The sequence below is a fragment of the Pan troglodytes genome, chromosome 20 (genome assembly GCF_028858775.2).
Source record: "Pan troglodytes isolate AG18354 chromosome 20, NHGRI_mPanTro3-v2.0_pri, whole genome shotgun sequence".
In the NCBI taxonomy this organism is placed as follows: domain Eukaryota; kingdom Metazoa; phylum Chordata; class Mammalia; order Primates; family Hominidae; genus Pan; species Pan troglodytes.
In genome coordinates this window covers 20,552,106-20,692,027 of record NC_072418.2, presented here as the reverse complement: position 1 = coordinate 20,692,027, position 139,922 = coordinate 20,552,106, and the positions used below count along the sequence as shown (strand labels likewise).

Here is a 139,922-nt window from a genome sequence, read left to right as displayed (position 1 = left end):
GCCATTTGTGAGTTTCTCATGAATACATCTTGGGGAAGCACTTGGTATTGGTGGATTTTGTAGCTTTTGCCAATCAAATGGCATCTACCTGGTGTTTTAATTTGCATCTTCCTGATCCCCAGTAAATGTTGATCATCTCTTTGCCACTTGTGCTTCCTCCTTCGTGAATTCCTACTCTGTGTTCTTTGTGGTGTTCATTATAGGAATTCTTTATATATGTTTGATAGTATTCCTCCATCCATTGAGTATATTGCACATATCTTCCCCTAATTTGTAACTTGTCTTTTTGTTTTGTTTTGAGACTGAGTCTCACTCTGTCACCCAGGCTGGAGTGCAGTGGCATGATCTCAGCTTACTGCAATCTCTGCTTCCCGGGTTCAAGTGATTCTCTTTCCTCAGCCACCTGAGTAGTTGGGATTACAGGTGCCTGACATCATGCCTGGCTAATTTTTGTATTTTTAGTAGAGATGGGGTTTCACCATGTCGGCCAGGCTGGTCCCGAACTCCTGACCTCAGGTGATTCACCCACCTCAGCCTCCCAAAGCGCTGGGATTACAGACGTGAGCCACCGTGCCTGGATGGCATTACAGGAATTATTTATGTAGGTTTGATAGTATTCCTCCATCTGTTAAGTATATTGCAAATATCTTCCCCTAATTTGTAACTAGTCTTTTTGTTTTGTTTTGAGGTGAAAACTCCCTCTGTGGTCCAGCTGGAGGGCAGTGGCGCGATCTTGGCTCGCTGCAACCTCCGCCTCCCAGATTCAAGAGATTCTCCTGCTTCAGCCTCCCGAGTAGCTGGGATTACAGGTGCCCGCCACCATGCCCAGCTAAATTTTGTATTTTTAGTAGAGATGGGGTTTCACCATGTTGGCCAGGCTGGTCTTGAACTACTGAACTCAAGAGATCTGCCTGCCTCAGCCTCCTAAAGTACTGGGATTAGAGGTGTAAGCCACTGCACCTGGCCTTTTTTTTTTTTTTTTTTTTTTTTTTTGGAGACAGGGTCTCACTCTATGGCCCAGGCTGGAGTGTAGTGGCATGATCATAGCTCACTGCGGCCTCAAACTCCTGTGCTCAAGCAATTCTCCTGCCTCAGCCTCCTGAGTAGCTGAGACTACAGGTACACACTTCCATGTCCAGCTAATTTTTTAATTTGTAGAGATGGGGTCTCCCTATGTTGCCCAGGCTGGTCTAGAACTCCTGGGCTCAAGCATTCCTCCAGCCTCAGCCTCCCAAAGCTCTGAGATTACATATGTGGACCACTGTGGCTGGCTGGTAACTTGTCTTTTCACTTCCTTCAATGTGCCTTTTGATGAATACAAAGTCCTACCCTTAATATATGCAAATTAACCAATCTTTTCTTTATATAGACAATGCCCATTGGCTCTTATGTGGAAAGTCTTTTCTTACCCCAAGTTCGCCAATATTTTCTTTTCTCTCTCTCTCTTTTTTTTTTTTTTTTCTATGAGACAGGGTCTCACTTTGTTGCCCAGCCTGGAGTAGAGTGGTGTGACCATGGGTGACTGCAGCCTCAACCTTCCAAGCTCAAGCAGTCCTCTCACCTTACCCTCTCTAGTAGCTGGGACTACAGGATGCACCACCACACTCAGCTAATTTTTAAATTTTATTTTGTAGAGATGGAGTCTCCCTATGTTGCCCAGGCTGGTCTCAAACTCCTAGGCTCAATTGATCCTCCCCTCTTGGCCTCTCAAAATGTTGGGATTGCAGGCATGAGCCACCAAGCCTTGCCCTCAAGTTCACCTATATTTACCACCAAGACATTAAAGCTTTCTTTTGGGCCAGGCACAGTGGCTCATGCCTGTAATCCAGCACTTTGGGAGGCTGAGGCAGGAGCATCGCTTGAGACCAGGAGTTCAAGACTAGCCTGTGCAACATAGCAAGACCCTGTCTCTACAAAAAAAATTTAAAAAGAATAGTCAGGCGTGGTAATGTGCGCCTGTAAGTTTGAGGCTGCAGTGAGTGTACTCCAGCCTGGGCGACCAAGCAAGACCCTGTCTAAAAAAATAAAATAAAAAGGTTAATTTTGTTATATTTTTGTGTGTAACTCTTTAACCCATGTGGAGTTTTGTTTTGCATATTGTGTGAAGTAGAGAACCAATATTGTTTTCAACATGGTCTCCCATTTCCCAGATCCTTTTATGGGATAGCCTCCCCTCCCCGCTGCTGGGACAGACTCTCTCCTTCTTGAAGCAAAATTCCTGACCTGCATAGGGCTGTCTGTGGGCATTTAATTCTAATCCATTGTTCAATGTGCTTCTTTCTGTGCCAGTATTTTGCTGACTTAATTACAGGCTTTGTCATGGTTCCAATATCTGGTATGTCAGGTAGGACTGCCCTGTTCTTCTGCAGTAATGTCCCAACTATTTGCAACCCTCTGCTGCTCCAGTTAAATGTTTCGGTTATCATATCGAGTTCCAGGGAAAGCTCTGACATGACTTTCATTGGGACTGTGTTGAAACTACAGAGGGGGAAATTAATTTAATATGTTTATTCTGTCACAGCTTTGGAAGCTAGAAGTCTGAAATCAAGGTATCTGCAAGATTGGTTCCTTCTGGTGGGTTGGGACTGTTAAATGAGTTAATCAGCATCTTTATGAACCTCAGCCTTCCTGTCCATGAACATGGTATGCCTACCATCTCTTTAGCCTCAGTAGTCTCTCTCCGCATTGTGTGTGTGTGTGTGTATGCGTGTGTGTGCCTTCTGGGAGACAGAGGCACTAAGTCTTTATTGGGAAGAATGTCCATCCACCTTCCCTCACTGCAGATGATGAGACATACTCAGGGTTAGGGTACAATGGCAGGTTTTAGCTGGTACTTCTTTTCCCAAGCAGGTGGTAGTCAACAACCCCTCAAGTAGTGGTAGCAATCTGTAAACTAGGTTTCAGACTTTTGGGGTGCTATCAGGGAGAGAAGCAGGTCTGGCTGGATCCCTCCGGAGTTTTCCTTCTCCATGTCCCATCCCAAGGGAATGTCAGCATTGGCAGTGGCACAGTGAGTCTATTCAGGACACTCAGAATGTTACAGAATGGCTTGCAAACATTGCCCTTGAAGCTGAAGCCAAAGATGGCATCCACCCCCAGCTCATACAGCTCATTGATCAGCGTGGGCTCTGGGGGCACTTCACCAAGCAAAAGAATGCCCCTTTCCTGACGGTGGGTCACCAGCATAGTGTAGAGTGGCCTGTTGGGTCTTTTGGGGTCAAAGATGATTGGCTGGTGACCAAAATGTTTGGGGTGTCAAGCACAGAGCAGGCTACCTTCTCCATTATTCCCTGGGCCATGGATGATCGGGACATGGATATGGGAGGATATGCCTTGGCAATGACGGTGGAACAGCTGAGTCCAGCCAGTTCTGTAAGTTGGGCCATGCTGGTACTCATGAAACAACTCCTCATCCATGGCCCAGGCCCCCTCCTGGTGCAGGAATTTCACTGCTGTGCTTGCCATGACCTCCAAGTCCCCACAGACAGTGGAGTTAAGCCACTGTGGCTCCCAGCAGGTGTGTCCTGGACATCCATCTTGCATCATTAATCTCTCTTAATACAGTTTGTGTCTTTCCCTGCAGAGTTGGAAACACTTTTTGATTCCTTTATTCTTCTTTCTTTTCTTTTCTTTTTTTTTCTTTTGAGACAGAGTCTTGCTCTGTCGCCCAGACTGGAGTGCAGTGGCACAATCTCGGCTCACTGCAAGCTCTGCCTCCTGGGTTCACGCCATTCTCCCACCTCAGCCTCCCGAGTAGCTGGGACTACAGGCACCCGCCACCACGCCCGGCTAATTTTTTTGTATTTTTAGTAGAGATGGGGTTTCACCGTGTTAGCCAGGATGGTCTCGATCTCCTGACCTCATGATCCGTCCACCTCAGCCTCCCAGAGTGCTGGGATTACAGGCATGAGCCACCGTGCCCAGCCTTTTTTTTTTACTTAGATGGAGTCTCACTCTGTCGCCCAGGCTGGAGTGCAGTGGCACAGTCTCCTCTTTCTTGATGCAGGGGTCTGTCCTGAACTTCCATGGCACCAGATGATTTCTTCTCCACTACGTTCCTGATTCTACTATATTTTCTCACAGCTGCTATTTCTGCTTTTTTTTTTTTTTTTTTTTTTTAAAGACATGGTCTCACTCTGTCTCCCAGGCTGGAGTGCAGTGGTGCAATCATGGCTCACTGCAGCCTCCACCTCCTAGGTTCAAGCTATTCTCCTGCCTCAGCCTCCTGAGTAGCTAGGATCATAGGTGCACGCCACCATGCTTGGCTAATTTTTTTTTTTTTTGAGACGGAGTCTCGCTTTGTCACCCAGACTGGAGTGCAGTGGCATGATCTTGGATCACTGCAACCTCCGCCTCCTGGGTTCAAGCAATTCTCCTGCCTCAGCCACCCAAGTAGCTGAAAGTACAGGCACCCACCACCACACCCAACTAATATTTTGTATTTTTATTAGAGAGGGGGTTTCACTATGTTGGCCAGGCTGGTCTCGAACTCCTGACCTCAGGCGATCCACCCTCCTCAGCCTCCCAAAGTGCTGGGATTACAGGGGTGAACCATGACACGCGGCTCTATTTTGTATTTTTGTAGCAACGAGGTTTCGCCATGTTGCCCAGGCTAGTCTCGAACTCCTGGGCTCAAGTGATCCTCCCACTTGGCCTCCTAAAGTGCTGAGATGACAGGCGTGGGCCACTGCGCTGCACCCAGCTCCCTTAGGGCCACATTGCTGAGTCTGCAACAGGGCTCCTCTGCGTCCCTTTGCCTGAGCCACCAGCTCCCCGACTGGGATACTGAGTCCAGCTTCCAAGTGACCCTGGAACAGCATGGTATTGGGATCAAGACCACCGGATGCCACCCTGGCCTGGGCTCCTCGCTCCCAAGATTGTTCTAGAATCTAAGCAGCCCCAGGACCGGACATTTCAAAGGGGCAGGTGTGCAATGAGATGTGACCAGGAACTGGCTGATCCTGGGACATCACTGCAGCTGCCTCGCTGCGCTGGCAGGGAAGTGCTTGATGATTAGCAGTTGGCCATTTGGATGATGACAAGATGTCAGAGTGAGACTTTAGGTTGGCTCACACCAGCGTAAAACAAATGAACGCAGCTGAGAAGACAAAAGACACTAAATCCAACCTGGGACTTATTTCTCCCGCTCTGACAATGCCCACTGCACCAGGCCCAACCCACCCTGTCCTCACAATGACCCCATGTGCAAGGGGGTGATGAACCTCATTGTACAGGTGAGGAAACTGAGGCACACATCTGTATGTCTCAGACTGATGGGCACCATGGCTCACACCTGTAATCCCAGCTCTTTGGGAGGCTGAGGCAGGAGGATTGCATGAGCCCATGAGTTCAAGACCAGCCTGGGCAGGCCAGGCGCAGTGGCTCACGCTTGTAATCCCAGCACTTTGGGAGGCTGAGGCAGGCGGATCACAAGGTCAGGAGATCGAGACCATGGTGAAACCCCGTCTCTACTAAAAATACAAAAAATTAGCCGGGCGTGGTGGTGGGCACCTGTAGTCCCAGCTGCTGGGGCGGCTGAGGCAGGAGAATGGCGTGAACCTGGGAGGCGGAGCTTGCAGTGAGCCGAGATCATGCCACTGCACTCCGGCCTGGGCGACAGAGCGAGACTCCATCTCAAAAAAAAAAAAAAAAAGACCAGCCTGGGCAACATAGCAAGATCTCATCTCTACCAAAAAAAATAAATAAAAAGGACTGTTTTATCCAGATTGATAGTTCCAGGGCTATTACGCATGGAACCGGAGCCATGGTGCCTGATTCAGTATGGCTGTAACCCATACTATCTCCACTTCTAAACTGACTGCTTTAAGGCTGGGTGTGGTGGCTCATTCCTGTAATCCCAGCACTTTGGGAGGCTAAGGTGGGAGGATCGCTTGAGGACAGGAAGTCGAGGCTGCAGTGAGTCATGATTGCATCGCTGCCCTCCAGCCTGGGTGACAGACTGAGACCCTGTCTCCATAATAAATAAATAAATTGACTGCTTTCTCCTTTTTTTCTGTGTTTCTTTAATGGTATGCTCACATATGTTTCATGAATGCTTTGAATATAGCAAGTTAATACTTGTAACTTAAAACACAGATGTGTTTTATTTTGAAGCAAGAAAAAGAACATGAACAGACACATCTGGATAGCTAGGGTATGTAGCAAGAGACCACTCTTCATCATTCCAGAGCTGGAACTAATAACACGAGTTTTCCAAAACAGAAGACTTTGTATAAAGCATTTGAATTTTTTTTTCTTTTTCTTTTTCTTTTTTTTTTTTTGAGACAGAGTTTCGCTCTGTCACCCAGGCTGGAGTGCAATGGCGTGATCTCGGCTCACTGCAACCTCCACCTCCTGGGTTCAAGCGATTCTCCTGCCTCAGCCTCCCAAGTAGCTGGTAGGACAGGCGCCCACCACCATGTCCGGCTAATTTTTGTATTTTTAGTAGAGATGGGGTTTCACCATGAAGGCCAGGCTGGTCTCAAACTCCTGACCTTAGGTGATCCACCTGCCTCGGCCTCCCAAAGTGCTGGGATTACAGGCGTGAGCCACCACGCCTGGCCTTCTTTTTTTTTTTTTCTTGAGACGGTCTCACTCCGTTGCCCAGGCTGGAGGGCAGTGGCACCATCATGGCTCACTGCAGGCTCAGCTTTCTGGGCTGAAGTGATCCTTCCATCTCAGCCTCTCAGGTAGCTGTGACTAAAGGCCTAGTCACAAGAACCATTCTGTAACATTCTGAGTGTCCACCGCCACACCTGGTTAATTAAAAAAATTTTTTTTTGTAGAGATGGGGGGTCTCCCTACATTGCCCAGGCTGGTCTCAAACTCCTGGGCTCAAGTGATCCTTCCACCTCCCAAAGTGCTGGGATTACAGGCGTGAACCACCACTCCTGGCCTGGATTTTATTCTTATGTTACTTTTTTTTTTCTCACGTTCTCAAAATAAAATATTAAATACATAAATTTTGAGTCAAGTGTATTAAGGTGTAACTTATATCCAATAAAGTACAGTTGAATGAGTTTTGTTTTTTTTTGAGACGGGGTCTCACTCTGTCACCCACGCTGGAGTGCAGTCGTGTGATCGCGGCTCACTGCAACCCCTGCCTCCTAGGTTCAAGCGATTCTCCTGCCTGAGCCTCCTGAGACGCTGGGATTACAGGCACATGCCACCATGTACGGCTGATTTTGGTATTTTCAGTAGAGACGGGGTTTCACCATATTGCCCAGGCTGGTCTCGAACTCCTGACCTCAAGTGATCCTCCCACCTCGGCCTCTCAAAGTGCTGGGATTACAGGCATAAGCCATGGTGCCCAGCCAGCACATTTTTCCTTATGGGGTTAACAGTGAGTTTCAGACAGTTACATATACAGTGGGTGTGGGGGGATAAATAAAAGTGAGGGGCCTTCCTGCAACAAGCCCCCGGGGCTCAGCTCAGAGGGGCCCAGCAGCCTGAGATGCAAGGTTGGCTCTTGGTCACCTGCAGTTGGCTAAAGTCCCATTTCATGGCCAGTGCTACTAAGGCTAGAGACAAAGGACCCAGTGGGCTCAAATCTGGCCCTGGATGCTGGACCTCCATATTCTCACCTCAAAAGCAACGATAAGGCCAGGCGCATTGGCTCGCACTTGTAATCTCAACACTTTGGGAAGCCGAGGCAGGAGGATCGCTTGAGCCCAGGAGTTTGAGACCAGCCTGGGCAACATGGCAAGATCCCATCTCTTTAAAAAAAAAGTTTTAGCCTTCCACGGTGACATGCACCTATAGTCCCAGCTACTCAAGAGGCTGAGGCAGGAGGATCACTTGCACCTGGGAAGTCCAGGTTGCAGTGAGCTGCGATCGCACCACTGCACTCCAGCCTGGGCGACAGAGCAAGATCCGGTCTAAAAAAAAATAAAAGTAAGGATAAAAGAGAAAGGTGAAGGCCAGACGCAGTGGCTCACGCCTGTCACCCCAGCACTTTGGGAGGCTGAGGCGGGCTGATCACTTGAGGCCAGGAGTTCAAGACCAGCCTGCTCAACATGGTGAAACCCTGTCTCTACTAAAAATACAAAAATTAGCCAGGTATGGTGGCACACGCCTATAATCCCAGCCACTCGGGAGGCTGAGGCAGGAGAATCATTTGAACCCAGGAAGCAGAGGTTGCAATCAGCCGAGATCGCACCACTGCACTCCAGCCTGGGCGACAGAACAAGATTGTGTCTGAAAAAAAAAAAAAAGACAGAGACAAGGTCTTGTTCTGTCACTCAGGCTGGAATGCAGTGGTGTGATCATGGCTCACTGCAGCCTTGACCTTCTGTGCTCAAGGGATTCTCCTGCCTCAGCCTCCTGAGTTTGGGACTATAGGTGTGCACCACCATACCTGGCTAAGTTTTAAATTTCTAAGTTTTTTTTGTGATGTGGGAGGCTTCATCACAGGGGGATCAGGTTTAGCAAATACACATCCAGGCAGCCCGTTAACTTCAAATTTCAGAGAAACAACTGTCTTAGCTTTCTGCTTTGCAGTAACAGAATACCACAGGCTGGGTAATCTATAAACAATTGAAGTTTATTTGGCTTGTGGTTCTGGAGGCTGGGAAGTCCAAGATTGGGCCATATCCGGCGAGGGTCTCCTTGCTGTGTTATCACGTGGTGCAGGCATCATCTGGTAAGAGAAACACGCCAGAGAGCAAGGGAAGCCCCAAACAGCCCTGCCTTGCCCTGCCTTGCCCTGCCCTGCCCTGCCCTGCCCTGCCCTGCCCTGCCCTGCCCTGCCTTGCCTTGCCTTTTTTTTCAGACAGAGTCTTGCTCTGTCACCCAGGAGTGCAGTGGTATGATCTTGGCTCACTGCAACCTCCGCCTCCTGGGTTCAAGCTACTCTCTTGCCTCAGCCTCCCGAGTAGCTGGGATTACAGTCACGTGCCACCATGCTCAGCTAATTTTTTGTATTTTTAGTAGAGACAGGGTTTCACCGTGTTAACCAGGATGGTCTCGATCTCCTGACCTCGCGATCCACCCGCCTTGGCCTTCCAAAGTGCTGGGATTACAGGCATGAGCCATGGCACCTGGCCAGCCTTTTCTTTTAAATTTTTATTTATTTTTACATTAAAAAAATTTAAAGACAGGTTATTACTCTTGTTGCCCAGGCTGGAGTGCAGTGGTGCAATCTCGGCTCACTGCAGCCTTGACTTCCTCCCGGGCTCAAGCAATCCTCCCGCCTCAGCCTCTTGAGTAGCTGGGACCATAGGCCCACACAACCACACCCAGCTAATTTTGTTCTTTTTTGTAGAGATGGGGTCTCACTATACATAGATATACTATAAATATACAATATATATTCATGTATGTATCTATATATGATATATATTTTCATATATTATATATATATATTAGAGACATGTATTTGTCTCTAAAACAGAGACAGGGTCTTGCTCTGTCTCTCAGGCTGGGGTGCAGTGGTGCAATCATAACTCACTGCAGCCTTGAACTCCTAGGCTCAAGCGATCCTCCCGCATCAGCCTCCTGAGTAGCTGGGACTACAGGTGCATACCACCACACTGAGCTAATTTTTAAATTTTTTGTAGAGATGGAGTCTCACTATGTTGCCCAGGCTGTTCTCAAACCCCTGGGCTCAAGGATCCTCCTGCCTTGCGCTGGGGTTACTGGTGTGAGCCACTGTGTCCAGCCCAATCTCACTTTTCTTTTTTTTTTTTTTGAGACGGAGTCTCGTCCTGTCACCCAGGCTGGAGTGCAGTGGCACGATCTCGGCTCATTGCAACCTCCGCCTCCCTGGCTCAGACAATTCTCCTGCCTCAGCCTCCTGAGTAACTAGGATTAAAGGCATGTGCCACCATGCCTGGGTAATTTTTTTTTTTTTTTTTTAGTAGAGGCGGGGTTTCACTATGTTGGCCAGGCTGGTCTTGAACTCCTGACCTCAGGTGATCTGCTTGCCTTGGCCTCCCAAAGTGCTGGGATTACAGACATGAGCCACTGTGCCCGGCATCCAAGCTCACTTTTTTTTTTTTTTTTTTTTTTGAGACAGAGTCCCACTCTGTCCCCCAGGCTGGAGTGCAATGGCGCGATCTTGGTTCACTACAACCTCTGCCTCCTAGGCTCAAGCAATTCTCCTGCCTCAGCTTCCCAGGTAGCTGGGATTACAGGCGTCCGCCACCGCGCCCAGCTCATTTTTGTATTTTTAGTAGAGACGGGGTTTCACCATGTTGGCCAAGCTGGTCTCAACCTCCTGACCTCAAGTGATCCACCCACCTCAGCCTCTCAAAGTGCTAGGATTACAGGTGTGAGCCACCATGCCTGGCCTCCAATCTCACTTTTATAACAAATCCATTCCCACAATGACGAACCCACTCCAGTGATCGAATCACCTCTTAAAAGTCCCACCTCTCAACACTATTGCTTTGAGGATTTTTTTTCATTGTTAATTAAAACATTTATTTTGCATTTTATACAGAACAACCTGAAGTCTGCATCATGACTTGACAGTTAGCCAGGGGTTTACAGTGTGTCCAACTCAACAGTGTGGTTCTGGGACTGGGTATCCACACAAACACAGGCAGGAGTTTGGAGGAAAGATGGGGGCACAGCAGGAGCGTATCTCAATCCTTTCTCAAAGAAAAAGAAGTAGAGCATTCTGAGTTGCTGAAAACCTGTGCAAATGGGGCTTCTGAAACAAACATTGTACTGTGAGCTCTCAGGGAAAGGGAGGAAAAAGATGTTGATAAATTAGGAGGCGATTTCTTGAGGCAGGGGACGAGGAAGGAGGCTTACTATTTTTAATGCCCTCAGCCCCAGTACCTGATAATCAGAGGAGACCATGTCCAATCTTGAATCAATTCTCTGTTCAAAAAGAGGTGCTAATACCCCAGGGACAAGACTCTGAAAATATCATGCTGGTCGTTCCGGAGTCCCTGTTCTATGCCCCACAGCATATTAAAAGCTGGGGGTTGGTGGGGGGTGGGGAGGTCAGAAGGTAGTGGCTTGTATTCTGTTGGAAGTAAAAAACTTAGTTCACATTAAGCACTGATAAAACCCAATGACTGGGCCCACAGATCTGTTGAGAGGTCTCTAGTAGGGACTAAGAGGGGGAGGTCCAGAACATCCTCAGCCTGAGATGAAACAGGTGTAGAAAGTCTGGGAGGGGGGTGAGTATTAAAGTAATGGGAAACAGAACACTCCCAGACCTTAATTTTAATTGGATAGTTTAAAAAAAAAAATCAAACATTGGGTGCCAGTCACAACAAATGCCATGCCTTTATGGTCACTTGGTAGTATAAAAAAATTGCCAAAGCATGTCCAGCTAACCAACAGGTCTTGCTAGGAGGTGTTTGTGTGCATGGGAGGGCCAAGGGGCTTGGTACAGCTGACTATCCAACATGATTGCTATGGAAACAGAAGGGGCAGAGTCCTGGTTTGCTGGCTTATTGAGGGCTTGGCAGAGAAGAAGCTAAAGCTCCGAAGTGACTGCAGATTCTCTGCAACCGGCTTTGAGCCATGGAAACAGGAGCCAGATTCTCACTCTAGAGATAGTGAGGGGGCCAAACCTACTCATACCACATGCATTAGTCCTGGTCATCCTCCAGGACCATGCCTGTGATGGGCAACTCATACCAGGCAGGGGAAAGGAGCTGATTAGGGAAGAAGGGACCATTTTTCATCTTTTAAAGTCTTAATTTATATTTTAACCTCAAACATATTATCAGTGCCTCAGATATAATTTAATCTTAAGTCTTTAAAGGCCCCCTGAAACAAAAGTATACTTTTTATTTAGGCTTCCTCACTTTCTGGTAGTCACTTTCCCCCAGTCTCCAGTTTTACCCTGACTTAGAGTCCACAAACTTCATCAGACCCTCTGTGCTCATGGACTTGGGCCTTTCTAGAGGGAAGCCTAAGGCTCGGCTCCAGATGAGCTGTGCCAGTACACCCAATGCTCGTGACACCCCAAACAGGACTGTGTAGTAATTCATCTCCGTCATGCCATAATACTGGAGCAGCACCCCACTGTGAGCATCTACATTGGGCCAAGGATTCTTGGCCTTACCCTGCTCTAAGAGGACATTGGGCACAATCTTGCATAGCTGAGCAACCAACTTAAACATGGGGTCACTAGGCAGGTGTTTCAGAACAAACTCTCGCTGACAGGTATATCATGGATCAGTCTTCCTTAGTACTGCATGGCCATAGCCTGGAACAGCCCGTCCTGAGTTGAGTGTGTTCCAGATGTAGTCTCGTAGCTTCTCATCTGACACATCTTTGCCAACTTCCTTCTGCAGCTGTGTTAGCCAGACAAGCACTTCCTGATTTGCCAGTCCATGGAGAGGCCCTGCCAGCCCGTTCATGGCTGCTGCAAAGGACAGGTAAGGGTCTGAAAGGGCACTGCCCACCAAGTGGCTGGTATGGGCACTTACATTGCCGCCCTCATGGTCACTGTGGATAGTGAGGTACAGGTGCATGAGCTCAGGGAACTGATGATCAGTATAGCCTAACATGTTGGTGAAATTGTGAGACCAGTCCAGGTTAGAGTCAATGGCCCCAGTACCACTGCCTTCTCCGTAGAGATTTCGGTAGATCTTTGCTGCGACACAAGGTAGCTTTGTGATTAGATCCATAGAGTCTTCATAAATCAACTCCCAGTACTTGGTTCGGCTGATACCCCGTGCATATGCTTGGGCAAAGTTACTTTCACTGTTGAGGGCTGTAATGGCTGCACTGAGCTGAGACATGGGGTGTAGATTGGTGGGAAAGTTGTCCAGCATGGTGACCACATGGGAAGGCAGAGCTGCCCTCTTTGCCCACTCTTTTGAGAGCCAAGATACCTGTTCCTCTGTTGGGATACGTCCAGTTACCGGCAGCCAAAATAAGCCCTCAGGCAGGGGTTCTTCCCCACCCTTAGCCTTGGGTAGCAGTTTCTGGCATTCAGGCATACTAAAGCCTCAGAAACGGATGCCCTCATCAGGATCAAGAACTGATGTTTCATAGACGAATCCCTTCATGCCTCTCATGCCACCATACATCATGTCCACAGTGATTTGGCCCACCACCTTCTTGCCATGTTGCTGCCTGAAGGTCTTAATTCTGGCCTGCTCCTTAGGTATCAGGTCAGCCAATATGTCTTTCAAATTCGTGGAGGAAGCACTGGCATGCAGGGCTGCAAGAACAAGACAAGATGCATTCTTGGTTCCCAAGAGCCGGGCAGCCGCAGTAAGTAAAGCCATGGCGGGCGATCTCCGGGATCTAGTGGGGAGGTAAGGGGAGAGAGCTGTGGCAGGAACAGGAGCCGCCGCCGCTGCGCCAGAGGCCCCGCCGACGGGTTGACAAGGTTGAAAGGACTGCTTTGAGGATTAAGTTTCAAACATATGAACTTTGGGGGACCATTCAAACCACAGCATCAATGAATAATTTTTTTTTTAGTATAAGTATATCCCAAATGTTGCATGGGATATACTTACAGTAAAACCAAATTCAATATCGATCTGAACTTCACATTTAGCTGAGTAGCCTATATTTTATCTGGCAACCTAGCTTCATCATCATGCCCATTTTACAGATGAGGCAGAGGCCCAGAAAGGTTAAGTAATGTGCCTGAGGCAGCACAGCCAGGGACGAGCAGAAGGAGAATCTAACCAGGATCATGGGTCCCACAGCCTTCAGGGGACTCATTCCCCACCCTGGCTAGAGGTGGCCGCAGGAGAGAAGCCCAGCTTGCCAGGACCTCAGTACCCTGTAAACACCTGGAGAGGTGCCAATCCTACCCGCCATCTGGACTTGGGTATCTGGAAGTGGGGCTGACTCATCCCCTGTAAACAGCCAGTCTCCTGTCACTGTAAACAGCTGGCATCTAGAGACGCTGTCACAGTGCCCAACTCGCAGTGTGACTTATCCATGACCCGATACTTTGCCATCAGCCTGTCACTCGATACTTAGTAAACAGTATCCTGAGAGTGGACAGTAGTTGGTGGTTACCGCGGTGCCGTGGGCCCCAAGGCAGGGTTGGACTTAAACCCAGGTCCTGACACCTGATTAGCCATCAGAGCTTGCTGTGTTCTGATACTTTGTGAAAAAAGACTAATCCTGATACTTGCTATCTGTCAATGATGAAACCCTGTTAGCCATAAACCTGTCCTCATATTTTATCAGCTGGTAACTTTAAACAAAGTTCTGATACTCTGTAAACACAAATCATGACACTTATGACCCATCAGGGGTTGGCAAACTTCAGCTTTAACCATGACCCCAAAACAGTATTCACTTTTTTTTCCCTTTTTTTTTTTTTTTTTTTTGAGACAGAGTCTCACTCTGTCGCCCAGGCTGGAATGCAGCAGCGTAATCTCGGCTCACTGCAACCTCTGCCTCCCAGGTTCAAGCTAATCTCCCACCTCGGCCTCCCGAGTAGCTGGGACCACACCCAGATAATTACTGTATTTTTAGTAGAGACAGGGTTTCACCACGTTGGCCAGGCTGGTCTAGAACTCCTGGTCTCAAGTGATCCGCCTGCCCCAGCCTCCCAAAGTGCTGCTAGGATTATAGGTGTGAGCCACCGCTCCTGGCTCCTTTTTTTTTTTTTTTTTTGAGATGGGTTTCACTCTTATCCCCCAGGCTGGAATGCAGTGCCTTCATCTCGGTTCACTGCAACCTCCACCTCCTGGGTTCAAGCGATTCTCCTGCCTCACCCTCCCGAGTAGCTGGGATTATAGGCACCTGCCACCACGCCCAGCTAGTTTGGGTTTTTTTTTTTTTTCTTTCTTTCTTTCTTTCTTTTTTGTATTTTCAGTGGAGACAGGATTTCACCATGTTGGCCAGGATGGTCTCCATGACCGGCCCTGGCTCCCTCCTTTTTTTTAGAGACAAGATCTCTCTCAGTCACCCAAGCTAGAATGCAGTGGCGGGATCATAGCTCACTGCAGCTTCGAACTCCCAGGCTTAAGTGATCCTCCCACCTCAGCCTACTGAATAGCTGAGACTACAGGCATCCCAGCTAATTTTTAAAACTTTTTGTAAGGATGGAGGCGGGGGGGTCTCCCTATGTTGCCCAGGCTGGTCTTGAACTCCTGGCCTCAAACGGTCCTCTCACTTCAGCTTCCCCAAGCACTGGGATTACAGGCAAGAACCACCATACGTGGCCTACATTTTAAAATGACTGAAAAACTACCAGAGGAAGACTATTTGATGACATGTGAAAATTACATGAAATTCACACTTGAGTGTCCATGAACAAAGTTTTCCTGGGATACAGCCATGCTCACTTATTTGTGTATATGAATGCTTTCAAACAGCCGCAGCGTAGAGTAATTGCAAAAGAGACTGTGTAGCCGGCAAAGCTTCAAATATTTCCTATCTGGCCCTTTATAGAAAATGTTTGCCAATTCCTGATCTAAGCTCTTGGGCAGTCACTGTTCTTTATATTGAATTTAATACTCTGTTAATAGTCAATGGTCCACAGTGTTCACATGCAATGCAAACTGTGAGTCTTTTTACTCTGTAAAAGTCATATCCTAGACCGGGCACGGTGGCTCACGCCTGTAATCCCAGCACTTTGGGAGGCCAAGGCGGGTGGATCACCTGAGGTCGGGACTTTGAGACCAGCCTGATCAACATGGAGAAACCCCATCTCTATTAAAAATAAATACAAAATTAGATGGGTGTGGTGGCACATGCCTGTAATCCCAGCTACTAGGGAGGCTGAGACAGGAGAATCACTTGAACCCAGGAGGCGGAGGTTGCAGTGAGCTGAGATCGTGCCATTGCACTCCAGCCTGGGCAACAAGAGCGAAACTCCGTCTCAAAAAACAAAACAACAAACAAAAAAAGTCATATCCTAATGGGCGTGGCGGCTCATGCCTGTAATCCAACACGTTGGGAGGCAGAGTGGGGAGGAATCGTTTGAGTCCAGGAGTTCGAGACCAGGCTGGTCAACATGGTGAGACCTGTCTCTACAAAAAATTTTTAAAAAAACAAACTTAGCCAGGTGTGGTGCTGTGTGCCTGTAGTCCCAGCTACTCAGGAGACTGAGGTAGGAGGATCGCATGAGCCCAAAGGTCGAGGCTGCGTGAGCCATGACTGTACCACTGCACTCCAACTTGGGCGACAGAGTGAGACCTCATCTCTATAAAAAATAAATAAATTAGCTGAGTGTGGTAGTGTGCATAGTCCCAGCTACTCGGGAGGCTAAGGTGGGAGGATCGCTTGAGCCCGGAGGTTGAGGCTGCAGTGAACCATGATTGCACCACTGTACTCCAGCCTGGGTGAAAGAGCCAGACACAGTCTCTTAACAACAACAATAAAAGTCGTATTCAGCCTGATGTTCTGACATGATTAATGCAACGAACATTTGGTTTCTGACAGCAGTTAGTGTGTCCTGGGACTGTGTCAATGGTCAATACTGGGAAACATAACCAAGATGAGACCCAAAGAGTGACTGAGAATTAGACAAAGGAAAAATGATCTTGCCACACTCAGGCTGGACTGTGACTGCTGAGCTGAGGAGCTGGACTTTCTCCTGAGGGTAATAGGGAGCCACGGAGGGTGTGTGAGCAGAGGAGGGACATGCTCAACCTGGACACAGGGACGGGATTGCTTCTGACCTTGGATATCCCTTCCATGCAATGGGCTGAGGTGGCCAAAATAAAGACCTTTCCAGGCCTGGGATCTGAAAGGAAAGGGCACTTGAAGTTGTGATGTTAGGACTTCGTGGGAGAAGCCAGTGTGCAAATAACTGAGCAGGGACTTCTGTTCCTCCCCTGCCAAGCAGGCTCCAGGGGCTGCTCACACAGTGTGATCTGGGGCCAGGAGGCTAGGGATGAGGCCAGAAGACTCCTCTTTAGGAGGCCAGGACCAGTGGGTCAAGGTCTCACTCTGAGCTTCATTAATCCATCATACACTAATTGAGCAGCTACTGAGGGAGGGCCCTTGTCTTCCACCTCCCCATTCCTGGCTCTCTGCATCTTGTGCAGGCTCCGCACTCTCATTTAGCATACTGCATTTATTTTTATATTATTTATTTATTTTAGAGATAGGGTCCCATTCTGCTGGAGTGCAGTGGTGCAATCACGGCTCACTGCAGCCTCAACCTCTTGGGCTCAAACAATCCTCCCACCTCAATCTCCCCAGTAGCTAGGACTACAGGTGTGTCCCACCATGCCTGGCTAATTTTTTTTATTTTTATTTTTAGTAGAGATGGGGCTTCACCATGTTGCTCAGGCTGGTCTCAAAGTCCTGGCCTCAAGCGATCCTCCCATCTCAGCCTCCCAAAGTGCTTTATACAGGCATGAGCCACCACACCCAGCCAGTAAATTTATTGAGCACCTACTGCATGCTATGACCCGCCCTCTTGGAGCTCCCAGTACCGAGGGGAGGTGGAAGACAGGCCGTGAACCTGTCAATACATTGTAATCACAAACTGTGAGAAAGGCAAAGCAAGGAATTGGAAGGAACTGAGAGGGAGAATAGGGCAGCTTTTGTGAAAGAGGTGAAAGGAGCCAAGCACAGTGGTTCACACCTGTAATCCTAGCACTTTGGGAGGCTGAGGTGGGTGGATCACTGGAGGTCAGGAGTTCAAGACCAGCCTGGCCAACATGTTGAAACCCCGTCTCTACTAAAAACACAAAAATTAGGCTGGGCGCGGTGGCTCACACCTGTAATCCCAGCACTTTGGGAGACCGAGGTGGGCGGATCACGAGGTCAGGAGATTGAGACCATCCTGGCTAACACGGTGAAATCCCGTCTCTACAAAAAAATACAAAAAATTAGCCGGGCGTGGTGGCGGGTGCCTGTAGTCCCAGCTACTCGGGAGGCTGAGGCCGGACAATGGCGTGAACCCGGGAGGCGGAGCTTGCAGTGAGCCGAGATTGTGCCACTGCACTCCAGCCTGGGCGACAGAGCAACACTCCGTCTCGGGAAAAAAAAAAAAACACCACCACAAAAATTAGCTGGCTGTGGTGGCACATGCCTGTAGTCCCAGCTACTTGGGGAGGCTGAGGCAGGAGAATTGCTTGAACCTGGGAGGCAGACGCTGCAGTGAGCCAAGATCACGCCACTGCACTCCAGCCTGCAAGACTCTTGTCAAAAAATTAAAACAAAAAAACAAGAAACAAGAAGAGGTGGAAAGGTCTCTAAGGAGTGGATGCTTAAACTGACATCTTCAGGAAGAGAAAGTGCAGGCTTTGTAATGAGCGAGAGGAAGAGCTATCTGGGCAGAAAGAACAACACGTAGAAAGGCCCTGAGGTGCCGGGCGTGGTGGCTCACACCTGTAATCCCAGCACTTTGGGAGGCCGAGGCGGGCAGATCACCGAGGTCAGGAGTTCGAGACCAGCCTGACCAACATGGAGAACAACCATCTCTACTAAAAATACAAAATTAGCCGGGAGTGGTGGCGCATGCCTGTAATCCTAGCTACTTGGGAGGCTGAGGCAGGAGAATCGCTTGAACCCTGGAGGCAGAGGTTGTGGTGAGCCAAGATTGTGCCATTGCACTCCAGCCTGGGCAACAAGAGCAAAACTCTGTCTCAAAAAAAAGAAAAAAAAAAAAAAAAGGCCCTGAGGTGACAATGAACCTGTTGTAGACCAGGCATGGTGGCTCACTCCTATAATCCCAGTACTTTGGGAAGCTGAGGCAGGAGGATCGCATTTTGAGATCAGCCCTGGAAACATAGGGAAACCTATGTTTCTCTACAAAAATAAAAATAATAAAAAAAATAAAATTACAGGCATGGTGGCTCACGCCTGTAATCCCAGCACTTTGGGAAACTGAGGCAGGATGATCACTCCAAGAGTTTGAGACCAGCCTGGCCAACATGGTGAAACCCCATCTCTACCAAAAATATAAAAAATTGGCCAGATGTGGTGGTGCATGCCTGTAATCCCAGCTACTCTGGAGGCTGAGGCGGGAGAATCACTTGAACCTGGGAGGCAGAGGTTGCAGGGAGCCGAGATCTTGCCACTGCACTGCAGCCTGGGTGACAGAGTGAGACTCCATCTCAAAAAAAAAAAAAAAAAAAATAGTTAGCCGGGCATGGTGGCTTGTGTCTGTGGTCCCAGATGGTTGGGAGGCTGAAGGAGGAGGACCACTTGAGCTTGGGAGGTCGAGGCTGCAGTGAGATATGATTGTACCACTGCACTCCAGTCTGGGCAACAGAGTGAGACTGTCTCAAAAAAAAAAAAAAAAGTGGCCACTGCTCATGTCTGTAATCTCAGTGCTTTTGGAGCCTGAGACAGGCAGATCGCTTGAGTTCAGGAGTTGGAGACCAGCCTGGGCAACGTAGTAAGATTCCATGTCTACAAAAAATACAAAAATTAGCTGGGTGTGGTGGTGTGTGTCTGTAGTCCCAGCTACTCAGGAGGATGAGGTGGAAGGATAGCTTGAGCCTAGGAGGTCGAGACCACAGTGGGCTAACAGGGCACCACTGCACTCCAGCCTGGACAACACAGCAAGACCCTGTCTCAAAATAAATAAATAAATAAAGCCAACATCAGCAGCTGAATCAGGGCTGACCTGGGGTTTCGGAGGCCTTAGGGCCACCATACAGGCTCTGCCGGCCCAAGTCAGTCCCAGCACACACCAGTCACCGCTGCTGATGGACACACAGACTTAACACTTAGACCCAGACTCAAAAGTGCCCCAACCAACCCACTGTCTGCTTCCCACACTGGCTGAGATCCATAGCTCCACATGCGAGCACAGGTAACGGTTGTGTGTGTACACGCCTCTGGGCAATGCCACGTGCGGCCCGACACACACACACACACACACACACATATGCACACGCAGGTGGGTCCACCTATATTCCAGGCCGCCTGCAAACACGCAAACACACACATGCCTGCCCACACTGCCCCAGCACGCGCACGTCACGCGGAGACTCAGGAAGCACAGCTGGGGGCTCCCACGAGAGCCGGTTTCCTGTTTTCAAAGAGGCTGGGAACTGCTAACGGCATGTTCCAGACGAGCCTACCCCTCACCCACTGCCTCAGCACCCCCATGCTGCCCCACAGACGCTGCACCCACTCTGTGCCCAGTCCTGACACTGACGTACAGTGAAGTCAAGCTCCAGATGAGGAAACTGAGGCTCAGAGGGGCGCTGTCGTTTGCCCACGGTCACACAGGGAGGAAGAGGTGGTCCCAGAGCCCAGACCCGGAGCTCCATGCTGCCTCCCTCCTAAGCACCATGGCCGGGGTCTGGGGGTGGGGGTTCACAGATGGGGACACGCCCTCTCCTGCCTGGACTGTGGCCTGGGCCTGGTCCCTCCTGGGTCACAGGCTTCAGGGGCCACCCCCATAAAGCCCCAGGCTCTTCTGCCTTATGTACCCAATCTTTTCTATTCACCACCCCCTGCCCATCCTGCCTGTTTTGTGTCCCCAAAAGAAAGCGCTGGCTCTCAGCCCCGGTTCAAGGCTTCACGTGGCCTGGTTCACCTGTATCACAAACATTAATGGACAACTGCTGGCCACCAACAAAGCAAACCGGGTCCTGCCCTTAGGGGACTTGTAGGTGGGAGAATTGAGCACAGAGACAAATAAACACATTTAAACCGGGCACGGTGGCTCACGTCTGTAATCCCAGCACTTTGGGAGGCTGAGGCGGGCAGCTCACTTGAGGTCAGGAGTTCAAGACCAGCCTGGCCAACATGGTGAAACCTCGTCTCTATTAAAATACAAAAATTAGCCGGGCGTGGTGGCAGGCACCTGTAATCCCAGCTACTCGGGAGGCTGAGGCAGAAGAATCACTTGAACCTGAGAGGCGGAGGATGCAGTGAGCCAAGATCATGCCACGGCACTCTAGCCTGGGCAATAGAGTGAGACTCCATCTAAAAAAATAAATAAATAGTCAGGCGCAGTGGCTCACGCCTGTAATCCCAGCACTTTGGGAGGCCAGGGCGGGTGGATCACCTGAGGTCAGGAGTTCAAGATCAGCTTGGCCAACATGGTGAAACCCCGTCTCTACTAAAAATACAAAAAATTAGGTGGGCGTGGTGGCGTGCGCCTGTAATCCCAGCTACTCAGGAGACTGAGACAGGAGAATCGCTTGAACCCGGGAGGCGGAGGTTGCAGTGAGCCAAGATCGCGCCACTGCACTCCAGCCTGGGCAACAAGAGCAAAACTCCGTCTCAATAAACAAATAAACACATTTGCAGATGCCTCTCTATGCTCCAGCCCCATGGGGCCACTGGGGTGGCTGAGGACACGCCTAGCTCCCACCTGCCTGCTGTGGTTGCACAGGCTGTTCCCTCTGCTTGAAATGCCTTTCCCTAGTTCCTCTTCATCCATCAAAGCCCCAGCTCCAATGTCCTCTCTTTCTGCAAGGCCTCTCAGGACCCTCCAGCCTTCAGCCTTCCCTCTGGTTCCACCCTGACTCCACAGGGATCTGAGGTTGTGTGAGTCCCGCTCTGCTCTTCACCAGTGTCCTTGGGACTCTGATCCACTGCCCTCATCATGCGTCCAAGATGGTTTTCCTTACTTCTAGGCCTTCTTCCAGGGAGTCTCCAAACTCGTAGCATGATTGGCCCAGGCAGGATCACGTGCCCAGCCCTGACCCAATCCTTGTGTCTGTGATAACAAAAGGCTCCAATTGGCCAAGTGTGGTCACATGACCACACAGGAAACCAGGAAGTGGATCTGGGTCTCAGAAAGTGGGGCAGGGAGCCGGGCACTGTGGCTCACGCCTGTAATCCCAGCACTTTGGCAGGCCGAGGTGGGCAGATCACCTGAGGTCAGGAGTTTGAGACCAGCCTGGCCAACATGGTGAAACCCCATCTCTACTAAAAATACAAAAATTACCTGGGCATAGGGACAGGCGCTGGTAATCCCAGCTACTTGGGAGGCTGAGGCAGGAGGCGGAGATTGCAGTCAGCTGAGATCATGCCACTGCATTCCAGCCTGACGGACAGAGTGAGACCCTGTCTCCAAAAAAAAAGGGCAGGGCAGGTAGACATTCCTCCAGACCCCTGTGTTAAGGACTTAGGGATCCCCTTGCCTGTACCATCTTGGCTGGTGGGCCTTGGCCAAGTCACTTGTTCCCTGTGTCTCAGTTTCCCCACTTGTCAGTCAGGCCCAGCAGGGTTGAAGTGTTGGAGCACAGGGGGATCCATCCCCTCTCTGATCATTCTTGGGCTGAGTCCTTTTTACCCCGCACCCACGCCCTCATCTTTTATTGTTGTTTTCTGTGGATCCTCCCAGATCGGGCCGCGCAGTCCACCCAGCCCAGCGTGGCAGGCACTGATGGCCACCGGCTGAGTCACCATTTCCTCCTGGCCCCTTGCCCGGGCCCAGTGCTTTCTGGGGACTTTCCTGAACATCAAAAACAAGGTAGGGGGGGGTGACTCCCGGGTGAGGGAAGCTAGGGCAGACACGCGTGTGTTTGGATAGGTTTGTGCATACCCTGGCGTGGGTTCAAAGCCCATGTCTGGGCCCCACCTGTAGGATCCAGGCCATAACCGCATCCTCCTAGGAGTTGGGGTACTCCACATGTGAGCACCTGGTGAACACTATGTGCCCGGCTGCTTGTGCCCGAGTTCACTGGCTGGTGTTTCTATGCTGCTGACAGGCTTATGTGTGTGCGTGTGTGTTTGCACGTGTGTGTGTACATCATGACTGCCCTGTGCCTGGAGCCCAGCGACAGAGAGGCCCAGCCCCTCGCTCAAAAGGTGCATCTGAACTCCAGCCGCCCCTGCCCCTCAATGCACCCAGCCCCTCGCTCAGAAAGGTGGATCTGGTGGAGAGAACTCCCTGGGCCAAGGCAGGGGGGCTTGGGAAATCCTGGTGCATTAGGGTGCAGGGGTGGCGGAGGCAGGGCGAGGCAGAGGTGGGGTGGTCAGAACTGTGGATCCACGTGGATGAGCCTGGGAGGGCTGAGCTTTGGGAGGAATAGATGTCAATTGTAAAAACCTTCACTAAGCCACCTACTGTGTGTTCAGGGTGCTGGGACACAGTGGGGACCTGGTGTAATAGACACCACATCAACAAACAAGTGAATATGTAACCCCAGGGACATGGGGAGGACCAGGAAATTAAATGCACTGGGGCAGCAGGAGGGGAATTCGGGGTGCCCGGGCCTAGGGACAGAGGGGACTTGCTGAGAAGGTGATGTGAGGTCTCAGATGTGCAGGTGGAGGAGGTCTTGGGGAGATCTAGGGAGACAGAGTGCCAGGTGGAAGGTATGGCTGGTGCAAAGGCCCTGAGGTGGGCACGAACTGGCAGAGGGGCTTTGGCTTCATTCAGGAAGGTCTAACCCCACAGCAGGACGGGGAGCCATCAGGAGGTTGTGCTGGTGGGGCCACCAGGACAAGCTGTCCTGTAACTGGAGCTCAGCAGGAATGCGTCCCCCTCCCACCCCCACCCCCACCCCACCCCACCCCTGGTGCTCTTTGCTTGGGACAGAATGTGCTGGGAGGAGAGGCTGGCGGTGGCCGCGCCTGGTGGCTGGAGCGGGGAGGCTGGAGGATTCCTGAACAGTGGCCCGGCTGGGCTGGGCTCTCTGCCAGCGTGGGTGGGAAAACAAGCAGCGGGCGCCCTGACTGCTTGTCACCCCTTGTCCCCCAGCTGGCCGGGCCAGGGCAGGAGGCAGAGATGGTGAGAGAGTCAGGGACCCAAAGAGACAGACAGATGGTAGCCAAGAGAGATAGTGAGAGAATCAGAGGCAGAGGGAGACAGAGACAGGGAGAAAGAGACAGAAGTACAGAGGCAATAAGACTGAGAGACAGAGACAGAGACAGTAAGCAAGACAGACATTGAGAGAGAGACAGAGATGGGAAAGAAAAGATGGTGAGAGTCAGAATGAAACAGACAGAGACACTGAGAGATAGAGACCTAGCATTTGACTCTGCATGGGGGACACGTCTGACTCTAGGAGGTCTTGGGAGCAAGTGCAAGGGGTGACACTTCCACCCCCATCAGAATCTTCATCTGAGCTGGGCATGATGGCTCACGCCTGTAATCCCAGCACTTTGGGAGGCCAAGATGGGCAGATCACCTGAGGTCGGAAGTTCAAGACCAGCCTGGGCAACATGGTGAAACCCTGTCTCTACTAAAAATACAAAAATTAGCTGGGCGTGGTGATGGGTGCCTGTAATCCCAGCTAGTCAGGAGGCCAAGGCATGAGAATTGCTTGAACTCGGGTGGCAGAGTTTGCAGTGAGCCGAGATCGAGGCTCTCCACTCCAGCTTGGGCAATGCTGTCTCAAAAAAAAAAAAAGAAAAAGGCCGGGCACGGTGGCTCATGCCTGTAATCTCAGCACTTTGGGAGGCCGAGGTGGGCAGATCATGAGGTCAGGAGATCGAGACCATCCTGGCGAACACTGTGAAACCCCGTCTCTACTAAAAATACAAAAAAAATTAGCCAGGCGTAGTGGTGGGCGCCCGTAGTCCCAGCTACTTGGGAGGCTGAGGCAGGAGAATGGCATGAACCCGGGGGGCGGAGCTTGCAGTGAGCAGAGATCACCCCACTGCACTCCAGCCTGGGCAACAGAGTGAGACTCTGTCTCAAAAAAAAAAAAAAAAAAAAAAAAAAAAGAGGAGTCTTCATCCACATCAAAGTAGGCAGAGCAGTGGTCCCCCAGTCACTTAGTCAACCACCCTCATGCCTGCTGCATGCTGGGGCGGGGGTCAGAGCCTGGATCTGGCCCTGCCCACAGAGGGTCAGACAAATAAATGAACATCTAAGTAGTAATTTCAGAGCGTGATGAGGGCTAGGAAGACTACAGAACAGAGAGATAGGAGAGGGAGTGATGGAGGGGGTGGCAACTTTGGCCAGGAGGTTGGAATGGCTCTGAAAAAGTGAGGCCAGGGGGTAAAGAGAAACCACCAATGGGGGAAGAGCCTTTTCGCAGGGGGAATAGTATATGAGAAGTCCCCAAGGTAAAAATCAGCTTGGAGGGCCGGGCGTGGTGGCTCAAACCTGTAATCCCAGCACTTTGGGAGGCCGAGGCAGGTGGATCATTTGAGGTCAGGTGTTCAAGACCAGCCTGGCCAGTATGGTGAAACCCTGTCTTTATTAAAAATACAAAAATTAGCTGAGCATGGTGGTGGGCACCTGTAGTCGCAGCTACTTGGGAGGCTGAGGCAGAATCACTTGAACCTGGGAGGTGGAGATTGCAGTGAGCCGAGATCGAGCCACTGCACTCCAGCCTGGGCAACAGAGTGAGGCTCTGTCTAAAAGATGAAAATAATAAAAATAAAAATCAGCTTGGAGTGTTTGAGTAGCAGACGGGGAGGGAGGGGGATCTGGAGGGAGAGGTGGGCAGGGGGTCTTACAGGCCTGGAGAGGGTTGGGGTTTTTGTTATTTTGTTATTTTTTATTTATTTATTTATTTATTTATTTGAGACAGAGTGTCGCTCTGTCGCCCAGGCTGGAGTGCGGTGGCGCAATCTCCACTCACTCACTGCAAGCTCCGCCTCCCGGGCTCACACCGTTCTCCTGCCTCAGCCTCCGGAGTAGCTGGGACTACAGGTGCCCGCCACCACGCCCGGAGAATTTTTTGTATTTTTAGTGGAGATGGGGTTTCACTGTGTTAGCCAGGATGGTCTTGATCTCCTGACCTCGTGATCCACCCGCCTCGGCCTCCCAAAGTGCTGGGATTACTGTGCCTGGCCTGCTGTTGTTGTTGTTATTATTATTATTATTATTGGAGAAAAATTCTTGCCACGTCACCCAGGCTGGAGTACAGTGGTTTGATCATCGCTCACTGCAGGCTAGACCTCCTGGGCCAAGTGATTCTCCCACCTCAGCCTCCTGAGTAGCTGGGACCATAGGCACATGCCACCAGGCCCAGCTAATGTTTACATTTTTTTTTTTTTTTTTTGTAGAGATGGGGTCTCGCTCTGTTGCCCAGGCTGGTCTCAAACTCCTGGCCTTACGTGATCCTCCCACCTCAGCCTCTCAAAGTGCTGGATCACAGGCGTGAGCCACCGCGCCCGGCCTCATTTCATGTTTGATAGAAGTTGACCACCTGCCTTTGGGCTCCCTAGGCCCCTCCCCATGTTCAGGAAGTTTCCTGAATTGGGACTACCTGGGCCAGCTTAATCCTGGTTGTTGATCATCTGAACCGGAAAGTTCTCCTTCTGTCGGGATCAAGTTCCCCATAGTTGCAGACTCAGGAGTCCTGAGGACACGGGGCGTCTTGTCCTCCCACCCCCGCTGGGTGGAATCTTTTTGTCGCACTGTACCCACATCCCTTGCTGGAATAAATACCTTAGACTCTCCTCTGTTTGGGAACATGGATCTGGAAACTGATATGTCTTGCACACCCCTCATGACAAATAACTCATTTCCTACTGAGACTGTCAGTTCGGCTTCTAGTGACTGTGCTGTGGGAATGCTTCCTCTCTGCTGGCCCCAGGGACCTCCCATGTATGGCATGCTCCAAGCTTGATGCCAGGTCAAAGGAGGTCTTGGTAGACCTTAGAACCAGGGGTAGCAGGAAAGGAGGGCTCACCCTCAGGCCAGAGGAAGGACGTGATTGAGGACTGTGGTAGGGTGTGGGGATGGCCTGTCTCCCAGAGTCTCAGATGACAAAACAGGCTCAGACACAAGGTGACCTGCCTGCAGTCACACAGAGAGCCAAGCCCTAACCCAGATCTCCTCATGTCCAGCCCCTGGGTCCCCCTGTCCTCATCCCTGGCTCCTAGCCCTGACAATGGCCACTCCAGCCTCCAGCCTGCCAGTTAATTTCTGCTGCCTTGGGCAGGCTGGCTGGGACAGCCTGGGCTATCAGACTAGGGTTTCTTTTTGTTTTTGTTTTTGTTTTTTTGAGACAGAGTCTTGCTCTGTCACCCAGGCTGGAGTGCAGTGGCACGATCTCGGCTCACTGCAATCTCCACCTCCTGGGTTCACACCATTCTCCTGCCTCAGCCTCCCGAGTAGCTGGGACTACAGGCACGCACCACCACGCCCGGCTAATTTTTTTCTATTTGTAGTAGAGACGGGGTTTTACCGTATTAGCCAGGATGGTCTTGGTCTCCTGACCTCGTGATCCACCCACCTCAGCCTCCCAAAGTGCTGGAATTACAGGCGTGAGCCACCGCGCCCGGCCCAGACTAGGGTTTCAATAGGGCCTTGCCCAACCTTGGAGGGGCACGAGGGCTTAGGTGAGACAGGCGGAGCTTCAGCGGGAGCTTGAGGGGCACAGTATCATGTGGCCTGAGGGCGGCATGGACTCTGGAGTCTAAGAGGCAGTGTTTATATATTTTTTTGAGACAGGATCTCACTCTGTCGCCAAGGCTAGAGTGCAGTGGTGCGATCATAGCTCACTGCAGCCGCGATTTCCCAGGCTCAGGTGATCCTCCTAACCTCATCCCCCTGAGTAGCTAGAACTAGAGGTCCACACTGCCACACCTGGTTAATTTTTTATATTTTTTTTTTGTAGAGTCGGGATCTTGCTATGTTGCCCAGGCTGGTCTCAAACTCCTAGGCTCAAGCGATTCTCCTGCTTCGGCCTCCCAAAGTGCTGGGATTTACAGGTGTGAGCCACTGTGCCTGGCCCAAGGGGCAGTTTTGAGTGCTGGCCGTCTCAGTCCTGACTGTGGGACCCTGAGTGGAGCATCTCCCTCCCTCCCTCCCTCCCTCCCTCCCTCCCTTCCTTCCTCTTCCCTTTGTTTCTCTTTCTCTCTCCCTCCCTCCCTCCCCCCTTTCTTTTCTTTTCTCTTTTCTTTTTTTTCTCTTCTCTTTTCTCCTCCCTCCCTCCCTTCCTTCTTTACTTCCTTTTTTTTTCCTTTTCTTTTTTTTGAGAAAGGGTCTCACTACTCTGTCACCCAGGCTGGAGTGCAGTGGCATGATCTCAGCTCACTGCAGCCTCTACCTCCTGGGTCCAAGTGATTCTTCTGCCTCAGCCTCCGACGTAGCCGAGATTACAGGTGCCTGCACCACGTCTCACTGATTTTTGTATTCTTTTTAGAAGAGACAGGATTTCACCATGTCGGCCAGGCTAGTCTCTTTCTCTTGAGCTCACTATCCCCACCTGTACCTCCAGAAGAATAACAGCCCCACGCCACTAGGGCCACCTAACAGCTCCGTGGGTTTTCAAAGTAATCCTTGAACACGCGTGTTCTTAGCAGCAAGATTCACTATAGCCAAGCCGTGGAAACAACCCAGATGTCCATCCGCGGATGAATGGCTAAACACAATGTGGTCTACGCACACAATGGAATATTATTCAACCAGAAAAAGGAATGAAGTTCTGATACATGGTACAATGTGGATGAACCCGGAAAACATGCTGAGTGATAAAAGCCAGACACAAAAGGCCGCATGATTCCATTGATATGAAATGTTCAAAATAGGCAAATCCAGAGACAGAAAGTGGTTGCTGGAGGTGGGGGAAGGGGAATGGGGATTGATCACTAGTGGGGACAGGGTTTCCTTTGGCAGGGATAGAAATGTTCTGGAAATAGATGGTGGTGATGGTTGCATAACGTCGTAAATAGCCAGGTCGGTTGTGATGGTTCACATCTGTAATCCCAGCACTTTGGGAGGCTGAGGCGGGAGGACTGCTGGAGCCCAGGAGTTTAAGACCCACCTGAGAAACAAAGGGAGATCGTGTCTCTACAAAAAAATAATTAGCTGGGTGTGGTGGTACACACTTGTGGTCCCAACCACTCGAGGAGCTGAGGCAAGTGGATCTCTTGAGCCCAGGATCTCTTGAGGCTGCTGTGATCGGGCCATTGCACTCCAGCCTGGGCAACAGAGTGAGACCATCTCAAAACCAAACCAAAGAAACATTATGAGTATTAAATGCTACATTGTAAAGTGCACTAAATTGAATACTTTCAAGTGGTGAATTTTACAATATGTGAATTTCACCTCAATAAAAACAAATCCAGGGCTAGGCATGGTGGCTCACACCTGTAATCCCAGCACTTTGGGAGGCTGAGGCAGGCAGATCACCTGAGGTCAGGAGTTTGAGACCAGCCTGGCCAACATGGTAAAACCCTGTCTCTATTAAAAAAATAGAAAAATTAGCCAGGCGTGGTGGCACATGCCTGTAATTCCAGCTACTTTCGAGGCTGAAACAGGAGAATCATTTGAACCCGGGAGGCGGAGGTTGCAGTGAGCCAAGACCAAGCCATTGCACTCCAGCCTGGGTGACACAGCGAAACTCTGTCTTAAAAAAAAAAAAAGAAAGAAAGAAAAAAATAAACCCCGTCTCTACTAAAAATTCAAAAATTAGCCGGGTGTGGTGGCAGGCACCTGTAATCCCAGTTACTTGGAGGCTGAGGCAGGAGAATCGCTTGAACCCAGGAGGTGGAGGTTATAGTGAGCTGAGATCACACCACTACACTCTACACCATGCCTGAGCGACACAGCAAGACTCCTTCTGAAAAACAAAAACAAACAGAAAAAACCCCACAAAAACCAAACCTAGACTCAGATGACAGGATGTTCCCGTACTCAGGCGGCTCCTCCCAGCCCCAGCCCCCTGCTCCCCACTCTCTGAGGATAGAGTTCTCTGCTTGTCCTCCACTGTTCAGCCCCCGCCAGCCTCTGAGACTCCCATAGGGGGTGCAGGTATGGGGCCCAGGGCTCGGCTCCCACCCCAGCTCAGCCTCCTCATATGTCCTTGGACCAACCCCCTCCCAGTCCTGGGCCTCAGTTTCCCCTTCTCAATCATGAGCCCCTTTGCCTTCCTTGGCCAGGAATTTAGTCTCCAAGATAGTGACCAGGGATGGCAGTCCCAGTTCCCTCAGCAGCCAGATGGGGGGCGGAAATAAACCAAGAAGCCCGGATTCTTTCTCCACACGTTTACTTTTAAAAAATAATTGTACAAAACAGAATGAATTCTTAAGGCATATCAGAAATGCTGAGTCCCAGGCCGGGGCCCTGCCCCAGCCAGGGCTGGGACTCTGCAGTTGGGAGCTTGTCCAGCTGCCCCCTCTAATGCTCTTCTCCTCCAGGACACAGGGAGCCTCCGGAAGCACAGTAGTCCCCGTGTGTCATCTTAGGCTGACCTCTGTCCCCAGGGGTGACGTAATGCTGTCACTGTCTTGAATTCCTCATCGTTTAACAGGGAGCCCAGTGTTTTCACTTTGCACGTTGGGTATCTGGTCTTGCCTGTCCTACCCTGAACCTGGGTTCCCTGGGCCATGTAACACCCAGGCAGCTCTGATGCCCCTGGGTACTTGGAGGAGCTCCCAGGAAGTCCAAGCCTGCGCCAGGAATCTCTGGTTTTCAAAGTCTTCAAAGGCTGGAGCGGCTGCCCCTGCCACCCAAAGACTCCACATAGCTCTGACAACCTGCTTTCCTGAACGCCTCGTTCCTGGGTCCTTTCACCCACCAGACCTCACTGTGTGGCCTCAACTCTGAGGCACCTGCCCTCTGAACCCCCAATTCTACAATAAATGGGGTGGATTCCAAACGTCACTCAGCTCTGACCTTCTCTGACCTTTATTCCTCATTCGTCTGCCTGCTGAGCTCCTATTCGTACTCCAAAGCCTCAGCTAAAATGCCCTTTCCACAAGGACGCCTTCTCTGCTTCCTGTCTGGACTCTCACAGTTGCAGGTCTCTTCTTCTGGTTCTGTGATGCTGGAACTGTCTATGTCTGGCTCTGTTTCTCCCAGACTGAAGGCTCCTAGGGGATTCCAGCACCACCAACAGGCTGGGAAGACAGGTTATTAAACAGTCTCTCGGATACTGCACTGGGCATTCAATGCCTCACAAGGACAGCGGTCCAGATAAGTCAGATTCCAGCCGGGCTCTTCCTCTGTCCCATGTGATATCCGAAAGGCCCCCGCCTCACTCTGAGACTTGGTTCCCGAACTTTGATGCAGTCGGGGAGGTCAGCCCTTGGTCCAGCCACTCCCCACAGTCATGGTGGCTGAAAGCTGGTGTGCAATCTTGTTCCTCGAGGGGTCCCTGTGCCGTTCAGCAAGTCATGCAGCGTGGCCTCATGTCCCTCAAGGGTGGGTTTGGATCCTCCTAAGAGAAATGTTCCCATTAAGCCTCAGAGGACACTGGAAACAGAAATTCAGAAATACCACTCCCCATCTAGCCATCTCCCAACTCCCGCCCTTGACCAGGGACGAGGCCATCGGGAGGTGGTGTCTAGGGCAGACTGGGGTGCAAAGAGGGTTTTGGAGCTGAGTGTATACCATCCCTTGGTATCCACAGGGGATTGGTTCCAGGAACCCCGTGGATACCAAAATCCACAGATGCTCAGGTCCCTGATATAAAATGGCATAATATTTGCGGATAATCTAAGCCCATCCTCCTGTGTACTTTATTTTTATTTCATTTTATTTTTCGAGACAGAGTCTCGCTTTGTCACCCAGGCTGGAATGCAGTGGCGCAATCTCGGCTCACTGCAACCTCTACCTCCTGGGTTCAAGCGATTCTCCTGCCTCAGCCTCGTGAGTAGCTGGGATCACAGGTGGATGCCACCACACCCAGCTAATTTTTGTATTTTTGGTAGAGACCTGGCTTAGCCATGTTGGCCACGCTGGTCTCAAACTCCTGACCTCAAGTGATCTGCCCACCTCAGCCTCCCAAAGTGCTGGGATTACAGGCATGAGCCACTGCATCCAGCCCTCCCGTGTACTTTAAATCTCTTCTAGATTACCTATAATACTTTATGGCCAGGTGTGGTGGCTCACGCCTGTAATCCCAGCATTCTGGGAGGTCAAGGCAGGCAGATCACCTGAGGTCAGGAATTCTAGACCAGCCTGGCCAACATGGCAAAACCCCGTCTCTACTAAAAAATACAAAAATTAGCTGGGCGTGGTGGTGGATGCCTGTAATCCCAGCTACTCGGGAGGCTAAGACAGGGAGAATTGCTTGAACCCGGGAGGTGGAGATTGCAGTGAGCCGAGATTGTGCCACTTCACTCCAGCCTAGGTGACACAGCAAGACTCCATCTCAAAAAAAAAAAAAAAAAAAAAAAATATATATATATATATATATATATACACACACACACACATATACACACACAAAATATAAATGCTATTTAATCACTGTTATACTGCATTATTACTATTAGTAGTAGTATTAAGATGAGGTCTTGTTTTGTCTCCCAGACTGGAGTATGTAATAGCACAATCATTGCTCACTGCAGCCTCAAACTCCTGGGCTCAAGCGATCCTCCTGCCTCAGCCTCCCAATCATAGATGGACTCCACCAAGCCTGGGTAATTTTGTATTATTTGCAGTAGAGATGGGGGTCTTGCTATGTTACCCAGGTTGGTCTTATACTTCTGGCCTCAAGCAGTCCTCCCATCTTGGCCTCTCAAAGTGCTGGGATTACAGGCATGAGCCACCGCACCCAGCCTATCATATTTTTAATCTGTATTATCCATGTATGTATTTATTTTTCAAATGTCTCTGACCCATGTTTGGTTGAATCTGCAGATTCTAAACCTGCTAACGCAGAGGGCCGACTGTATGTAGCGAAATTCTGTCAACAATTAAAATCCTCTGCCAGCCGGGCGCAGTGGCTGACGCCTGTAATCCCAGCACTTTGGGGAGGCCAAGATGGGAGGATCATTTGAGCCCAGGAGTTCAAGACCAGCCTGGGCAACACAGTGAGACCCCATTTCTACAAAAAATACAAAAATTGGCCGGGCGTGGTAGCTCACGCATATAATCCCAGCACTTTGGGATGCTGAGGCAGGCCATCACCTGAGGTCAGGAGTTCAAGACCAGCCTGACCAACATGGTGAAACCCCGTCTCCACTAAAAATACAAAAATTAGCCGCGTGTGGTGGCTAACACCTGTAATCCCAGCTACTCGGAAGGCTGAGGCAGGAGAATCGCTTGTACCAGGGATGCGGAGGTTGAAGTGAGCTGAGATCGCACCATTGCACTCCAGCCTGGGTGACAAGACTGAAACTCCATCTCAAAAAGCAAAGCAAAACAAAACAAAACACAAAAATTAGCAGGATGTGGTGGCGTGTGCCTGTAGTCCCAGCTACTCAAGAGGCTGAGGCGAAAGGATTGCTTGAGCTCGGGAGGTCGAGGCTGCAGTGAGCTATGATTATGCCACTGCACTCCAGCCTGGGTGACAGAGCAAGACCCTGTCTAAAAAAACAAAAAAACAAAAAAAACCCATCTACTATGTCTGCCACCCCATCAAGGCTCCCAGGGCCCAGAGAGGCATGGGTGGTTCTCAGACCCCTGAGCTCACCTCAGAGTACAGGGGTGGCGGGCGGTAGCGGAACTCTTGGATGTAGGCGAAGAACGGGCCTTCAAGGCTCATGTCGGGGTCCTGCGGAAGCGGGAAGGGGCTCTGCCCCAAGGCGGCCTCCTCGGTGTCGGCTACGACCTCCGAGTACTCAGGAGGAGCTGGAAGTGAGAGACAGGATGGGTGAGGTTGGCAGGAGAGAGCCCTGCTGCAAGGGACCAGGGGCCAGGAGCTGGCTTGTGCCAGCTCTGGGGCTGCCAGGCTGTATGTCCTTTGGTTGGGATTCCGGGGGACTCGTGGTGAGAGAGTTGACCCGGCATCCACCTCTCCATGTATCCACCCACCCTCTGCATGCAAGCAGGGCGGGAGCTTACCCTCAGGCCGCTCCGGCAAGGCCCCCAGCCTCCAGTCCAGCAGGAAGCTGGCGTGGCTGCCCACGCTGGAGGAACGGCTGCCAAAAGGGTGCAAGGGAATGGTGCCGATCACCAGTGGCAGCTCCAGCAGCAGCTTGGACGTTCCTGGGATATCCACACAGACCTGGAGGAAGGAACCATAAGGGAGGGTGCCCAGGCAGCCTCCCCAGCCCCCACCTCCCTCCTATGCCTGGGGAGACTGAGGCCTCAGCTTCCCCCAGGGCCAGCAGGATGCCCTACCTTGAGTGCGTAGTCCACGTGTAGAACGCGGCAGTGCAGGATGGAAGGACCCACTGGGGGGATCCGCAGTGCCCGGCCCTGCCACAGCGCCCGCTGCCCAGGGCCCACCGGCTCGCCCGCGAGGCTGGCCACCACTGCCCGTTTCTGCTTTCGGGCGCCTCGGGCCATGAACGTCTGTGTCTGCACCACGGCTGCCCGAGGCAGCACAGGACGTGTGGAGCCGTTGTCGATCTCGGCAAAGACAGGGATGACCTCTCCTGCAACAAGGAGCAGTGGGGCCTCAGTTTCCCCTCCTGCGCCCCAACACCAGCCCCCGCCCCAACCCAGTCCGGTCCGCCTGCTACCTGGGGTGTAGCCCTTGCGGTCGATCTTGGCCGAAAGAGAGACTAGGCCACGGTTACAGTACCAGGATCGGGCAACCTTTTCCCGAGCCCCCGCTTGAGGTGCCTGTCGGTGTAGAGGAAAGTGACATGGATGAGTCACTTTGTGCAAACCACAGTCGCTGTGGAGCTTCCAAACCACCCCCAGCTGAGGGAGGACTTTGGGCAGGGCTTGGTTTCTTTTTAACAATCCAGGAACTATCTGTTAAATAGAGCCAGGAACACAACCTATCTTATAAAGCCAGAAACGAAATGCATAAGCCAAGTGTTTGGTGTGTAATTCACACTTGGTAAGCCCCAGCTCTGGTCTATTTCACAGAAGAGGCATCTGAGGCTCAGAGAGGGCTTCAAGACACTTGCCCAGAGTCACACGGCAAATGGGTGCAGATCCCAGTGGATTCCACACGCATTCCCACACCTGCCTCCCTCCCTGCCAGGGCCCACCTATGACCTCCATCTTATTGGTTGGTGTCGCCCAGCAGTCAGGCAGGCCCCTTCCTACAATACTCCCAACCTACCTCCCCAAGGGTGGCCACTCACCAGCAGGGCTGGCGTGTTGATGTCCACAGGCTCGATGACAGTGAACACCTTCCTTGCCCGGCGTGCTGGGACCCAGGGCCGGTGCAGGGTGGCCTTGATACAGTAGCGGACACTACCGTGTTTGCCCTCGAAGGATGTCACCAGGGTCCTAGGGTAGAGGGATGGGACTTCAGGGGGCAAGATACAGAGACAAGCAGGCAGGGAGAAGGAGACACAGACACTCCGGGGGCCTCCCAGGGGGAGAGTCTTGGGGCTCAGAGGTGCCCAGATATCCAGTATTGGAGGTACCAATCTGGAAGGGGCTGCAGGCTTAGGGCAACCCTGCACCCCAGAGGACTTACGGGGGCAGCTGGAAGCTGAACAGGAACTCATGGCGCCCAGGAGGCAGCGTCGTGGTCTCCCCGGTATCTGCAGGTAGGAGAAAAAGGAGGCTGAGCGGTTGCGCTGGGGTCCCAGGGCTGACGGAGGTACCGCCGTCCAGGTGGTGGGAGGCACACAACTGGTGTTGGAGCAGGGGTCCTCCATCCGTACCTGGCGCCAGGAGCGTGGCGCGGTGGCTCACGACCTCCACGCGTTCACTGTAGCTCTGCGTGTAAGCCGTGCTCGAGCCCGCGCTGCGCGACTCGGTCCAGTGCACGTGGGCGCGGCCCCGCGCGCGCAGCCTCAGGGCACCCACACGCGCGGCGCTTGCCAGCTCCAGCAGCACCCGGCCCGCCACGGCCTGGCCGCCGCTAAACACGGGCTCGACGCCCGCGGTCGCGCCGTCCAACTGCACCGAGAACGCTTTCACCTTGTCGAATAGCATCGCGTCCGGGGTGCGAACCCAAGACACGCGGAACCTGGCCTCGAACTCGCGAACCGGCAGCTCAAGATGCCGACGCTGCAGCCTCAGAACGCAAAATCGCCGTCAACGCGCAGGCGCGCTCACCAACCGGAGCAGAAAATCCCCGCGCCGTGCGTCGGCGCCGCTTTTATACGGCAGGGCGGGGGGGGTGGGGTCACCGTCTCTTCCCCGCCCCGGGAAGGGACTCCACCAATAGCGCGACAAGGGGCGTAGCTCTGCCCGGGCGTGGAGCAAAATAACAAACGCCGCTGCTCACCGCCGGCTGCCGCCTTCCCTCGCGGACCCCGGGGAGAAACTGAAGCCCTTAGGCTGCCAGAGCTGGTCTCTCGCGGACCCCGGGGGTAAAGAGGGAAAAAAGAGGTCCAGAGGCAGGGCCCAGGCCTGTGGTCACCTAGCAGAGCCTTCAGCCTCTCGGCTTAATCGCTCACCAGCCGCCCCTCGTTGATGTGACTCGAGGCATGTCCAGCCCGATTTGGGGCGGGGGACTCTCGCCCCAGTTGAGGGCCAGAGAGCCTATGACTGTTCCAGGCCTGTTTCCCCCGCTATGCAAAGGGAGAAGCGGAGGAGGTGGGTGGGACCGCTCTCCACACTGGTGCCTGCTGCACCCCTTCCCTGATTCAAGTCCCGCTTAGCTGGTGGCTCTGGGCAAATGACAACCTCTTGGAGCCTCAGTTTCCACCTCTGTAGAGCCGGGAGAAAGTAAAAATCAGTCCTGACCTCAGAAGGTTGTGCATGGATCATCGTGCAGCCCCAGCTGGACTCCTCCAAGAGCCTCGCTCCCGGGTCATCAACCTGCTCTTGACATACCGTCAACTCGGTCGCGCCTCGGCGCATTCGCCCAGGAGCGGTACCTACGAACTGATGTTCCCTTCCCAATTTTCAGCCTCTGGCAAACCCTACCTTCCCCGCAGCCCTTGTGCCTGCTCCAGTCATCCTCAGCCCCCGTCCCGCCACAGAGCTGAATGCAGGGGACGCTCGGGCACCCCCAGGTCCACAGCTGCGGTGTGGCCTCGGGACGGCGTGACCTCTCTCTGGGCTTCAGTTTCCCCAAAGAAAAGTCGCATGGAGTTTCTCCAGCGGGAGTTGCCTCTGCGTCGTCTGCGGGACGCTGGCGCCCTCTCGTGGCAGCGTAATGCGCTGCCGCTGAACCCATCCCCTGCCGTGACTGTCCGCCTCTGAGCCTGGCTCAGGAGACTTCCACCACCTCAGTGAGGTGTGTGGGTGGAGGGGGCGGTCATAAACAAACACGGTCACCCTCAGCCCGTGATGGGGATCAGAACAGGAACGACGGAGTTGGAGGCACAGTGATCAGCCTGGAAGGCTGCCTGGGAGGATGGGTCTTTGGAGTTGAAAGGAAGGTCTGGGACCTTAGGCCAGGTTTCAATGGATACTCTAGAGGGGAGACAGTAGGCCGTTAAGTCCGGGAGGAGAAGCGGGATTAGGTAACCCTGAAGGGACTACTGAGCCAGCGCCTCCCTCAATTCATTTCGCAGATGGACCCCAAAGGCCCAGAGAGGGGTGGGGCTCTGCCCGAGGTCACACAGCACCTCCACTGGCCTCGCCCCTCCAGTGTCATTGTTTTTTTCCTTAAATGTTTAACAATTTAACAATTTTTAAATTTGCTTTTCTTTTCTTTTTTTTTTTTTTTTGAGACAGGATCTCACTCTGTTGCCCAGGCTGGAGTGCAGTGGCGCGATCTAGGTTCACTGCAACCTCTGCCTCCCTTCCACCTCAGGTGGAAGGAAGCGATCCTTCCACCTCAGCCTCCCGAGTAGCCGGGATTACAGGTGTGTACCACCATGCCCCGCTAATTTTTGTATTTTTTGTAAAGATGGGGTTTCACCATGTTGCCCAGGCTGGTCTTGAACTCTTGAGCTCAAGCAATTTGCCCGCCTCAGCCTCCCAAAGTGCTGGGATTACAGGTGTGAGCCACTGCACCCAGCCAAAATTTTAATTTAATTTTTTTTTTTTTTGAGACAGAGTCTCACTCTGCTCTGACACCCAGGCTGTAGTGCAGTGGCACCATCTTGGCTCACTGCAACCTCCACCTTCTGGGTTCCAGTGATTTTCCTGCCTTAGCCCCCTGAGTAGCTGGGAGAATTTAAAAATTAGCCCAGCTTGGCCGGGCGCAGTGGCTCACGCCTGTAATCCCAGCACTTTGGGAGGCCGAGGCAGGCGGATCACCTGAGGTCAGGAGTTCGAGACCAGCCTGACCAACATGGAGACACCCCGTCTCTACTAAAAATACAAAATTTACCGGGTGTGGTGGCGCATGCCTGTAATCCCAGCTACTTGGGAGGCTGAGGCAGGAGAAACACTTGAACCCAGGAGGCGGAGGTTGCAGTGAGGCGAGATCACGCCATTGCACTCCAGCCCGGGCAACAAGAGTGAAATTCCGCCTAAAAAAAAAAAAAAAAAAGTTAGCCCGGTTAATTTTTGTATTTTTAGTAGAGACAGGGCTTCACCATGTTGGCCAGGCTGGTCTTGAACTCCTGACCTCAAGTGATCCTCCTGCCTCAGCCTCCCAAAGTACTGGGATTACAGGCGTAAGCCACTGCGCCCAGCCAATTTTTATGTATTTAAAGAGATGGGGGCCGGGCATGGTGGCTCATGCCTGTAAGCCAAGCATTTTGGAAGGCCGAGGTGGATGGATCACCTGAGGTCACGATTTCGTGACCAGCCTGGCCAACATGGTGAAACCCGTCTCTACTAAAAATACAAAAATTGGCCGGGCACTGTGGCTCATGCCTGTAATCCCAGCACTTTGGGAGGCCAAGGCGGGCAGATCACGAGGTCAGGAGATCGAGACCATTCTGGCTAACATGGTGAAACCCCATCTCTACTGAAAATACAAAAAATTAGCCGGGCGTGGTGGCGGGTGCCTGTAGTCCCAGCTACTCGGGAGGCTGAGGCAGGAGAATGGCGTGAACCCGGGAGGCAGAGCTTGCAGTGAGCCGAGATGGTGCCACTGCACTCCAGCCTGGGCAGCAGAGGGAGACTCCGTCCCCCAAACAAACAAACAAACAAACAAAAATTAGCCAGCGTGTTGGCGGGCGCCTATAATCCCAGCTACTCGGGAGGCTGAGGCAGGAGAATCACTGGAACCTGGGAGGCAGAGGTTGCAGTGAGCCAAGATTGCGCCGGCGCCACTGCACTTCAGCCTGGGTGACAGAGTGAGACTCTGTCTCAGAAAAACAAAACAAAACAAAAAGTTAGCCGGGTGTGGTGGCGGGCACCTGTAGTCCCAGCTACTCAGGAGTCTGAGGTTGCAGAATCACTTGAACATGGGAGGCAGAGGTTGCAGTGAGCCGAGATCGTGCCACTGCACTCCAGCCTGAGCAACAGAGTAAGACCCTGTCTCAAAAACAAAAACAAACACAAAAACGGAGTGGAGGGTGGGAGGTCTCATTATGTTGCCCAGGCTGGCCTCTAACTTAGCTCAAGCAATCCTTCCGCTTCAGCCTCTGTGATAGCTGGGACCACAGGTGGACCCACCAGGCTCGCCTCTCCAGTGTTTTTTGTTTATTTGTTTTTGTTTTTGTTTTTGAGACGGAGTTTCGCTCTGTTGCCCAGGCTGGAGTGTAGTGGTGCCATCTCAGCTCACTGCAACCTCCGCCTGCCAGGTTCAAGCAATTCTTCTGCCTCAGCCTCCGGAGTTGCTGGGATTTCAGGCGCCCACCAGCACGCCCAGCTAATTTTTGTATTTTTAGTGGAGACAAAGTTTCACCATGTTGGCCAGGCTGGTCTTGAACTCCTGACCTCAGCTGATCTGCCCGCCTCAGCCTCCCAAAGTGCTGGGATTACAGGCGTGAGCCACCGCACCCGGCTGCCTCTCCAGTGTTTTGAGGAAGTCGCCGTTGAGTGTCTGGGCCGGCCTTCGGGTGAAAGCGGTCCCAATAGTTCTCCGAGTCGCCGGGGAAGGGAAGTGCCTCCTGGGCCCCTTCCTGCCCTGCCCCACCGCACTTGCTTCTGTTTCCACCGCTGGGGAGGGAAGGGTCCCCCGCACCTGTGGCTCTTGTGTGCCCAAAGCTTCTATTGCCCGCAGCGCTGGGAAAAAAGTGGGGCTGTCGAGAATCTGAGCTGCCTCCCTCCCGGCCCATTTTACAGACGGGTATAGTGAGGTCTGGCTTGGCCCGGAGGAATAGCCAGGGCGGCCCAGAGAGGATGAAGCCCTCCCGCAGCCACACAGTAGGGTGTGAGGGTATGGACTGCCTCCTTCTGTAACCCCTGGCTCGCTGGTGACCAGCTGCGTGGCCTAGGGGCGCTTGGGGTGCGAGAAGGACTGAGGTTTGGGGAAGAGTAGGGACCTGCCCAAGACCCAGACTCCCAGGAGAATGTGACCCCACTTCATCTCTTCCCCTCTGGGATGCATTTCCACCTCCTCACCGGGAAATACCACCAGACCCCCAACCCTACCCCAGGGAAGAACTCAGCGCTGCAGACCCTGTGGGGTAAACTGAGGTGGGGCCCTGGGTAACACGAGTTGGCGGCCTTCTCTGAGAATCAGGGACTCCAGGCCTGGGATCAACGGGGACACTGGGGTCCACCAGGGAGATCTCCCACTCTATTTCCCACGGGTTTCCTGGACTCTAACAGGAGGGTCCCCCTGCTTTGAAAGGGGTCTCCCCACCGCACAGCCTCTACGTTGAGGGAGTCTGGCTCCAGAGAAGGGAACACCCAGACCCTGGGTAGATGCTCCCGGTTAGTGGGGGTCCTGACCAGGGCGGGGTGGGTGTCCAGGCTGGAGTGCAGTGGTGCGATCTCAGCCCATTACAACCTCTACCTCCCAGGCTCAAGCGATCTTCCCACTTCAGCCTGTAGCTGGGACTCCAGGCGCGCGCCACTAAGCCTGGCTAATTTTTGTAGTTTTTGGAGACATGGGGTTTCACCATGTCGCCCAGGCTAGTCTTGAACTCCTGACCTGTGGGAGGGTCAGGACCCCGGGAAGAGGGGTTCCCGCTCCTTGAAAAGGATCACCCGACCGCAGAGGTTCTAAGTTGAGAGGCTTCCGGCCCTGAAGAGGGTCGCGGCCGAGGGGGTCCCGGCTGCTGCGGGGGCGGCGCGACGAGTGTCTCACCTCGGAGCAGCAGCTGCCGACGCCGCAGGTAGGTCTCCGCGGCCGCGTAGTCGCTGGATACGGCGTTGACGCCCACGCTGCGACCCTCCAACCAGTGGGTGGCCGCCCCGCCGCGCGCCTTCACCTCGAGCGCTCGCACCCGCAGCGGCGCCGCCGCCTCCAGCAGCACCCGGCCGCACAGCCGCTCCCCGCCGCGGTAGGCGCCGCCCGGGCCCCGCGCCAGCTCCAGCGCGAAGCTGCGCACGCCCCCAGAGCGCATGGCGCGCGGCTGGGGACACGGCTTGGACACGCGGAGAGAAGGCACACGGCCCGGGCGCGCCTGCAGATCCCCGGGGTTTCCGCGTTCCCCCGTCGCGTGCCCCAAGCTTCCTCTGGGCCCCCCCGGCGAACTTGGGCCGGCGCCGGTGGCCCAGGGCGGGCGCGTCGTCGGCGAACTTCCTGGTCCTCTGCATCCGCCCCCGTGACGCACGCGGGCCGCCGGGGACTGGCCGCCCGCGTGCCCGCACTGTTGACTTTGCCATCCTCGGAGATGGGCGGGCCCTGTTTTTGTAGGGTCGGCGCTGTTGAATCAGAAGCAGGCAGGGGCGGAGGTGGCTGGGGAGGCACCGAGGCAGCCGCAGATCTCAGCCCTATGGTCTCATTCGCCCCCCACTACCCCCCCCCCCCGCCCAGAACCCGGCACCGCCTCAGTCTCCCCGTCATTGTCACTTCATGGCTGTCCCCCAAACAAAATCCACCTCGAGTAGCTCTCTTCGCCTCCGCACTGGGCCGTTCCGCTACCAGATCCGTTCTCCCACCCATCCTGCCCACGCCCAAATGCCACTTCCTCAGAGTCCCCTTGCCACCTCTGGCCTTGTTTACTTTTCTGTTTTTTCCTTCCTTCCTTCCTTCCTTCCTTCCTTCCTTCCTTCCTTCCTTCCTTCCTTCCCTCCTTCCTCTCTTTCTTTTTTTCTCTTTCTTTCTCGCCTTGTTTACTTTTCTCTTTCTCTCTCTCTTTTTTTAAGACAGAGTCTCGCTCTGTCGCCCAGGCCGGGGCACAGTAGCGTGATCCTGGCTCACTGCAATCTCCACCTCCCTGGTTCTAGCAATTCTCCTGCCTCAGTCTCCTGAGTACCTGGGACGACAGGAGTCGTCCACGCCCAGCTAATTTTTGTATTTTTAGTAGATATAGGGTTTCACCATGTTGGCCAGGCTGGTCTCCAACTCCTGACCTCAGGTGATCCTCCCACCTCAGCCTCCCGAAGTATTGGGATTACAGGCGTGAGCCACCACGCCCGGCCTGTTTATAACTTTATGGCTTTGGTTTTTTTTTTTTTTTTTTTTTTTTAAGTACTGTGGGTTTACTGTGCCTCTGCCATCAGACCTGGGAGCTACCACTGGCACGGAAGGTACACCCACGGATGTTCCTTAACCGAACCCTGGGTTCTCACCCCGAAGGACAGCCCCTTTCCTTCTCAGGCCTTAGTTTCCCCAGCCAGACAACAGGGTAGAAAGGATGAGTCCTGCCAAAGACTCCAATGTGATCCCTCAGGCGGGAAGGAGCATTTATTGAGCACCTACCAGTTGCCTGGCCCTTTTTAGGGAGTTCTGGTTAAATAGACTGTCACCCCATTTTACAGATGAAACAACCAAGGCCCCAGAGGGGCAGCCACTGCCCAGAGTCACCCAGCAGTGGCAGAGTCAGGACTCGAACCCGGGTCTGACCAGCACCTCCTCATACCCTTCTCGTGCTTGGGCCCAAGCTGGTCATTCATGCACCAGCCACGGCCTAGTTATCTCGTTGAGCCAGGCGATGGATGGCCTTATCAGAGGCTGCCAGGACCTGGGGCTCCTCGGCTATGCACAGCGTCGTCTCCCCAGGAGCCAGGCCTCCTCGCCCCACCCAGGGCTCAGCATCTGCCAAGTAAATGCCTGTTGCTCCCAGCACCCAAGCCCATGGCCTCCAGGGACCTTTCTGATTCTACTTGTGTCTGGAACCCTCCCCTCTAGCCCACCCCTGAAGGGTCTCTCTGACCCCTGGATGTCACCAAATAACCCCTCCTCCTGACGTCCCCATGGCTCCTCCATGGAGTCCCTTCCACCAAGTCCAGGTTTTTTCTCACTGCAACCTCCACCTCCTGGGTTCAAGCGATTATCCTGCCTCAGCCTCCCAAGTAGCTGGGATTACAGGCGTGCACCACCACACCCAGCTAATTTTTATATTTTTAGTAGAGACAGGGTTTCACCATGTTGCCCAGGCTGGTCTTGAACTCCTGACCTCAGGTGATCCGCCCGCTTTACCCTCCCAAAGTGCTGGGATTACAGGTGTGAGCCACTGCGCCCAGCCAGTCCGGTTCTTTACTTTGGCCTAGGGGATTTCCAGTTTGAATGCACCATCCTTCCTCGCAGTGTGGTCCCAGGTAGGTAGAGTCACCTCTCTGGGCCTCAGTTTCCCCCCCATCCCACCATGGTCAAGTTCTGATGAGGAATCAGTGTGGTAATTGACATCATCACATTCTCTGTAGACAGCAGGTGCTCAATACAAATCTCACAAAAACCCAAATGACCTTCCTCACCCAGGTCACCTCCCCCATGGGCCCCGCTGGGGCCTGGCACACAGTGGGTGTCCATCAATGCGGTTGGTTGAAGGGGAGCGATGCTTCCGGCCAGGGCTGGGCCATGCTGTCTGAGGGATCTCAGCGCCAGGTGGGGCTGGTACAGGTGTCCCTAGAGAGTTGTCCCTCACTGAGCTCCAGCCCAGAGGGAGAGAGGGCTTCTAGGCTAGGATTCTAGGCTAGGCCGGTGATGGGAACAGGTTTTTCTGATTCCCACATTCATCTTGGTACCCGGGGCTGGAGGTCTACCTCCTGGGACATCACCAGTGCCTTCCAGCCACGCACACAGGCAGCCACTAGGCGGGTCCTGCTTTATTCAGAACCAGCACGGACCCCTCCCCGGGCTGCTCCATGCCCACCGGGGGCCTGGGGAGAGTCGGGGGACCAGGTGACCAGAGGAAGCTCCGGGCTCCCCTGCCCTCACCCATGGTCCAGCCCTGCCCTCTGCCTGGGCAGTCTGGGCGGGGCAGGCCTCAGTCCACTCAGCCTGACTCAGCGTCGGCTTCTTGAACTCCAAGAGGCGCCACTGTACAAGGCTTCCCGGAGGTGGCGGCCACACGATGGCCAAGATTTAGGGGTCTGGTGGCGGGCAGGGCCGTCACCCGCAGTCCGAGGGGGCCACGGGCGTCCACCGGCAGGGGGAGCTCCGGGCTGCCTGGTCTTGGGGGCCGGGGCCGGGCCGGGGAGGCAGGGGAGGCGGGGGTGGGCGTATGGCTTGGGCGATGAGGCCAGGCAGGGCCTGTAGAGAGGCACCCAGCGCATCCAAGCGGCTTTCCAGGGTGGCCAGGCGGGCCTCCAGCTCCTCGTGCTGAGCGTGCAGCTCCGATACAAGGTCGTACATGACGGTCTGGGTCTGCCGGAGACAGAGAGGGGCAGGAGAGAGGCGCCGCTGAGTGAGAGAGGAAAGGACGATACCATGGCACCAATGACAGAGAGGGACAGCCCACACGCTCCAGGTGGGTGGCAGCCACTAATGGGGCCCATGTGAGGGGTGGCTGGGAGGATACCCCCAGCCCCAGAGGTCCCTTGCTGGGCCCAGGGAAGGATTGGAGAGTGGATGAGGGGAGAGACTGGTCTTTTCTTTCTCTCTTTTTTTTTTTTTCTTTGAGACAGAGACTCCCTCCGTCACCTATGCTGGAGTGCAGTGGCCCAATCTCGGCTCATTACAACCTCCTCTTCCCGGGAGGCGCCCAGCCTAAAAGACAGGTCTTAAATGCCAAGCTCAGCTGGTTGTGGTGGCTCACGCCTGTAATCCCAGCACTTTGGGAGGCCGAGGCAGGCGAATCGCCTGAGGTCAGGAGTTTGAGACCAGTTTGGTCAACATGGTGAAACCCCGTCTCTACTAAAAATACAAAATTTAGCCAGGCCGTGGTGGTGGGCGCCTGTAATCCCCGCTACTCAGGGGGATGAGGCAGGAGAATCGCTTGAACCCAGGAGGTGGAGGTTTCAGTGCACCTGAGTGACAAGAGGGAAAATCCGTCTCAAGAAAAAGAAAGAAAGAAAGCCAAGCTCAGGGCTGGCAGGCCTGGGAAAGGCCTAGTGAGGTTCTGGGGTGGGGGGACATGCCCAGAGCTGCCCTGGGGGTCTAGTGGCCACAGGGCACACATAGCCACAGGCAGTGCTCAAGTGGTACCCACAGACCTGGGGGATGTTTGGGGCTGACGTTGCTCCAGGCTGGGGAACAGCAGGAGCGTGGGGACATGGCTGCCTAGGAAGAAGAGGAGGGGGGACCCTGTTCAGTCGTGAACTGCCACCCCTCCCATTAGGCTGGGGAGGGGACAGGGGTCTAATGACGAAGGTGACTGCCCTGAGAATCTGACGCAATCACAGACTGGGAACACGACAGCCACAATTACTGTTACAGCAGCCAGTGGGGCATCCCTACCACCTCAACTGCCCGGTTCTGGCACTGTCCCCCTATGGGCAGGGGAGGCCGGCCAGGCAGGGACAGTCCTGGGTGCAGACACCACTCTGGCCACCAGGTGGCACTAGAACGTCACTCTACGGCTCTGAGCGCAGCTGGGTCAGGACACCGGTTTGCCACCCGGCGGCGGCCTCCGTGGGAGGATGGAGGCAGTGGTGGAAGGAAGACAGGACAGGACGAGGTGCCCACCCCAGCTCCTCTGTCCTCTCACACCCAGCCTCTTCCTCCCAGCTTCCTCCACTGTGCCTCCTACCCTTTTCCTTCCATCACTGCAAGGCAGACCCCACTCCGAGTGCAAACACCTTGTGGGGGCCTCCCCTCCTAGCACCACTGACCTTACCCTGGCCTCTCTCAGGCACCACAGTCCCTAGAGCCAGAGGGTGACATCTGGAGGCCAGAGCAGTGTCCAGCCTTCGGGTGGTTCTTTTTAGTCTTTTCTGAGGTTTAAAATTTTTATTTTTATTTTTATTTTTGAGACAGAGTCTCGCTCTTGTTGTCTAGGCTGGAGTGCAGAGGCATGATCTCGGCTCACTGCAACCTCCACCTCCTGGGTTCAAGCGACTCTCCTGCCTCAGCCTCCCAAGTAGCTGAGATTACAGGTGCCCGCTACCACACCCGGCTAATTTTTGTATTTTTAGTGGAGACAAAGTTTCACCATGTTGGCCAGGCTGGTCTTGAACTCCTGACCTCAGGTGATCCGCCCACCTTTGCCTCCCAAGGTGCTGGGATTACAGGGATGAGCCACTACACCCAGGCTTAAAATTTTATTTTTTAGAGACAGAGTCTTGCTCTGTCTCCCAGACTGGAGTGCAGTGGTACAGTCACAGCTGACTGCAGCTTTTACCTCCCAGGCTCAAGTGATCCTCCCACCTCAGCCTCCTGCTAATTTTTGTATTTTTTTTTTTTTTTTTGTAGCAATGGAGTTTTGCCATGTTGCCCAGGCTGGTCTTGAATTCCTGAGCTCAAGTGATCCCCCCTCCTCAACTTCCCAAAGTGCTAGGATTACAGGCATGAGCCACTGCATCTGGCCTGATTTTCTTAATATTTTCCTTTCTCTACCATACCTTACTGTAAGAATACAGTATATATACACAAAATATATGTGAATCAACTGTTTATCAGTAAGGCTTTCGGTCAATGGTAGGCTATCAGTAGTTAAATTTGGGGTGAGGGGGCGTCAAAACTTATATGAGGCCGGGCACAGTGGCTTATGCCTGTAATCCCAGCACTTTGGGAGGCCAAGGCAGGTGGATTACTTGAAGTCAGGAGTTCGAGACCAGCCTGGCCAACATGGTGAAACCCCATCTCTACTAAAAATACAAAAAGTAGCTAGGCGTGGCGGCATACACCTGTAATCCTAGCTACTCAGGAGGCTGAGGCAGGAGAATACCTTGAACCTAGGAGATGGAGGCTGCAGTGAGCTGAGATCGCACCTCTGCACTCCAGCCTGGGCAACAGAGTGAGACTCTGTCTCAAAAAGAAAAAAAGAAGTTATATGGGAATATTTGACTTTTAAGGGGTCAGCACCCCATAACCCCCATGTTTGAGAGTTAACTGTATATCTTCAGGGGTCTAGAATATGTTTTTCTCTCTGTAAGATTCTTTTCTGGGTGCGGTGGCTCACGCCGGTAATCCCAGCACTTTGGGAGGCCAAGGCGGGAGGATCACTTGAGCTCAGGAGTTTGAGACCAGCCTGGGCAACATGGTGAAACCCCATCTCTACAAAAAATACAAAAATTAGCAGGACCTGGTGGTGTGCGCCTGTAGTCCCAGCTACTCAAGAGGATGAGGTGGGGGGATTGCTTGAGCCTGGGGAGGTTGAGGCTGCGGTGAGCCATGATTTTGCCACTGCACTCCAGCCTGTACCACAGAGCAAGACCCTGTCTCAGAAAAAAAAAAAAAAGATTCCCTTCCAAATTAAATTTATTGTAGGTTAATATTAAGCTAGATTGCATTCTCTTCCTAGTGATGGAGGAAGTGAGTCCAAAATGCACTGGGGACAAGAAATAAAATAGAATGGGACTTAACATTTTCTAAAGATAACATGAAATTAGCCTCAAGCTGACTGATAGATCAGGGGATGTAGCCACTGAGCAAAAGCTATTTTCTGAAACTATGTCATTGGTCAGAAGGGAATTCAAATCAGTGTTGCAAAGATCTCAAGCACTTGATTAATTGTAACTGGTCCAGTGACACATCTTCCAGTGGAAGAATTCAAAAAGTGGGAAATGGGCTGAGCACGGTGGCCCACGCCTGTAATCCCAACACTTTGGGAGGCTGAGGGGGGGGTGGATCACTTAAGGTCAGGAGTTCGAGACCAGGCTGGCCAACATGGCGAAACCTCATCTCTACTAAAAGTACAAAAATTAGCCGGGCATGCTGGTGCATGCCTGTAATCCCAGCTACTCTGGAGGCTGAAGCACAAGAATTGCTTGAACCCGGGAGGCGGAAGTTGCAGTGAGCTGAGATCACGCCACTGCACTCCAGCCTGGGTGACAGAGCAAGACTCTGTCTCAAAAAATAAATAAATAAAGCTAAAAAAAAAAAGTGGGAGATGACTTGATATTTGAATCAACACACAGATCCATGTATAACACAAACTGATTTCTTTCTTGCTTTTTTTTTTTTTTTGAGACAGGGTCTCGCTCTGTTGCCCAGGCTAGAGTGCAGCAGAGTGATCATACCTCATAGCAGCCTTGACCTCCTGGGCTCAAGTGATTCTCCCGCCTCAGCCTCCCTAATAGCTGGGACTACAGGCACTCACCACCATGCCTGGTTAATTTTTTTATTCTTTTTGTACAGATGGGGTCTCTCTGTGCTGCCCAGGCTGGTCTCAACCTCTTGGGCTCAAGTGATCTGCCTGCCTCAGCCTCCCAAAGTACAGGGATTATAGGCATGACCCATTGAACCCAGCCGGCCCCAATTTCTCTTGCAATCAATTTAAATTTCCTGACAGATGTTTAATTGCTATACAAATAAGCTTTCTCCCAAGGCTATCATTTGAATTTATACCCATAGCAAAGGAATTTTTTCTCTTCCATTTCAGATCTTGAATTCAGGTGGTATGCCTAAATCTAGAAATACCTCTTCACCCATTTAGCCCCCTAATTGTGTACTCTTTTTAAATTTTTAAATTATTTTAAAAATTATTATCATTTTTTTGAGACAGGGTGTCACTCTGTCACCCAGGCTGGACTGCAGTGGTGCCATCTCGGCTCACTGCAGCCTCAACCCCCCAAGTTCAAGCGATTCTCCTGCCTCAGCCCCCAAGTAGCTGGGATTAAAGGCGCCCGCCACCAAACCTGGCTAATTGTTGTATTTTTTTTGTAGAGACGGGATTTCACCATGTTGCCCAGGCTGGTCTCAAACTCCTGAGCTCAAGCGATCCGCCTGCCACTGTCAGCCCACAGCGGGTCCTTGTGCCCTCCTCCGGCAGGAGCTGAGCCCCATCCCATCTGCTCCGGGGCCCCACCTGCCCTGTCCGGCCCACCCTGCCCCAACCCACTCACCTTGGCTAGGTCGGTAAGCGTGTTAGCCTGGTCGTTCAGCTTCCCTTGCTCGATCTTCACACTCCGGAGCCTGTGGGGACACGGGGTTGGGGGAGGGGGTTAGGCAGGTTCCTGTGGAGGCTGCAGTGGGGGCAGGGACTTTCATGCACCCACCCGGGGTCACCTATGGGACATGCATCAGAGGATGAGGTGGGAGTTGGGAGGCCAATTCCCTGTAGTCTGTTCCCTCCCAGTACACAGCCGGTGCGCCAGGGCCAGAAGTCAGCCTGGCCACCGCCCACACCACCCATTGGCTGGTCCTGTCTCCGGCCCAACTCAGGACTGCCCCAGGAAGTTGGATCCCAGACCAAGGTGAAGCCTGCACGGATCCATGGGGCAGATGTGAACCCTGCCCGCCTCTGAGGCTGGGGTTGGCATGCCCCGGGTGTACCCCCTGTCTGTGACCACCATGCACCCCCGATTTCCCAGCCCCACCAAGCCCCTCGGAGAACACTTACTTCTGAGCCCTGGCAGGACCGGGCAGAGCAGGAGAAAAATCACAAGGCAATTTTAACCTCAGCACAGTTGTTCGGCATGTACCCAACCCTGCCCACCTCCCGGGGATGCCACCCTAGGGCCCCGCACGGGGTTCCCAGATGGCCGAGGGGCTGCCGTTGCTCTGGGGAGGTGCCCAGCCTCTGAGGGTTCTGTGCCAGCCCCTCAGGGGCACACCTGTCCTCTCTCCACCACCGGAGGCGGTGTTTCATTCAGAAAACTATGCCGACATCATCTCCTGAGGGGGAAACTGAGGCTTAGAGGGGTAAAGCCACTGCCCATCCGCACCCCGGCAGGATTTGAACCCACACTTGCTACTTGGTGTTGGTGTTGGCACTGGTGACCCTGGTCTCTGGACAGCTGGCCACAGGGGGAGTTGGTTAGTGTATGCCCTCGCCCCTTTTGACCATCCCTTTGTTTTTTTTGAGACGGAGTCTCACTCTGTCACCCAGGCGGGAGTGCAGTGGCATGGTCTCAGCTCACTGCAACCTCCACTTCCCCGGTTCAAGCGATTCTCCTGGCTCAGCCTTCTGAGTAGCTGGAATTACAAGCGCTCACCAGCACACCTGGTTTAATTTTTGTATTTTTAGTAGAGATGGGGTTTCACCATGTTGGTCAGGCTGGTCTCGAACTCCTGACCTCATGTGATCCGCCCGTCTCAGCCTCCAAAAGGATTACAGGCATGAGCCACTGCACCTGCTGGCACTCCCTTCTGTACCTAAGCCAGTCCAGGGGACTGTCTCAACGTGATCTTGGCTCATTGCAACTTCAGCTTCCCAGGTTCACGTGATTCTCCTGCCTCAGCCTCCCGAGTAGCTGGGACTACAGGCATGTGCCACCACGCTCAGCTAATTTTTTTGTATTTTTAGTAGAGATGGGGTTTCACCATGTTGGTCAGGCTGGTCTTGAACTCCTGACCTCAAATGATCCACCCATCTCGGCCTCCCAAAGTGCTGGGATTACAAGCGTGAGCCACCGCGCCCAGCCTTTTGTACTTTTTTCTAATGTGGCTGTTAGCAAATTTAAAATTATATATGTTGTTCACGTGATATTCTAGTGGACAGCATTGTCGTCAGCATATTATGGCCTGTGGGTCAAATCTAGCCGGCCGCCTGTCTTGGAAAATAAGGTTTCTTTGGAACATGGCCACACCAGGTTATCCTCACTGCTTCCCTGCCTCAGCAGCAGAGAGTTGAAGAGTGGGACAGAAACGGTCTGGCCCATAAAACCTGAAAGATTTACCATCTGGCCCTTTACAGAAAAAGTTTGCTGACTGGCTGCATATTGGACTCACCTGAGAAAATTTTATTTATTTACTTATTTTAATATATTTTATTTTTGATTTTTTGAGACTGAGTCTTACTCTGTCACCCAGGCTGGAGTGCAGTGGTGCGATCTCAGCTCAGTACAACCTACAGGCACGTGCCACCATGCCCGGCTAATTTTTATATTTTTAGTAGAGACAAGGTTTCGCCATGTTGGCCAGGCTGACATCAGGGGATCCACCTGCCTCGGCCTCTCAAAGTGCTGGGATTACAGGCGTGAGCCACTGCGCCCAGCCATATATAGTTTTTTAAGGCAAGGTCTTGCTCTGTGGCCCAGGCTGGAGTGCAGTGGCGCAATCACAGCTCACTGCAACCTTGACCTTCTGGGCTCAAGTTATCCTCCCACCTCAACCTCCTGGGTAGCTGGGACCATAGACACATGCCACCACACTGGGCTAATTTTTTTATTTTTGTAGAGACGGGGTCTCACTTTGCTGCCCAGGCTGGTTGCAAACTCCTGGCCTCAAGCGATCCTCCTGGCTCAGCCTCCCAAAGTGCTGGGATTACGAGGTGTGAGTCACCACGCCTCGCTTTATTTTTTAATTTTTACATAGAGTGGGGTCTCACTATGTTGCCCAGGCTGGTTTCCAAATCTTGGCCTCAATCAGACTTCCCTCCTTGGCCTCCCAAAGTGCAGGGATTATAAGTGTGAGCCACCATGCCCAACCAAGCAGTCATTTGAGGAATTTAAATGTAAACCCAGACTGCAACCCAGACTCTACTAAGTAACTGATGTTGGATGTGGCTTTTGGGATTTTTAAAAAGCCCCCTGGTGACTTCAATGAGCAGCCAAGGATTTAGAGCTACTTTATTAAATAGTTCTCAGGGCAAAGAAACAACATAGGGAATCAAGCAATTTCTTTCTTCTTTTTTTTTTTCTTTTTTTTTTTTTTGAGACAGAGTCTCACTCTGTCGCCCAGGCTGGAGTGCAGCGGCACAATCTCGGCTCACTGCAAGCTCCGCCTCCTGGGTTCATGCCATTCTCCTGCCTCAGCCTCCGGAGTAGCTGGGACTACAGGCGTCCGCCACCACGCCCGGCTAATTTTTTGTAATTTTAGTAGAGACGAGGTTTCACTGTGTTAGCCAGGATTGTCTTGATCTCCTGACCTCGTGATCCACCCACCTCGGCCTCCCAAAGTGCTGGGATTACAGGCGTGAGCCACCGCGCCCGGCCTTTTTTTTCTTTTTCTTTTCTTTTTTTTTTTTTTTGAGACAAGGTCTCACTTTGTAACCCAGCTGAGTGCAGTGGTGCAATCATGGCTCACTGCAGCCTTGACCCTGCAGACTCAAGTGATCCTTCCACCTCAGCCTCCCGAGTATCTGGGACCACAGAGGCACACCACCACACCCAGCTAAGTTCTTAGTTTTTGTAGAGATGGGGTCTCCCTGTATTGCCACGGATGGTGTTGAACTCCTGGACTCAAGCGATCTTCCTGCCTCCCAAAGTGCTGGGATTACAGGCATGAGCCCCCGCACCTGGCCCAATTCATTTCTAGTTATCCTACATGATCCCATGGATCAGACCATGGATTTAACTATGAGCTTCCTGGCAGACAAAGCAAAAAGAGGAAATCGCTTCAAAGTCTAAGGGGTAAGAATTATCCTGGTTATTCCAGAGAATAAAATATACATCCTGCCACTTACTGAGTCGTGTCCATGACTTAGCAGACCCCATCATCTGCCTCCCTCTGAAGATCCTCCCATCCACCCAGCTCAGAAGATGCAGGCCCCAACCAACTGACCACCCGTCCCTGGCAGGGAGCCGTGAAGAGGCCACACAGAGCTGCGAGGGCTGCCTCCGCGCCATGTGGACACAGAAACGTGAGCTGGAAAGGTGCTGGACTTACTGATGGATGGCTTGGAGGAACTTACGCTGGTGTTTCCGAACCCGGGCTTGGTCTGGCTTCTTCACCAGCCTGGTATGTTTGTAGATGAGCCACGTCTCCCTGAGAACGTTAGCAGCGGCGTTTTTTACCTGGGGCCAGAAAAAGAACAATTCCTCAGGGTTGGCGCGAAATTCCAAAAGGCTCCAGAAATGTCTAGAATCTTCCAGAAACCTCTAGACACTTCTGGAAATGCCTCTCAGGGTCCCTGGGCTATAAGGCAGGGCCATGCTTGTACAACAACGTCTGTGCAGTGTGTGTATACCTAACACACATCACTCATGATGGGCCAGGCCCCTTCTATGCACCATGCAAATGTTTTTAATGTTTTTTGTTTGTTTGTTTGTTTTTTGAGGCTCTGTGGCCCAGACTGGAATGCAGTGGCATGATCTTGCCTCACTGCGACCTCCACCTCTCGGGTTCAAGTGATTCTTCTGCCTCACTCTCCCTAGTAGCTGGGATTACAGGCGCCTGCAATCATGCTCAGCTAATTTTTGTATTTTTACTAGAGATGGGGTTTCATCACGTTGGCCAGGCTGGTTTTGAACTCCTGACCTCAAGTGATCCGCCCGCCTCGGCCTCCTAAAGTGCTGGGATTACAGGCGTGAGCCACCGCGCCCGGCCATGATGCAGATGTTAACTCAGTGAATCGGCATGTGTTTTTATTTCCCTGATTTTCTATATGGGGAAGCTGAGGTACAGAGCAGTCAACCCGCTAGGGTCAGGCAGCTCTCAAATTGCATATGGCGGTCTGGCTCAAGCCTCTTACTGAGTGCTCATGGCTGGACGTGACTGGGCACGAGGGTTGATGCCACGATGTCTCTCTGTGCATTACTCACAGATGGGTGCGTGGTGGCAGAGCCAAGCACAGTCCTTTTTTTTTTTTTTTTAAACGGAGTCTTGCTCTGTCACCCAGGTTCGAGTGCAGTGTTGCCATCTTGGCTTATTGCAGCCTCTGCTTCCCAGGCTCAAGCGATTCTCCTGCCTCAGACTCCCAAGTGGATGGGACTACAGGCGTCCGTCACCATGCCAGGCTAATTTTTGTATTTTTAGAGAGATGGGATTTCGCCATGTTGGCCAGGCTGGTCTCGAACTCCTGGCCTTAGGTGATCCACCTGCCTCGGCCTCCTAAAGCCAGCACAGTCTTGACACGGGGCTGCATGGTAACCCATGGGCACGTGAGCATGCCCGGCACGTACAGAGGGAAAGCAGGGAAGTTCTACGCTCGCTGACAAGGCCAGGAGGCGGCCTCCATGGGAACCGCGGTCCTCACCCGCTTGGTGAGCTGAGTGTCCATCATGAAGTTGTGCACGTGCTTCTCAGCCTTGGTGAGCTCCAGCTTCCGAGCCACCACAGCCACCACGAGCGCGGTACAGCCAGCTCCCTGTGTGCAGGGCAGAGGGGGCACATCAGCGTCCTGTCTTGAGGTCACTCCCTCCTCCAGGAAGCCTGCCCAGATTGCAGCCTCCCCATTCTCTGAGCCAGCAGTGTGAGTGGATTCCATCTGCTGAGCTCACTGACTTCAGGTCTACTCGTTTCCTATTCATCAAATGTCAGAGGGAACCATGTCCCACACATTAGCTCATTCGACCCCCAACAACTCCAGGAGGTAGAACGATTCTTTTTTTTTTTTTTTTTTTTTTTGAGATGGAGTCTCGCTCTGTCGCCCAGGCTGGAGTGCAGTGGCACAATCTCAGCTGACTGCAACCTCCACCTCCCAGGTTCAAGCGATTCTCCTGCCTCAGCCTCCTGAGTAGCTGGAACTAGAAGCGTGCACCACCACATCCCGCTAATTGTGTGTGTGTGTGTGTGTGTGTGTGTGTGTGTGTGTGTGTTTGTTTAGTAAAGAGGGGGTTTCACCATGTTGGTCAGGCTGGTCTCGAACTCCTGACAGGTGATCCACCCGCCTTGGCCTCCCAAAGTGCTGGGAGTACAGGTGTAAGCCACTGCGCCTGGCCCTGGTTTTTTTTTTTTTTTTTTGGTAGAGATATGGGGTCTCACTATGTTGCCCAGGCTGGTCTCGGACACCTGGCCTCAAATGATCCACCCACCTCGGCCTCCCAAAGTGCTGGGATTACAGGCATGAGCCATTACCATGCCCAGCCCCAGGCAGGTTTAGATGCCAACACCCTGAGCCTGAGCAGGGTTGGCCTAGAGCACAAGCAGGGGCTCCCGGAGGAAACCCTGTCTCGGTTTCTAGGCCAGGACAAAGGTTTTGAGAGGACCCAGAAGCCTGTTCTCAGGAAAATCCCTGTCAACTGGGACAGAGTGACTTGCTGGAAACCTCCACCTAGAATACTAGACAGCAAGGAAAAGGGATGGACAACGGCTCTGCAACAGCATGATGCACCACACAGATGCTACAGGGAGGGACCCATGCTGGGCTGCCAGCAAAAAAGCAGACACGGACCAGGTGCAGTGGCTTGCACCTGTAATCCCAGCACTTTGGGAGGCCAAGGTGGGTGGATCACCTGAGGTCAAGAGTTCGAGACCAGCCTGGTCGACATGGTGAAACCCTGTCTGTACTAAAAATACAAAAATTAGTCGGGCCTGGTGGCGGGTGCCTGCCATCCCAGCTACTCAGGAGGCTGAGGCAGGAGAATCGCTTGAACCTGGGAGGGGAAGGTTGCAGTGAGCTGAGATCACGCCACTGCATTCCAGCCTGGGTGACAGAGCGAGACTCTATCTCAAAAAAAAAAAAAAGAAAAAAAGGGCCAGCGTGGTGGCGTCATGCCTGTAATCCCAGCACTTTGGGAGGCTGAGGCAGGTGGATTATCTGAGGTTGGGAGTTCAAGACCAGACTGGCCAGCATGATGAAACCCTGTCTCTACTAAAAATAGAAAAATTAGCCGAGCCTGGTGGCAGGTGCCTGTAATTCCAGCTACTCAGGAAGCTGAGGCAGGAGAATGGCTTGAACCCGGGAGGCGGAGGTTGCAGTGAGCTGGGATCGTGCCATTGCACTCCAGGCTGGGCAACAGAGTGAGACTCCATCTCAATGAGAAAAAAAAAAAGTCGGGCATGGGCCAGGTGCAGTTGCTTAGGCCTGTAACTCCAGCACCTTGGGAGGCCCAAGCAGGAGGATCACTTGAGCCCAGGAGTTCATGACCAGCCTGGGCAACATAGTGAGACCCATCTTTATAAAAACATAAAAATAAAACATGGAAAAGCATTTGTTGGCATGGGCATAAAACATGTCTGGAGAGAAAGAAGGCTCTGGAAAGAGGGGATGGACAGGGACCCCGATGACTGAATTAGGGAAAAGAGAAAGCAGTGAGTGTGAAAGGATGTTCACAGGCACCCACGGCAGACTTGAGAATCCTTCGGGGAGACGGGGTGCTGCCTGCGCCCACTGTCACGAAAAACTCAGGGAACACCCCGAAAGTCAGCTAAGGAAGGGAGTTTGGGCTGCAGAGGACACAGCCCAGCAGGTTTCTTTTTTCTTTTTCTTTTTTTTTTGAGACTTAGTTCACTCTGGTTGCCCAGGCTGGAGTGCAATGACGTGATCTCCGCTCACCACAACCTCTGCCTCCTGGGTTCAAGCAATTCTCATGCCTCAGCCTCCCTAGTAGCTGGGATTACAGGCACCCACCACCACGCCCGGCTAATTTTGTATTTTTAGTACAGACGGGGTCTCACCACGTTGGCCAGGCTGGTCTTGAACTCCTGACCTCGTGATCCACCCGCCTTGGCCTCCCAAAGTACTGGGATTACAGGTGTGAGCCACCACTCCCGGCTATTTTTGTATTTTTAGTAGAGACAGGGTTTCTCCATGTTGGTCACAGGCTGATACTCAAACTCCCAACCTCAGGTGATCTGCCCACCTTGGCCTCCCAAAGTGCTGGGATTACAGGCATGAGCCACCACACCCGGCCCCCAGCAGGTAGTTATAGCATGTCCATGGCATTCACAGTTCTGGGATTCTCACATAAATAACCGACTTAGCCCTTGCAAAGCAGAGGAAGTAGCGCTGGTCACAGCTGAGGAAACTAAGGCACATCAGCATCAAGCCCCTTGCCCTGGATCCAAAGGCTGTGAATAAATCGGGCTGTAGAGAATAAAGGGGTGACAGTGACTCTCTGGTCAGAGTGGACCGCAGCTTCTTACTGGGCAGGCATGGTGGGAGCTGCATATCTAGGCCTGGAAGGACCGCAGGGAGATGTCCCAGGAAGCCTGTGGGTGTGGCTTCCACGTGACGTCAGAGGAAAAGAGCAGAGCAGGGGAGGGGTGGACTGACAGATGGAGGGACGCTGATCAGGCACAGCTCGTGATGGGATGAGCACCCTGTCAGCAAGGGGTATGCAAGGGCTGGTGTAGCGGGCAGCTGGCTGGACCTCCCAGGATCATACACATGGACCCTCACCCTTACCATGATGCCAGTGAGCAGGCACACACCCTTCCCGCAGTAGGTGTGGGGCACCATGTCGCCGTAGCCAATGGAGAGGAAGGTGATGGAAATCAGCCACATGGCCCCCAGGAAGTTGCTGGTCACTTCCTGCTTGTCGTGGTACCTGGGGGAGCCAGAGTGGGAAGAGGGAGGGCTCAGTCTATACCATCCCCTTTGCCTCCATCACACCCCCTGGGGCAGCGCCAGGGCTGGAGGGCCCTGAGTCCACCTCGCTGCGTTGGGGCCATGTCCTGTGGGTACAGGACAGGCGCACCCTCTCCCCCCCTACAGCCCTTCCACATTCCCTTTGCCTGCCCCCCAAGCTGCTTCCCTGGATGGGGCAGAGAGGGGCCCAGGTGAGGTTGTATGAACATACAATCCCCCTCTCAACGACACACACAGACAGGGGGATGGGTGACCACAGCACCAGAAGCGGCAGGAGGTGGAGGCAAGAATTCAGGTCAGACACCAGGAAGAACTTCCTCAGCCAGCAAGGCCCCGAGGAAGGAGGAGGACTGGAGGAGGTGGGAGGCTGGAGGATCACCACCTGGGGCTCGAGTGAAGAAGGGACGTCCATGTAGGAAGGACATAGACTGGAGGACAGCATGAGTCCCCCAACTCAGCCTATGTTGCATCTGGGGGTTGGGAAGAGAGGGGCATCGGCTTTGGCACTGGGGAGATGCCTGGGGCTATATTTGGGACCCAGGGAGACAGGCCCCAAGACTGACAGAACTTAGTCCTGGTCACAGCCAGGCTTGGGACTTCGGCCAGAGGGGCTGCAAAGAGGTTCTGCCTGTGGCCATGCCAGCGGGCCGAGGGCTTGGCTCTCTGGGTCTGGGGGTGGCTCTAGGATCTGTTCCCACTCAGCTCTCAGTCCCCAAATCCCCTTGGCCTTTTTCTGGAGACTGGGCCCCCTCTGACCTGGCTTCCAGCTAACCCACTCCTTCCCAGGGCTTAGATCATCTGAGCCCCAAGCCAGCCTCTGGGGGGTTCAAGGTCAGAGGCCAACTGGGGTAGCACCGAGGAAGTGGCCTGGATAGAGCAGGATCTTCAGGGGAGGCCTGTGCCAGGCACAGTGGGTGACACAGCCCAAGGATAGGGCTGGGGTCAGGCTCCAGAGGGAAGGAGATGGGGGCTCCCCAAATATTGGCATTTGGGGGTCTTCACTCCCGCGGAAGTCGAATGCCACTCCAGGCACCTCCAGTCTGGGCTTCTAGGACACTTGCTGGGTAAAGGCCCAGGGACTGACCCTATCTTTTTTTTTTTTTGAGACAATATCTCTCTCTGTTGCCCAGGCTGGAGTGTAGTGGCATGATCTTGGCTCACTGCAACCTACACCTCCCGGGTTCAAGCGATTCTCCTGCTTCAGCCTCCCGAGTAGCTGGGACTACACGCGCCCGCCACCATGCCCATCTAATTTTTTTTTTTTTGTATTTTTAGTAGAGACAGGGTTTCACCATGTTAGCCAGGATGGTCTCAATCTCCTGACCTGGTGATCCACCCGCCTCGGCCTCCCAAAGTGCTGGGATTACAGGCATGAGCCACAGCGCCCAGCTGACTGACCCCCATCTTACACCAAAACATCTGAGCCCCAAGCTGCCTGACCCCCAGAGGGCAGGAGGGGCGGGGGGGTGCCCTCTAGTCGGTGGGTGGGTGAGCCCCAGATCCAGATGGAGCGATGGTTGGGGGTGCTGCGGGACCACCCAGGAGCACGGCTGGGGGACATGCGGGAGGCGGGGGTGGGTCAGAGCGAGGCAGGCAAGGGGGCTTCAAGCATTGTCACCAGGCTCAGAATTTAGGATTGGCTGCCTGCCGGCCCTGCCCCGTGCCCCACCCCCCCAGAGCCCTGCAAGGACCCAGCTTGGACCTCAGGGATACCTGACCCTAGTTCTGACCCCACCCATCAGGGGTGTGAGAGCTGCATGGGGGAACATCAAGAGCCCAAGGAGAGCCCTGGAAGCCTTAACAGCCGGAGAAACTGGGCCTTTCATCCCTGAGAGCCAGGCCTCATGCCCAGGCAGGGCCCGTGGGAGTATGGGGGGTGGGGGCTGGGTGGAGGGATGAGGATGGGGTGCTGAGGGCAAGCAGGGGTCCAGCCAGGGACCCCTCCAGGGCCTCCACCAGCTAGGCGCATGGCAGGGAGACCCTCTCCCAGATAAGGCACCCTCACACCCCAGGCCTGGCGGAGCCCCTTCTGCCTCTGAGACTGCCAGGACTCAAGCCTCCGGGCAAGTCCCTTTGCCCCCCAGAGCCTCAGTTTCCCTCTCTGTAAATCGGGTTGATGGCCCACCACCTCCTAGGGGTATTTACAACAGACTCCCTCCTGCTTGGAGGTCCCAAAGGCACGGCCGGTTTTCCTTCATCCCAGACCCATTTATTTGTCTTTTTTTTTTTGACTGGAGTGCAGTGGCGCAATCTCAGCTCACTGCAACCTCCGCGTCCCAGGTTCAAGCGATTCTCCTGCCTCAGCCTCCCGAGTAGCTGGGATCACAGGCACCACCACCGCACCTAGCCCACCCCAGATCCATTTAAGTCTTGGGAGGAAACATCGGAGCTCCCAGGGGTCAGCTGCCCAAACACAACATGAGAGCCAAGCCCTTCCTTAATCCCTCGCCCTTCGGACACAAGGGTCCTGAGGCTCGGAGAGGACGCCCAGTGGAGTGGCCTGCCCCCGTGACGGGGTGACTTACCCCGACCCACCCTGCCGGACCCGTTCTCCCTGCCTCCCTCCCCTTGCGGCAGCTAATCTTAAATTCCTAGCGGGTCGGGGATGGCGGCAGCGGTGGCAGCGGCTGCTCTGCGCACACAGCTCAGCGGAGGGTGGGACTCACATGTTTTCCCTAAAGTCCAGTGGAGCGGGCAGAGGGGAAAATGAAAGCTGGTTAAACGTGGGAGGTGGGAGACAGAGGGGACGGGGAGGCATCCCTGTGCCTGCTGCCTGCGCCCCCCGGGGCCAGAGATCGGGAGTCAGCCTCCCAGGGAGCCGAGGGGCTGGGAGAAGGAAGCTTGGGAGACCCTGGCAGGGAGGATGAGGGAGAGGGAGCTGGGGTCCCTCCCTGGTTGAGGGCAGCTGGGGACACAGGGTTAGGTCCCCAGGGAGGATGATTACTGAAGCCACAAACTGGAAGACAGGAGGCACCACGGGTGTCTTGCAGTCGGGGAGACAGAAGCAATGGCCAGGGTCGGGAGGGGCCCAGGGTCGGTGAAATCATGAATGGGCATGGAGGTCCAGGGAGACGGGGGCTGGGGGCTGGGGGGGCTCCAGGGGCGGGGGTCGCACCTCTCGCAGACGCGCACGGTCCAGGCTGCGATGATCCAGGAGGAGATGCTGAAGACCAGCAGCACGGTGCCGGGGCAGATGGTCATGAGTGTCTTCATGACGAAGCGCGTGTTGAAGGTGATCTTGTTGAGGGCCCCGATGCTGCGGCTCGAGGCGTCCGTGAAGATTTTGCTGTGCAGTAGCATCACCCGGCCCAGCAGGTAGAGGCGCAGGAACATGGGGATGGACAGCAGCACGTCCACGTCGGCCTCGGCCACCGAGGGCGCGTACGTGAAGGCCAGCCGCGCCGTCCACGTGAAGCGGTAGTGGCCGGGCACCGGGTGAATGGCGCACACCGCCAGCTCTAGCGAGATGAGGAACACGCGCTCGCAGGTCATGGCGATGCGCCAGTCATCAGCCCCATTGTCCACCATGAACAGCTGTGGAGGGCGGGAGGGAGCCAGCCATGGGTGTCAGACACGCGCCGCGCTCCCTGCCCAGCCCCACCGCGCCCCCAGAGAGTAACGTCAGCCTGGCCTGAAACCCCACAGGCTCGGATTTTTCTTTCTTTCTTTCTTTCTTTCTTTTTTTTTGAGATGGAGTTTTGCTCTTATCGCCCAGGCTGGAGTGCAGTGGCACGATCTCTGCTCACTGCAATCTCCGCCTCCTGGGTGAAAGCAATTCTCCTGCCTCAGCCTCCGGAGTAGCTGGAATTACAGGCTTGCCCCACCACACCTGGCTAATTTTTGTATTTTTAGTAGAGATGGGGTTTCATCATGTTGGCCAGGCTAGTCTCGAATTCCTGACCTCAGGTGATCTGCCCACCTCGGCCTCCCAAAGTGCAGGGATTACAGGCGTAAGCCACCATGCCCAGCCTCTTTTCTTTCTTTTTCTTTTTCTTGAGACAGGGTCTCACTCTGTCGCACAGGTTGTAGTGCAGTGGCGCAATCCTGGTTCACTTGGCTCATGCACCATGAAGACGATCTTGGCAACCTCTGCCTCCCGGGTTCAAGCAATTCTGCTGCCTCAGCCTCCCGAGTAGCTGGGATTACAGGTGCCTGCCACCATGCCCGGCTAATTTTTGTATTTTTAGTAGATACGGGGTTTCACCGTGTTGGCCAGGCTGGTCTCAAACTCCTGACTTCAAGTGATCCACATGCCTCGGCCTCCCAAAGTGCTGGGATTACAGGTGTGAGCCACTGTGCCTGGCGAGGATTTTTCTTTTCTTTTTCCTTTTTTTGGAGACAAGGTCTTGCTCTGTGCCTGGGCTGGAGTGCAGTGGTGCAATCACAGCTCACTGCAGTCTTGACCTCCTGGGCTCAAGTGATCCTCCCGCCTCAGTCTCCTGAGGAGCTGGGATTACAGGCATGCAACACCATGCCTGGCTAATTTTTTAAATTTCCTGTAGAGATGGGGTCTCCCTATTTTGCCCAGGCTGGTCTAAAACTCCTGGCCTCAAGTGTCCTCCTGCCTCAGCCTCCCAGAGTGCTGGAATCACAGGTGTGAGCAACCGCACCAGCTTCAAATTTTTCCAAGAGAAGTCAGAAACGTGACCTCGTATGCAAAACTCTCTAGTTCTCAGCACTGGCCACAATTCGAACGAAATATCAGATGAGTGTTCCCCAAAAAGTTCAACATAGAGTTACTAATGACCCAGCAATCCCACTCCTAGACAGACTCAAGAGAAACTAAAACAAGTGTTTAAGCAAACCCTTGGACAGACACATTCACAACGGCACTATTCACAACCTCCAAAAGTGGAAACAGAATGGGTGCAGTGGCTCCTGCCTGTAATGCCAGTGCTTTGGGAGGCAGGAGGACTGCTTGAGGCCAGCAGTTTGAGACCAGCCCAGGCAACATGGCAAAACCCTGTCTCTACTAAAAATACAAAAAAAAAAAATTAGCTAGGTGTGGTGGCGGGTGCCTGTAATCTCAGCCTTGAGAGGCTGACGCACAAGAATCATTTGAACCTGGGAGGCAGAGGTTGCAGTGAGCCAAGATTGCGCCACTGCACTCCAGCCTGGGCAACAGAGTGAGACTCTGTCTCGATAAAAAAAAAAAAAAAAGAAAAAGAAAAAGAAAATTAATGCAGAGATGGGGACTCGCTCTGTTGCCCAGGCTGGTTTTGAACTCCCGGGCTCCAGCAGTCCTCCCACCTCAGCCTCCCAAAGTGCTGAGATTCCAGGTGTGGGTGCCCAGCCCTTCACTGTACTTTTCTCTTCTTTCTGAACGTGTGTATAACTCTTAAGTATCTTTTTTTTTTCCTTTTTCACGTGTCATTTTAAAAATAAGAAGCAATAAAGTCATTCTAAAATAAGAAAAAGAAAAAAAAGTCACTTCCTTAAAATGTGGCGGCCGCGCGTTCTAGGGGCCTCCTCCGCTCGCACATCGGCAAAGCGTTGACATAAAGGACACCCTGCAGCGCCATTGCTCGCCCTCCATGGGGTACCCTGGCCATGTCCAGGGCCAGTCCTAGGGGAGGTGAGCGGAGCGCCAAGATACATAACATCTGTCAGTTATGGAGCCGGGACCAATCATATTGGAGCTGGAGGCAAAAGGTATCATCAGGAATGCGGCCACGCCCCCTCCCCCACCCCCCGCCCTTTTTTTTGAGACCGGGTCCTGCTCTGGCGGGATCATAGCTCACTGGAGCCTCCAACTCCTTCCTTTTTTTTTTTTTTTTTTTTTTTGAGACGGAGTCTCGCTCCGTTGCCCAGGCTGGAGTGCAGTGACGCGATCTCGGCTCACTGCAAGCTCCTACTCCCGGGTTCACGCCATTCTCCTGCCTCAGCCTCCCGAGTAGCTGGGACTACAGGCGCCCGCCACCACGCCTGGCTAATGTTTTGTATTTTTAGTAGAGACAGGGTTTCACCGTGTTAGCCAGGATGGTCTCCATCTCCTGACCTCGTGATCCGCCCGCCTCGGCCTCCCAAAGTGCTGGGATTACAGTCGTGAGCCCGGCCTTTTTTTTTTTTTTAAGAGGAGGGGGTCTTGCTATGTTACCGTCCATACTGCCTCCATTTTGTTGTTTGTTTGTTTTGTTTTGTTTTGTTTTTTGTTTTTTGTTTTGAGAGGGAGTCTCATTCTGTCCGCCAGGTTGGTGTGCAGTGGCGCGATCATGGCTCACTGCAGCCTTGACCTCCCTGGGCTCAGGTGATCCTCCCACCTCAACCTCCCAAGTAGCTGGAACTACAGATGTGTACCACCATGCCTGGCTAACTGTTTAAAAATTTTTTGTGTAGAGACGGTGTTTCGCCACGTTGCCCAGGCTGATCTCGAACTCCTGTGCTCGAGTGATCCTCCTGCCTCGGCCTTCCAAAGTATTGGGATTACAGGCGTGAGTCACTGTGTCCAGCCTGAATTACAGTTAAAAAAAAAAAAAAGCCAGGTCTGTGGCTCACACCTATAATCCCAACACTTTAGGAGGCCGAGGCAGGAGGATCACTCTAGCCCAGGAGTTTGAGATCAGCCTGGGCAACATAGGAAAATCCTGTCTTTATATATGTATGGTTTTATATATCTGTATATATAAGGTTTTACATTTAGCTGGGCATGGTGGTCTGTGCCTGTGGTCCCAGCTACTTGGAAGGCTGAGGCAGGACTCCTTGATCCCAGGAGGTACAAGCTGCAGTGAACTCTGACTGCACCACTGTACTCCAGCCTGGGCGACAGAACGAGATCCTGTGTTTAAAAAAAAAAAAAAAAACAGGCTGGGCGGTGGCTCATGCCTGTAATCCCAGCATTTTGGAAGGCTGAGGCGGGTGGAACACGAGGTCAGGAGTTCAAGACCAGCCTGGCCAACATGGTGAAACCCCATCTCTACGAAAAATATAAAAATTGGCCAGGTGTGGTGGCAGGTACCTGTAATCCCAGCTACTCGGGAGGCTGAGGCAGGAGAATGACTTGAACCCAGGAGGCGGAGGTTGCAATGAGCTGAGATTGCACCACTGTACTCCAGCCTGGGTGACAGAGCAAGACGCCATCTCAAAAAAAAAAAAACAAACAAGTATACATATATGAAATTCACAAACCGTATAATTCTCCCATTTAAAGTGCACAATTCAGTGGGATTTAGTACACCTCTTCTATCTAATTTCAGAACACTTCCATCACCCCAAAAGGGAGCCCTGTCCCCATTAGCAGTCGCTCCTTTCCCAGCCCCCGGCAACCACTAATCTCCTTTCTGTCTCTGCGGATTTGCATCTTCTGAAAATTTCACATAAATGGAAGCATGCGATTTGTGGCCTTTTATGTCTGGGTTCTTCTGCTGAGCGTCGTATTTCTGAGGTTCATCCATGTTCAGTATCAGAAGTTGTTATAGGTTGATTTGTGTTCTGCTGAAAAAGATATGTTGGCATCCTGACCTCTAGTACCTCTGAATGTGCTCTTATATGGAGATAAGGTCTTTATAGAGGTCATCTCGTTAAATGAGGTCATTGTAACGAGGTCGGCTAGTTAAAATGAAGTTAAGCTGGAATCAGGCCAGGCATAGTGGCTCACGCCTGAAATCTCAGCACTTTGGGAGGCTGAAGTGGGAGGATCGCTTCAGCCCAGGAGTTCAAGACCAGCCTGGCCAACATGGTAAGACCCCCTTTCTACAAAAAAAGCAAAAAATTTAAAAATTAGCTGGGCATGGTGGCAAGTGCTTGTAATCCCAGCTACCTGGGGGCTGAGGTGGGAGGACTGTGTAAGCCCAGGATGTCGAGGCTGCAGTGATCTGTGATCAAGCCACGGCATTCCAGTGTGGGTGACAGAGTGAAACTCTGTCTCAAAAAAAAAAAAAGTGGAATCATCTAATTGCAGTGGGCCCTAATCCAATAATGACTGGTGTTCTTATTTTAAAAAGGGGAAATTTGGACACAGACACTCTCAAAGGGAGAACATCATGTGATCCTCAAGGCAGAGATTGGAGTGACACATCTCCTAAGCTGAGAACCCCCAAAATTGCCAGCAGCAACCAAAAGCTAGGAGAGAGGCCTGGGACGGATTATCTCTCATGGCTCTCAGAAGGAACCAACCCTGCTAACACCTTGATCTCAGACTTCTATACTCCAGAACTTTCAGACAATACATTTCTGCTGTTTTGGTGTTTCGTTCTTTTGTTAAGGTTGAATAGGCCAGGCATGGTGGCTCACGCTTGTAATCCCAGCACTTTGGGAGGCCAAGGTGGGAGGATCACCCTGAGGTCAGGAGTTTGAGACCAGCCTGGCCAATATGGTGAAACCCCATCTGTACTAAAAATACAAAAATTAGCCAGGCGTGGTGGCGGGCACCTGTAATCCCAGCCACTCAGGAGACTGAGGCAGGAGAATCACTTGAACCTGGGAGGCGGAGGTTGCAGTGAGCCAAGATCACGCCACTGCACTCCAGCCTGGGCAACAGAGTGAGACTCCATCTCAAAAAAAAAAAGGTTATGCTGGGCGCGGTGGCTCACACCTGTAATCCCAGCACCTTGGGAGGCCGAGGCGGGCAGATCACCTGAGGTTGGGAGTTCGAGACCACCCTGACCAACATGGAGAAACCCCGTCTCTACTAAAAATACAAAATTAGCTGGGTGTGGTGGCACATGCCTGTAATCCCAGCTGCTCGGGAGGCTGAGGCAGGAGAATTGCTTGAACCCAGGAGGCGTAGGTTGCGGTGAGCTGGAGATCGTGCCATTGCACTCCAGCCTGGACAACAACAGTGAAACTCCGTCTCAAAAAAAAAAAAAGGTTGAATAATTGTCCATTGTACAGGTGCACTACATTTTATTTATCCATTCATGCCTGGATGGACATTTGGATGTTGTTTCTGCTTTTTGGCTACTTTGTATTTTTGTTTTTTTGAGACGGAGTCTTGCTCTGTTACCCAGGCTGGAGTGCAATGGTTCGATCTCAGCTCACTGCAACCTCTGCCTCCCAGGTTCAAGTGATTCTCCCGCCTCAGCCTCCCAAATAGCTGGGATTACGTGTACCCGATATCATGCCTGGCTAATTTTTGTAGAGATGGAGTTTCACCACGTTGACCAAGCTGGTCTTAAACTCTTGACCCCAAGTGATCCACCCGCCTTGGCCTCCCAAAGTGCTGGGTTCACAGGTGTGATTTTTGGCTACTTTGAACAGTGCTGTTATCAACATGCGTGTGCAGCCGGGCATGGTGGCTCATGCCTGTAAAGTCCCAACACTTTGGGAGGGTGAGGTGGGCCGATCACTTGAGCCCACGAGTTTGAGGCCAGCCTGGGCAATATGGCGAGACACTGACAAGACAATACAAAAATTAGCCAGGTGTGGTGGTGCGCAGCTGTAGTCCCAGCTACTCGGGAGGCTGTGGCAGGAAAATCTCTTGAACACAAGAGGTCAAAGCTATGACTGCATCACTGCACTCCAGCCTGGGCAACAGAGTGAGACCCTGTCTCAAAAACTAAACAAATAGGCCAGGAGCAGTGGCTGACACCTGTAATCCTAGCACTTTGGGAGGCTGAGATGGGTGGATCCCTGGAGGTCAGGAGTTCGAGACCAGCCTAGCCAACATGGTGAAATCCCATCTCTACTAGAAATACAAAAATTAGCAAGGTGTGGTGCCATGTGCCTGTAATCCCAGCTACTCGGGAGACTGAGGCAGAAGAATCGCTTGAACCCAGGAGGCAGAGGTTGCAGCGAGCCAATATCGCACCACTGCACTCCAGCCTGGAAACAACCTGTGTGTCCCAGAGTCCCAGCTCAGCCCCTCACTTTCTCACTACCTGTTCTTTTTTGTAAATAATCAATGAAAATTAAAACACAGATGTGTGTTTCAAGGAAATCTAGAATGATGGAAACTGTGTGTCTTTATGGAGATCTTTTTTCTATCAGAAGCCAATTATTCATCCTTTTATGTTTTGAGGGGATGGGGTCTAAGGTGGGCTGGTGTGGGGGGATCTGGGGTTTGAGGAGAGGAGCTGCTTCCTGCAGTATTCAGCACTGACCTGGATCTCCCGGGCATGGTAGAGGACAACGAGACCCAGCAGGATGGCCGTGGAGAGGCTGATGAGGCATTTGAGTGCGAATGAGTACAGAGACTCCTGGTAAAGAGAGAGGACACAGCCGGATGGACGCTGGAGGCGGTGGGCCGGCGGCCCTCCCATCCCCTTACCCTGGCTCCCGGGCATGGGAGTCAGCCAAATGGGGCTCTTCCCAGTGGCTTCTCCCACTGTACCCTGAATTTCTGCTAGTTCCCCAGTCCTGGGGCTGCTGTGTGTGAAACAGCTTATCAGGGCTGGGCGTGCAGCATGTGCTGTATTCAGGAAGCGGTGCTCTCCTGTCCTTATTCCTGGGGACTGGGCTGACAGCAAGATGTGTCCAGTGCTTCACAGTTTATGAGGCCCGGCCTCACTTGGGCACAGCACTTCACAGTTCACAAGGCCGGACCTCATCCAGCCTCGGCACTTCAGAGTTTACAGGCTGACACAGCCCTGATCTCTCCATCCTCACACATTCTAGGTGGCATGAGGGAACCCACAGCCAGGCTTGTAACCTGGACGCACTCACTCTCGGAAGGGGAGGAAGATCTTCTGTTGCTCCCCAGAGCAGGCCCACTCTGGGGAACCCCTGTCCTGGGGGGAAGCCCCCCTCCGCCTTAAGCCAGGGTGCAGCCCCTTGACACCTGGCCAGGGAATGGGCTGGAACCTTCCTTCCCCATGTGCAGCCTCCCTGCTACCTTCCTGGAGGTGGGTATGCAGAAGGCCAGGGAGCCCTCACCTCCGGGAGCCCCCTAACACTCCCTATCTCCCGGGGGGCCCTGCCACCCCCAACCCCATGTCAAGAAAGCTAGGCGGGCTTGGTGGAACCTCCCTGGAGTGCCTGGGGGAGGACCACGCCTACCTTGGTGTACACCCCCCAGGACAGCTCGGTCTCCGTCACCATGACGACGATGCCAAACATGCCGAAAATGAGGGCATAGTCGCTGAGGCGCTTCCGCTTCTCGAAGAGCGCCCGCCGGTGGCCCAGGCGGTGGCCCACATTTGAGGGTTTCCCCGAGGCCCTCTGCCTGCCGGCCTCATCTTCCTCATCATCCTCGTCATCGTCCTGGTCCTGGGGCTGCCCCCGGGGGCTGCCGGGTGAGGGCCGGGCTGGCTCACTCTTGGCCACTACCACCTGGAGGCCCGGGCTGTGTGGGGGTTGTGGGGGGTGGCCGGCCTCAGGGTCCGGAGGGTCTCGTCCCAGGGCGCCCGGCCCGCTGCCCAGCGGCCGCCCCACGCTGCCATTGTAGCTGTGGCTGTTCATGACTACCTGGGTGCAGGGGTTGGGCTCGCTGCAGGCCGCCCGGGGCCCGGCATGGCTCAGCGGCTGGGCTCCTGCACTGACCTGCAAGGGCACAGAGGGACGTGGTCACAGCAGGGTCCAGCTTACTGACCAGAAAGGCAAGGACCATCCCGGCCAACCCAGAACGTTCTAAGTTTGGGAGTGGCCCAGATTGCTGACACGTGGGTTTACCATCCCAGAAACATCTGAGTCAGCCTGAATCCCTCCCCTGCTCAAAGCCCTGCCATGGCTCCCCAGTGCCATCTCATTGAAAAAATCAACCCCAGAGAGCCGGGCATGGTGGTGCAGCTCTGGTAATTGCAGCTACTTAGGAGGCCAAGGCAGAAGGACCGCTTGAGTTCAGGAGTTCGAAACTGGCCTGGCCAACATGGCGAAAACCAGTCTCTACTAAAAATACAAAAACTAGCCAGGCGTAGTGGTGCATGCCTGTAGTCCCAGCTACTTGGGAGGCTGAGGCAGAAGAATCGCTTGAACCCAAGAAGCAGAGGCTATAGTGAGCCAAGATCATGCCATTGCACTCCAGCCTGGGTGGCAGAGTGAGACTATGTCTCAAAAAACAGAAAAAGAACAAAGAAACTCCAGAGCTAGGCCCAGTGGTGCACACTTGTAATCACAGCTACTCAGAGGCTGAGACTGGAGGATCACTTGAGTCTGGGGGTTTAAATCCAGCCCGGACAACATAACTAGAGCCGATCTCTAAAAAAAACAAAAACAAAAACAAATAAAATAAAACACGAAACTCTTCACTATGGCCAAGGGGCCGTCTGTATCTGGTTCCCACCTATCTCGTCCTTCTTACTCTCCCCAGACCCAATCCCTCCAGCCACAATGGTCTCCCAATCACCAGATTCCAACAAGTTCATCCTTCTCTGATACCTTGCACAGGCTGTGCCCTCTGCCTGGAATGCCCCCCTACCAGAGCCCTGCCTGCTGACTTTATGTGTATCCAAGCACCTAGAACAATGCCTAGCAAACAGATGACGCTCAGGAAACACTTGCTGAACGCTGGAAGATGAAATCTACCAACGGGCTTGCCTGGGAGGATAGGGTGGCTAATGGTATGCTTAGAAGGTGGTTTTCATCTGAGCTCATCCTCTTCCAACCTTCAGACTCTTGGATGAGTTAACCTCACCTCACCGTGCCTCCTGCATTTGTAGGCTCCAGCACTGTGCCCTATGGGACATTAGGGACCCTGGCTGTGGCTACAGAGATCCTGAGGCTCCCTCCTGCCTGGGCAGGAGGAGATCCATAATCTCCAAACAGATTCCAAACAGAAACCAAATGGATTCCAGGAGGGGATCCATGATCTCCAAACAGTGTGGCAATGCAGGCTTTAACTCCAAGATCTAGAATCGATTCTGCAGGGCTTTGTAAGACATAAGACATGCTTGGCTGGGCTCTATGATCTCAGGCTAGCCTGTTTCCCTGCCAGGCTATTTGAAAAGCACCCTGTGTGATTACAGAGCAATGTCCTGTGGCATCATGTGTGAGAGCAGGGACCTCAATGATGGTGACACAGTCATCATGCTCACCAAGGCATTGAGAGGCTGTCTGAGACTCTGGATCCAACTTGTCAGATTCTCCCCTGCCCTGCCCAGCCCAGTATCTCAGACCCTCAAATGCACTCCTTGCCTGCTCTGTAGCCCAGGCTGGAGTGCAGTGGGGCAATCCTAGCTCACTGCAGCCTCGGACTCCTGGGCTCAAGTGATCCTCCCACCTCAGCCTCCCAAGTAGCAAGGACTACAGGTATGCGCCACCACCCCCAGCTAATGATTTATTTTTCTGAGATCAGATGAGATCGGGAGTGTTCAGGGTGGTATGGCCATAGATGATTTATTTTTATTTCTAGTAGAGATCAGGCCTTGCTACATTGCCCAGGCTGGTCTGGAACTCCTGGGCTCCAGTGATCCTTCCTCCTCGTCCTCCCAAAGTGTTGGGATTACAGGCATGAGCCACTGTGCCCGGTCCCAGGCTCCATTCTTTATGTAAATGTTCTCCTGAATCCTAATACTGCCAAGAAGTGGGTCCTGGGATTTGGCCAGTTTTACAGATGGGGAAACTGTGGCATGATGTTGTGAAAGAATCTGCCTGGGCCGGGCACGGTGGCTCACGCCTGGAATCCCAGCACTTTGGGAGGCCAAGGTGGGCAGATCATCTGAGGTCAGGAGTTCGAGACCAGCCTGACCAACATGGTGAAACCCCGTCTCTACTAAAAAGACAAAAAATTAGCCGGGCGTGGTGGCCCATGCCTGTAATCCCACCTACTCAGGAGGTTGAGACAGGAGAATCGCTTGAACCCGGGAGGCGGAGGTTGCAGTGAGCTGAGATCATGCCATTGCACTCCAGCCTGGGCAACAAGAGCAAAACTCCATCTCAAAAAAATAATAATAATAATACAAACCTGCCTGAAGACACACCTTCTCCTTGCAGGGAAGATTCCGGACCCGGCTCCTTTGTGAGATTTTCCCAACAAGCTGGGCAGGGGTGGGTGGAGGGCCAAGTGTTATCCCCTTTGAAATGGTCACAACAGCATGCACTAGGGGTCCCCCATGTGCCAGGCCTGGGAGAAGGGTTGGGGGGCAGCTGTGTGCACAGGCAGAACACTTCCCACCCCCACTGGGGGTGACAGACTAACAGATCGTCATTCCAGGACACAGCAAGATGAGCCACACTGGCTGGGTGCAGTGGCTCACGCCTGTAATCCCAGCACTTTGGGAGGCCGAGGTAGGCAGATCACTTGAGGTCAGGAGTTTGAGGCCAGCCTGGCCAACATGGCGAAATCCTGTCTCTACTAAAACTACAAAAATTAGCCAGGTGTGGTGGTGGGCACCTGTAATCCCAGCTACTTGGGAGGCTGAGGCAGGAGAATCGCCTGAACTCGGGAGGTGGAGGCTGCAGTGAGCTGAGATCACGCCACTGCACTCCAGCCTGGGCAACAGAGTGAGACTCTGTCTCAAAAAAAAAAAAAAAAAAGAGCTACACTGCTGGGTTGGACATGGGTGACTTTGGCCGCCGCACACATTGCAGGACCACCTATGCCTTTGTCCGGCACCCCCCACACTGTGTCTGTCCCTCACGATGTGTCTCCAGATACTGGTGTCAGCACACAGGAGTGCAAGAATCATTCCTTCGTGGCCGGGCGCGGTGGCTCATGCCTGTAATTCCAGCACTTTGGGAGGCTGAGGCAAGTAGATCACTTGAGGTCAGGAGTTCAAGACCAGCTTGGCCAACATGGCAAAACTGGCTGGGCGTGGTGGCTCACACCTGTAATCCCAGCACTCTGGGAGGCCAAGGTGGGTGGATCACCTGAAGTCAAGAGTTCAAGACCAGCCTGGCCAACATAGTGAAACCCTGTCTCTACTAAAAATACAAGATTAGCCGGGCGTGGTAGTGGGCACCTGTCATCCCAGCTACTTGGGAGGCTGAGGCACAAGAATCACTTGAATCCAGGAAGTGGAGGTTGCAGTGAGCTGAGATCATGCCACTGCATTCCAGCCTGGATAACAGAGTGAGACCCTGTCTCCAAAAAAAAAAAAAAAAAAAAAAAAATCATTCCTTCTATGGTCAGGTGACCTCATGAGTCTCAGAACTTGTCCCACCCCTTCCCACCCTCACCCATCACATCAATCAGTCTGTGGCTTCCTGTGACCAGGCACTTCACAGCTTGTAAGGCCTGACCTCCTGCAGGCCCAGCACTTCCCAGTTTATGAGGCCTAGCCTCATGTGGCCTAGTACTTCCCAGTTTATCAGGCCTGACCTCCTGCCGGCCCAGCACTTCACAGTCTATAAGGCCTGGCCTCGTGGGCCCAGCATTTGACAGTTTATGAGGCTGACCTTGGCCCTGATCTTTCCGTAACCTCACAAATACTTAGGTGGGCCTTCTGCTCCGAGGCTCAAACCCCTGCCCACTGCCTGAACATCCGCTGGCTACCAGGTGGGGCTGGGAGCTTGCACTAGGGTGCACACAGGAACCCCAGATCCTGCCCTCCTCCAGGGGGCCCAGGAAAACCCAGGCACCCCTTCCACCATCCCCGAGGGTGGAAAACTTCCCCAGCTGGGGATGGGGGGCACAGGGATGAGAAGCGGGTGGCCTGGCAGACAGAACCCAGAGGGGGTGTAGGCCTCCGAGGGCCTCTGCAAACGACCTTCCGAAACGCACCAATGAAGATGCAATTTGGGGATGTGACTCAGCCACCCGACGCATGGGCCAAATTCAGCCGTGTGTCTGCCATGTTCCTCCTCGCCTGGCAGCCGCGTCCTAAGGTGCCCTGGGCAGGGAGGGGGTGGGGAGGAGGAGAGAAATGGCAGGTGGCTTCCAAGAGGGTGGAGGGGTGGAGGGGTGGAGGGCTTTCCCGGCACCCACCACATTACTGTGGACCGGGCTCTTACTATGCTTTGAGCCTGAGATCAGGGTGATCACATTTAATCCCTATCACCACCGGTGAGCAAGGTGGCATTCCCGTTCCCATTTTACAGACGGGAGACAGAGCTCAGAGAAGCTCAGCACCTTTTGCCCAAGGTCACCCAGCCAGGAAAGGCAGGGACTAAATTAGTGCCATCCAGGCGTGGCAGGTGGCAGGGTCTGCTTTCTGGGAGGGGAACTGGCCTGGTCCTGCCGTCGAGAAGCCACTAGCTTGGAGCACAGAACTGATGAGTGCCTGGGCCTTCCCCATTCCTGGGTACACATCCCCTCCCCCACTGCAATCTGGGCCTAACACTGGAGTCCCTGGGACCCTCAGGGATTCCCAGAGACCCAGGAGCCCCTGGGAACCCTCAGCCAAGGTTTGGATGCCCATGAAAGGGTATGTTTTTCTGGGTAACAGCCCTGGGTTTGCCAAGTGAGGAATACCACCCTATTAGCTAGGTATACACCTAGTTCCAGCTATTCAAGAGGCCAAGGCAGGAGATCACTTCAGCCCAGGAGCTCGAGACCAGCCTGGACAACTAGCAATATCCCATCTCTAACAAACAACAAACATCCTACGGGGTGTATTTGGGTTGGAAGGTCTTTGATATTGCCTTACTTTTACTACTCTGTCTGGTCATGAGAGCTCCCTTCCCTGAAGCCTGGGGTGGGGGGGATGAGCAGAGACCCACTTCCACACCCTCCCTGGAGACACACACTTCTGGGGGAATCTCATGTGCCTGGGGGGACCCAAGAGAGCTCTTGAGGAGAGGATGAGGGTAGCAGGGAGCAGGGCTGATGGCTCCTTAGATTCCCCACCCAACAGGACATGGGAAGAGACAGAATCCCAGTCAGGCCCCCAGGGCCCTCCAGCGAGCATTTTTACAAATGACAGGTTGGTTGAGGCAGCCACTGAGAAGGGGCCCTAGGTACCCCTGCCAGGGAGCAAGTTACTGCCCACTCCTTGGCCACCTGCTTTGTAAAGATTCCTCATGGTGCCTCCCCCCCACCCCCCCACTACGAGGGTTGGTGTCCAGAACAGAGTAAGATCTCGCATGGCAAATGCTTTGCAGTCTGTAAGAGCTTCATGCCATTGATTTCTGTTCTTCAGAACTGGACCAAGAGAAGGTGCTCCCTGCCCCTCAATCCCCAAGGCAGACCGCCCCTGCTCCCCAGATGCACACCCAGGGGCTTCCGGGTACCACAACCAGATCAGCACACAGCAGAAACTTCTGGGACATGTGGGCCTGTTGTGGGTCCCCAGCGGGCGCAGCCAGAGTCCGGGTGTCCCTGCTGAGGTTGAGGAAGGTCTCCGAGGATCCCCCTTCCCGCCACCACCCCCACCCCTCCCTTCCCCTCCCCTCCCCCAATAATCATAGGGCCCTAGCTCTGCAGGGCAGACAAACACTGCCTGCCCTCCCGTCCCATGGGCCGCCCAGGAGCCAGTGCAGCAAGGCGCTGGCTACCCGCCCGATCCCCCCATCACCACCCGCCAGGAGCCTGCCAGCAGCCAGCAGGGTGCAATTAGCCTGCTCTCCTGGAGGCTGCCTCCCTCGGGGGCCCTCCATTCTGATGCATCTCCATCAGCCTCTCCGCTCAGACCCCAGCCTCGGGAACTCCCATCTGCTGGCCAGCCCTCCAGAACAGCACGGGCAGTGCCCCGAGCTGGGTCCGGGACTTCTGTCCGGGGAGAGATGGAAGACCCGGTTTCCTGACCCCTCCCTGAGTGCCCCAACCCCTGGATCCAGGGGCCAGTGGTGGGTCACCTCCCTCCCATTCCCAAGTCATTGCGGGTCACTGTCCATCCCTGAGAGCTCCCCGACCTCCAACCCTATCTATGGAGTTTGGAGACTCACAGCTCTGCCCTCCCCCAAAGTGAACCCTGCACCCTCCCCCTCCCCGGATGGGGGTGCGTGGATCCTCACTCACTCGGGCAATGTACATGCATTCATTCCCCCCACCTTTCCTGTGTCTCCTAGGCTCCGGACCGCACGGAGACCCTCCCTCTTGGCCCCTGCCCCAAACCGCATCCCCCTCCGAGACGTGCCTCCCTCCTTGGGCTCCCTGAGCTGCAGACCCTGGATCCTCCCGCACCCTCACCCATCCTACCCTGTACCTGCGGGGCTCGGCCCGAGCGGGCGGACAAGGCTGGAGGGGAGAGGGTCCCGCGCGGCCGCGGACCCCCAGTCGGGAGCCGGAGCCGGGGTCGCGGACGGGGCGGGCAGCAGCGAGCGGGCGCGGGGCCCGGGGGCGGAGGGGCCGGGGGCGGCGGCGGCAGGCGCATCCCCCGCCGCCCAGTCCACGGGCCCGGCGGGGGGCGAGCGCCCGCCCGGGCCGGGAGAGAAGGGGGCGGTGCGACGCGGGAGCCGCCGCCGATTGGCCGAGCCCGGGTTGGCACCGCCTTCGACGACCCCGCAAGCCCCGCCCATATTTAAAGATCCCACATTCCCCGGCGCCCCCTGCAACCCCCCGGCATGCGGCTGGTCTTCGAACTCCCCCTCTTGCCCCATACGACGGGGAGGACCTTGGTGAAGCTCCAACCCCCGCCCCCAACAGCCCTCCGGACCTCCTAACTATACCCCCTCCCCAAAATTAGGTCCCAAACTTCAGCCGCTCTGTCAACCTTTGCACGCCTGGGGACTGTCCTCCCCGTAAGCATCAGCTGAAAGACAACTTTGCAAAGCAACTCAATGCCTGCCCCTCAAACGACCTCCTCCGGGGTCTAGCTCTGCATAGGGGAGCCTTGAGGGGGACTAGGGTGATTGCAAGTTGGGGGGTGTCTGGGAGCCAGGTGTAGGGCCTTCCAGGGGTGGGACTGGGTACATGCTGGGGCACTCGGTTAGAGGCCACCTTCTGTGGGAGGAGAGACGCCCGTCTGGATCAGGCCACCCAGTCCTAACCTCCAACACCCATTTCCAGGATGACAGGAAGCTAGAGCCCCAGGGAGTTTGGGATCACCAGGGCTGGGGGTCCCCAAAACTGTGCTCCTTCCCCCAGCACCCAGGCTGAACTTGGCCGACTCATTCATTCAAAGTTAATGGCGGCTCCAGGGAGCTTTGGGGACCAGTGGGTAGGGAGCTCTTCCTTCCTCTTCTTCCAGTCTTACTGCCTCTGCCTCTGCCTCACCCTGTTCCCACCAGGCTTGGGGTGACTGTGTTCAGCTCTGTCCCCCACCAGCCTGGGGGCTTCCTGGAGCCAGCAGATCCCACCTCCTATCTCTCTCCCACACCCTCCATCTGTTTTCTTCCCAGCCCAGAGCTTTGGCCCAGGTCAGGAACATCTGAGTGTTTATTCCTGAGGGAGGCTGTCTTCTGTGTTTCCTCTGCGGAGCTCAGAAAACAGTTGGACTGAAGGAAGGAAGGAAGGAAGGAAGGAAGGAAGGAAGGAAGGAAGGAAGGCAGGCAGGCAGGCAGGCAGGCAGGCAGGCATGAATGAGGGATAGCTGCATGGGCTGAGGGTGGCAGTGAGTCACAGAGAGGCCAGGTGATGGCTCAGAGTCTCAGACAGGACCTTTGTTCCCTCCCCTGGAGAGCCCGTTCCTCATCCCAGCCTGTCCAGACTGCTCTGCACAAGGCCCGGCCGTGGTGACAATGCCCAGGGCTGAGACAATCAGGAAATAGAGGCCTGGGTGGTCCCGGTCAGATCCACAGAGGTACCAGGCGGGGTTGGATAGGATCTGTAACAGGGGGCTGTTACGAGTGATCTGACCAGACACAAGCAGCTTTGAGAGTCACTGCAGAGCAAGAAAGGGGTTGTGGGGACCCCGAAGGGGCAGGTTTTCAGCCACACCTGAGAACCAGCCACCCCTCTTGCATCTCTCCACTGACTCACCAGCACTCCAACCTCCAGCCAAGCCTTCTCAGTCTCCCCTCGCCACAGTTCCCATCTCCAGGCCTTTGCACTTGCTGTTCCCCTGCCTGGACCACCAGGAGCCCCCGTTTCTAAAGCACAACATTGGAGCCACCCACAGCTCCCTCAGGATTGGGCACATCCCTGAACCACATTCAATGCTCCTGGCCCCTGACAGCTCAACCCAGCCCTTGCAGGAGTCCCTGAGCCACGAGAAGCATACCATGCCCACGGGCTGACCCTGGTCTGCTTGCACAGGCTGTAGCATCGAACGCTTTTTTCTTTCTTTCTTTCTTTCTTTGAGACAGAGTCTCACTTTGTCGCCCAGGCTGGAGTGCAGCAGCACGATCTCCACTCATTGCAACCTCTAAACCTCCACTTCCTGGGTTCAAGCAATTCTCATGCCTCAGCCTTCCAATGTAGCTGGGATTACAGGCATGCACCACCAAACCTGGCTAATTTTTGTAATTTTAGTAGAGACGGGGTTTCACCATGTTGGCCAGGCTGGTCTCGAACTCCTAACCTCAAGCGATCCACTCCCAAAGTGCTGGGATTACAGGCGTGAGCCACCGCGCCCGGCCAGATGCTTTTTGAATTCAAGTCTAACATGTAACTGTCCCGAAATTCACAAAAACATCAGCCACAGCACTCCACTGCCCCCAATCCCCTGCATCCCTGCCCACGCCCTGAAGCCCCTGTACCCACCTTCTCCCTCTGAAAAGACCTGTGCTTGTTCTCCTTTGCATTCACCTGCCCTGAGGGATCGGGGACTGCCCCCATCAAGAAGTGGAACTTGGACAATCAATCTGGTGATCAACGGCCTTGCCTCCCACCTGAGTCAGTCCTGCCACCTGCTGGAATCCCACCCCTCAGAGACAAGGTTGGCAGCATGAATGGGAGTCAAGGTTGGATGGAGGTGGGACTTCTGGTGGGGGCTGTCTGGGTCTCTGTTCCAGGCAGAGCCTCTCATCAGCCCATGGTTGGCTGGAAGAGACCCAAGAAGCCTGCAAGTGAGCCTGTCAGGCAGCCAAGACGCCCCCGGGACTCATGCCCTGGGAAACTGCCTTGCGCACAGGCTGTGTCCTCTGCAAACGTCAAGCATGGTGGAGGCGGCTGGAGAGGAAGCCCCTCCGCAGGGGGCCTGAGGGCTGGGCCTCTGGTCTCTGGGCAGTGTCTAAGGGTCTGGGTGCAAGAGAACTGGAAGACGTTCACAGGAGCTCAGGGACACAAAGGTAGTGGCCTGAGCAGGGAGTGGCCTGGCCACACGAGCATCTCCCTACACCTCCATCCCCAGCACCCCTCCACAGGTGCATCCACTGAAATCTTGGACCCAGCCCGGGCTGCCTGGATGGAAGCTGGAACCTGGGCCCCAGTGAGTGTCAGGATGGCAAGGGTAAGATATTCACTCATTCAGCCATTTATTTATTCACTGATTCATTCATTCATTCACTAATTCATTCATTCATTCACATATCCACATAGCCCCTTCTCTGAGCCTGGTGCTGGGGAATGCAGCACCCTAGAGAGATACAAACCGTGCCCCTCTTGAAGCTGGCTTTCTAGAAGAGGGGGACAACCCTCTCCAAAAATGGAAATAAAACTGAGAATTTTAGATACACAAAAGTACTGTCCAGCCTAGGCAACATAGCGAGACCCTGTCTCTACAAAAATTTTTTTAAAATTAGCTAGGCATGGAGCCATGTGCCCGTAGTCCCAGCTCCTTCGGGCGGCTGAGGCAGGAAGATCGCTTGAGCCCAGGAGGTGGAGACCACAGTGAGCTGTGATCATGCCTCTGCCCTCCAGCCTGGGCAACAAAGCAAGACCCTACCTCAAAAAAAAAAAAAAAGTATCAGAAGTATCAGGAAGAGATCCAAAAAAGTTGAAAGAACTAAGAACGAGGACAGGGAGACTTGAGTTAGGGTGGTCAGGGAAGTCTCTTAGAAGAGAAATCATTTGAGCTGGGTGTGGTGGCTCATGCCTATAATCTCAGCACTTCGGGAGGACAAAGAGGGCAGATCACCTGAGGTCAGGAGTTCGAGACCAACCTCGCCAACATGGCAAAACCCTGTCTCTACCAAAAATACAAAAAATTAGCCGGGTGTGTTGGTGGGCAACTGTAATCTCAGCTACTTGGGAGGCTGAGAGGCAGGAGAATCGCTTGAACTTGGGAGGTGGAGGTTGCAGTGAGCCAAGACTGTGCCACTGCACTACAGCCTGGGCGACAGAGTGAGACTCTATCTCAAAAAAAAAAAAGGTGGCCAGGTGCAGTGGCTCACTCCTGTAATCTCAGCACTTTGGGAGGCTGAGGCAGGCGGATCACGAGGTCAGGAGATCGAGACCATCCTGGCTAACACGGTGAAACCCCGTCTTTACTAAAAATACAAAAAACTTAGCCGGGTGTGGCGTGGTGGCGGGCGCCTGTAATCCCAACTACTCTGGCGGCTGAGGCAGGAGAATGGCGTGAACCCAGGAGGCGGAGCTTGCAGTGAACCGAGATCGCGCCACTGCACTCCAGCCTGGGCTTGACAGAGCAAGACTCCGTCTCAAAAAAAAAAAAAAAAAAGCCTGGGCGTGGTGGCTCACGCCTGTAATCCCAGCACTTTGGGAGGCCAAGACAGGCGGATCATGAGGTCAGGAGTTCAAGACCAGGCTGGCCAACATAGTGAAACCCCATCTCTACTAAAAATACAAAAAATTAGCCGGGCGTGGTGGCGCTGTAATCCCACCTACTCGGGAGGCTGAGGCAGAAGATCGCTTGAACCCAGGAGGCAGAGGTTGCAGTGAGCCGAGGTCACGCCACTGCACTCCAGCCTGGGTGACAGTGCAAGACACCATCTCAAAAAGAAAAAAAAAAACAAGATCTGGAGTGTTGGCTCCCTCGGGCTCCTGGGAACTGCAGGGGCAGGAAGCGGAGTGGGAATACCAGGGTGGGAGCTGGGGCAGGTGTCGCAGAGGGCTTGTTCCTGAGCTCTCGGGATTCAGGGACCTGGGATTCCTTCCATCAGCATCTACTGAGCACCTCCTGTGTGCAGGACTTGTACTCTAAGGCAGGGACACTGTGGTGGTAAAGACACACAAAGTCCCCCAGACTCCCAGTTTCAGGCCAGAAGACAAGACCGGCTTTGATATGATAAATACACAAGGGCCCTGCAGACAGAACACGGAGGAAAAAGGGGCACAGGATGGGAGGGGAGGGACTGGGCCTGATCCTTCCCGGTTCTCCCCATGGGCTGCCTGCTGTGTTCTCAGCCCTAGAGCAGGAGGTGGGAGCCTGGGCGTGACAGGCAGGCAGGGTAGCAGCTCCATCATAAGCAAGGAGTCCCCAAAAAGCATCCAAGGCTGTCAGGGAGCCCCTGTCATGCCCACCAGCGGCCCCACCCTGGGACTGTCCCATCCTGTCCATTCAGACATGAGCACCCCTCCCTCCTCACGCTCAGGCTAGAAGGCTCTAGCCTCCTTCCTTTACCACCCCCACATCCAGTGGGTCCAACCGATCCCATAAATTTGCTCCAGGGAACCCCTCTCTCCCCACTGTGGCAGCTCCATAGAGGAGCAAAGGTTTGACTCCAAACCCCAATGTCTTGCTACGCAGGTGGACTGGTTTGAATGGTGACCCCCCAAAATTTGAGTCCTCCCCAGAACCTTGGACCTTATTTGAAAATAGGGGTTTTTTTGGCCAGGCTCAGTGGCTCATGCCTGTAATCCCAGCACTTTGGGAGGCCGAGGCGGGTGGATCACCTGAGGTCAGGAATTAGAGACCAGGACCAGCCCAGCCAATATGGTGAAACCCTGTTTCTACTAAAAATATAAAAATTAGCTGAGCATGGTAGCACGCGCCTGTAATCTCAGCTACTAGGGGGTGCTGAGGCAGGAGAATTGCTTGAACCTGGGAGGCAGAGGTTGCAGTGAGCCAAGATTGTGCCATTGCACTCCAGCCTGGGCAACAAAGCAAGACTCCGTCTCAAAAAAAAAAAAAAAAAAGGAAGAAAGAAAGAAAGAAAGAAAGAAAGAAAGAAAGAAAGAAAGAAAGAAAGAGAAAGAAAGAAAATAGGGTTTTGTTTCTTTTGTTTTTGAAGCTGGGTCTCACTCTCTCACCCACACTGGAGTGCAGTGGCACGATCACGCCCATTGCAGCCTCTATCTCTCGGGCTTAAGAGATTCTCCTGTTTCTTTTTCTTTTCTTTTTGTTTTTAAATGTAGAGACGAGGTCTCATTATGTTGCCCAGGCTGCTCTCGTATTCCTGGGCTCAAGTGAGGCTCCCATCTCAGCCTCCCAAAGTGCTGGGATAAGCGTGAACCACTGTGCCTGGCCTGGAAATAAGGTTTTTGCAGATGTAGTTAAATGAAGAGGGGGTCATAGTGGGTTAGTTCTGGCTCTGATCTAATAACTGGTTTCTGGGTTTTTTTTTTTTTTTTTTTTTTTGAGTCAGAGTCTCACTCTGTTGCCCAGGCTGGAGTGCAGTGGTGTGATCTCGGCTCACTGCAACCTCCGCCTCCTGGGTTCACGCAATTCTCCTACCTCAGCCTCCTGAGTAGCTGAGATTACAGACGCGCACCACCACAGCTGGCTAATTTTTATATTTTTAATAGAGACGGGGTTTCACCATGTTGACCAGGTTGGTCTCCAACTCCTGGCCTCAAGTGATCTACCTGCTTTGGCCCACCCAATGAAGAGGGGCTCATGGTAGATTAGGGTGGGCTCTGATCTAACAACTGTTTCTTTTAATACAAAGCCCATATGAGGATACAGATGGACAAACAGGGAGAAGGTCATGTGAAAACAGAGACAGAGGTGGGGGTGACACAGCCAAAGAACACCAGGAGCCACCAGAGGCTGGAAGAGGCAGGAAAGGATCTTCCTGAGAGCCTCCGGAGGGAAGGCGACACCACCAACACCTTGATTTTGGACTTCTGGCCTCTAGAACTGTGAGAGCACAACTTTTTGTGTGTTTTTCTTTTTTCTTTTCTTTTCTTTTCTCTTTTTTGAGACAGAGTTTCGCTCCTGTCACCCAGGCTGGAGTGCAGTGGTGAGATCCTGGCTCTCTGCAACCTCCGCCTCCCACGTTCAAGCGATTCTCCTGCCTCAGCCTCCCGAGTAGCTGGGATTATAGGCACCCACGACCACGCTTGGCTAATTTTTGTATCTTTAGTAAAGACAGGGTTTCACCATGTCGGCCAGGCTGGTCTCAAACTCCTGACCTCAGGTGATCCACCCGCCTCGGCCTCCCAAAGTGCTAGGATTACAGCCGTGAGCCACCCCGCCTGACCAACTTTGTGTGGTTGTAAGTCATCCAGCTCATGGTCATTTGTGGTGGCAGCCACAGGAATGAAGGCAGTGATTGTGGACAAGGGACTTCTAACTCTAGGCCTCCATTTCCTCTGCAAGGCAATGATATGGCCTCATTGGAGGCCAGTGGCATGAGGTTCAGCACTAGTGCTCCATGAATGCTTACAGCTGCAACTGGCCTGACCATTACCTGAACTATTTCTTTTTCTTTTTTTTTTTGTTTTTTTGTTTGGTTTAGTTTTTTTGAGATGGAGTCTCACTCTGTTGCCCAGGCTGGAGTGCAGTGGCACAGTCTCCGCTTACTGCAACCTCCACCTCCTGGGTTCAAGCGATTCTCCTGCCTCAGCCTCCTGAGTAGCTGGGATTACAGGTGCCCACCATCACGCTCGGCTAATTTTTGTATTTTTAGTACAGACGGGGTTTCACCATGATGGCCAGGCTGGTCTCAAACTCCCGACCTCATGATCCACCCACCTCAGCCTCCCAAAGTGCTAGGATTATAGGCCTGAGCCACCGCGTCCAGCTGACCTGGACTATTTCAAAAGCACCTCTTGAACTCTTTCACTCAGGTGTAACCTCCCCCAGAGCCCCCCACCTAGAGGGAATCTTTTTTTTATTTTTAAGAGACAGGGTCCCATGGCTCATGCCTGTAATCCTAGCACTTTGGGAAGCCAAGTTGGGCTGATTGCCTGAGCTCAGGGATTCAAGACCAGCCTGGGCAACATGATGAAACCCTGTCTCTACTAAAATAAAGAATAAATTGAAAAAATATAACCGGGTGCGGTGGCTCACACCTGTAATCCCAGCACTTTGGGAGGCCGAGGTGGGTGGATCATGAGGTCAGGAGTTCAAGACCAGCCTGGCCAACATGGTGAAACCCCGTCTCTATTAAAAATACAAAAATTAGCCAGGCGTGGTGGCAGGTGCCTGTAATCCCAGCTACTTGGGAGCCTGAGGCAGAGAATCACTTGAACCTAGGAGGCGGAGGTTGTAGTGAGCTGAGATCGCACCACTGCATTCCAGCCTGGGCAACAGAGCGAGACTCTGTCTCAAAAAAAACAAAACAAAACAAAACAAAAAACAAGACCAGCGTGGCCAACATGGTGAAACCCCGTCTCTACTAAAAATACAAAAAATTAGCTGGGCGTGGTGGCGCACGCGTATAATCCCAGCTACTCGGGAGGCTGAGGCAGGAGGCAGGAGAATCGCTTGAACCTGGGAAGCAGAGGTTGTAGTGAGCCGAGATCACGTCATTGCACTCCAGCCTGGGCGACAGAGCAAGACTCCGTCTCCAAAATAAATAAATAAATAAATAAATAAGGCTGGACGTGGTGGCTCACGCCTGTAATCCCAGCACTTTAGGAGGCCGAGGCGGGTGGATCACGAAGTCAGGATATCGAGACCATCCTGGTTAACACGGTGAAACCCCGTCTCTACTAAAAATACAAAAAAAAAGTTAGCTGGGCGTGGTGGCGGGCGCCTGTAGTCCCAGCTACTCGGGAGGCTGAGGCAGGAGAGTGGCGTGAACCTGGGAGGCAGAACTTGCAGTGAGCCGAGATCGCGCCACTGCACTCCAGCCTGGGCGACGAGGCAAGACTCCGTCTCATAAATAAATAAATAAATAAACAAATAAATACAATTGAAAATATAAATAAATAAAATAAAAATTAGCCGGGCATGGTGGCAGGCACCTATCTATAGTCCCAAGCTACCCAGGAGGTTAAGGCACGAGAATCACTTGAGCCTGGGAGGTGGAGGTTGCAGTGAGCTGAGATTGCATCACTGCACTGTAGCCTGGATGACAGAGTGAGACCCTGTATCAAAAAAAAAAAAAAAAAAAAAGAGACAGGGTCTCCCGTTGTCTCGCAGCAGTTTGGAGTGCAGTGATGCAGTCAGAGCTCACTGCAGCCTTGATCTCCTGTCCTCAAGTGATCCTCCCACCTCAGCCTCCTGAGTAGCTGGGGCTACATGTGTGTGCTACCATGCCTAGCTATTTTTTTTCCTTTTGTAGAGATGGGGTCTTGCCATGTTGCTGAGGCTGTTCTTGAACTCCTGTCCTCAAGTGATCCTCATACCTTGGCCTCCCAAAGTGCTGGGATTATAGGGATCTTTCTTGGTTACAAATCTGATTATACTGCCCCAGATTCTGGGTGCTCAGTGATCCCCTGGCATTTGAGCAGTTAGATCCCACAAGACCCCAGCCTTATCTGCTGGCAAGCTTCTACTTGACCTTCCAGACTCAGCCCAAAGAGCACCTCCTCCAGGATGCCTTCCCAGGTTTCCCCAAGCACAATGAGTGCTCCCTTCTCTCACAGAAGCTCCTTGGCATGAGACGGAAACCTGGCCACATTTCATCCTCCATCCCCAACCCAGTCCCAGAATGTGCCCACTTTTTTCCATCTGAGGCTCTACCCTGGTACCAACCCAGCTGAAACCACCAGACATCTCCTGGGCCTCCACTCTGGGCTCCTGCCACCTCCACTCCTGCCCTGCTCTCCACAGCAGCCACAGGGCTTCTGAAAATCCTAACTGAGACCATGCCTCTCCCCTGCTCACACACCTGCCATGGTTCCCCATTGCTCTGAAGTCCACACCCTCACCGCAGCCCCTGAGTTCCTTGTAGCTTGGCTCCTACCTGCTGATCTTGCCTTCATCTTCCTCCTCTCTCCCACTCACTCTGTTCCAGCCACAGCAGCCTCCTCACTGTTCCTAAAACACACCAAGCTCATTCCCACCTCAGGACCTTTGCACATGTGGTTCCCTTTGCTGGGTATGCTGTTCCCCCAGCTGTCAGCAGGCCAGTTCCTCCTCTTCCTTCAAGTCTCAGCTCATGATCACTGCCCTAGAGAGGCCTCTCTGACTTTTACAAGAGGCTTCCCTGCTCCTCTGGTCACTAATACATCCTCATATTCTATTTTCTTCCTAATACAAAACAATTTTCTTCCTTCCCTCCCTCCCTTCCTCTTTCTTCTTTCTTTTCTTCCTTCCTTCTTTCCTTCCTTCTTTTTTTCTCTCTCCCTCCCTCCTACCCTCCCTCTCTCTCTTTTCTCCCTTTCCCTTTCCCCTTTCCCTTTCCCCTTCATCCCCTCCCCTCCCCTCTCCTCTCCTCCCCTCTCCTCTCCTTTTTTTCTCTCTCTCCCTCCATCCTTTCCTTCCTTCCTTCCTTCCTCCCCTCTCCTCTCCTCCCCTCTCCTCTCCTCTCCTTTTTTTCTCTCTCTCCCTCCATCCTTTCCTTCCTTCCTTCCTTCCTCCCTCTGTCCCTCCCTCCCTCCCTTTCTCTGTTTTTTGTTTTTTTGTTTTGTTTTGTTTTGTTTTGTTTTGTTTTTTGAGACAGTCTCGCTTTGTCGCCAGGCTGGAGTGCAGTGCTGCAATTTCGGCTCACTGCAACCTCCAACTCCCTGGTTCAAGCGATTCTCCTGCCTGCCTCAGCCTCCTGAGTAGCTAGGATTACGGGCACTCCCGACATCACCCCTGGCTAATTTTTTGTATTTAGTAGAGACAGGGTTTCACCATGCAGGATGGTCTCTATCCCCAGACCTCATTATCCGCCCACCTCGGCCTCCCAAAGTGCTGGGATTACAGGCATGAGCCACCACACCTGGCCCCCTTTCTCTCTTTCTCGCTTTCTTTCTGAGACAGTCTCACTGCCACCCAGACTACAGTACAGTGGTTCAATCATAGCCCACTGTATCCTCGACCTCTTGGGCTCAAGTGATCCCCCCATCTCAGCCTCCAGAGTAGCTGGGACCACACGCATGCACCACCCCACTGGTTAATTAAAAAAAAAAAAATTGTAGAGATGGGTTCTTGCTACATTGCCCAGGCTGGTCTCAAGCTCCTGAGCTCAAGTGATCCTCCTGTCTCGGCCTCCCAAAGTTCTGGGATCACAGGCATCAGTCACTGTATCCAGCACAAAACACTTGCTTAATTGATGCCCCATGAAATTCCACAAGGGCTGACCTGGGCTGGCCTTTGTCCTTATTGCATCCCAGCATCCAGCCTAGGGCCTGGCAGACAGTAGCTAGCTTGCTCAGTGTTTGTTGATTGACTAAATGACCACCACCTCTGTTTTCTCCACACCCCCATGGGCAGCTAAGTGCTGACCCTGGATGTCAGTCAGTGTTCACCAAGGAGGCCTGGCTCAGTGGCTCACGCCTGCAATCCCAGCACTTTGGGAGGCCAAGACAGGTGGATCACCTGAGGTCAGGAGTTCGAGACCAGCCCGGCCAACATGGGGAAACCCCGTCTCTACTGAAAACACAAAAATTAGCTGTGCGTGGTGACGCATGCCTGTAATCCCAGCTACTTGGGAGGCTGAAGCAGGAGAATCGCTTGAACCCGGGGGGTGGAGGGTGGAGGTTGCAGTGAGCCAAGATCATGCTACTGCGCTCCAGCCTGGGCGACAGAGTCAGACTCCGTCTCAAAACAAACAAACAAAACAAAACAAAACAAAACTAAAAAAAAAAAGTTCACTGGAGAAAGGAGCACAGGAGCTGCCTTCCACAGAGCTGGCCTACCCTGGGGGCTGTCTCCAGCGAGACCACGAGAGCCGGGAGGTAGAGGCTGTGTGTGGGGGGCGGGGGCGGGAGTGGTGGGACAGAGCTCTTCCAACCTGGCTCAACACCCCACTTCTAGGTCATCTGGCCTCTCTGAATAGGTTCCCCAACTCCAGTGATCAAAGAAAGTGGACAGTAACTCCCCGGAGGCTCTAGAAAGCATAGTCCTTGCTATGATCATCATGATATATATGATATAATAATAATTATATTATTATTATTTTTCTTTCTTTCTTTCTTTTTTTTTTTTTTTTTTTGGAGATGGAGTTTCACTCTTGTTGCCCAGGCTGGAGTGCAATGGCACAATCTCGGCTCACTGCAACTTCTGCCTCCTGGGTTCAAGTGATTCTCCTGCCTTAGCCTCCCAAGTAGCTGGGATTACAGGCATGCAGCACCATGCCTGGCTAATTTTGTATTTTTAGTAGAGATGGGGGTTTCACCCTGTTGGCCAGGCTGGTCTCGAACTCCTGACCTCAGGTGATCTGCCTGCCTTGGCCTCCCAAAGTGCTGGGATTACAAGCGTAAGCCACCACGTCTGGCCCTTTTTCTTTTTTCTTTTTTCTTTTTTTAATTAAAGAGATGGGGGTCTCACTCTGTCGCCTAGGCTGGAGTGCAGTGGCCATTCACAAGCGTGATCATAGCTCACTGCAGCCTCGAACTCCTGGACTCTTGATACTCCCACCTTAGCCTTCCGAGTAGCTAGGACCACAGGTGCACGCCACTGTACCCAGCTTGTTATTATTTCAAAAGCTAGCACTTTTTCCTCAGGTCACCTTTTTTTTTTTTTTGAAACAGAGCTTTGCTCTGTTGCCCAGGCTGGAGTGCAGTGGCGCGATCTTGGCTCACTGCAACCTCTGCCTCCCGGATTCAAGTGGTCCTCCTGCCTCAGCCTCCCAAGTAGCTAGGATTGCAGGTGCCCACCACCATCCCCGGGTAATTTTTGTATTTTTAGTAGACACGGGGTTTCGCCATGTCGGCCAAACTGGCCTCAAACTCCTGACCTCAAGTGATCCACCTGCCTCAGCCTCCCAAAGTGCTGGGATTACAGGCGTGAGCCACCTAGCCTGCCCAGTTACCAATTTTTCTATCCAACCCCTGAGCCACCCCCACCCCCAAAGGCGACCCAAGTCTGGGATTCACTCACCCTAGGGTGCAGGGGTCTCCTCGCCGAGCCACTGCAAAGGGGCTGTCCCCTTCAGTCCTGCTGGTGACCACTTGACTGGGAGAGAGGGTGGCTGCTGCTGCCTTTCCTGTCCCTTTGAGATCTGTAATGATCAGATAGGGGGTGCGGGGTGGAGGCGGGGACCCAAAAGAGTAGGGTGCAGACAGCTCCCGGACTACAGTGGTCTTTCTTATTTTTTATTTTTTTGAGACAGAGTCTTGCTCTGTCACCCAGGCTGGAGTGTAGTGATGTGATCTCAGCTCACTGCAACTGCCGCCTCCAGGGTTCAAACAATTCTCCTGCCTCAGCCTCCCAAGCATCTGGGATTACAGGTGCCTGCCACCATGCCCGGCTACTTTTTGTATTTTTAGTAGAGATGGGGTTTTGCTGTGTTGGCCAGGCTGGACTCGAACTCCTGGCCAGAGGTGATTCACCTGCTTCAGCCTATTACGTACAATGGTCTTTACAGCAGATCTGCGCTCTGGCTTGGTGTTGCTGAGCTGGGTCATCTCCTAAGCTTTCAGGAAGCTTAAGATCAGTGGCTTTATCACTCCAATGGGGCCCTGGGCTAGCCCCACCTCTTCCATGTCCCCTCCCTAAGGCCACTCCTCCTTTCACTGGGCTCCAGAAGCTAGACACTGAATGCTTTATCTGTCTTTCCCAATGCTGTTCCTGCTCACCCCCTCACATTGCCCCTAGTTCCTTCTCCATGGGGAGATCTAGGTGGGTGACATTCAGGGAGGTGACATTTTGTCATCCAGGCTGTAGTGCAGTCGCATGAACATGGCTCACTGCAGCCTTGACTTCCCGGGCTCAAGCGATCCTCCCACCTTCGGCCCCCAAGTAGCTTGGACTACAAGTGTGCACCACTACACCTGGCTAATTTTTTTAATTTTTTGTAGAGACAGGGTTTCAGTACGTTGCCCAGGCTGGTCTCGAACTCCTGAGCTTGCCTCGCCCTTCCAAAGTGTTGGGATTACAGTTGTGAACCACCTCGCTTGGCAGACCAGCTGAACTCTTGCTCCCCAGCTCTGAAGCTGCCCTGGGAGCCTGTAGCTCCCTTGGCGTACTCCCTCCATCTATTTAGTGCTGTCTGCAGAGGGCTTATAGAAGCACATGGTACCCAAGTCCGATCCTGGAGAAGAGGGCAGAAAAGGACACCCCATGGTGGGCAGGGGCAATGCCAGACCCCAGAACAGGACTGAAGGGGAAACCCTCAGCTGCCCTTTCTCTCACCAGGACCTGGGATCGGGGCAATGGTCACCTTGGATGGCTCAGGGGCCACCTGTTCCAGCCAGGGGGACTTGGTGCTGACCCTAGCCTTGGGAGGGCAGGGCCTTGTCCAAGGTCACTCAGCGGGTTGCTGCGTCGGAGTAAAAATTATCTCCTCCGTGGCTCCAGAAGCTTTGACTTCCCCATCTATAAGCCCCCTCCCCCCAGGGATTTCCTTTGATGAGGTCTTGGGCAGCCTGAGGAGGCTGGGAGGGGGGGCGCACGGGGGACAAGAGGAGGTGAGATCTGGGAGCCCCGGAAGAGAGCGAGGCCGGGGCTTCTTGGCTCAGTCCTGTCTGGGTCTCTAGCCGGAGGAGAAACTTGGAGAAAGTAAGGAATCCCCCCAGTTCTGGGGCCCTGGCACCCCACGCTCAGGGTTAAACGGCGGCGGGGGCAGAGGATCCCAAAGCTGACCTCACCAGCTGGGTCCCGGGATTCGTGGATCTGACCAGAAACCTGCTCTGCCCCAGCCCAGCTGGGTGACCTTGGGCGAGTGGTAACCCTCTCTGGGCCTCAGCCCCTCCTCCTGTCCGGGAGAGGGGAGAGGGGAAGGGAGGGAGCTTAGGGAAAAGAACAGGAACCCGGAGCCCAGCGCACAGTAGGCTGGCAGGTGGGGGGTTCCCTCCTACTGCGCAGCCTGGCCAGCACAGGGAATCCCCGCCACAACGCAAGGAGAAAGGGAGAAACCTGAGGGGACAGAGAGGGAGGAGGGGGCAACGGGAACCAGCGGTCCTTTCCCCCCACCACTGAGGAGGGTGCAGGCGTGGAGGATCCCCATGTCCCCACCTTCACCTCGCGGAGGGAGGGGGATGTCTGCGCATCCCCAGACCTGGAAGCAGGAACCCCCTCCTCACAGGGCATGGGGGTGGGGTCAGGAGCTGACTCCCGGGATCGGTGTTGGAGGCGGGGGTTGAAGAAGGGATGTCCCCCTCCTCCCGCAGCTCCCCTTTGAATTCCCGGAGTCGGGCAAGCTTTGACCAATCCGCCCACCAAAGAGAAGGGGACCGCCGCCGGGACCGAACGCTCCCCGCCGTGCCCCCCACTGCCACTCACCGGCCGGAGTCGGCCGCCGCAGCCGGAGTCCCTGCGCCCTGCCCGAGCGCGAAGACAAGTGCACGGCCGGGCAAGGGCGTGTGAGCCGGGAGGGTGTGCGCGCGCCGCCGCAGAGCCGACCCCCTCCCCGCCGACCTGGGCCCCGCCCCGCCGCCCGGGGAGGGGGCGCGGACCCCGCAGGCCGAGGGAGGCAGTCCGTCGCGGCCACAGCCCGGGCCCTCCCCCCCGCAAGGCGTCTCCTCTAAAGCAGGGATGGAATCCCCCTCCAGGTCTCTCGCCAAAGCCCACTCTCCCCCCTCCACCCAGGGGCGTGACAGCAAATCTTAGAAAACGGTCAAAGAGATGGGAGGACCCTCTGCCGCCTCTGGCCCAAGGTGCTCATCTTACAGACGGGGAAACTGAGGCCCGGAGAGCGGAAGCCCCTGGCCAGGGCCCAGTGTCCCAGCAGCACGGAACAGGGCTGCTCCCCTCACTCTGGGGGGCCGCTCTCTCAGCTCCGGGAAAGAAGAGAGTCAGGGAGAGAGGAAGGCAGACAATTAAAGCCTCCCCACCACGCCACTGGGGAGGATCGGGGGACCCAGAGGCTTCGGGCAGCTGGCGACGTTGACCGGGCTGGAAGGTCCCAGCTAGGAAGGGGGAGCCTGGGTGGCCAGAACCAAACCACAGAAAACTTCTCTATTTCATTGTTGGGCTGGTGACACCCTCCCCCCAACCTGCGCGATTAGGAACCTCTTGAGCCTGACTGGCCCGGGCTTGGGTGGCAGAGTTGTGAAGGTCACTCTGCCACCTTAGAACAATGTGGCTCCCGGGGTCTGGCTCGGTAGGGGATGGGAGGGAGAAGTCCAGGGGCAAGCCCTTCCCGTGACCTCGGCCCTGCCAAGCCCCTTTCTGAGCCTCAGTTTCCCTTCAGCGAACGGACAAGTGCCCACCTCCGGGGTCCCTCCAGCTCTCCGAGTCCGTAGGGCCGCCGGATATGTCTTGCTGTCCTCCTTCAGCTGCCCCCTCCAACAGAAAGCGTGGCTCCAGCTCAGACCACCGTGTTCCTCCTCGAAGTCCCCTGCCCCGCCCCGTCTCTGAACCCCCACCCACCTTCAGCCTTGGTCTGGGGCAGGGGACAGGGAGGGGGGTTCCTCTTGGAAGCAGGGAGGCTTCTACAAACCTCCATTCTGGTTTTTGTTTTTTGTTTTTTTTCCTCTCTTTTCTAACATTCATTCTAAAAATAGCCCTCCCCCCTCCCCAGCCCCCCGGCTGGGAGCCTCTCTGGAAAGGTAACGAGCTTCCCGGGCGGGGTCTGGAGGCCGGGATTCCGTGGCGCGGGCGGGGCTCGGGGACGCCGATACTGAGGGGAGGGGAAACTGGGAGCGCACCCCCCACCCCCATTGTGTTTGAGATGCGCTCAGAGGGAGCCGCCGGTGTGACCGTGACCGTGTGGAGGGAAAAAGAACAAAGGGGAGGAGGCCTTCGGGTCTGCACTGTGGAGGCAGAGAGCCGGTGGGTTCGCAGGAGCCGAGGACAAGGGGTGCCACCCAACACCCTCCCCGGGGGGGACTTCCCGCCCCTGTTGGGGAAGGCTGCGACCCATGCTTTAGTCAGACACAGTGAAGGAGAGTCAGGCTGCAGAGGTGACAAGGACACCCATGATCAGGGGATTCCCCCACGCCCCGTGGACCCCACAATCGCCCAGTGGAGCCCGAAAATCCTCCCCACTCCCGCGGCTCCTCCTGTCCCCGCCACAGTCCTTCTCCCTGACGCAGCCACAGACTTCAGTCCTCACCCGTGTGACAGGTCACGTCCCTGTCCCGCATGACCGCCCTCCCCCCACCTCCCTTCTCTTCTTGAACCAAGAGGAGCACCCTGACTCCTCACAGGCCGACGCGGTCTGCCCCCCACAACGCCCACCCTTTGTTCCAATCCCTCCGCGGTCTCCCTGGACCGCCCACCACATTCTGGACACGCCCAGCGTCTCCCCCTAACCAGTTCAGCCTCAGAGCCTTTGCATCTGCGGTTTCTTGGGCCGGGATCGCCTTTCCCTGGCTCTCCTCACCCCCTGTTCCCACAGGGCTCTTCAGGGCTCCATCCAAGGTCGCCTCTTCCCTAGAGTCGCCCCTTCTCTGGGCACGTCGCCCTGGTTTACTGTTCTCACTGCCCTCAAGCCCTGGTGTGAACTTGCTTGCTCTTTCATCTTCTCCTCTCTCCGCCCCTGGGAATGAGGGGCCAGGTGCAACTTGGTCCTGGCTGATGGGAGGAGAGGGCCGCTCCCGACCCAGCACCACCCCAGGAGCTACCTAGCTCCAAATAAAGGGACAGCACCACCCTTTGCCCAGCTAGCCGCCCTAGAAATGCCTCCAAGACACGGCACAGCAGATCCACAGCCGTCTTCTGCAGGGGGGTCACCTAGGCCAGCGAAACTAAAAACACAGGAGCCGACGTGTCCCCAACCCGGGACCGCTTAGCCCGTTTCCGGAATAATATGCCCCTGGGGAAAATGATCCGCAGGGACCGAGCTCCTGGCCGGTTGAGCAGAAGCCAGGCCGGAGGCGCAAATGTTCCACTGTTCCGATGGCGAATAAGTAAAAGGAGCGAACGTGGCAAGTTGGGGAAGTGTTGGGGGAGACGCTGGGGGCAGCCCAGGGCCAGGGACCCCTGGGGGGCTGACCTTTCCCCCTTTGATTTCGTTTTGATAACAAAACAAAGTGTTTTGTTATCTTACACTTTTTGAAACCAAAGGGAAGGATAAAAGGGAAATTGCTTTGTTGGAGGGGACAAAGGCCCAGAGAGGGTATATGTCCCCATGGGATGAGGACGCAGTTGTCCGTGTCGAGAAATGCAACACTCCCTCACCTGCACTTGCCTCCGTAAAATCACCCTCAAATTTTTTTTTTCATGAGCACCTACTACGTGCCTGTGTGCTTTTGTGCCCAGAGAGTGAGGGAGGCTGCCCGAAAGCAGAGTCCTGGAGGTTCCTGGAGAAGGAGAAGGTGCGGGTGTCTGGGACCCGCGGGGCGATGTGGCCTTGGCAGGGCCAGGCCCATAGCGGAGGGTTTGGAGGTCGTGGGGGGTGACGAGCGCTGAGAAAATCCCCGAGGGTGCGTGCTGCACCTTTGCGCTTTCCCCCGCCTAGCCCGGACTCGACTTCAGGCTGTTGTTCAAGGCCAGGAGGACGGCAGATGGCTGGGGGAGGGGATGACGGGGTCCGGGGGGTACACCCCACATGCCGGGCTGTGGGGCGCTAGGCAGGCGGGAGACAAAGGCGTCTTCCGCGAGGGTCCGCACAGCTTTCGAAAAGGATAGGGACAGGTGGTGTGTAAATTGGGGGGTGGGGGGAACGACAATAGCCCAGATTAGGGCTGCGGGATAAAGTAGAGGACACGGAATGGGACATACTTATAATAAAAAATTGCTCGTTTATCTGAAAGTCAAGTTTAAGTGGGCGCCCTGTTTTTTTATTTTTTATTTTCTAAATCTGGAAACCTTAAGCTCGGACTCGAAGATCCTGACTTTCTGGCACAGCAACCCCCACCCTCGCAGACCAATTTGCTGGGCGGGAGACTGCAGGTGCCTAAGGTGTCTCCCAGCTCCCCCTCCCATCGCCCCCACTGGCCCAGTGTACCCCTCTCCTTGTCCATATCCCTTCTCTACTCCCTAAGCTCCCCCTCCCATCCCCCTCCGCCTTTGTCGTCCCCCTCCCTCTACGCTCTCCCCCGTCACCCCCTCCCTGGCGCGCATCCCCAGGCTCGCCTCTCCCTGCACCCCTCCCTATAGTCCCTACCCATTGCGTTTTCCCCCACCGCCCCCTCCTCGGCACCCACCCCTCCTCCCCTTCTTTCCTCCCGCGCCGTCTCTTCCCCCACGGTCTCTTCCTCCCCAGCACCCGCTCCCCCGCGCCCATCCTCTACTCCCCCGCCGTCCCCCCGGTGCTCGAGGGGGAACCCCGGCTGCAGGCGCGGAGCCCCGCGCAGGCGCAGAGCCACCCGGCTTCCCCGAGGCCGCCGCCGCCCGCGCACTGCGGCCCGCGCGCCCGGTTGCTAAGGCAACGGCGGGGGCCGGAGTGGGAACCTCGGGAAGACCCCGCTCTCGCTCCCTCCCCCGCCACCTCCTCGGCAAACCCCACTCCGGTTTGAGCCGGTTTCCCCGCCCCGCCCCCATGCGCACTGCGGCGGGTGAGGATTCCCCAGCCCTCAGGGTGGGTGGGTTGGGGGCGGGGGGAGGGGGTCGGGTGGGGCCGACGCATGCGCGCTGGGCGCGGCATCCCCTCTTCGGCTGGCGCGCGACGGGAAAGCCCCGGCGCAAATGGCGAGCACCCCCGCGCAGGCGCAGTGAGCGACCGGCGGCCCCGCGGCCCCGCCCGGTCGTCCTGGCAACGCACGCGGGGCCGGCTGGGCGCGCACGGAACTCCCCTCTCACGCCCCCTCCCGCTCTCTGCGGCGGAGCTGGGGATTCCCTGCTGCCAGTGCGCACGCGCGGGCCCGGGATTCCGCGGGGGCGGGGGTGGGGGCGGGGGTGGGGGCGGGGGTGGGGGCGGGGCCGGGGCCGGGGCTAGGGGCCGAAGGGAGTAAGGGCCTTTCTGTAACAGGGAACAAACGTCATCACCTTGTCTTTGTGCCCGAGGGCTGACGACCACCCTCTCAGCTCCTTCCTGAGTTTCATCCTCACTCTTGTCCACCAGTTGTCCCTCTGCAGGCGCCCGGAAGAGCCTGCCGCGCGCCGCTCTGATCCGCTCCCTGCCCTGCTCATAACCCCACCGGGGCTCCCCATCGTCCTGGGGTGAAGCCCCACTCCTTTGCCTGGCGTCCGAGGCCCTCTGTGCCCAGTCGTGTCTGGCTGGCCCTCCCGTCGGCTTCTTCCCTCGGATCGATTACCATTGGTCCCCGACCTTCTCTCATCCCCAGCCAGAAAGACCCTAACATGGTCATGTGGGCCAAGCCCTTCCCCACGTACCCTTCCCAGGTACCATCTCCTTGATTCTCCAGATAGCCTGGGGTTGGGCGCGGTTTTTAGTCCTATTTTACCGGAGAAACTGAGGCTTAGATCATTCAGAACCTTGTCTAAGGTCTCAGAAGAGTCAGAGGTGGGATTCGAACCCAGGCCTCCATTTGTGGGGAGCCATATGGGCTATTCCATTCATTTCCTGGCTGACATCTTCAGCCCCAATTCTGGGCCCCAAAACTACCCCTGCTGCCTTCCTGGCGGCTCTGGGTGCTTCCCGGCTATGTGACACAGGCAGGTGACTTAGTTTTCTTTCTCTTTTCCTTTTTTTTTTTTTGAGACAGAGTTTTGCTCTCCTTGCCCAGGCTGGAGTGCGATGGCGTGGCCTCGGCTCACTCTGCCTCCCGGGTTCAAGCGACTCTCCTGCCTCAGCCTCCAGAGTAGCTGGGATCACAGACGCCCGCCACCACGCCCGGCTTTTTTTTTTAGATGGAGTCTCTCTCTGTCGCCCAGGCTGGAGTACAGTGGCGTGAACTCGGCTCACTGCAACCTCCGCCTCCCGGGTTCAAGCGATTCTCCTGCCTCAGGCTCCCGAGTAGCTGGGATTACAGGCATGCACCACCACGCCTGGCTAATTTTGTATTTTTAGTAGAGACGGGGTTTCTCCATGTTGGTCAGGCCGGTCTCGAACTCCCGACCTCAGGTGATCCACCCACCTGGGCCTCCCAAAGTGTTGGGATTACAGGCGTGAGCCACTGTGCCCAGCCTTAGTTTTCTTATATACAAAGACGATCAATATCTCATAGGGGCTGTCCCCAGGGCTCAGTGAGGGGCTGCTGCCACCTGTTTGGCCAAGGCCTGGCACCCAGTGGTGCCACTGCCTGTCTCCTCCCACGTGGGGGACTCTGCTCGTTGGTGCCCCCTGCAGGATGCAGGGGGCCTTACCTTCCTCTCCTTTCCCTAACCCTCACCAAAGGTCTCTCCCAGATATCCCACGTTTCCTACAGTCATTGTCTCAGGGTTGGTTCTTGGGGGACCTCCAAACTAAGCTAGTGTCCAACATATGTTGGTTAGTTTTTATGTTAACTTCAGCTGTACCCAGTTTATTTTTTAGAGACGGGGTCTCGCTCCGTCGCCCAGGCTGCAGTGCAGTGGCACAGTTATGGCTCACTGCAACCTCCTCACTGCAACCTCTAACTCAACCTCAAGGGATTCTCCCACCTTGGCCTCCAAAGAAGGTGGGACCACAGGCGCATGCCATCACGCCCTAATTTTAAACTTTTTCTGTAGAGACAAAGTCTTGCTTTCTTGCCCAGGCTGGTCTCAAACTGCTGGATTCAAAAGATCCTTCCACTGTGGCCTCCCAAAGTCCTGCGATTATAGATAGGTGTGAGCCACGGTGCCTCACCTGTACCTAGTTATTCCTGGCACCTTTTACCCTCCGTTGAACAGGAAGCAGTGTGACTTCCAGACCTTTGCACATGTGATTTCTTCGACTTTTCTGTCCCTTGTCTGTGTGGAGAGCTCCTATGCATCCTGAAAGTCCCGTCCTCCATGATACATTCTATCTCCCATCTCTGGGCAGAGCCTAGCCCCTTCCAGCCTGCCCAGCCCTCCAGCCCTGACTACACAGAGCTGAGGACCTCTGTGGGGACCTGCATGCACTAAGCCTTGTGATCTGGGAGGACAGTGATTTTTTTTTTTTTTTTTTGAGATGGAGTCTCGCTCTGTTGCCCAGGCTGGAGTTCAGTGGCTCACTGCAACCTCCAACTCCCAGGTTCAAGCGATTCTCCTGCCTCAGCCTCCCGAGTAGCTGGGACTACAGGCACTTGCCGCCATGCCCGTCTAACTTTTTGTATTTTTAGTGGAGATGGGGTTTCACCATGTTTCCCAGGCTAGTGTCGAACTCCTGAGCTCAGGTGACCCACCCGCCTTGGCCTCCCAAAGTGCTGGGATTACAGGCCTGAGCCACCGCGCCCAGCAGGACGGTGTTCTTGGTGGAGGGATCAAGCCTTCTGTGTTGGAGGGTCTCAGAAGCCAAGAGTAAGGAGGCTGGAAGTACTGAGCTGAGAGGGTAATGGGGAGTCAGGGGACAGCCCTATGGGCATAGGAAGTGGGTGTCACCTGGGCAAGAGTCATAGCAGTGGCCTGGTAAGTCCTTCAACCCTACCCTCTACCCTTGTGCCTCAGTTCCCCCCACTGTTATGGATGACCTTGGACAGCAGGGCTGTCCAAGGCCAGGCACACAGTGGGGACTTGATGGCCATTTCCTGCACCGGGGGCTGCTCCAACCTCTACCCGAGCCCACTGGGTAAGTGCTGCAGATGATCTGACCACTGCAACTTTTTTTGTTGTTGTTGCCAGTCTTGCTCTGTTGCCCAGGTTGGAGTGCAGTGCTGTGATCTTGACTCTCTGCAGCCTCTGCCTCCTGGGTTCAAGCGGTTCTAGTGCTTCAGCCTCCCCAGTAGCTGGGATTATAAGCATGTGTCACCACACCCAGCTAATTTTTGTATTTTTAGTAGAGACGGGGTTTCACCATGTTGGCCAGGCTTGTCTCGAACTCCTGACCTTAGGTGATCCGCCCACCTTGGCCTCCCAAAGTGCTGGGATTACAGGAATGAGCCACCGCACCCGGCCCTGACCACTGCAGCTTCTGGGGGCACCTCCATCCCCTGCCGCCCTCATGAGTCCAAGCAATTTGCTCAGCCCACACAGCCTCATAGGCCCATCTCCCAGCTGCCCTTCCTCTATTCTTCCGGGCTGGCTAAGTTCTAGGAAGCCAGAACTAGGTTCAAATCCCACTCCACCCTTCCCAGATGTGCAGTCTCTGACGGGACGCTTGCTCACACCCACTCCGATCCACCTGCTCACTGCAGCCTCCAGGCCTTTCCTGGCCCAGTGCCTTCCTCCTCCCTCTGCAATGAGATCTGACTCATCCCCCACTAAGGAAGAAATCCTCCACTGGGAAGCCTGCCCAGGATTCAGCACAGAAGGATTTGGCCCAGATGCCTCCCCTGTAGGAATAACAGCAGAGCAGCCAGCATTTCCTGACCCCAAACACAGCATGGTACCCCCAATCAAGTCCTAGGGCCCACCCTGAACTGGAATCTCAGAAGGCAGACAGGCTGCAGCTCTTCTCTGGCTCTGCCCCTGAAGTATGGCCAGCGCCTCCACCTCCAACTCTCTGAGCTTGTGCAGGAGACAGTGGAGCAGGTGCCTCACTGGACAAGTGGCACAGCCAAGGAGGGGTGCTGGCAGGAGCCGATGAAGCACAGCTGGCAGCAGGAAGGAGCGCGCTGTTGGGGGCTCTTGTCTTTTCTAGCTATGATCCCAGTGCGGTTCACAGCAGGTCCCCAAAGCTGTTCCTTCTCCCCATTCTCGCCCGCCTCTCCCCACCCACTCACTTAGGCTTCAAGTGCCTCACCGCAGCCTTGCCGCCACCTTTATTGGGCACTCAGCCCTGAGGCTCTACACACACGCGCCGGGGGATGGGAGGGGATGGGGTGTCACTCGGGGCAGGACCCTCTGGCGGGAGGACGGGTGGCTGGTGATAAGAGCATGGCCCCGGGGCCCGGCGCCTTGGCCCCCGGAACGCTCTGTGACCCTCGCAGCTGACCTGGCCTAAGGGCGTGCAGAGTCGTGACCTGGACCACCCGTGGGTGAACTGGCTCCCCAAGTTCTGGGCTCACTTGGGGGCATTGAAGGGCACGGCCCGCTGGTTCATGGGGTTGTCAGGAGAGCGGAGCCACTCCTTCTTGAGCAGCTGTTTCAGCTGCGACAGCCGCATGTTGGGGTTCTCTTGTTTGAGCCGCGGCAGCTGGGCTTCCTCAAAGGCTGTGAAGGCTGCCCGCATGCGTCTTTCTGGGTGCCGGTCGGCCGCCTCCTCCGCCACGCTGGGGGTGGACATGAGCGTCAGGGGGCCTTGGGCGCAGCCTTACCCCGAAAAGCCCGGCCCCGCCCCCGGTAGCCCCGCCCCCGGTAGCCCCGCCCCCGGTAGCCCCGCCCCCGATGACCAGCTCCACCCCTGGGAAAGCCCCAGGCCCCGCCCCGTTACCTGAGCACTGCAATGGCGTCCTCGATGGTGCGCGCCTCCACGCTGCCCTCCTCCAGCACGCGGCGGTTCACGTTCTCCTCCAGCGGCACCTCCAGATGGCTCTTGGCTTTCTCGGCTGGGCGGGTGGGTGGGTGACAGAGACAGAGAGAGATAAGCAAAGATGCACAGTTCCAAGGAGATGAGATAGAGACTGGCAAGAGAAGCTAGGGGCGGGAGGAAGGCGGGAGAGATGATGGGGGATGGAATCGCGACTTCAGCTGATAAGCCTTCTTGGGACAGGTCCCACCCTCCCGGCGCCCAGTTCTCTGCCTTACTTTCCGGCAGCCCTGCAAACAAGAGGACCCCGGGGGGCACAAGCCCTGAGGATGTCTGCTCACGGCCAGGCCTACCAGGAGGCGGCCTACCCACCCACCCTGCACCACGTGGAGCCCCGGCAGCTTCTCTGGGGGCCAGGAGGGGGCTAATGGACTCAAGGTCCACTGCCTCTGCAGTGGGCAAAAGTGCAGCTCCAGAGCGGGATGCCGCCCGACCTGTGTCCGGGGCCTCCCTGAGCTGATGGTCTCGGCGCAGCGTGTCCTCGATCTGGGCCCGGGTGACCTTGCTGGACGTGGCCACCCGCGGCGCCTTGCCGCCCTTGAGCTTGGAGTCTTCCTCCTCCAGTAGGCGCTGCGTCTCCTTCTTACGTTCCAGCTGGTCGAGGCGCCGCTTCTCCTTCTCCTCCTGCGGGGGCAGCGTGCATGGTCAGGCAGAAGACCCCACACCCCCGCGCCACCCACTAGCCTGGGGTTCGAGTTTTCATCTCAGCCAACGAGGATTTAGGCTCTGTGCTGGGTGCAGGGGACATGCCAGGAACAAGATAGGTCCCGGTGCTGCCCTGGGCGGGGGATGTGAGACCAACAGGGGAACCTTGGACAGGGCGGGTGGGTGGCTCTTGAAGAAGTGAGGCTCCTAGGTCCGAAGAGGGCCGGCCAAGGGGGAGAGCTGGGGAACAGGAGCGTCCTTAGCAGCAGGGGTACCAGTGCAAAGGCGCCGAGGCAGGAGCCATTTGTTGTAACAGGAACAGCTTGGAGGCTGGAGTGGGAGTGAAGCGGGAGGGGGAAGAGGCCGGGAGGGAGACGGCTGGGCCATGCGGAGCCTCTGGGGGCCAGGGAGGGGTTCATGTTGGATTCTAAGAGCCGTGGGAGGCCTGGACCCGTTTCAGGCTAGGGCAGGGGCTCTGCCCTTATGAGTCGGGCAGCACTGTCCACGTTTCCCTGCCGTGGGTCACTGAGGCTGAAACTGATTCCACATCGGCCGCCCAGGGAAGCCCTGATGCTGGCTGGATGAGGGACATCTGGGCTATGGGACTTGCCCTTGCCCTGGCCTGCACGGACCCCAGGGGGCCGAGCGAGGCCACGGTTTATATACAGTGCTGCTGGAAGCTCAGGGCAGTACTCTGCCCACTGCCTGGCACTCCTGCAGGGCCCTGGTCTCAGACACCCCTGCCTGCCCCCTCACTGCCTGAGACTCCACCATCTGACTCTCACACCTTCAGCCTTCCCAGGGACGATCCCCACACCTGCAGTGTCCCCCTGGGACACTACCACTGCATCTCCAGATAGATTTGACAGAAGGGAATGTCGCAGAATAGGGGTGGACGCACCTAAGGACACTGCCAGGGCCTGACCCCCACCCCCACCTGCACAGCAGGAAAGTGGAGGGGGCGGTTAAAGTCAAGGCTGTTGGAGTGCACAAACTGTGCTCCCATTGCTGTGCTGAGGAGCCTCAGTTTCCCCCTCGGTCAGAGGCAACGTCCCGAGGCTCCCCGACTGATGCGTGTCACACACACATTCTGCCTCAGACAAGGTCTCTCTCAGTCGCCCAGGCTGGAGTGCAGTGGTGCGATCTCGGCTCACTGCAACCTCTGCCTCCCGAGTTCAAGCAATTCTCATGCCTCAGCCTCCCAAATAGCTGGGACTGCAGGTGCCCACCACCACGCCTGGCTAATCTTTTGTAATTTTAGTAGAGACGGGGTTTCACCATGTTGCCCAGGCTGGTCTCGAACTCCTGACCTCAAGTGATCTGCCTGCCTTGGCCTCCCAAAGTGCTGGGATTGCAGGTGTGAGCCACTGTGCCTGGCCAATGCATGATGTTTGAAGTGAGGAGAGGTATCACTGGTGGGGGACTGACCAGGAGGGGTATGAGGGAAACTCACGGGGGCTGAGAATATTCTAGAGAGCAGGGGTTGACAAACTATAGCCAACTAGCCAACTGCCTTCTTTGGTAAAGGTTTTTTGTGTTTTTTTCATTCGTTTGTTTTTTCGAGACGGAATCTTGCTCTGTCACCCAGGATGGAGTGCAGTGGCGCCATCTCGGCTCACTGCAAGCTCCTCCTCCAGGGTTCATGCCATTCTCCTGCCTCAGCCTCCTGAGTAGCTGGGACTACAGGTGCCTGCCACCATGCCCAGCTAATTTTTTGTATTTTTAGTGGAGATGGGGTTTCACCGTGTTAGCCAGGATGGTCTCGATCTCCTGACCTTGTGATCCGCCCGCCTCGGCCTCCCAAAGTGCTGGGATTACAGGAATGAGTTACCGCGCCCAGCCTTTTTTTTTTTTTTTTTTTTTTTTAGGCGGAATCTTGCACTGTCGCCCAGGCTGGAGTACAGTGGTGCAACCTCTGCCTCCCAGGTTCAACCGATTCTCCTGCCTCAGCCTCCGGAGTAGCTGGGATTACGCACGCCCGCCACCACGCCTGGCTAATTTTTTGTATTTTTAGTAGAAATGGGGTTTCACTATGTTGGCCAGGCTGGTCTCGAATGACTGACCTTGTAATCCACCTGCCTTGGCCTCCCAAAGTGTTGGGATTACAGGTGTGAGCCACCATGCCCGGCCCCTTTGGTAAAGTTTTATGGGCACGCAGCCACACCTATTTGCTAACCTACTGTCAGTGGTGGCCTTCGTGCTCAATGATAGGGTCTAGTGGCTTCCTGTCTGGCCCTAAGTGAAGTCTAAGCTATTCACCACCTGGCCCCAATTGCCTGTCCAACCCCCTCCATACCTTGTCCCGGATGCATGCAATACAGGTGTGCTCAGAGGTACATGCTTTCTGACCCACACTCCTAGGACAGGCATGCTTTGCTGTCCCTTAATCAAATCTCTTAACAGGCCAGAGGCGGTGGCTCACGCATGTAATTCCAGCACTTTGGGAGGCCGAGGTGGGCGGATCACTTGAGGTAAGGAGTTGGAGACCAGCCTGGCCAACATGGTGAAACCCCATCTCTACTAAAAATACAAAAATTATCCAGGCATGGTGCCATGCCTGTAATCCCAGCTACTTGGGAGGCTGAAGCAAAAGAATCGCTTGGACCTAGGAGGCGGAGGTTGCAGTGAACTGAGATCACGCCACTGTACTCCAGCCTGGGCAACAGAGACTGTCTAAAAAAAAAAAAAAAAAGGCCAGGTGCGGTGGCTCACACCTGTAATCCCAGCACTTTGGGAGGCCGAGGTGGACGGATCACTTGGGGCCAGGAGTTTTAGACCAGCCTGACCAACATGGTGAAACCCCATCTCTACTAAAAATGCAAAAATTAGCCTGGCATGGTGGTGCACACCTGTAATCCCAGCTACTCGGGAGGCTGAGGCAGGAGAGTTGTTTGAACTTGGGAGGCAGAGGTTGCAGTGAGCCGAGGTCGCGCCACTGCACTCCAGCCTGTGCGACAGAGTGAAACTCTGCTTCAAAAAAAAAAGCCTCTTAACAAACGAGAAGGTGCCAGTCTGGCTCCAGCTCTTCCTCATAGCCACGTGATCTGGGCTTTCTGCCTTCTCTGCCTCAATTTCCTCATCCAGAGGATGGGGCCAACCCCAGTGGCCAAGACGCAGGCCACAGGGAGGACTAGGCCAATGATCCTGACACTATGGGCGGAAAGGTCTCTGGATTCTGTCTGGATACTGGATCTTTTTGTTTTATTTTATTATTTTTTTGAGATGGACTCTTGCTTTGTCACCCAGACTGGAGTGCAGTGGCGCGATCCCGGCTCACTGCAACCTCCACCTCTCAGGTACAAGTGATTCTTGTGCCTCAGCCTCCTGAGTTGCTGGGACTACAGGTGCGCGCCACCACGCCCAGCTAATTTTTTTATTTTTAGTAGAGATGGGGTTTCACCATGTTGGCCAGGATGGTCTCGAACTCCTGACCTCAGGTGATCCGCCTGCCTCGGCCTCCCAAAGTCCTGGGATGACAGGCGTGAGCCACCGCACCCGGATGGATACTGCATCTTTGACAGACATTGTTTTTCCTTTTGAGTTTTCAACTTTCCTATAGTGTCAAAATTTTGATGATCCCCCAACCCCCAAACTATAAATATCTCCATGGACCCAGTGCAGCAGGGTGGGTAGGGGTGGGGCTGGAAGAAAGCCAGGGACATTGAATGTGTGCTAAAAACAAGGCAGGAGCTACCCTTCACAGAAAGACAATGGGAGGCCAGGCGCAGTGGCTCATGCCTGTAATCCCAGCACTTTGGGAGGCTGAGGTGGGAGGACTGTTTGAGCCCAGGAGTTTGAGACCAACTTGGGCAACACAGTGAGATGACCCCCACCCCCTACACAAAATACAAACAATAGCTGGGCGTGGTGGTGCACGCCTGTAGTCCCAGCTACTTGGGAGGCTGAGGCAGGAGGCTTGCTTGAGTTCGGGAAGTCAAGACTGCATTGAGCTGTGATCCTGCCACTGCACTCCAGTCTGGGTGACAGAGCAAGACCGTCTTTAAAAAAAAAAAAAAAAAAAAAGATGACGGGTAAAACAGGTGGGAATGTCCAGATTCCCCCCAAGAACTGGGCATGTTGTCAGGATAGCAGCCCCTAAGCTGGGGGGTTGCCTAGAGGGCCAGTGTCTCAGCTACCCAGGGTGTGGAAACCAGGAGCTGTGGCTAGCATGGGTCACTGGCGCCACCTACTGGGCCAAGCAGGTCAGCATCAGCCCTAAACCACAACCCAGACACCAATGAAGCATGGTGCTTGGCCCTGGGCTTTTTGATCCATCTTGAGTCACAGTCTCATTCTGTTGCCCAGGCTGGAGTACAGTAGCACGATTATAGCTTACTGCAGCCCTGAACTCCCAGGCTCAAGTGATCCTCTCACCTCAGCCTCCCAAGTAGCTGGGACCACAGGCACACACTACCATGCATGGCTAATTTGTACATGTTTTGTGGAGATGGGGTCTTGCTATGTTGCCCAGGCTGGCCTCGAGCTCCTGGCCTCAAGCAATCCTCTCACCTCAGCCTCCCAAAGTACTGAGATTACAGGCATGAGCTACCACGCCAAACCACGGCTTTTAAAAAATAAACACCTGGGCCGGGCACATTGGCTCAGGACTGTGATCTCAGCACTTTGGGAGGCCAAGGCAGGCGGATCACCTGAGGTTGGGAGTTCGAGACCAGCCTGACCAACCTGGAGAAACCCCGTCTCTACTAAAAATGCAAAATTAGCTGGGCATGGTGGCACATGCCCGTAATTCCAGCTACTCAGGAGGCTGAGGCAGGAGAATCACTTGAACCCAGGAGGCAAAGGTTGCGGTGAGCTGAGATCGCGCCATTGCACTCCAGCCTGGGCAATAGAGGGAGACTCCGTCTCAACAACAACAACAAAAATAAAATAAACACCTAGAAGAACCTGTGGACCTGGGTCAACAGGTTGGAAATGGGGGCCTGATCACAGCGTTTCTCAGCCTCAGCACTGCTGACATCTGGGGCTGGCTCATTCTTTGCTGTGGGGGCGTCCTGTGCATTCTAGAGTGTCAGCATCTCTGGTCTCCACCTTCTAGATGCCAGCAACACCCCCTCTCCCCGAGTTATGACAACCAAACACATCTCCAGGTGTTGCCAAGCGTCCTCAGGGGCAGAGTAGCTCCACGGTGAGAATGACCATCTAGCCCAACCCTAACATTACTCAAAGGAGAGAAACGTCCACAGAGAGCAATGACAGCCTCACTGTCCACAGACAAGCAAGATTGTGCCACCCCAGGCCCTTTCCACACACCATTTCCTCTGCCTCCCTGCCCTCTGCCATCTCCAGTGCCTCCTGGCATTTTGCTTTTTGTTTTCCGAGACAGTGTCTCACTCTGTTGCCCAGGTTGGAGTGCAACGGCACAATCTCAGCTCATTGCAACCTCCGCCTCCCGGGTTCAAGCAATTCTCCTGCCTCAGCCTCCCGAGTAGCTGGGATTACAGGAGCCTGCCACCATGCCTGGCTAATTTTTGTATTTTGAGTAGAGTCAGGGTTTCACCATTTTGGCCAGGCTGGTCTTGAGCTCCTGACCTCAGGTGATATGCCCACCTCGGCCTCCCAAAGTGCTGGGATTACAGGTATGAGGCACTCTGCCCAGCCTCTTTTTTTTTTTTTTTTTTTTGAGATGGAATCTCACTCTGTTGCCCATGCTGGAGTGCAGCGGGGAGACCTCGGCTCACTGCAACCTGCGCCTCCCAGTTGAAGCAATTCTGCTTCAGCCTCCAGAGTAGCTGGGACTGTAAGTGTGCGCCACCACGCAGTTAATTTTTGTATTTTTAGTAGAGACGGGGTTTCAACATGTTGGCCAGGCTGATCTTGAACTCCTGACCCCAGGTGATCTGCCTGCCTCGGCCTCCCAAAGTACTGGGATGACAGGCGTGAGCGACAGTGCCTGGACCCTCCTGGCCTTTCAGACCAAAGCTCAGAGGGCCCTCTCGCTATTCACCCACATTGACATAAGGACCACTGGCCTTGGCCACAGGGCACGCGGGCCGCGGGACTCGGAGTGCACGCACCTTGCGCTGCTCCTTCCTCATGACGTGTTTGTCGTCGTCCTTCCAGTAGGCATCCTCCAGCTCCTTCTGCTTCTTGGCATCAGCGGCCGCCTTGGCCTCTGCCCTCCGTGCCCGGGCCGCTGCCGACTTGGTGTTCTCACCCTGGAACTTCTTGGGCATCCCTCAGCAGGCTGCGGGAAGAGGATGGGGATGGGGGAGCAGGGGCCGGAGGGGACATCGGCACTCAGCACCCCCAGAATCACACTTGGGCAGCCAGGACCCTCTTGGGGCCTCCGTGGCCTTCTCTGTATAAAACAAGGGCTTTGGACTTAGCGCTCTCCTTATAAAAGTTTATTAAGGCAAAATTCACATCATGACACCAAATGAGCTCATTTAGGCCAGGTCTGGTGGCTCACACCCGTAATCCCAGCACTTTGGGAGGCCGAGGCGGGTGGATCACTTGCAGTCAGGAGTTCGAGACTAGCCTGGCCAACACGGCAAAACCCCATCTCCACTAAAAATACAAAAATTAGCTGGGCATGCTGGTGTGCACCCGTATTCCCAGCCAGTCAGGAGGCTGAGGCAGGAGAATCGCTTGAACCCGGGAGGTGGAGGTTGAAGTGAGCCAAGATCGTGCCACTGCACTCCAGCCTGGGCGACAGAGTGAGACTCCATCTCAATGAAAGGAAAAAGAATCAATTTAAAGGTGTACAATTCCAGCCAGGCACGGTGGCTCACGCCTGTAATCCTAGCACTTTGGGAGGCCAAGGTGGGCGGATCACCTGAGGTCAGGAGTTCAAAACCAGTCTAGTCAACATGGTGAAACCCCGTGTCAACTAAAAATAAATAAAAATTGCTGGGTGTGGTGGCGGACGCCTTTAATCCCAGCTACTCAGGAGGCTGAGGCAGGAAAGCCGCTTGAACCTGGGAGGCAGAGGTTGCAGTGAGCTGAGATCGTGCAACTGCACTCCAGCCTAGGCGGCAGAGTGAGACTCACTCTCAAAAAAAAAACAAAAAGCTGGGTGTGGTGGCACATGCCTATAATCCCAGCTACTCGGGAGGCTGAGGCAGGAGAATCACTTGAACCCGGGAGGCGGAGGTTGCAATGAGCTGAGATCACACCACTGCACTCCAGCCTAGGCGACAGAGCGAGACTCCATCTCAAAAAAAAAAAAAGGTGTACAATTCAGTGTTTAAGTATATTCACAGCGTTGTGCAAATACCACCTCTGTCTAGTTCCAGAACACTTGCACCCCCCAAAAAGAGGCCACATCACCATCAGCAGTCACTCCCTATTCCTCTTCCCCTAGCCCCTGGTAACCACCAATCTGCTTTCTGTCTCTGTGGCTTTCCCTGTTCTGGACATTTCAGTCCATATCAATGGAATCACAGGCCGGGTGCGATCGCTCACGTTTGTAATCCCCGTGCTTCGGGAGGCTGAGGCAGGAGGATTGCTTGAGGCCAGGAGTTCAAGACCAGCCTGGGCAACATAGCAAGAGTCCATCTCTACAAAATAAAAAATAATTAGGCACAGTGGCTTGTGCCTGTAGTTCCAGCTACTTAGGAGGCTGAGGTGGAAGGATCGCCTGAGCGTAGGAGGCTGAGGCCACAGTGAGCTATGATTGTGCCACTGCACTCCAGCCTGGGCAACAGAACAAGACCCTGTCTCTTAAAAGAAAAAAAAAAAAAAAAAAGGAAACAAGGAAACAAGGCACCAATACATAGATGATACAATGTGGTTGAACCTCAACAACACAATACTAAGTGAAAGAAGCCAGACACAAAAGGCCACACAGTGTGAGAGTACATTTATTTATTTATTTTGGAGACAGGGTCTCACTCTGTCGCCCAGGCTGGAGTGCAGTGGCGAAATCTCGGCTTACTGCAGCCTTGACCTCCTGGGCTCAAGTGATCCTCCCACCTGAGCCTCCTAAGTAGCTGGGACTATAGGTGCAGGCCACCATGCCTAGCTTTTTTTTTTTTTAAGGCAGGGTCTGACTATGTTGCCCAGGCTGGCCTTGAACTCCTGGGCTCAAGTGATCCTCCCGCCTCGGCCTTCTGAAGTGCTGGGATTACAGGCCTGAGCCACTGTGCCTGGCCCTTCGTTCCTTTTTATGGCTGAATATTCCTCCACTGCATGGATACGCCACATTTTGTTTATCCATTGTCCACAGCTAGACATTTGGGCTGTTTCCACATTGGGGCTTTTTTTGTTTTGAGACAGAGTTTTGCCCTTTCACCCAGGCTGGAATGCAGTGGCACAATCTCGGCTCACTGCAACCTCCACCCACCCGGTTCAAGCAATTCTCCTGTTTCAGCCTCCCAGGCAGCTAGGATTACAGGCACCTGCCACCACGCCCGGCTAATTTTTGTATTTTTATAGAGATGGGATTTCACCATGTTGGCATGTGCCACCATGCCTATCTGATTTTTGTATTTTTAGTAGAGACGGGGTTTCACTATGTTGGCCAGGCTGGTCTCAAACTCTTGACCTCAAGTGATCCGCTTGCCTCGGCCTCTCAAAGTGCCTGGATTACAGGTGTGAGCCACAGTGCCTGGCAATTTCTGCTGTTTAAGCCACCCAGTCTGTGGTATTAGTTATGACAGCCCAAGCTGGAAATACAGACACTTTTCTCTGTGTGGTAAACACTCACTCACTTGCACACACGTCATTCAACAAATATGTACTGGGCACCTAATACGTGTGCGATGCTGGGGAAAGAGGTGGCACAAATGAGCTTTCTGCCTGCATGGGACTCCCAGAGAAGAGCCAACACATGCAATCAGAGTCCTAATAAGGACACGCAGGGCGCTGGGGAAGCCCGGAGAAGGCTTCTGATCCAGCCTGGGTCAAAGGGCTTCCTAAAGGAGACATCTAAGGAAAAGTCTGAATGAGTGGGGGAGAGCGCAGCCTGCACGCGGGATGCAGGAGGTAGGCTGGAAAAGGGGGCGACTTGTATTCCAGGGAGATGGGAAGGTGTGGAGGGCGTTAGAGCCGGGAGGCCCAATCTATGGGTCACACAAGCCCTCTGAGGTTAGTGAGGAGGTGGACTCCCCAGATGGCAGGAGCTGGGAGCCCAGGCGGGACCCAAGGAGTGGCTCAGGCTGGGCGAGGGGCACACTTAGAAGCGAATCAAGACCCATGGGGATTAAGACCCCACGGATGTGAAGGCAAAATAACAGAATACAAAATTCAACAATGCCTCCTCCAAGCAGCCCTCCCGGCTATCCCTTTTGAAGTCCCCCACCACTAATCCCCCTACAAGAGCCCGGGGGCGTCCGCGCCCAACTCTGTCCCTCTCGAGACCAGAAGCTGCCTAGGGGCAGTCCGGGGCCAGGTGGCCTGGAACATGCTGTCGCGTCGGGCTTCAGTCGTCTAGTCTGGAAATGGGCATCGCCCCCAACTAGGTGCGGTTCAGACTGGACGCCGGAAGTGCTCCCGCCTCCCAGCACCCCTCCTCCAGCCTTCCCAGGGGATGGTCCCAGGCCAAGCAGCCCCCGCCCCGCGCCTCTGCTCCCCCAACCCGGGTTCCGCCCGCGCCGCAGACGCTCCTACCTTCTTACCCCAGCGCCGGCCCGGTCGCGCCTCCGTGACGTCATCATGGGGCCTGCGCGCTGAGCTCCTGGCGGCGCGCACTCATTGCGCCTCGGTACCGCCGCCATTTTGGTAAAGAAAAAGATGGCTGGGCCTCGGACCCAAGCCAGGGTAGTCAGCCACTTCTTTGTCTCTTCAAAAAGAGGACACTTAATACGCCCTCATTCCCTACGCTCATTTAATATGTTGATGAACCAGGAGGGGCGGGCAGAGGCGAAAATCTAGAACATTGCCTTTACCAAGATGGCCGATGCCCGGATGAAAGATGGCAGCTGCGACTACACACGTGGTCCGGCGGCTTCAGCCTGGAGCGGCCCGGCCGCCAGAGCGCGCCCGCGGTCCATGAGGGGAGGTGGACCCAGTATAGCCCTGAGGAAGCCTCTCCGTAACTCTTCGCAATCCCTTAGCGCTTTAAAAGTGCTTTCCTAGTCCTGAGTCTCTGCGTCCCACTGGTGACGCTGGGGCGGGGCTAGGAGAGGGGAGATAAATGGGGCAGAGAAATTAACACACACCGCGCAGTCCAGGTGGGGAAACCGAGGCTCAGAGAGACCAGGAATTGAGTTTGGCCAAAATGTAACCGCGAGTACGCTCATAACCGCGAGTAGGCTCAAATTCCGTCTCTTGCTCCTGCCAGTGCCTCTTCCTGGATTGCTGACCTGCTCCCCACTTCTGCAATATTATTTATTAATTTTATTTAGAAATTAGGTTCAAGGCGCCAATTTGTCTTAGGCACTATACTTTAGATTTTCTGTATTTACTACTTCTCGGTGTCCTCAACAGTAAAAATGGCAGTATTAGGGGTCTAAGGTTACACTGGTCCTGACTGTGGAGAGGGAAAAGCAAATGCTTTGGGGGCAGTTCAGGTAGGAGTAGTTGACCACAGAGTCCATTCCCTAAAAGGCATCCCCCCAGCGACCTTGCTGGGACCTAAATCCCAGTGCGCGATGCACCTGCCCTGCTCTAACGCCTCCCCTGGGTTCCCATTGTCCCGCAAGACTCCTCCCACCTCCCACCCCATCTCCCTTGGCTTCCCTCATCCTCCCATTAGCTCTCTGCTCAGGTCGCACCAGCCCCCTTCTTACAAATTGCCAGGCGCAGTCTTGCCTCAGGGAGTTCCCCCAGGAATTTCCCAGGTTTTTCCGTGGCCAATTCCTTCCCTTCAGGCATGAGACAGAAAGGTCTCTGGTTGCAGGGGGCTTAAAGTCGGAAAATCACATGAAAGATTATTATCCTGGCTGGTCGCAGTGGCTTATGCCTGTGACCCCAACCCTTTGGAAGGCTAAGGTGGGAGGATCGCTTGAGGCCAGGTGTTTGAAAGCAGCCTGGGCAACATTATGAGACCCCATCTCGACAGAAGATAAAAACATTAGCTGGGCGTGGTGGCATGCTCATCCTCCCATTCAAGAGAATCACTTGAGCCCAGAAGTTGGAGGGTGCAGTGAGGTATGATAGCGCCACTGCACTCCAGCCAGCCTGGGTGAAGGAACCTCTCTTAAAAAATGCTAATAAAGGCCAGGCATGGTGGCTCACGCCTGTAATCCTAGCACTTTGGGAGGCCGAGCCAGGCAGATCACCTGAGGTCAGGAGTTTGAGACCAGTCTGACCAACATGGTGAAACCCTGTTTCTACTAAAAACACAAAAATTAGCTGGGCGTGGTGGCACATGCCTGTAATCCCAGCTACCTGGGAGGCTGAGGCAGGAGAATCACTTGACCCCAGGAGGCAGAGATTGCAATGAGCCGAGATCGTGCCATTGCACTCCAGCCTGGGCTACAGAGTGCAACTCCATCTCAAAATAAATAAATAAATAAATAATAATAAAGGCCAGGCGTGGTGACTCATAGCTGTAATCCCAGCACTTCAGGAGACTGAGGCGGGCAGATCACTTGGTGAGGAGTTCAAGACCAGCCTGGCTAACATGGTGAAACCCCATCTAAAAATTACCCAGGCGCGGTGGCATGCGCCTGTAATCCCAGCTACTTGGGAGGCTGAGGCAGGAGAATCGCTTGAACCTGGGAGGCGGAGGTTGCAGTGAGCTGAGATCACGCCACTGCACTGCAGCCTGGGTGACAGAGTAAGACTCTGTCTCAAAAGTAGTAATAATAATAATAACAATAAAATAATAATCGTAATTGTGACTAAAAGATGTGCCTGGGATTGAAATAGGGTTGTGGAGGCCCACAGCCTGGGTGATCAAAGAGGGCTTCTCAGAGGTGGTGGCATTTAAGGAGAGCTCTGAAGCTTGAGAAGGAAAGAGCTGAGTGAAAAAGAGAGGGAAAGTTGTTCTGGGCAGAGGGAACAGTATATGCAAAGGTGAGGAGGTGAATATAAAGTGAGGAAGAAAAAAGTAGCCCTGGACCACAGTCAGCTAGCAGTTGGCCTGGCAGTCACAGCTAAGCTGTAGAGTTTTTTGTTTGACCAAACCAATTTCACGGAATGTCCACATCAGACAGGGACACTCAGACCAGTGACACTTGGCCATAGAAAAACAAAACCCTTCCGTAATCGAGTCTTAGCACAGGTGAATACAAGAGCATTGTCCAAACCACAAAAATGGCCAAACCTCCCCATCTCCTGGCCAAAGGGCGTGACTGCTAGTTTTCGCCAATTCCCAGCAGGTTCCCCTGCCTTCTAGGTAAAAAGATTATTAAAGGCCCGGCGCGGTGGCTCACGCCTGTAATCCCAGCACTTTGGGAGGCCAAGGCAGGCAGATCACGAGGTCAGGAGATCGAGACCATCCTGGCTAACATGGTGAAACCCCATCTCTACTAAAAATACAAAAAATTAGCCGGGTGTGGTGGCGGGCGCCTGTAGTCCCAGCTGCTCAGGAGGCTGAGGCAGGAGAATGGCGTGAACCCGGGAGGCAGAGCTTGCAGTGAGCGGAGATCACACCACTGTACTCCAGCCTGGGGGACAGAGCAAGACTCCATCTCAAAAAAAAAAAAGAGATTATTAAAATACTTAGAGAATTGTCCCCACTAGCTGTTTGCATACAATCCAGGGCAGAATCCCACTCCCTTGAACTCTCCTCGAATCACCCCACAGTTGCCCTAGTTCCGTAACACGCTCCTTCTCACTTTCTCTTTCTGAGATAAACAGAACCCCTTCTGGTGTTTCTTCCTTCAATGCATTAATCCATAAACCCAGCTGGGTTTCACTGCAGCTGTTTTTCTGGTGGTATTTGACATCAACAGGACTGGATGTCCTACTGAGACTGGGCTGAGACCTTCCCTGCCACCAATCAGTACCCTGGACTCAGCAAAAGTGCACCCATCTGAGGTCAGGCACGGTGGCTCACGCCTGTAATCCCAGCACTTGGGGAGGCCAAGGAAGGCAGATCATCTGAGGTCAGGAGTTGAAGACCAGCCTGGCCAACAGGGTGAAACCCCGTCTCTACCAAAAATACAAAAAGTAGCTGGGCATGGTGGTGTGTGCCTGTAATCCCAGCTACTCAGGAGGCTGAGGCAGGAGGATCGCTTGAACCCGGGAGGCAGAGATTGCAGTGAGCTGAGACTGCACCACTGAACTCTAGCCTGGGTGACAGAGCAAGACTCTGTCTCAAAAAAAAAAAAAAATAGTGTGCACATCTGAGACCCTTGTGTCTCTATCTGCTTAAGGTGATTCTGCCTGTGGCTGGAAGGTAAGTTAATGCTGACTGGAGCTTCAGTTATGATCTCATTAGGGCCCTTCTGTGTAGGGTTAATTTCGTTTACTATTCTAGGAATGAGTTTCTCCACGGCTTTTTGGTTTTCTGATCAGCCACTCTGTTCCTTGGTGAAATTGTTTTCTCTCTCGACACCTCCTCCTGTGGTCTGTCTCTTGTACAGGGCTGTATGAGTTTCTGGTGGCTACAGTAGCAAATGACCACAAACTAGTGGTTTCGAAAACAACAGAAATTGGCTGAGCGCGGTGGCTCATGCCTGTAATCCCAGCACTTTGGAAGGCCAAGGCAGGTGGATCTCCTGAGGTCAGGAGTTCGAGACCAGCATGACCAACATGGTGAAACCCCCGTCTCTACTAAAAATACAAAAATTAGCCAGGCATGGTGGTGTACGCCTGTAATCCCAGCTACTCAGGAGGCTGAGGCAGAAGAATCTCTTGAACCTGGGGGGCAGAGGTTGCAGTGAGCCGAGATAGTGCCACTGCACTGCAGCCTGGGAGACAGAGCAAGACTCTGTCTCAAAAAAAAAAAAAAAAGGAAACAATGCAAATCAATTCTCTCATAGTCCTGGAGGCTTCAAGTCTAAAATCAAGGTCTCACTTTGTTGCCCAGGCAAAAGTGGAGTGGTGCAATCTTGGCTCACTGCAGCCTCGACCTCCTGGGCTCAAGTGATCCTCCTGCCTCAGCCTCCCAAGTAGCTGGGACTACAGGCCTCACCACAAAGCCCAGCTAATTTTTGTATTTTTAGTAGAGACAGCGTTTCACCATGTTGGCCAGGATGGTCTTGATCTCTCAACCTTGTGATCCGCCCATCTCGGCCTCCCAAAGTGCTGGGATTACAGGTGTGAGCCACCGCACCCAGCCAATTTTTCTACTTTTTGTAGAGACAGGGTCTCACCATGTTGCACAGGCTGATCTCGAATCCTGGGCTCAAGTGATCCTCCTGCCTCAACCTCCCAAAGTGCTGGGATTGCACTGTGGGTCCATCGGGGGAAACGTCGATAAAGAGAGGACGGGCCTAGACTCAGTAAGTCACCCTTGAGTCAGTGTTGATGGCCAAAGTATTCCAAAGATCTCCTTGGACCACTGTCCTTTGGGCAACTTTTCACCATTTCAAAATCTTAGAAGGAAGCTGTGCACAGTGTTGTGCTTCTGTAGTCCCAGCTACTCGGGAGGCTGAGGCAGGAGAATCACTTGAGCCCGGGAGGCAGAGGTTGCTGTGAACCATGATCACAATATGGCACTCCAACCTAGGTGACAGAGCCAGATCCTGTCTCAAAAAAACAAAACCAAAACCAAACATGTCTCTCTCCAGTGGTACCTCACACTGGGGACAATTTAGAATTTGAGTGGCCACTGTGAGACTTTTCCACTGGAGAGGAGACTTACAACGGAAAGATAAAATTCTCATGAGGCGATCATCTGTTGTGTTATTTATTTATTTATTTATTTATTTGAGACAGGGTCTCACTCTGTTGCTCAGGCTGGAGTGCAGTAGTGCAGTCACGGCTCACTGCAGCCTCGACCTCCCAGGCTCAAACGATCCTCCTGCCTCAGCCTCCCGAGTAGCTGGGACTACAGGTGTGTACCACCATACCTGGCTACTTGAAATGTTTTTTTAAAAATTGTGATAGGGTCTCCCTCTGTTGCCCAGGCTGGTCTCGAACTGCTGGGCTCAAGAGATCCTCCCACCTTGGCCTCCCAAAGTGCTGGGACTACAGGTGTGAGCCACCATGCCCGACTAATTTTTGTATTTTTAGTAGAGACGGGTTTTTGCCATGTTGGCCAGGCTAGTCTCAAACTTCTGACCTCAGGTGATCCGCCCGCCTTGGCCTCCCAAAGTGCTGGGATTACAGGCGTGAGCCACCGCACCTGGCCAATTAATTATCTTTTGAAGATCCAATTTTTATGTTTGTCTAGAGCCCCCTTTATCTCCATTCTTTTTCTTTCTTTTTTCTTCCTTCCTTTCCCTTTTTCTTTTCTTTTCTTTTCTTTTTTTTCTTTCTTTCTCTTTCCTTCCTGTCTTCCATCTTTCCTTCCTTTCCCTTTCTTTTCTTTCTGATCTCTCTCTCTCTCCTTCCTTCCTTTTCTTTCTCTCTTTCTCTTTCTTTCTTTCAATAGGAACATGGCAACATATTGAGACCTATAGGAAGAAGTGTTCTTCTAACTTATTTTTTTCTGGCCTTCTCCATCCCTTTTCTCCTCACTTGGGAAACTTGAAAGATGACAGGCCAGCCACAGTGGCTCACGCCTGTAATCCTAGCACTTTGGGAGACCAAAGTGAGAAGATCACTTGAGGCCAGGAGTTTTGAGACCTGCCTGGGCAAGATAGAGAGACCCCTGTCTCTACAAAAATAAAAAAAAATCAGCTGGGCGTGGTGGCAAGCTCATCTTCCCAGCTACTCAAGAGGATTACTTGAGCCCAGGAGTTGGAGGCTGCAGTGAGCCACCATTGCACTGCCTGCACTCCAGCTTGAGCAACAGAGTGAGACCCTCACTCAAAAAAAAAAAAAAAAAAAAAAAAAATCCTTACTGTGACCAAAAGATGTGTCTGATGTTGAAATGGGTTATAGAGGCCCACAGCCTGGGTGATCAAAGAGGGCTTCTCAGAGGAGGTGGCATTTAGGAGCACTCTGAAAATTGAGAAGGAAAGAGCTGAGTGAAGACAGGGAGGGAAAGGCATTCTGAGCAGAAGGAACAGCATATGCAGAGGCGAGAAGGTGAATGTAAAGTAAAGAAGAAAAAATTGGCCCCAGGCTCTGGTCAACTGGGAGTTGGCCTGGTAGTCACAGTGAAGCTGAGGAGTTCTTTGGTTGAACATATACGATTTCACAGAATGACCACATCAAACAGGGCCACTCTGTCCAGGATGAAACCAGACAAAAATCAAAACCCTTCCGTAATTGAGTCTTACCACAGATGAAAATAAGAGCATTGTCCAAACCACAGACATGGCCAAACCTCCCCATCCCCTGGCCAAAGGAGTGACTGCAGTGAGATACAGTCACACCACTCCAGCCTGGGTGACAAAAGTGAGACCCTGTCTCCAATTTAAAAAAAAGAGAGAGAAAGAAAAGGAAAATCACTGTTATTCTATCTGTGGAAAAATCATTGTCATTCTATGTGCAGAAAAATCATTGTCATTCTATGTCCAGAATAGGAGTGTCCACTTCATGGCTGGGCATGGTGGCTCACGCCTATAATCCTGGCACTTTGGGAGGCCGAGGCAGGTATATCACCTGAGGTCAAGAGTTCGAGACCAGCCTGACCAATATAGTGAAACTCTGTCTCTACTAAAAATACAAAACTCAGCCAGGTGTGGTGGTGCATACCTGCAGTCCCAGCTACTCGGGAGTCTGAGGCAGGAGAACTGCTTGAACCTGGGAGGTGGAAGTTGCAGTGAGCTGAGATCACACCACTGCACTCCAGCCTGGGTGACAGAGTGAGACCCCATCTCAAAAAAAAAAAAAAAAAAAAAAAGAGAAAAGGAGTATCCACTCCAGTTAACTATTCAAAAAGGACTAAAAGACACACACGTTTATAGCAGTATTGTTCACTATCACCAAAAGGTGGAAACAATTCAGCTGTTCCCTTAAAGGATGCGTGGATCAACAGACTGTGGTCAATCCACGAAATGGAATACTATGCAGCCATAAAAAGGAATGAAGCACTGATCCATCCTACAGCACGGATGAACCCTGAAAACACGATGCTTAGTGAAAGAAGCCAGGCACAAAAGCCCGTAGAGTGTCTGATTCCATTTATAAAAATGTCCAGGGTAGGCCGGGCATGGTGGCTCACGCCTGTAATCCCAGCACTTTGGGAGGCCGAGGCGGGTGGATCATCTGAGGTCAGGGGTTCGAGACCAGCCTGGTAACCTGGTGAAACCCCATCTATATTAAAAATACAAAAAACTTAGCTGGGCGTGGTGGCGGGCACCTGTAATCCCAGCTACTCGGGAGGCTGAGGCAGGAGAATCTCTTGAACCCAGGAAGCAGAGGTTGCAGTGAGCCGGGATTGCGCCATTGCACTCCAGCCTGGGCGACAGAGCGAGACTCTGTCTCAAAAAAAAAAAAAAAATGTCCAGGGTCATGGCCTGGCATGGTGGCTCACACCTATAATCCCAGCACTTTGGGAGGCCGAGGCAGGCAAATCACCTGAGGTCAGGAGTTCGACACCAGCCTGATCAACATGGTGAAACCCTGTCTCTACTAAAAATACAAAAGTTAGCTGGGTGTGGTGTTGGTGCCTGTAATCCCAGCTACTTGGGAGGCTGAGGGAGGAGAATCGCTTGAACCCGGGAGGCGGAGGTTTGCAGTGAGCCGAGATCGTGCCATTGCACTCCAGCCTGGGTGATAGAGTGAGACTCTGTCTCAAAGAAGAAGAAGAAGAAATGTCTAGGGTCAAGCATGGCAGTTCACACTTGTAATTCCAGCACTTTGGAAGACCAAGGAAGAAGGATTGCTTTGAGCCTAGAAGTTTGAGACCAGCCTGGGCAACACAAGAAGACCCCATTTCTACAAAAAAGTCAGGCACAGTGGCTCATGCCTGTAATCCCAGCACTTTGAGAGGCTAAAGCCAGAGGATCACTTGATCTCTGGAGTTCAAGACCAGCCTGGGCAACATAGAGAGACCATGTCTCTATCTAAAAAAAGTTTTAAAAATTAGCCAGGGCTGGGCGCGGTGGCTCACGCCTGTAATCCCAGCACTTTGGGAGGCCAAGGCGGGCGGGTCAACAGGTCAGGAGATCGAGACCATCCTGGCTAACACGGTGAAACCCTGTCTCTACTAAAAATACAAAAAATTAGCCAGGCGTGGTGGCGGGCGCCTGTAGTCCCAGCTACTGGGGAGGCTAAGGCAGGAGAATGGCGTGAACCCGGGAGGCAGAGCTTGCAGTGAGCCGAGATTGTGCCACTGCACTCCAGCCTGAGCGACAGAGCGAGACTCCATCTCAAAAAAAAAATTAGCCAGGCATGGGGGCATGCACCTGTAGTCTCAGCTATTCAGGAGGCTGAGGCAGGAGGATCACTTGAGCCCAAAAGGTTGAGGCTGCAGTGAGCATTGATCATGCCAATGCACTCCAGCCTGAGTGACAGAGTGAGACACTGTCTCCTAAAAAAATGAATAAAAATAGAAAGAATAATTTCAAAAATAATAAATAAAGTGTTAAATGAATTGGGCAAAAAAGAAGGGCTTGAAATAAATAAAGCCAGCCTGGACAACATGGCAAGACCCCATCTACACAAAAATTTAAAAAATTAGCCAAGTGTGGGGCTGGGCACTGTGGCTCACGCCTGTAATCCCAGCACTTTAGGAGGCTGGGGTGGGCGGCTCACTTGAGGTCTGGCGTTTCAGACCAGCCTGACCAACCTGGCGAAACCCTGTCTCTATGAAAAATACAAAAATTGGCCCAGCATGGTGGTGGTCGCCTGTAATCCCAGCTGCTTGGGAAGCTGAGGCACGAGAATCGCTTGAAGCTGAGAGGTGGAGGTTGCAGTGAGCCGAGATCACGCTACTGCACTCCAGCCTGGGCGACAGAGTGAGACTCCATCTCAAAAAAAAAAAATAGCCAAGTGTGATGGCGCATAGTTGTGGTCCCAGCTACTCAGGAGGCTGAGGTGGGAGGATTGCTTGAGCCCAGGAGGTTGAGGCTGCAATGAGCCATGATTGTGCCACTGCACTCCAGCGTGGGTGACAGAGTGAGACTCTGTCTAAAAAATAAAAAATCAGGCCGGGCACAGTGGCTCGTGCCTGTAATCCCAGCACTTTGAGAGGCAGAGGCACCCTGAGGTCAGGAGTTCGAGACCAACCTGGTCAACACGGTGAAACCCCATCTCTACTAAAAATACAAAAAATTACCTGGGCGTGGCGGCACGAGCCTGTAATCCCAGGTACTCCGAAGGCTGAGTCAGAATTGCTGGAACCCGGGAGGCGGAGGTTGCAGTGAGCCAAGATCACGCCATTGCACTCCAGCCCAGGCAACAAGAGTGAAACTTCATCTCATAAATAAATAAATAATAAATCAATAAAAAACCAAAAAACAAAGACGAGGGAATTTGGAACATGGGGCCATGTGATGAAGAAGGCAGTGACTGGAGAGATGCGGCCACAAGCCAAGGAATTGCCAAGGATGGCTGAAGCCAGGAGAGAGGCCTGGGATGGATTCTCTCTCGGAGTCTCCAGAAGGAACCAGCACTGCCCACACCTTGATTTCGGACTTCTGGCCTCTAGAACTGTGAGACAATACATTTCTGCAGTTTTTTGTTTTTCTGCTTTTTGTTATTGTTGTTGTTGAGACAGTGTCTTGTTCTATCACCCAGGCGGGAGTGCAGTGGCACGATCTCAGCTCACTGCAACCTCCACCTCCTGGGCTCAAGCAATCCTCCCATTTCAGCTTCCCTAGTAGCCGGGACTACAGGTGTGCACCATCATACCTGGCTAACTTTTTGTATTTTTTTAGATACGGGGTTTTGCCACGTGGCCCAGGTTGGTCTTGAACTCCTTGGCTCAAGCAATCCTCCTGCCTCGGCCTCCCAAAGTGCTGGGATTACAGGTGTATGCCATCATGTCCGGCCTTTTCTGCTGTTTTAAGCCACCTAGTTTGTGGAGCTGGGTTACATCAGCCTCAGGAACCTCATGTCATAGATTTCCTTCTTTAGGCCCCTCCTAGAATGTACATTTTCTTCACATACTTAATCTCAACCTTCATCCTTCAAAATTGGATCTTAATCTTATGTCCACAAACTGCTTCTGCTGAAATCATTACAACCCTATCAGTAAGCCCAGCCCATCAAGACTGGAAACAAATATTGGGATTATCCTTGTTGTAATAATAGTCAATGTGTTCTTAGGGACGCCTCAGCAGCTGCAGGAACTGTTTAACTGACCTTAGGAAATCCCTTCCCTGGCCGGGCACAGTGGCTCACACCTGTAATCCCAGCACTTTGGGAGGCCGAGGTGGGCAGATCACGAAGTCAGGAGATTGAGACCATCCTGGACAACATGGTAAAACCCCGTCTCCACTAAAAATACAAAAATGAACCGGGTGTGATGGTGCATGCCTGTAGTCCTAGTTACTTGGGAGGCTGAGGCAGGAGAATTGCTTGAACCCGGGAGGCGGAGGTTGCAGTGAGCCGAGATCGTGCCACTGCACTCCTGCCTGGGTGATAGAACAAGACACTGTCTCAACAACAACAACCAAAAGCAGAAAAACAAAAAAACTGCAGAAATGTATTGTCTCACAGTACATTCTGCATTCCAACCTGGCAAGAGAGTGAGACTCTGTCTCAAAAAAAAAAAGAAAAGAAAAAAAAGAAAACCCCTTCCCTTAAGGGATTACTGTGTGGCTCACTCATTTATTTGTTTATTGAGACAGAGTCTTGCTTTGTTGCCCAGGCTGGAGTGCATTGGCACTGTCACAGCTCACCGTAGCCTCAAACTCCTGAGCTCAGGCAGTCCTCCTGCCTTAGCCTCCCGAGTAGCTGGGACCAAAGGCATGGGCCACAATGCCCAGCTAAATGTTTCTTTTTTTCTTTTTTTTTTTTTTTTGAGGTAGGGATGGGGTCACTCTGCGTTGCCCAGGCTGGTCTTGAACTCCTGGACTCAAGCGATCCTCCTGCCTCAGACTCCCAAAGCACTAGGATTACAGGCATGAGCCAGTGCACTTGGCCATGGGGGAAGCCTTTAAGATGGTTTGCAGTGATCCCCACCTCCTGGCATTCTGACTTTTCTAGAATTCCCTCTCTTTGAATGTGAGCTGATTGCCTTTTTTTTTTTTTTTTTTTTTTTTTTGAGACAGGGTCTCACTCTGTCACCCAGGCTGGAGTGCAGTGGTGATCTTGGCTCACTATAACCTCTGCCTCCGGGGTTCAAACAATTCCCCTGCCTCAGCCTCCCGAGTGAGTAGCTGGGATTACAGGTGCCCACCACCACACCTGGCTAATTTTTGTATTTTTAGTGGAGATGGGGTTTCACCATGTTGGCCAGGCTGGTCTTGAACTCCTGGCTTCAAGGGATCTGCCTGCCTTAGCTTCCCAAAGTGCTGGGATTACAGGTGTGAGCCACCATGCCCGGCCTTTACTGACTGCCTTTTAATCAATATTATGCAATAGAAGCAAGGAGCCATCACTTCTGAAATTAGATTTAAAAGACAATGGCTTTCTATTCTCCAGTTTCCCAGCTGCCTCTGCAGGTAGAGGTGGCCCAGGACCCAGTTCTGACCAATGAGCCCTAAGAGGAAGGATGCCATGGGAATTTCTAGGAAATATTTTTATGCCTTTATCTGATCAAAGGGAAATGCAGCTGGCTTTCCCCCTTACCCTCTTGTTTCTGCCTTGAATGTGATGTCTGGAGCTGCAGCAGCCATTCTGCAACAAGAGGCAACAAGCATGAGGATAAAGGGAACACACTAGAGATGGCAGAACCTAAAAGAAAATCTGTGGCATCATGGAGCAGGTAAAGAAGAAACATGTGGACCAGGTGTGGTGGCTCACACCTATAATCCCAGCACTTTGGGTGGCCAAGGTGGCTGGATCACCTGAGGTCAGGAGTTCAAGACCAGCCTGGACAACATGGTGAAACCCCATCTCCACTAAAAATACAAAAATTACCTGGGCATGGTGGCACACACCTGTAGTCCCAGCTACTCGGGAGGCTGAGGCAGGAGAATTGCTTGAGCCCAGGAGGCAGAGGTTGCAGTGAGCCAAGATCACGTCACTGCACTCCAGCCTGGGCAACAGAGCGAGACTCTGTCTAAACAACAACAAAAACAACAACAACAAAACAACCAAGAAGAAACTTGTGAAGCTACCTCGTTCTGGATTTCTTCATGCTAGATAAATAAGCAAAAGGGCTGGCGGTGGTGGCTCACACTTGTAATCCCAGCACTTTGGGAGGCCAGGGCAGGCAGATCACTTGAGGTCAGGAGTTTGAGGCCAGCCTGACCAACATGATGAAACCCCATTTCTGCTAAAAATACAAAAAATTAGTGGTGCATGCCTGTTATTCCAGCTACTCGGGAGGCTGAGGCAGAGGCAGGAGAATTGCTTCAACCCAGGAAGCAGAGTTTGCAGTGAGCTGAGATCGCACCACTGCACTCCAGCCTGGGTGACAGAGTGAGACTCCGTCTCAAAAAAAAAAAACAAAACAGTTTTTCTTCAGCAGGTGTGGTGGCTTATGGCCTGGAATCCAGTGCTTTCTGAGGCCAAGGCAGGAGGATCCCTTGAGGCTAGGAATTCAAGACTAGCATGGACAACATAGTAAAGCCCCATCTCTACCAAAAAAAAAAAAAATCTTTTTTTTTTTTTAAATGAGCTGGGTGTGCTGCATGTGCCTGTAGTCCCAGCTACTCAGGAGGCAGGGAGGGGAATGGTTTCAGAATGTTTCAAGCAGATTACATTTACTGTGCACTTTAGTATTATTATATATATGTTTTTTTGAGACAGAGTTTCGCTCTTGTTGACCAGGCTGGAGGGAAATTTGTGATCTTGGTTCACTGCAACCTCTGCCTCCCAGGTTCAAGCGATTCTCCTGCCTCAGCCTCCCAAGTAGCCAGGATTATAGGCGCCCGCCACCATGCCCAGCTCATTTTTGTATTTTTAGTGGAGACGGGGTTTCACCATATTGGCCAGGCTAGTCTTGAACTTCTGACCTCGTGATCCACCTGCCTTGGCCTCCCAAAGTGCTGGGATTACAGGCATGAGCCACTGCACCTGGCCTATTTCTGTTATTATTACATTGTAATAATACAACTGACCATAATGTAGAATCAGTGGGAGCCCTGAGCTTTATTTTCTGCAACTAGATAGTCCCATCTGGGAGTGATGGGAGACAGTAACAGATCATCAGGCATTAGATTTTCTCTCTCTGTCTCTTTTTTTTTTTTGAGACAGTCTTACTCTGTTGCCCAGGCTGGAGTGCAGTGGTGGGATCTCAGCTCACTTTAACCTCCACCTTCCAGGTTCAAGTGATTCTTGTGCCTCAGCCTCCTGAGTAGCTGGGATTACAGGTGCGTGCCACCACACCTGGCTAATTTTTGTGGTTTTTTTTTTTTTTTTTTTTTTTTGTAGAGATGGGGTTTTGCCTTGTTGGCCAGACTGGTCTCAAACTCCTGACGTCAAGTGATCTGCCTGCCTCTGCCTCCCAAAGTGCTGGGATTACAGGCGTGAGCCACTGCGCACGGCTGTTTCCTTCCTTTTTATGAGGAAACCTGGAGAGTCTTGAGTCTGTGACCCAACACTATGAGCCCTGTCCATGCTCTGACCCCAGGACTCCCCGCCTGGAGTCTCAGAGTTGGAGACAAACCTACGGTCCAGCCTTCTGCAGCCTCTCCTCCTCTGCCCCAGCTGTGAGCTCTGACCTGGCCGGAGGGCATGAGGCCCCCGCAGGCATCTTGTCTCCAATAAACAAATGTTTAGGCAAGGATTGAATTCAGCAAACAGCCTGTGCTTCCGTGCAGGATGGCTGGGCCAGGGTGGGCTGGGGCAGGAACCGGGCGTTAACGTGCAACCAAGCCCCTCAGAGACACAAAGCCTCTGTTTGCTTTCTGAACTTGACACTTCTCCCCAGTAAACTGCAATCTGTGGGCTCCCTGCAGCCTTTGTTCACCTTGGGTGTGTTTTCCCTTTGTTCTGATAGCTGCCAATCTGGTGCCTCTTTCCTTATATCAAACATGACCTTCCCCACCAGCAACTGAGGCTGGGGTCTTTACTCTGGCCACACCTCCGGCCAAGGGCACACTTTTTTGTTTTGTTTTGTTTTTAGGCAGCCTGTTGCCCAGGCTGGAGTGCAGTGGTGGGTTCTCGGCTCACTGCAAGCTCCCACTCCCAGGTTCAAGCGATTCTCATGCCTCAGCCTCGGGAGTAGCTAGGATTACAGGTGTGCACTACCAAGCCCAGGTAATTTCTGTATTTTTAGTAGAGACGGGGTTTCTGCATGTTGGCCAGACTGGTCTCAAACTCCTGACCTCAGGTGATCTACCCACCTCAGCCTCCCAAAGTGCTGAGATTACAGGTGTGAGTCACTGTGCCTGGCTGGTATTGTGATTTATGGTAAGATAAATATTTGGTCTTTGCCCCAGTTCCTGACACAGAGCTCCTGAGAACTTTGTAATCTGATGTAGTCTGATGGGAACATCTGACGCAGAGTTCCAAATTTCCTTGGGATTTCCTGGGTGACAGGAGTGTCTTTTGTTCTAATGAGGTGACGCTTGGGAGGTTCCTGGGTTGGGGACCAAGAAGACCAAGCCATGATTACAAGCCTGGAGCTTTCAGCCTCACCCCCTTTCTCTGGAGAGGGAAGAGGGGCTGGAAATGGAGTTAATAATCGATCATGGCTTCATAATAAAGCTTCCATAAAAATCCCTCAACTACGGAGTTTGAAGAGCTTCCACATTGGTAAACACTTCCACATACCAGAAGGGTGGTGGACCCCACTCCATGGAGGCAGAAGCTCCTGTCTCCCTCCAGACCCTGCTCTAGGTATCTCCTCATCTGGCTGTTCACCTGAATCTTTTATTATTATTATTATTATTTTGAGATGGAGTTTCGCTCTTGTTGCCCAGGCTGGAATACAGTGGTGCAATCTCGGCTCACTGCAACCTCCACCTCCCAGGTTCAAGCGACTCTCCTGCCTCAGCCTCCTGAGTAGCTGGGATTACAGGCATGTGCCACCACGCCCGGCTAATTTTGTATTTTTGGTAGAGACAGGATTTCTCCATGTTGGTCAGGCTGGTCTTGAACTCCTGACTTCAGGTGATCCGCCCGCTTAAGGCTCCCAAAGTGCTGGGATTACAGGTGTGAGTATTATTGTTTTCTTTTTCTTTTTTTGAGATGGAGTTTCACTCTTTTTGCCCAGGGCAGAGTGCAATGGCGCAATCTCGGCTCACTGCAACCTCCACCTCCCAGGTTCAAGCGACTCTCCTGCCTCAGCCTCCCAGGTAGCTGGGATTACAGATGTGTGCCACCATGCCCGGCTAAGTTTTTTTTTAGTAGAGACAGGGTTTCACTATGTTGGCCAGGCTGGTCTCAAACTCCTGACCTCAGGTGATCACCTGCCTCAGCCTCCCAAAGTGCTGAGATTACAGGCATGAGCCACTGTGCCTAGCCACCTTTTTTTTTTTTTTTTTTTTTTTTTTTTAGCAGGGTCTTGTTCTATCGCCGAGGCTGGAGTGCTGGGGTGATCTTGGCTCACTGCAGTGTCCATCTCCCAGGCTCAAGCAATCCTCCCACCTCAGCCTCCTATGTAGCAGGGACCTCAGGTGTGTGCCTCCAACAGCTGGCTATTTTTTTGTAGAGATAGGGTTTCACCATGTTGTGCTATCTGGTCTTGAATTCCTGAGCTTGACTGATTCTCCCACCTTGGCCTCCCAAAGTGCTGGGATTACAGGTGTGAGCCACTGCACCTGGCCACCCCCACTTCTTTAAAAAAATAATACTTAAAAAAAATTTTTTTGAGATGACATTTTCACTCTTGTTGCCCAGGCTGGAGTGCAATGGTGCAATCTCGGCTCACTGCAACCTCCGCCTCCTGGGTTCAAGTGATTCTTCTGTCTCAGCCTCCTGAGTAGCTGGGATTACAGGCACATGCCACCACACCAAGCTAATTTTTGTATTTTTAGTAGAGACGGGTCTTGAACTCCTGACCTCAGGTGATCTGCCCACCTTGGCCTCCCAAAGTGCTGGGATTACAACCATGAGCCACTGCGGCCAGCCATCATTTTTTTTAAAGATGGGGTCTTGCTCTGTTGCCCAGCCTGGAGTGCAATGATGCGATCTTGGCTCACGGCAACCTCCACCTCCTGGGCTCAAGCGATTCTCCCATTTCAGCCTCCTAAGTAACTGGGACCACAGGTGCACACCACTATGCCCAGCTAATTTTTTGTATTTTTTGTAAAGATGGGGTTTCACCATGTTGCCCAGGCTGGTCTCAAACTCCTGAGCTCGAGTGATCCTCCCACCTTGGCCTCCCAAAGTACTGGGATTACAGGAGGGGACTCTGTGCCCAGCATAAGGGAGTCTTGATTTACAGCCAGTGCATTAGAAGTACAGGTGAAAACCTACTGTTTGCAGATGGCATCTGCAGTAGGGACCATCTTGTGGGACTGAGCCCTTAACCTATGGGATCTGATACTATCTTCAGGTAGATAGCTTCTGAACTGAATTGAATTTAAAAACACCCACCTAAAAAAAATAAAAAGACAAAAAATCAAACAAAAAACCTCACCCAGCTGGTGTCTGCTGGAGAATTACTTGACGTTTGGAAAAGTTCCCATACATCTGGTGTCAGAAATGTTGTGTTAAGGCTGGGCACAGTGGCTCATGCCTGTAATCCCAGCACTTTGGGAGTCTGAGGCTGGCAGATCACCTGAGGTCAGGAGTTCGAGACCAGCCTGGGCAACATGGTGAAACTCCATCTCTACTAAAAATACAAAAGTTAGCTGGGCATGGTGGTGCATACCTGTAGTCCCAGCTACACGGGAGGCCGAGGTAGGAGAATCGTTTGAACCCGGGAGGCAGAAGGTTGCAGTGAGCAGAGATCACGCCATTGCACTACAGCCTGGGCGACAGAATGAGACTCCGTCTCAAAAAAGAAAAAAGAAAAGAAAGAAATGTTGTGTTGAGTGATGTGTGAGCAGAAAAAAAAATTAATTTATGTTTTCTTTTTACTTTTGGTGTCAGAAGTGGGATTTGGACTTGATGCAGATCTTAAGTGTAATAATACACTATCTCAATGATATTATGATATTGTTGGAAACTGAAGATCAGGCTAGGACTGAGTTGAATGCAGTGGGGACCCACATGACCAACCAAAGCTGGCTAATAGCTGTCCAAATGGTGAAATTCTTAGAATAGGCCAGGCGCTGGTGGTTCAAGCATGTAATCCCAGCACTTTGGGAGGCCGAGGCAGGTGGATCACCTGAGATGAGCAGTTCAAGACCAGCCTGGCCACCATGGTGAAATGCCATCCCTACTAAAAATACAAAACTTAGCTGGGTACGGTGGCAGGTGCCTGTAATCCCAGCTACTTGGGAGGCTGAGGCAGGAGAATTGCTTGAACTGGGGAGGTGGAGGTTGCAATGAGCCAAGATCACACCACTGCACTCCAGCCTGGGCGACAGAGTAAGACCTTGTCTTAAAATAAAAAAAAAAAAAGAAAAAAGAAATTCTTAGAATAATCTAGGCAGGAGCCACCCAGGATAGTCCACAACTGACTAAAAATAAATTGCTGGCCAGGTTTGGTGGCTCACACCTGTAATCCCAGCACTTTGGGAGGCCGAGGTGGGTGGATCACCTGAGCTCAGGAGTTTGAGATTAACCTGACCACATGGAGAAATCCCATCTCTACTAAAAATACAAAATTAGCTGGGGGTAGTGGTGCATGCCTGTAATCCCAGTTACTCGGGAGGCTGAGGCAGGAGAATCGCTTGAACCCAGGGGGTGGAGGTTGCAGTGAGCCAAGATCACACCACTGTATTCTAGCCCGTGTGACAGAGCAAGACTCCACCTCAAAAAAAAAAAAAAAAAAAAAAAAAAGAAAGAAAGAAAAAAAGAAACAGCCGTCGTTACCTAACCCCAGGACCAAACAAGAAACGTCAGTGTTTCTGGAGTCTCCAACAGGACTCAGTCCCAACACCTCTGCTCCCCATGAATTCAGAGAATAGCACTGGGGCTGGAAGGGCCTTCAGTAGGTCCAAGGCCAGCATGCACAAGCCCCACTGCCCAGAGAAGAGGGAGATTCGGGTCCTCCAGTGGTCCCCAAGCCAGTTTGTTTGACAGATTGAGGAGGTCCAAGCAAGCTGGTAGCCTCTGTGTCCCCCAGCCTCAGGCCTCAGTGTCTGGCACTCCAGCTTCACAGGCGTTTGCAGTGGGGCATCCTCAGGGAATAAAAAGTTTTGTGAAGACCTGGAGATCTTTTTTCAAAAGCACAATTACAGGTTTTCACACAGACTAGTCTTCATTCATACCTAAAACTCTCATTTCCGGTAGAAAATATGCACCAGTGAAAAACAGGGCATGGGGCTGGGTGTGGTGGCTCATGCCTATAATCCCAGCACTTTGGGAGGCTGAAGCAGGAGGATTGCTTCAGCCCGGGAGTTCAAGACCAGCCTGGGCAACTTAGTGAGTTGCTGTCTCTACAAAAGATAAAAAATTAGCTGGGCATGGTGGTGTGTGCCTATAGTCCCAGCTACTCGAGAGGCTGAGGTGGGAGGATTGATTGAGCCTGAGAGTTTGAGGCTGCAGTGAATCAACATCTCCCCACTGCACTCCACCCTGGGCAACACAGCAAGATTCTTTTTCTAAAGAAAAGTTTAAAAATAAAAATAAATAGTCTGGGCAGGGTGGCTCATGCCTGTAATCCCAGCACTTTGGGAGGTGGAAGTGGGCAGATCACTTGAGGCCAGGAGTTTGAGACCAGGGTGGCCAACATAACAAAACCTCATCTCTACTAAAAATACAAACATTAGCCAGGCCTGTGGCGCACACCTGTAGTCCCAGCTACTCGGTAGGCTGAGGCAGGAGAATCGCTTGAACCCAGGAGGCGGAGGCTGCAGTGAGCTGAGATCGCACCACTGCACTCCAGCCTGACAACAGAACGAGACTCCGTCTCAAAATAATAATAAATAAATAAATAAATAAATATTTGGTCTTTTGACCCCAGTTCCTGACAGAGTGATGGGAGTGTCTGACATAGAGCTCCTAAATCCCCTAGAGTTTCCTGGGTGATAGGAGCGTCTTTGGTTCTAAAAAGATGACTCTTGGTGGGTTCCTGGGTGGGGACCAACAAGACCAAGCCGTCATTAGAAGCTTGAAGCTTTCAGCCCCACCCCCTTTCTCTGGAGACCGGAGAGGGGCTAGGGACTGAGTTAATAATCAATCACGCCTTCATAATGAAGCCCCCATAAAAATCCCCAAAAGATGGGGTTTGAAGAGCTTCCGAGTTGATGAACACATCTGCAGGTTGCAAGGGTGGGGTATCCCACTCTATAGAGACCATTGTGTCTCAAGGCGGGCTGTTTTGTGGGATTGAGCCCTTAACCTGCGGGATCTGATGCTGCGTCCGAGTAGATAGCATCGGAACCAAATTGCATCAGAGGAATCCCAGCTGGTGTCCACTGGAGAATTGCTTACTATGTGGAAAAAATAAAGACAACCCACACATCTGGTGTCAGAAGTGTGGTGTTGAGTGGGGTGTGTGTTTTGTTTGTTCCTCTTACATTGTGTTTTGAAATAAAACCAATACTCAGCCGCAAAGCAACCGCATTGGTCACCCTTCTGCAACGATTGTGTTAATGTTTTTCTTGATTTCGTCAAACATGAGAGCCGCGGGGGTCTGCAGATTTTCATAACAAGGCCTCCAGGACAAATTGGCTCTTGAAATTATTTTGTGATTAAAAAGAAAAAAGAAAAGCCAAATTTAAAAAAATAAATTAAAAGAAGATTTAATAAGATTTATATGTATTCAAAAGAAGATTTAGTAAGATTTGTATGTATTCACCAGGAAACATGTTTTATGATTTGTTTTGGAAGGGCAAAAGCAATTTCCACAGTAATGTGAATTTTGTAATCTAATATTCTTTTTTTTTTCTTTTTTTAGATTTTTGAGGCAGGGTCTCACTCCCATCACCCAGGCTGAAGTGCAGTAGCATGATCACAACTCACTGCAGCCTCAACTTCCCAGGCTCGGGCGATCCTCCCACCTCAGCCTCCTGTGTAGCTGGGACCACAGGCATGCATCACCATACCAGGCTAATATTTGTATTTTTTGTAGAGATGCAGTTTCACCATGTTGCCCAGGCTGGTCTCAAACTCCTGGGCTCAGATGATCGCCCCACCTCCCAAAGTGGTGGGATTACAGGCGTGAGGCACTGCACCTGGCTCATTTTTCTAAGAAAAAAAAAATCTTTCTGTCTAGATTTTTTTTTTCATGTTTGAGGGCTCTGCATTGCTGGGGCAACTGTGGATTTGACCAGCTCCTTGAACAATCCATTGCCAGGTCAGGACTTGGAGAAAGCAACGTGGATGACCCAGAGAGGGGCAGCGACTGGCTGCAGGCCACACAGTAATTTCATCAAGATTCCATCCTTAGGCCAGGAGTGGTGGCTCATGCCTATAATCCCAGCATTTTGGAAGGCCTAGGTGGGCAGATCACTTGAGGTCAGGAGTTCAAGACCAGACTGGCCAACATGGCGAAACCTTGTCTCTACTAAAAATATGAAAATTAGCTGGGCGTGGTGGCGGGTGCCTGTAATACCAGCTACTCGGGAGGCTGAGGCAGGAGAATCGCTTGAACCCAGGAGACGGAGGTTGCAGTGAGCCAAGAATACGCTACTGCACTCCAGCCTGGGTGACAGAGCAAGAGTCTGTCTCAAAAAAAAAAAAAAAAAAAAAAAGATTCCATCCTGGTGGGGTAGGTGGCATGAGGTGAGCTACCTCCTGAGAGCCACCAGTTTTGGGATGATCCTCAATCCCAGCCCGTCTCAGACCTGGCTCTGGGGAGAATAGGATGTAGGGGAGACCTTCCATCCTTGCCGTGCTGTGCCCCAGGTGGGCCTGGAGCCAGCTGCACCTGAAGCTGACACAGCCCTGGGCCTCGGTAGGAGGCAAATGGAGTCATTCCAGTGGAAACTTACCTGCTTCCTGCCTGGTCTTGTCTTCTGCTCCACCTGGCTTCTTGACAACTCTCCCGCTGTACCAGAAAGAATAGGAATTCGGGGCCTCAGTATTGGCTTAAGCTACAGATACCAAGATCAGCAGGGGAGACAGAGACAAGCCTGTGGACCTGAAGGGGAGGGGCCCCACCTCCCAGCCATTTAGGAGAACATTCAACAGGGCTACAAGACAGGGCTCAGAGGACGAGGAGGAACAGGAGGCAAGGGCACTGCCTGGGGTGCTGGGGTAGGCAGCAGGGTTGCCCAGAGGAAGAGGAGATTCTGGGAGGAGGCCTCTGGAGCTGCTTGGTTGAAGTCACCCAGTTGACCTTATGCAGAAGTTCCAGGATTCCTGTGGGAATCGGCTCAGCTGCAGGGTACTGAGCTGCCAGGAAGAGGTCAGGGCTCTTGGTGCATGCAAAAATGCTGAATAAAGCATTAGCAAATTGAGTTCAGCTGTGCTTTAAAAGACACTATACTAGGAGTATGCAGGGTCTTATTCCAAAGAGACAAGGAAAGTTCAGCTTTAGAAAGCTTCATTTATTCAATGAAAAGATAAAAGGAGAAAAATTCCACGTGATTATTTCACCATGGAAAAACTTTAGATAACATTCAGAAACCACTTTCCTTTTTTTTTTTTTTAAGTTCTTAGAATTTTTCTTAAAAGTTCTAATCACCATCGATGGTGATTAGAAAGGAATCACCTGCATCCTGTTAGATGGTAAAACAGAGCCGGGTGCAGTGGCTCATACATGTAATCCCAGCCCTTTGGGAGGCAGAGGCAGGCAGATCACCTGAGGTCAGGAGTTCGAGACCAGCCTGGCCAACATGGTGAAACCCTGCCTCTACTAAAAACACAAAAATTAGTCAGGCATGGTGGCATGTGCCTGTAATCCCAGCTACTCAGGAGGCTGAGGCAGGAGAATCACTTGAACCTGGGAGGCAGAGGTTGCAGTGAGCTGAGATTGTGCCATTGCACTCTAGCCTGGGTGACATAGCAAGACTCTGTCCCCCCCTCCACACACACACAAAACAAAAAAGATGGTAAAACAGGATATGCAACATATTTAAGAATGAGGCAGGAATGCCTCAAATCATGGCTAATATTTAGTGCTTATGTGGCGGTGCTGGACAATGCAATAAGATAAGAAAAAGAATTGAGACCAGATGATATGACCATTTACAGAAAATAAAAAAGAATAAATTAACAAAATGAATAGAACTGAGGAGGACGCTAAAAGCAAGACCAATATAGATTAACCATGGGGGACTATTTATTTATTTATTGAGACAGAGTCTTGCTCTGTCACCCAGGCTGGAGTGCAATAGCATGATCTCAGCTCACTGCAACTTCCACCTCCTGGGTTCCAGTGATCCTTCTGCCTCAGCCTCCCAAGTAGCTGGGACTACAGACGAGCGCCGCCACTCCCGGCTAACTTTTGTATTTTTAGTAGAGACAGGGTTTCACCTTATTGGTCAGGCTGGTCTTGAACTCCTGACCTCTTGATTCACCCGCCTCGGCCTCCCAAAGTGCTGGGATTTCAGGCATGAGCCACTGCACCCAGCCAAATACAGGGGATTTTTAGGGCAGTGAAACTATTCAGTATGATAGGTTGTGATGTTGGATATACATCATTGTGCATTTGTCAAAACCAATAGAATACACAACCCAAGAGTGAACCCTAATGTAAAAGGTAGACTTCAGTAATAATAATGTATTAGGCTGGGTGCAGTGGCTCACACCTGTAATCTCAGCACTTTGGGAGGCTGAGGCAGGTGGATCATCTGAGGTCAGGAGTTTGAGACCAGACTGACCAACATGGTGAAACCCCGTCTCTACTAAACACACAAAAAATTAGCAGGGCGTGGTGGCACACACCTGTAATCCTAGCTACTTGGGAGGCTAAGGCAGGAGAATTGCCTGAACTCAGGAGGCAGAGGTTGCAGTGAGCTGAGATCATGCCACTGCACTCCAGCCTGGGTGACAGAGCAAAACTCTGTCTCAAATAATAATAATAATAATGTATTAATATTTGTTCATCTATTGTAACAAATATATCACTCTAATGAAAGATATTAATAATAGGGGAAATTGTGGGGGTGAAGGAGAATAGAAGACGTATATGAGAGCTCTCTGAAATTTCTGCTTAATTTTACTATAAACTAAAATTGCTCTAAAAAATAAAGCCTATTAATTTTTTAAACATCAATAAAATAATTACTTCGAAAAAAGTGTATCCTACTGAGTCTTGGCTGGGCGCGGTGGCTCATGTCTATAATCCCAGCACTTTGGGAGCTTGAGGCAGGAGGATCACAAGGTCAGGAGTTCGAGACCAGCCTGGCCAACATGGTGAAACCCAATCTCTACTAAAGATTAAAAAAAAAAATAGTGCAGGGTGTGGTGGCTCACGCTTGTAATCCCAGCACTTTGGGAGGCCGAGGTGAGCAGATCACCTGAGGTCGGGAGTTCGAGACCAGCCTGACCAACATGGAGAAACCCCGTCTCTACTAAAAAAAACATACAAAATTAGCCAGGCATGGTGGAGTGCACCTGTAATCCTAGCTACTCGGGAGGCTGAGGCAGGAGAATCACTTAAACCAGGGAAGTGGAGGTTGCAGTGAGCTGAGGTCGTGCCATTGCACTCCAGCCTGGACAACAAGAATGAAACTCCATCTCAAAAAAAAAAAAAAAAATTAGCTGGGCATGGTGGTGTGCACCTGTAATCCCAGCTACTCAGGAGGATGAGGCAGGAGAATCACTTGAACCTGGGAGGCCAAGGTTGCAGTGAGCTGAGATTGCACCATTGCACTCCAGCCTAGGCGACAGGGTGAGACTCTGTCTCAAAAAGAAAAAAGAGAAAAGAAAAAGTGTATCCTACTGAGTCTCTGCTCAATAAACATCAACACTTTTTTTTTTTTTTTTTTTTTTTTTTTTTTGAGACAGAGTCTCACTCTTGCCGCCCAGGTTGGAGTGCAATGGTGCCATCTTGGCTCACTGCAACCTCCATCTCCTGGGTTCAAGCTTCTCCTGCCTCAGCCTCCTGAGTAGCTGGGATTATAGGCGCTCGCCACCATGCCCGGCTAATTTTTGTACTTTTTTAGTAGAGACAGGGTTTCGCCATGTTGGCCAGGCTGGTCTGGAACTCCTGACCTCAGGTGACCCACCTGCCTTGGCCTCCCAAAGTGCTGGGATTACAGGCGTGAGCCACCATGCCCGGCCAACACATTTTTTTTTAAGAGACAAGTTTCACTGTTACCCAGGCTAGAGTGCAGTGGCATGGTCATAGCTCCTTGCAGCCTAGAACTCCTGGGCTCAAGCAATCCTTCTGCCTCTGCCTCCTGAGTAGCTAGAACTATAGGTACACACCACCCTGCCTGATTAATTTTTTTATTTTTAGAGATGGAGGTCTCACTATATTTTTCAAGCTGGTTTCAAATTCCTGGCCTCAAGTGATCCTCCTGCCTCAGCCTTTGAAAGCCCTGGGATTATAGGCATGAGCCACCAAATCCAGCAATAAACATCAATACTTTATTTATTTATTTTTTTTGCCGGGCATGGTGGCTCACGCCTGTAATCCCAGCACTTTGGGAGGCCAAGCAGGGGGGTGGATCACGAGGTCAGGAGATCGAGACCATCCTGGCTAACACGGCAAAACTCCATCTCTACTAAAAATACAAAAAATTAGTCGGGCATAGTGGCGGGTGCCTGTAGTCCCAGCTACTCGGGAGGCTGAGGCAGGAGAATGGCGTGAACCTGGGAGATGGAGCTTGCAGTGAGCCGAGATTGCGCCACTGCACTCCAGCCTGGGTGACAGAGCGAGACTCCATCTCAAATAAAACAAGACAAAACAGAGTTTGACGGAGTTTCACTCTTGTTGCCCAGGCTGGAGTGCAATGGCACGATCTTGGCCCACCGCAACCTCCACCTCCTGGGTTCAAGTGATTGTCTTGCCTCAGCCTCCCGAGTAGCTGGGACTACAGGCATGTGCCACCACGCCCGGCTAATTTTTTTTTTTTTTTTTTTTTTAGTAGAGATGGGGTTTCTCCACGTTGGTCAGGCCGGTCTCGAGCTCCTGACCTCAGGTAATCCACCCGCTTTGGCCTCCCAATGTGCTGGGATTACAGGTGAGAGCCACTGAGCCCGGCAAATATCAATACTTTTAATATATGGGTAAACTGCTTGGCACATATTGAGTGCTCAATAAATGTAAATAATTTTTTTTCTTTCTTTTTGAGAAAAGTTCTCGCTCTGCTGCCCAGGCTGGAGTGTAGTAGCATGATCTTGGCTCACTACAACCTCCGCCTCCCGGGCTCAAGTGGTCCTCCCAAGTAGCTGGGACTATGGGCACCAGCCACCACAGCTGGCTAATTTTTGTATTTTTGTATTACAAGCATGAGCCAGTGTACCTGGCCAATAATTTCAAAATGTTCTTTTCTGGCTATAAAAATGAATCACTTTAAATATTAAAAATAGTCCAGTCGCGATGGCTCACGCCTACAATCCCAGCACTTTGGGAGGTCAAGGAGGGTGGATCACCTGAGGTCAGCAGTTTGAGACCAGCCTGGGCAAAATGATGAAACCCCATCTCCACTAAAAATACAAAAAATTAGCCAGGTGTGATGGCAGGCACCTGTAATCTCAAGTACTCGGGAGGCTGAGGCAGGAGAATCACTTTGAACCCAGGAGGTGGAGGTTGCAGTGAGCCGAGATTGCATCATTGCACTTCAGCTGGGGCAGTAAGAGCGAAACTCCATCTTGGGGGGAAAAAAATTAAATATAGGCTGAGCATGGTCGCTCACGCCTGTAATCCCAGCACTTCGGGAGGCCGAGGCAGGCGGATCACGAGGTCAGGAGTTTGAGACCAGCCTGGCCAACATGTCGAAAACCCATCTCTACTACAAAAATTAGCTGGGCGTGGTGGCATGCACCTGTAATCCCAGCTACTTGGGACGGTAAGGCAGGAGAATTGCTTGAACCCAGAGGGCAGAGGTTGCAGTGAGCCAAGATTGTGCCACTGCACTCCAGCCTGGGCAACAGAGCAAGACTCTGTATCGAAAAAACAAAAAAATAATAAATACATATTATGGAAAAGAGAACCCTACATATCTTTTTTGATTCTTTTTTAGTGCAGAATAGTGATCCTCAAGCAAGGATGATTCCACTCTCCTACTCTGCCCCAGGCCTTAGGGAACAATCGCCATGTCTGGAAACAATTTTGATTGTCACAACTGGAGTGGGTGGTGGTGCTACTGGCACCTAGAGGGATGAGGCCAGAGATGTTGCTAAACATCCTACAGGCCGGGTGTGGTGGCTCATGCCTGTAATCCCAGTACTTTGGGAGGCCAAGATGAGTGAATCACTTGAGGTCAGGAGTTCGAGACCAGCCTGGCCAACATGGTGAAACCCCATCTCTACTGAAAATACAAAAATTAGCCAGGCGTGGTGGCACATGCCTGTAATCCCAGCTACTGGGGAGGCTGAGGCAGGAGGATTGCTTGAACGTGGGAGGTGGAGGTTGTAGTGAGCCAAGATCACATCACGGCACTCCAACCTGGGTGACAGACCAAGATTCCGTATCCCTCTCTCTCTCTCTATGAAGTTTTAGCCAATGTGACTAGGCATGAAACAGAAATTGAAAATTTCTGCATCCAAACTGGAAAAGAAGGAATAAAATGATCTCTGTTTGCAGATGACATGATCTTATACATAGAGTATCCCAGAAGTTACATACATGTCCACAGAAGCCTGTTAAAATAAGCAAATTGAGCAAATTTGCAGAATACAAAATCAACCCCCAAAAATCGATTTTATTGGCTGGGCACGGTGGCTCACGCCTGTAATCCCAGCACTTTGGAAGGCTGAGACAGGTGGATCACAAGGTCAAGAGTTCAAGACCATCCTGGCCAACACGGGGAAACCTTGTCTCTACTAAAAATACAAAAATTAGCTGGGAATGGTGGCATGCGCCTGTAGTCCCAGCTACTCGGGAGGCTGAGGCAGGAGAATCGCTTGAAACCAGGAGGCGGAAGTTGCAGTGAGCCGAGATCACACCACTGCACTCTAGCCTGGGCCACAGAGCGAGACTCCATCTCAAAAAAAAAAAAAAATCAATTGTATTTCTACACCACTAACAACGAACAATCTGAAAAGGAAATTAGGCAAACAGGCCAGGCACAGTGGTTCACATCTGTAATCCCAACACTTTGGGAGTCTGAGATGGGAGGATCACTTGAGCCCAGGAGTTCAAGACCAGCCTGGGCAACATAGCAAGACCCCATCTCTACAAAAAATTTTAAGATTAGCCAGGCATGCTGGTGCTTTCTGTAGTCACAGCTACTCAGGACGCTGAGGCTGGAGGATTACTTGAGCCCTGGAGGTTGAAGCTGCAGTGAGCTATGATCATACCACTGCATCCCAGCCTCTGTGACAGAGACCCTGTCTCTACAACAACAACAACAATGAAAAAAGAAACCAATTCCAGTTTGTTGTTGGAGAAAGGAGAAAAACGAAAGCACAAAGAACCTCCACCACTATCACCACCAGCACAACCCTGCAGAAGCCCAGAGGATACCCGGGTCGCCTTCAGCCTCCCCTGCTTCCCACCACTGGCTGCCTGCATTCTTGGACCTGGTCCCACCATCTGTTACAACATGGAGGCTTACCACTAAGTTCCAGGCATGCAGAGACATGCCTCACCCCAGGATGTGAAAAAGGCATATGAGGTCAGGTGTGGTGGCTCTCGCCTATAATCCCAGCACTTTGGGAGGATGACACAGGAAGATCACTTGAGCCCAAGAGTTCGAGACCAGCCTGGGCAACATAGTGGGGCCCCATCTCTACAAAAAATTTTAAAAATTAACCAGGTGTGATGGTGCATGCTTGTTGTCCCAGTTACTTGGAAGGCTGAGGTGGGAGCATAACTTAAACCCAGGGGTTCATGGCTGCAGTGAGTTCGGGCCACTGCACTCTAGCCTGAGAGACAGAGTGAGAATTTGCCTTAAAAAAGTAAAAATAAAAATATGTAGTGTTAAGGTTGGGTGGGGTTTTTTTGGTATGTTTTTTGTTTTTTTGAGATGGAGTCTCTATCATCCAGGCTGGAGTGCAATGGTACGATCTCGGCTCACTGTAGTCTCCACCTCCCAGGTTCAAGTGATCCTCCCACCTTAGCCTCCCAAGTAGCTGAGATTATAGGTACCCAGCTAATTTTTATATGTTTAGTAGAGATGGAGCTTCACCATGTTGGCCAGGCTGGTGTTGAATTCTTGGCCTCAAGTGATCCACCTACCTCGGCCTCCCAGAGTGCTAAAATTACAGGCATGAGCCACTGCACCTGGCCAAGGTTAGGTTTTAAAAAGTAAAAATGGTAAACTGTGTCTTGTTATTTGCTTTAGAAAAGAAAAAAAAAAAAACCAAAGTGGCACAACTGAGGCTCACTGCAAGATCACAGCTCACTGTAAGAAAAAAATTCCACTTATGGTAGTGTCCAAAAGAATAAAAAACTTAAGAAAAACTTAGCCAAGGGGCCGAAAGACTTGTACACTGAAAACTGCAAATCATCGCTGAAATAAATTAAAGACAAAAATACCAGAAAGACATCCCATGTTCATGAATTAGAAGACTTAATATTGTTAAGATGGCTATAGTACCCAAAGTGATCCGTTGATTCAAAGCAATCCTATCAAAATCTCAATTTTTTTTCAGAAAGAGAAAAATCCATTCTTAAATTCATCTCAAGGAACCTTGAGGTCAAAATTACATAGACAGACATATAGATCAGTAAAAGACATGGAGAGCCCAGAAATAAACCCTTAATATACAGTGAGATGATTTTTGACAAGGATGCCAAGACCATTAAATGGGAAAGGACAAGTGTTTTTCAACAAATTCTGCGGAAAACTGGATATCCACAGCAAAATGATGATGTTGGACCCTGTATTAGTCCATTTTCACGCTACTAATAAAGACATACCTGAGACTGGGAAGAAAAAGAGGTTTAATTGGACTTGCAGGTCCACATGGCTGGGGAGGCCTCAGAATCATGGCAGGAGGCAAAAGGCACTTCTTACATGGCAGTGGCAAGAGAAAATGAGGGAAATACAAAAGCAGAAACCCTTGATAAAACTATCAGATCTCGTGAGACTTACTCACTACCACGAGAACAGTATGGGGGAAACCGCCCCCACGATTCGATTATCTCCCACTAGGTCCCTCCCACAACACATGGGAATTATGGGAGTACAATTCAAGATGAGATTTGGGAGGGGACACAGAGCCAAACTATATCATTCTGCCCCTGGCTCCTGCCAAATCTCATATCCTCACATTTCAAAACCAATCATGTCTTCCCAACAGTCCCCCAATGTCTTAACTCAATTCAGCATTAACTCAAAAGTCCACAGTCCAAAGTCTCATCTGAGACAAGCGAGTTCTTTCTGCCTATGAGCCTGTAAAATCAAAAGCAAGTTAGTTATTTCCTAGATGGAAATGGAAGTACAGACATTGGGTAAATACAGCCATTCAAAATGGGAGAAATTGGCCAAAACAAAGGGCTACAGACCCCATGCAAGTCTGAAATCCGGCGGGGCAGTCAAATCCTAAAGCTCCAACATTATCTCCTTTGACTTCATGTCTCACATCCAGGTCATGCTGATGCAAGAGGTGGGTTCCCATGGTCTTGGGCAGCTCCGTCCCTGTGACTTCGCAGGGTACGGCGTTCCTCCCAGCTGCTTTCACGGGCTGGTGTTGAGTGTCTGTGGCTTTTCCAGGCACATTGTGCAAGCTGTCGGTGGATCTACCATTCTGGTGTCTGGAGGATGGTGGCCCTCTTCTCACAGCTCCACTAGGCAGTACCCCAGTAGAAACTCTATGTAGGGGCTCTGACCCCACATTTCCCTTCTGCACTGCCCTAGGAGAGGTTTTCCATGAGAGCCCCACCCTTACAGCAAACTTCTGCCTGGGCATCCAGGCATCTCCATACATCTTCTGAAATCTAGGTGGAGGTTCCCAAACCTTGATTCTTGACTTCTATGCACCCACAGGCTCAATGCCATGTGGAAGCTGCCAAGGCTTGGGGCTTGCACCATCTGAAGCCATGGCCTGAGCTCTGCATTCACCTTTTTCAGCCATGGCTGGAGTGGCTGGGACACAGGACACCAAGTCCCTAGACTGTACATAGCTTGGGGACCCTGGGCCCAGCCCACAAAACCACTTTTTCCTCCTAGGCCTCCAGCCCTGTGATGGGAGGGGCTGCTGTGAGGACCCCTGACATGCCCTGGAGACATTTTCCCCATTGTCTTGGGGATTAACATTCGATTCCTCATTACTTATGCAAATTTCTGCAGTTGGCTTGAATTTCTCCTTAGAAAATGGAATTTTTTTTCTATCACATTGTCAGGCTGCAAATTTTTCAAACTTTTATGCTCTGTTTCCCT

At 52.9% G+C, this 139,922-nt stretch overlaps 4 protein-coding genes across 12 annotated transcripts; all 4 read right to left on the bottom strand.

Moving 5' to 3' along the window:
- Positions 1–11,677: 11,677 nt before the first annotated feature.
- On the bottom strand, positions 11,678–13,262 carry LOC100615025 (citrate synthase, mitochondrial-like). Its single transcript, XM_054672766.2, is given in 1 exon segment — positions 11,678–13,262. A coding segment is annotated over 1 exon segment (1,401 nt). The 5' UTR covers positions 13,203–13,262; the 3' UTR covers positions 11,678–11,801.
- Positions 13,263–29,694: 16,432 nt separating this feature from the next.
- Positions 29,695–41,027, bottom strand: ARRDC2 (arrestin domain containing 2). Of its 2 annotated transcripts, none has more exons than XM_001173797.8 (8): positions 40,578–41,027; positions 34,998–35,064; positions 34,657–34,804; positions 34,081–34,183; positions 33,737–33,993; positions 33,458–33,620; positions 33,087–33,244; positions 29,695–30,884 (listed from the first exon to the last, which is right to left on the bottom strand). In XM_001173797.8, exons 1-8 carry the CDS (start codon positions 40,834–40,836, stop codon positions 30,831–30,833), a joined length of 1,209 nt encoding a protein of 402 aa, XP_001173797.1. In that variant the 5' UTR covers positions 40,837–41,027; the 3' UTR covers positions 29,695–30,830. The 2 variants fall into 2 exon arrangements, with proteins under 2 accessions (XP_001173797.1, XP_001173815.1); XM_001173815.8 differs by lacking the exon at positions 40,578–41,027 and adding an exon at positions 35,188–35,602.
- Positions 41,028–42,090: 1,063 nt separating this feature from the next.
- On the bottom strand, positions 42,091–90,901 carry KCNN1 (potassium calcium-activated channel subfamily N member 1). 8 transcript variants are annotated; one of them, XM_063800602.1, is made up of 10 exons: positions 90,782–90,901; positions 87,510–87,630; positions 67,828–68,310; positions 66,933–67,028; positions 60,011–60,429; positions 56,713–56,854; positions 53,620–53,730; positions 52,311–52,438; positions 48,605–48,674; positions 42,091–44,024 (listed from the first exon to the last, which is right to left on the bottom strand). In XM_063800602.1, exons 3-10 carry the CDS (start codon positions 68,227–68,229, stop codon positions 43,770–43,772), a joined length of 1,623 nt encoding a protein of 540 aa, XP_063656672.1. In that variant the 5' UTR covers positions 68,230–68,310; positions 87,510–87,630; positions 90,782–90,901; the 3' UTR covers positions 42,091–43,769. The 8 variants fall into 8 exon arrangements, 6 of the variants coding, with proteins under 6 accessions (XP_063656672.1, XP_063656671.1, XP_054528590.1 ...); XM_063800601.1 differs by lacking the exon at positions 90,782–90,901 and adding an exon at positions 89,853–90,100; XM_054672615.2 differs by lacking the exon at positions 90,782–90,901 and adding an exon at positions 89,853–89,989 and having other exon boundaries at positions 42,091–44,060.
- A 7,293-nt stretch (positions 90,902–98,194) lies between these two features.
- On the bottom strand, positions 98,195–109,484 carry CCDC124 (coiled-coil domain containing 124). Its single transcript, XM_512503.8, has 5 exons — positions 109,144–109,484; positions 105,609–105,778; positions 99,363–99,552; positions 98,833–98,947; positions 98,195–98,671 (listed from the first exon to the last, which is right to left on the bottom strand). The coding sequence occupies exons 2-5, from the start codon at positions 105,765–105,767 to the stop codon at positions 98,464–98,466; spliced, it is 672 nt and encodes a 223-aa protein (XP_512503.1). The 5' UTR covers positions 105,768–105,778; positions 109,144–109,484; the 3' UTR covers positions 98,195–98,463.
- Positions 109,485–139,922: the final 30,438 nt, after the last annotated feature.

What these genes read in the sequence shown, in the direction of transcription:
- ARRDC2 (XM_001173815.8), bottom strand. Translation starts at nt 35,461, where the DNA reads ATGCTATTCGACAAGGTGAAAGCGTTCTCGGTGCAGTTGGACGGCGCG. An exon ending in CGCCACGCTCCTGGCGCCAG is followed by an intron (nt 35,065 to 35,187) that starts GTACGGATGGAG and finishes TCCTACCTGCAG; the next exon opens with ATACCGGGGAGACCACGACG. An exon ending in CCGCAAGGGCTACACCCCAG is followed by an intron (nt 33,994 to 34,080) that starts GTAGCAGGCGGA and finishes TCCTTGTTGCAG; the next exon opens with GAGAGGTCATCCCTGTCTTT.
- CCDC124 (XM_512503.8), bottom strand. Translation starts at nt 105,767, where the DNA reads ATGCCCAAGAAGTTCCAGGGTGAGAACACCAAGTCGGCAGCGGCCCGG. An exon ending in CAGGGAGGCCCCGGACACAG is followed by an intron (nt 98,948 to 99,362) that starts GTCGGGCGGCAT and finishes CCACCCGCCCAG; the next exon opens with CCGAGAAAGCCAAGAGCCAT. An exon ending in GACGCCATTGCAGTGCTCAG is followed by an intron (nt 98,672 to 98,832) that starts GTAACGGGGCGG and finishes GTCCACCCCCAG; the next exon opens with CGTGGCGGAGGAGGCGGCCG.
- KCNN1 (XM_054672614.1), bottom strand. Translation starts at nt 74,957, where the DNA reads ATGCGCCTGCCGCCGCCGCCCCCGGCCCCTCCGCCCCCGGGCCCCGCG. An exon ending in ACCATGCCCGGGAGATCCAG is followed by an intron (nt 60,430 to 66,932) that starts GTCAGTGCTGAA and finishes CGCCCTCCACAG; the next exon opens with CTGTTCATGGTGGACAATGG. An exon ending in ACCGTGCGCGTCTGCGAGAG is followed by an intron (nt 56,855 to 60,010) that starts GTGCGACCCCCG and finishes TGGCTCCCCCAG; the next exon opens with GTACCACGACAAGCAGGAAG.